The sequence below is a fragment of the Corapipo altera genome, unplaced genomic scaffold (assembly GCF_003945725.1).
Source record: "Corapipo altera isolate COAL_440 unplaced genomic scaffold, ASM394572v1 1, whole genome shotgun sequence".
In the NCBI taxonomy this organism is placed as follows: Eukaryota; Metazoa; Chordata; class Aves; order Passeriformes; family Pipridae; genus Corapipo; species Corapipo altera.
Genome location: NW_020884873.1, coordinates 9,214,700 through 9,358,878, shown reverse-complemented (window position 1 = coordinate 9,358,878; position 144,179 = coordinate 9,214,700). Strand labels below are relative to the sequence as shown.

General features: G+C 40.1%; 2 protein-coding genes across 6 annotated transcripts in view; both read left to right on the top strand.

Annotated features, from left to right (window-relative positions):
* The window catches only part of DGKI (diacylglycerol kinase iota), a 207,208-nt gene extending 169,195 nt beyond the window's left edge, over positions 1 to 38,013 (top strand). For 4 of the 5 annotated variants that reach the window (XM_027660011.1, XM_027660001.1, XM_027660005.1 and 1 more), the window contains 6 exons: positions 6,623 to 6,648; positions 22,266 to 22,303; positions 23,842 to 23,962; positions 31,452 to 31,488; positions 33,345 to 33,444; positions 34,353 to 38,013. In XM_027660011.1, the coding sequence (XP_027515812.1) occupies positions 6,623 to 6,648; positions 22,266 to 22,303; positions 23,842 to 23,962; positions 31,452 to 31,488; positions 33,345 to 33,444; positions 34,353 to 34,469 (439 nt within the window). In that variant the 3' untranslated portion in view covers positions 34,470 to 38,013. Of the gene's footprint in view, positions 1 to 6,622; positions 6,649 to 22,265; positions 22,304 to 23,841; positions 23,963 to 31,451; positions 31,489 to 33,162; positions 33,445 to 34,352 lie in introns of those variants that run through there. The other variant, XM_027660020.1, reaches the window with a different exon arrangement.
* A 23,522-nt stretch (positions 38,014 to 61,535) lies between these two features.
* On the top strand, positions 61,536 to 134,292 carry PTN (pleiotrophin). The gene is made up of 5 exons (XM_027662229.1): positions 61,536 to 61,818; positions 115,361 to 115,470; positions 116,905 to 117,078; positions 118,077 to 118,238; positions 132,937 to 134,292. Exons 2-5 carry the CDS (start codon positions 115,362 to 115,364, stop codon positions 132,987 to 132,989), a joined length of 498 nt encoding a protein of 165 aa, XP_027518030.1. The 5' UTR covers positions 61,536 to 61,818; position 115,361; the 3' UTR covers positions 132,990 to 134,292.
* The last annotated feature ends 9,887 nt before the right edge of the window (positions 134,293 to 144,179 follow it).

Genomic DNA, 144,179 nt, shown 5'->3' with positions numbered 1-144,179 from the left:
TGCTCCTCTGGAAATACCTTCTTTTTCAACTAATAACAAGCCAGCTTTCTCAATTATCTTATTCAAGATGAATGTGATAGAACATTTCTCTATCCCTCTTTTTTTTTCCTGTTTTTCTCCTTTTTTTTTTTTTAATTTTGAATTAACCTTAAGCATGTTTGGGTTTGTATCTGATTTTGCAACAAAACTTTTATTCCCTTGTTAAAAAGCAATTCCCAGACAACTCCTCTGGGTGTCAGTACAACTTCAGGTATAGCTGTATTGTGATGTTCCAAACCTTCATTAAATCATTCCACAGTGGATAGGGAAATGGTAAGAGATAAAAAGTTAGATAGTAATGAGAAAAGACGTGACAACAAAAGGGACACAGACGTGCCTTAGACCCAGCAAGGAATACATCTGAGCTGCCCTGGTTTCCTTAAGAAACACCGAGTTATATTCCATATGTTGGACTGTTTGTGAACAGCCTGAGTACAGGTAGACACTGAGACTGCCCAAGGAAGTCACAGAGAGGCTAGAAAGAATATGGATCTTTGCCTTTAGCAGAATTAGAAAAAAGTAGGCTCTCCAGAGTGTTGCTGTAGGTTACAGGATATGTCCAAACAGATTTCTGCAAAATAATAAATAACTTGAACAGAATTTCTTAGATTCAGGGAGCATAACTGGTCAGCATTTTCCCATGTGTGTGAGACAGTATGGCTATTGTCTATGAGAAATATTTGAGAAGAAAGAATGACAGGAAAAGTGGAATAGTAAAAATAGAAAGCTTTGCAGAGAGACTCGAAGAGCTGCAAAAAATTTGGGTTGGGAAGGACCCCTGAAGGTCATCTAGTATGAATCCTCATTCAAAACAGATTCAACTAGATGAATTTGTTCAGAACCTTGTCCAGATGAATTTTGAATATCTGCAAAACTGGAGATTCAATAATCTCTCTGCACAGCCTCTTCCTCCATTTGATCATCCACATGGTAAATTTTTTTCCCTAACATCCAATCTGAATTTCCTATATTGCTTCTCCTCTTCTTTCTTGTCTTCTTTATACCTTCCCATTAAGTAGTTGAGGGCAGCAGTTAGACTTTCCTTAAACTTTCTCTTCTTACTGAATGAACTCAGCTCCCTCAGCCTCTCCTCATATGTCTCTCCTCACATGCCCTCACCATCTCTGCAGCCCTTTTTGGAACTCAGTCCAGTTTGCCAATGTCTGTCTTGTTCTAAAGTCTCACAAGCACTGAGTAGAGGGTCAAAAATCACTTCCATCTGCCTTATGACTGTGCTTTTGCAATTCCAGCTCAGTGTGTCACTGGCCTTTGCTGACACAGGAAACTCTGCTATGTACGTTCAACTTGTACTCTGCTAACATCACACATCCTTTTCTGAAAAGCTGGTTTTCGCTGTTAGACCTCCCAGCCTGTCTTATTGCATGAGTTTATTCCTTCTGAGGTGCAGGGCTTTGCATTTGCATTTCATGAATTTGCTAGCTTTCTGTATTTCTCCAGCCTGTGATGGTCACTCTGAGCTGGGAACGTATAGGGTCAAAGTGTGAGGAAGGTCTCAGTAATTCTTAGGCTTTTCTTCTTCTTCAGGTGCCATGGCAGTAAATGGTCATGCCCAGACTGAGCATCATCTGGTCAGGGACTAGGAAAGCAAGTAGTTCTGCCTTTCTACCAGTAAAATATGATACACTGTCTGCAACTGGGTCTACAGGGGACTCATAATCGCAGAGGCATTGATACAGATAGCTGAATGAGAGGGTTTCCTCAACTTTATTTTAAAAATACTTAATGCGCTAAAAATTTTCTTCATTTGCAATCAGGGAATATGTGAACAAATCCCAAGAGGAATGCCACTTTTGATTCTGAGGAGATGTACATGTAAAATGAGAAGGAATGGGTTTAATCTGACAGGTCTTCCTCTCCCCTTATCATAGACAGCTGTTGTCAGACTGAATTAGAAAGTTTGCAGAAATACATTGCTTAAGCAGGAAAAAAGGGGAATGTTCATAAAACCCTGCAGAATCTGCACACAGATTGTTATTTGGCCCTTAAATATTAAATGACTGGTTTTAAATAGGCCTGGTGCAGATGGGTTTTGCCACAGGTTTATTGATTAAAATAGCTGCTTTACATCAGCTCTAAGTTTGTTTCTCCAGAGGCTTTTGTCTTCATAAATAATGTACCCATTTGCTGAAATTTTGTTAGAACTCATCTGCTGAAGACCGGCTGTATATCTCTAGGTTGCTAAGCCTCAGTTGACTAGGCTCAAAATTGTGACAGTCCCTGCACTTACCTTCTTAGAAATGAACATTTCCTCTCCTACCCATCTAGTGCTGATCAAATCTAGTGCTTGCACATTAAGAGAGTGCACTTGGAAAAAGCTCTGATTGTGTTTGGCTGTTTGGGAAAGGCTTGTATGATACAGAAGGCTGCCTTGGCTGTACTATCCAAATGCTGTAAGAATGAGTGGAAAAATGTCAGTGAGGGTTGGATTGGACCATTAATTTTGAAACCTGTTTTAGATGGGCATGTTTCATGCCTTCAGTGTTTTAAGACTTCCAGTTTGCTGGATATGTCTAGTGTGTGTATGATTAGGGTCTTTTTACACTATTATTATGGCTTTTTTATGCCTTTCTAAATAAGTGTACCTCGTTTTCTAGGAGATGCTTGTGCATTTTGTGTTATGTTCAAAGAGTGTTTCTTTGCTTGTATAGGGGATGGTGGAACAGACAATGCACAGCTTCCCCTTGCAGACTGAGGCTTGCAAGTTCTGTTATCCCTCTGACTAGAGTTTGCCACTCTGCAACAGGAGAACACTACTGCAGGACCCATAAGAAAGGAGGTCTATGACAGCACAGAAAGCAAACAGAGGTGTTAACATGCTTTTCTTCCTCCTCCCTTCTGCTCCCCTTCCCTATCATAGAAATATTTGTCTTTGCTTTAGCTATCCACTACTACAATAGCTGTTCATTAAACCAGAGCAGGAGGAAGGTCAGAGTAATGCCTTCGATGAAAATATGTGAAATTAGGCTTCCCTGTCTCATTTGCGCATGAGAAAATATCATTGTTGGTAGAAGAGCTAATTGAATTTCATGCATCTGGAAATGTAGCCAGTCGCAGACAATCTGGCCTGTCTTTACTCTTGGGGAGATGGTAAGCCTTTCTTTCTACAAGTTAATTTTACACCAAGACAAAACCAGAAAAAAGTAACAGTTGATACCAAGAACAGGATATTGCAGGGCCTGAACTTTTGCCTGAATATTTTTTCTGTTTTGTTTAACCAAATGAAAATCTCTTCAAGATGTCATTTGGCAAAGTGTTTTGACCCAGGTGAGATCCCAGATCTTGACAGTATATTAGTTTTTCCCAAAGTATCTCTGACTTGCCTCTTTTTTTTAAGGCATGGAAGTCGTGAGAATGATAACTTGCTTCTTTATGACAGTAAAACACGCAGCTAGAATCATACTAGGAGGGTAGCTGACAGGCACTAGATAGATGGTTACTCTGTGGATGTTAGCAGCTGAGAATCCTCCCTTCTTGGGACACCTGTCTGGTGACCAGTGCTGCCATAGTATATTTCTCACACTTCTAACAGACCTGAGAGAAAGATGTGTGACCGGAAATATGAGCATCCACTGGATTTTTTTTCCTGTCAGGAAAGCCCCCTGTGACTGTGGAGTGAGTGTATGTGGTTTAGAGCAGGTCATTACACTTTCTTTCTTTCCTCCCTTAGAGCCTGTCATGAGCATGGGGTAGACTAGTCAATGCATAAAATGCCCAACATGATTAGTATGAACTTTTCAGCAGTCTCACTTCCTTCCATTATGGCTATGAGCACGAGTCCCCATAGTGTAGTTAGGCCAATATTTGAGCAGTTAGGAAAGCCTCCCCCATGCTAAATTGTATGGCCTGGAACTGTAGGGGGATGTTGAAAGTCCTCCCCACTCTTTGCCAAAATACTTCATATGTGTAGTGAACAAAGAAAACCTAGTTTATTGGGGTTGAACTTCTGGTGTCTCCAGTGGTGGAAGCTCTTGCTGAGGCTTTTCCTGTGGTTGAGATATTCGAAACCTCTCTTTGTGGCTTTACTGCTACATCAGAAAGTTTGAGCTTATGCTGTTGTGTTTCCTTGTGAAAGCAGATATTGACTCTCTAGCCCCTCTGTTAACAATGGATAACATGAGCCAACAAGCTCAGAGTTTATTAGGGTAAGACAGGGAGGTGCGTATGTACATATCAAGAGGCTGTGGTTTTATAAACCTTATTTTCTCAGGATGCCAGGCTACATGGTTCCAAAATATGCTTGATGAATCCTTTCAACTGAAACCACTGATAGTAGCATCAGTAATTGTGTTAGATATCTTCCTGTTCAAACATTGTGTTCAAGGCATGCAACTAAACAACATTGCAGTAGTATTTTTAAAAATATATAATAATTTTAGGCACACTAAATATGGATAAATATGTTTTTCTTCCTTCCTTTCAATCAATATTTTAATTGAAAAGGCAGTGGTGTTTTAATACCGTCTTTCATGTTGTTGATGCTTTAAGGAACTAATGACACCTGTTTTACCAAGCATAAAGAGGAACCAAATTATAGGATAATGTGTATTGGTTATTTTATTGTTTCAAATAAAGATCTGAAAGGTGATGAAACTGTGCAATTAAGAAACAAAACAAAGGAATAAATTCTGCTGATGCTGTGGGATACTGCATTAGCAATGGGTGGAGAGTTAGGATACATTAGCTAAGGAACCTGGCATGACTCCCGCATGTAAAAATATTTTTAAGTGCCTAAAAATTTCCATCACTTGTTATGACCCATTCTGCACTGTTTAACCTTGTAGGAAACACTGTGTGTTGAGTTTTGATCTTCAGAAGGGCTACTGCTAGAGGTTGTGGACAAAGGTCTGTAACTAACTGGCCAAAGCACTCCTAGTTATGTGTGCTAAATCCTCCAGTTACCTGCATTTCTGCTGTACTTCCACAGACACGGCTGAAGTGCAAGGGCAGAACTGCCCTGGTTGGCAGCAGAGCAGGATGCATGCCTAGGATGTTCAGTAGCAATTGGAGACTTTAATGGCTGTAGAGGACTAATTAATTCTGATCCATACAGACACATTGGCTTCTTGTGCAGTCAGAATCTCAATTAGGCAATCAAATTTTTTCCTTTCACAGTGACCATTGCTCCAGCTGTGCTGTAACTCTTTCCTCTCTGTATCTGCCAATCTTTCTCTTTTTTAAAGCAAAGAAAATGGTATACTTTGTCAGGAAAGTTTCCTTCTTTTCTTTCCGTTTGTTCTGTTTGCATCTATCTAGATATTTGCGTATCTGGTTCTGATGTTCTATAATCCCTCAACCTTCATTTTCAGACCCTTGTTATGAAATGAGATCATGACTCCTTCCTCAGCTTCTTTATTCCTCCAACCCAGGGTTTCTAACCCTTCTTTTCCCCCCTCCAACCCTCAGCCCCTGCTGAGTCAGTTAAATATACATGTGCTCTTTTCCCCTTTGTTCCTTCTTTTCCCTTCACCCCTCTGCGGCTGCTTTTTTTATGTCAGCTTTGATCTGTTTGTTGGCAACACTAACATTTTTAAATCTTTTGTAATTTGTTATTTTTGTACATTGTTGTAAAATTAAATATCTTGGAAAGGAAACATGGGTTGCCCCATTCACTGCAGGAACAAACCCATTGTTACCTGGTTGGGAAGGCTATGTATGTAACTGAATCTGTGCTGGGGAAGTGCTGAGGCAATGGTCCAGTCCACTGCATGCTGTCAATCTGGTTTAAATAATGAAGGTATATCCCATAATCATCTATACAGTTAGGCCCAGTTTTGCTAAGCCAGGCTACTGCAGCAAAAGGGAAAATGAAGGGTCAGTACTTAAGCCTCTTTATGTTCCTTTGTTGTGCGTGGTGACCAAAACCATGAGAAACGTGATCCTTTGTGATAAGAACTGTGACACAAATCCCTGGAATTCAGTGAGGTTCTTCTGTTTATCAGCAGGGGCACTGAGAGGTCCCTCATGTTTTAAAACCCTTCACACTCTTGAAGTATTATCAGAGGTTTTATCCACAGGTTAGGGTATCCTATAACTTGTGTTGCTGCTGGTATGTTTCTGTACCTACATCTGTTCCAGACTTTTTTTATTTTTTTATCTCTTCTGTTGCTTTTGTGAAGATGATATGAACTGTTATTAATTATGACTAGTGTTTTATGCAAGCCACTACACTGACTTATGGTAAAAAAAAAAAAAAAGCCACTGTAATGACTGTGAGTTCCTGCTGAGATGTAATTTCCTTGACCACCGTCAGTTGAGAGGTTTTCTCCTGGCAGTGACAGTAGTAGATGAATTTTTTGCCAAGTATCTACAGACACTCTTGGCATCAGTCCTCAGGGACATGACTCCATATGGTCACTCTGGCCTGCAGAACCTGGTGCTAAATTAGATCTCTGTCCTTTTCAGCTCTATTTTTTTTTTGTCAGATGCCTTTCAATCCTCTCTTATAAGAAATAAAGAATAAAACCTTCAAATTAGTCCATATCCCATTCTCCACACTGAGAATGAACTTTATTTGTGGCCTTTTTTTACCAAAGATTGACTGGATTTTGTTGTTTTGTTCCAGGTCACCAGTTTCTTCAGAAGATCAAGGTAAGATCTGTTTTATTGATACTAATGGTGTATTAAAAATGAGACCAAAGAATAACTAGTAAGCTATATTTTAACACCCTCATGGTGGAGAAAAATGACTTTGTAAAAATGAAACTTTGATCTTGATCAAACTTTGCTCACCCCTAGACATTAAGTGCTTGATCATTTAGTTGATTTAGTTGGGACTGACAGAAGTTAAGCCAGTGTTATTTGTGAAATCAGTCTTACTTAATCAAATGGAACAATTGCAAGCATTTACAATTTATTCACCCAACTGTACAGGGCTTCACCTGTGGAAAATGACGTGTGGGCTTAAAGCAAAATATATGTTTCTTGTAAAGATAAGTGCCTCTCTTATAACTCTTACAGGACGGCATCTTTGTAGCTGAAAGGAGAGTCTATTGTGTTTTAAAGTCTTGAACATACATTATCTTGTGTTACCAGTAAAGTGAGTTTGGTAGGACAATATGGAATTTAGCACAGCTAGGAGCTTCTACATGTAAAAATCTTACAGTTTAAAGTAGCAAGTGTTGCAGGTTATGGTAATATGCTTGCACAGAAGGAGACTGAAGGATCTGATCTTTACCTATGGACTGAAGAGGGAGTTTGAGGTAATTAACTGGTTAATAACTTGACCAACTTAAGTTCTTAGAACTAGGTGCTATAAATATCCCTCTACAGTACATTAAAGTGTGGTTGCATTGGTACTGAAATGAAGACATACAGTAAGGGGGGGTGGTAATTGCATTGGCAGAGTTGCATAAGGAAGGGAGGAAAAAAAAAAGGAGACTGACTGCAAGGAGAAAGTTCATCATGTAAATCTGAACTGGGAATACTATTTTGGGCCTAAAAAGAAATAAATATCTATTTTCTTCTGGCATTCAATTTGTATGCAGTCATACAGTCCGCAAGTTTTCTGGCCAATGTAATAAGTATTATTCAAGAAAGGTCCAGATGGGAATAGTAAGGACTGTTGCAAATGGAGATGTAAGGAGGTCTGAGCGTGGAAGCATGTCACTGAACTATGTTAACTTGGAATGTGGAGTGACTAGTTAAGTATCAACCTAAATAAGCCTTGGCTCCAGCCAAGAGCTTTTTAGTCCAATACAGTTGCTGTCAAACATATTGTCATTAATAAATTCTCTTTCATCTCCTTGACAAGTTCTTTCTTAGTAAAGAGAGATATAAAGAAAGCCATAAAAATGGACAAACATGTAAACCCAAAGATACATATAGCCCATCTATTCCATTCCTAGTGTCTGATAGCAGTGGATCACCTGACAACTAAGAATATGAGACTGGCAGAAGTATACAGGTTTAATTTCCTGGTGTAGCCTATTAGCTTCCTATGATTTGCAGCTCATTGATTTTGTGAAGCAGATGGAATTTTCCTGTTTAATGGTTCATCTGCTTTTTACCATGACCATAGTATGGGAGACTTGTGAGAAGTTAACAACATACCTCATGTCTCCAACCCTCAGAGGAAAGTTGAAATCATTATAGTCTAATATACTATTTCAGGACCTGGATTCAAGCTGCGTTTCAGTGCATAAGCTTGTTAGTGATAGGCTGCTCTTGCTTTTTCATTTCCCTTGAATTTATACTATTGCTTCATTTTTATCTATTAATGGAGCAACAGACAGTGTATATATATCTCTTTGCGAATCTTTGAAGTTTAGTCTTTTCTGCTGTCATAATGCTTTCCTTCTTTCCACTATTTTTATGCTATTCTGTTTTTTTCACAAAACCTTCCTGTTTGCCATCTACCATCTGCTGCCAGGGTCTGGCTTTTCAGGTTTGATCAACATCTCTGAGTAGCCTCTTCCTTCCCTTTTTTCCTTTTCTCTCATAAGAAACCTCCTCTTAAATGTAGAGTGAAAGACTTATGTTCCCTTGACTGGTTAGTGATACTGCTAGTTATTAGATGTTTTGTGACCATGGAGTATCTAACTAGACTTGTCATCCATGTGTAGGAGCTTCTCTCAAACACAAAAGATTTCCCATGTCCCAGTGACTTTTCAGATAGAGAGGTCCAATGCTTGAACTTCCTTCACTGTGCCACATACAGACCATGTGTTAGTATCGAGCCCAGTATTAAAAGGAAAATGTGATAAAAGGACCGTAGCATAAGTTTTTTTAGAACCTAGATGCTTCTCAGTCCACTGAGACTGCATGTGTGGAACATCTCAAATTAGTCTTAAATTTCAAATCTCTTACCTAAACAAAAAAGAGAGGGTTCACAAGAGAGCTGAAAACTTATCTCTGAATTGCCTGTCTTTTATAGTGTTTATGCAGACATCTCCTGGTATATTGTTCTTGGAGTATGTATCTTGGAATCAATTTTGAGACTTCTGTTTTCATTAATAATCAGTGCTCAACTGTGTGCCTATTCAGTATGTTAAGCACTTATGTAGTTTTATAAGGCAGTAATGCTTTGGGGTACACAATGGTTCAAGATCCAACTGTAGAATAACGTACCTTCACTGGTATCACTCTGTGTCGTGTGTTACAGCTCCTCTTCCTACTATGGGACACCATTCTAATGCTGATTTTCTGAAGACGTGATATTGATCATTTCTGAGAAAAGGCACTTTCTCTTTTGTCTTGGATCTAGTTCTAACCTTCCACTTGGTTCCTGATCCTTGTTTTGTCTGCTTTATTATTCAGTCCTCTTTTTTTCTTCTACTATTTCTCAATGTTTTTTTCTTCTTTCCATCATCTTTGTCTTTCTTTTTTAAATATCTCTTTCCCATTGACCATGATGTTGCATTCTGCATAGAGTCTTGCATTGTGCTCCTCCATTTGGTTTCTGAATGTCCTGAATCACCTCCAGTGTGGACTGCCTGCTTCAAGTACTAGTTGCAAACAGTAGCTGCAGCATCTGTAGTGTACTAACAGACTTGCTACCAGAATTAGCATCTAATGTGAGTGGCACTTCCATTAATCCCTGATGGGACAATGCATTGTGCTGTCTTGAAAAGTGGGTGAGGATAAAGCACCATCTGTCTGAGACTGGGCATCTATTGAACAATTGTAACAGCACACAGTGCTCCTTGTTGTGGACACGTGTTAAAGGCACCCTTATCAGTTACAAAGCAGAGCCATTTTAATTGGCACAGAAAGGGAAACAGCACTACTAGAAAATGCCAAACTTCAAAAGAAAAAATGCCAAAAACTCTTAGAGATTTTAAAAGTTTTGTGTCTTTGTTCTTGGTACAGGTAGTTAGGAAATAGATAAGTAAAGAGTGAAATCTATAATCTTATTTCCTTTTTTTTTTTTAATTAAAAAAAAAACCAACCAACCAAATGAAACACAAAAGGAGCAGACAAAACCCCTAACCCTCAAATTCTCTAACTGATTGACAAAATTATACAAACCAAGTAAATACCAAAGCAGAGTGGTTTAGACAGGGGATTGGAGGGATGACTGAAGAATGACATGGAGGAGAAACCTGTTCAGTCACAGAGGCCCTGGTGCAGTTACATACCCTGCAGCCCTGGAAGACAATGGTCTTCTTTGGGTGTTGGGATTAGCTGAGACTCAACTATGGGCAAGTGTCAGGGCCACAGAAGACCTGGTGGATGCCATGAGGGAGGGCCATGCAAGTGATCTGTTAGTTAATGCTACCACCTGCTATATTTTCACTATGTAAAAATCCTGGCCATATGCTCAGGAGGTCTGAAACTGTTGGAGGTTACTCCATCCATTGTTTCTAGAGCAGGTATGGTACTGTGAGGGGAATGCAGACTTTTAATGCATTGCCTGGCTAGTCCACAGTCATTGTCTGATTATTGTTAGGTGAATTGTTGAGGGTTTAAAACCCCTTCCTTCATCCTGCACCTTTCAGTGCTGCACTGTACATTACATGTACACTAGACTGTGCCCTGCCTGCTCCTCTTCACAGCCACCCTGTAGAAATTTGCCTACAAATTTTCCACTGCTAATGTATTAAATAACAATATATTTTACATTATCTTTGGCCTAACTTTATCTGGCCAAATTTGCCTTATCCCTGCTAATCTGTGTGACTGAGTTGGCTCTTCTTCATCATGATGTAAGCAATTGAGGGAAACAGTCTTAAAAAGAGTACAGTGAGTTCCATTTCCATTTCAATTATTCTGAAAAAAATACCAGCAAGCTCTTGAGTGTTGCTATTAATGGTGTAGGGACATTGGCATGCTATTCATCTAATGGCAACTTGGAGCTGATACTGCTTTGTCTAACTTCAAACAGAAGAACCTTGCCTTTGATGGAATTACTCAGTTTTAAGTGGCTAAACTAATGCACCTCAAGTAGCAGTCAACCAGAGCTTAATCCTTATGCATCTGAGTTGCATTCTAATCTGGAGAATAGAGGTTTCAAATATTTATGTCACTGCTCTCTTTCTCATTTCTCTATGAACCCATGACACTGGGCTTTTTGCCTTGTTTGCTTTCAGCAGACATATATTTTTTTTTTTATATTTTTTTTTGCTGCATCAGCATATTTTCTGTGATTAAACTCAGGGTTTCTGTTTTTGTTTTGTTTTTCTGGTGCAGTAGATTCAAAATTCATGAGGATAGGATAGAAATGAGAAATTAAGACAAGAGGCGAATATATTCAATGGAGAAATTTTGGAGTTACTTATTACAAAATAATAATAATCAAGAGATTAAGGTAAGGGATGGGTTTTCTTCTTGAAAAGACAGATAGCAACGCTAAAAGGTCTTTCAGAGTCTGACAGGTGGTGGTTCCATGCTGATACTTAGTATCCAGCCTGGATATCCTACGCTTAGAAGGGATTTGTGTGGAGCCGGGAGTGCATTAGAAGTGAAGTGAGTTTGTAATGGTGACATCCAAATAAGCCTCTATTAGAAAAAAATTCCACAGCAGATGCTTGACCCAGGTTCAAACTGGAAGTTTGAGGTGAGAGGTTTAATTCTGTCTCTAGATGTCCCTCTGGACTGAGAGCTGCTATATGAATTAAGGAAGAGAGTGATCAAGTGCGTGAATGGAAGGCAGTGGCAGCTCCATCCCATACAGGAAAATGCTTTTCTGTGCAATGTCTGCTCCTGCCTTGAAGGCAGAATGTCCTGTGCACTATGGTATTTGCTCCAGTGCTGTCTGCTCCATTAAAGAGAGGAAGTCTGAATCCATGCAAGGAGGAAGATGGTTGTAGAAGCCCCAGAAAATAGCACAAGAATGGATAACACTCCTGTTGCTCCTAGTGGCCTGTGGGAACACAGGCTTCACTGTCTTAACTTCCTTTCTTCTTTATGGAGCCACTTTTCACTAGTCTTGCTAGTCATAGTCTGCAAAGGGATGTTCTCAAGAGTTTTGAGGCCTCCTGCCACACTGAATAAAAGGACAAGCAGGGTACTATGAATGAACCCAAACATCTCAGTGCTGGTAGAACTGAAAGAATAAAAATAATGAATTGCTATTTGGAGCACCAGATACCTTCAAAAGAGAGAGCTGAGAAGCTGTATGGGTGATGTTGCAGCCATTTACCTAGCAACAAATTGAGATGTCTTGGAATGCTTCCTCTGAACAATTCAAAGACAGTACAGTGGGGTGTACTGCACTGCAGGTATTCCTTTTGATTAATTAGCCACTTTGGGAAGAAAGCCCTCCTGGACAGTGTTTTGAAAGTGTCTCTGTGGCCAGCTGAGCCAACAATATACTCGGGGATCTGCTCTGGGTTTGTTCACTTGCTTCTCAGCAGAGGCTGGTATTGATGTAGACCTGAAGTACTCATAGCAAGAGGAAGCATTCTGTGAAAGCACATCTCTAGGGCTGAGGCAGATCCTCTCTGGACAAACCTTTAAAAGGTGCCTACACCCCACCTTTCATCATATCCAAGCAGCCTGAGGGGTCAGTAGGCAGCTGGGAGGGAGACATCTGGCTGATGTGGGCATCTGAATGAGTAATAGATGAAAACAGAGAAACATTTCTTTCCAGATGGCCACTGCCATTATTGTTTTCCCCTCTGGAGGAAGTAGGAGTAAGGAGTGTGTTGTCTGAATCAGAGCACCTGTTTTCAAGCAAAAGCTGTGGGTAACCTTGCAACCTACTTTGCTCCTGTTTTTTGTTTCTGATGGAGGTTGTTCATGGTCATATTAGAGTGGCAGTCACTTCACCCACTGAAGACTCTGGCTAGAAAAAATAATCTTGAACTGACTTTCAGATGATTTAGTCTTATTGTGAAGCCCTTGCTTTAGGAAGAATTAGTTGGATATGCCAGGCGAAGGAACTGCAGCCAGTATTGCAGTGACAAAAACTTCAAGGAGTGTGCTAAGAGTGCCTGTGATGGTAATGGTCCACTAAGTCAGGGAAGAGAGAGGAACAGTGTGACCCACAATGTTCTTTTTTTTTTTTTTTTGGCTGTCCTTTTTATTTTAAAATTAAAAATAAACCATTGCTTAATTATTTTACCTAGAATTCTCTTTCTGCCAAAGTTGTGCCACTCCACTGATAAACTGGCTGCATTAGTCAGCTAAAGTCTTCCCTGCCTTGTGTTCTCACTTCATCAGAGACATTTTCTTCTACGACATCACTCCTGAAAATGACATTAATTGTTCTTGTCTTGGCTTAAAAATAAAATGGGTGGAAGGGAAAAGGAAAGAAAAAAAGTGATGATGTGTGCCAGATGGTACTTAGTTTATCTACAACTGTTCTTTGGGGGTCTGAACTATTTACAAAGGAAGTACTTTTTCTTTTTCATCCTTTCCTTTTGTAAATCTGAGTTAAATGGTCTTGCAGAAAAAGTTCAACATTAGGGTCCGAATGCTTCCACTCCTAACTATCAACTGCATTCTCTGCTCTACACCAGTGCCACATAAACAATTCAGGTTGGACTCTAATTGGCATCAAAGTAGCTTTAAACTAGTCGGAGTGAAAATGGGGCTTTAAAGGCAGCTTGAGTGTAATTTACATCTGCTTTGAAAGCCTTTTTATCCTTCCACAGTTGTATGAAGGGACTTCTGTGTAAGTGAGAATTTAGCCTTTCTTTCCCTTCAGCAAGCATGTGTGACTATTCTTACTTCCCCCCCCTCCTCTCTAAACAGTGGCTTGGTGCTGTTGTTTGAATTTAAAATTCTTAAAAGGTAAAGGTTCATAATCTGTATCTCTAGCCATCTAAGTAATGGGTGATTTTTTTGTATGTTAAAATTTTTGCCTTATTCTCAAGTTAGGCAAACAGGTGCAATCAAAACTGTGTCAGTTCTGTTCTTTGAATCTGCACAGGATCCAAGTGCTTTTGTAAGTAAAGGACAACCCACAAATATTTAAAAGGGATCTCTACCACTTTGTGCAATCCTAGAAATAGTTGTTATTGGGGCATGACTTATTCGGAGGGCCAGTGGACTTCAAAAGTGTCTCTCAAACCACAGGAGAATGTGTGCTTATGCGCATGTTTTTGTGTACAGATGAATTAGTTCAAGATACTGTGTGACAGCCTTCATAATATTCCTCTTACTGAACGGTCATGAGACGTCTGTGTCCAGCTGCTGTTTGGCTGATGTGCTTTTGAGCTTTTAGTTGCAGCAGGTTGCTGCATTATCGGGTTTTTTTTGTCTCCCGGGTGAGCATTTTGATCTCTCAGGCTCTTTACTTGGTTGTCTTTCATGGAAATACAGCCTCACAGCAAAACTATTTTGAGTTACATAGACTGGTGCCATTGCCCTCAGATTCTGTAAGAAGGCCAAGCCTTTTGCAAATCTGAAAACCCATAGAGGAATCTTGTTTACCACTTGTTTCTTTAGGACAGTGGACAGTGGCAGCAAACAGACACATTTTGGAAAAAAAAAAATTAAAAATCAATGAGTCTTTGCTTTAGTCAGCACAAGAGATACTGTGTTGTAGGCAGGAAGCTTCTAAACTACATTTATTTTTTGTCGTCATACTTTCATCATGATTCCTATGCAGTCGTTGGGCTGAGGTAGAACTCCTCTAGCAGATCCAGGAACCTTTTCCCATTCCCATGCCAGACAGTTGCTTCAGATGTAGACCACCGGATTCTTTCTCATGGCTGATTTTATATTGGAAGGATATGATGTATCTTTCATATATATGACATATATGACCAGTGTTTCTAAAATGGCTAGCGAGAGACTTTTGTTTCTTTAGAAGTTATAATTACATTTATAAGTTGAGCCCTTTTCGGGCTTACAGGCAATCAAGTTCCTCATCAAAATGCCTCTCGTGTAGTTACAGCGCAGCCTCTTTCTTGAGCACCGAAACCTGAGACTGATTCTCCTGGTCTGTTTGCCATCTTTTTGCTGAAGATGTTTCGGTTTGATTGCTCAGTGCCAAAGATTAAGAACTGTGTGAAAATATTCTTCTGTCAGATTTCTCATTAGCACATGGGCTGTATTTGCAGGATATTCTCATGACAATGGACATTTTGTTCAACCTGAAGAAGAGAGAAGGCTCTGGGGAGACATCATTCCGACCTTACAATACTTAGAAGGGGCTTATAAAGAGATGGGGACAGACGTTTTAGCAGGGCCTGCTGTGGTAGGTCAAGGGCAAATAGCTTTAAACTAAAAGAGGGTCAGTATAAGGAATACATTTTTTACAGTGTGTGTGTGGTAAAACATTGACACATATTGCCCAGAGAGGTGGTAGAGGCCCCATCCCTGTTAACATTTAAAGTCAGGTTGGACAGGGCTCTAAACATCCTGATCCAGTTGATGATGTCCCTGCTCATTGCAAGGGGGTTGCACTATATGGCCTTTAAAGGTTCTTTCCAACTCAAACAGTTCTATGATTCTATGATTTTTTTTTTCCTGAACACAACTTTTCCTGTGCATAAGGAAAAATTCAGTCTTGATGGTTTATGATAGAAACAAATGTTTGTGCCTTTTTCTTGCCATAAAGTGTACACTTCTATAATAACAGGCTTCAGAAAGGGTGAGCGTCCCATATAGGGTCTTGGTGCATCTTTTTTGCCCCAAGCTGTTGGCTTGTATTCAGGGACCTTTGTCTCATTGTATCAGGAGGAAAATTTGATTTGAAGAGTTGGGTTTTTTTTTTTTTTTTTTTTTTTTTTTTTTCCGCAGCATTTAGGAGACCTTTCAACCTACAAGGCTTAACTTCTGTTTAATTTTTTTCATGGACTTCATTAGTTATTTCCACTACTTGCAGGTGCATAAAGTACATGAAGAAACATTTAATTGCTCCTTTCACTCAACTTATCTTCAAAGCAAAATATTTAAGCATCATCAGCTTTGGTGAGACTTGAGATTGTCTGTAGATCAAAGACCTGTGAGCTCAGTCATTCCAACAAAATGTTATTAATTTTGTAACTTAATTTCTCAGTTATGTAGACAGTTTGGTGCGCGTATTTTATAGGGTTTTTTCTTTTTGTAGCTTTAAAAGCAGATTAAGTGCTGAAAAGAGGTAAAGTATTTTTAAAACCTCAAATGCAGTGATTTGCAACTTTTCTTTATCATAGATCCTTAAAATTGTTCTGTGGGGCTGGGAGACCCTTCAGAAAAATCAAGTGAATGTGCTGCTCTGTATCTTAGGTACTTGTTCGTCATAGTCCTCTCAGAAGGGAAGTAGCCCACAAACCAATTTCCCATGATGCCCCCCCACTCCTTTTCAACTGCAAGCTGAGGTTGAAGATCATGGCTAGAGTAGAAAAGTCAGTTCTGTAAAATTCTGGGTAAGTTATGTTACTGTCAGTTTGTCATAAAGCTATTACAAGCAAGTTGTTTATAGAGAAAAGAATGTATTTTTGAATGATACTCTATATGGACTCCACTCATTTGAGAGCATTTTTGAGTGATGAAATAGAAGTTATTATTGATTTCTGTAAAACTAGTGAAAAATAAAAAACAAGGGCTTCTTTTCTTATAATTTCTGTAATGCTGATCTTTAACAGCTGAGAAGACTCCAGCTGTGTAAAAGCTCTCTTCTAGTTAGAGTCAGCTTTTAAATTCTCAATGTGTAAAACAGTAATTACTTTAAATTTGACTCCATGAATTTGACTCCATGACTCCATGAATTTCACAAGGTCTAAAACAGCAATAAAGAATTGGAGATGTTTTGGAAGCTAATGATAGGCCAAGTTAAGTTTAATATCTCTCAAAAAATCTGATGATGTCATTTCTTATAGTTTCTTCTTCTTTATCAGCTCAACAAGGTTTGAGCAAGGCAGTATTTCATGAGGTATTTCTTAAGAGTTCCCCTGAGCAATCTCGTGGGAGATGGTAGTGAACACTGAGACTCAAATTCTGAGGGCCTCACACTAAAGCTCCTGTATTTTTTATTAGCTGCCTCTAACCAGTAAGAAAGATCCAGCACTGAAATGCTGATGATGTATCAATTCCAAATGCTGAATCAGTGTTCAGCTGATGTTTCAGAATCAGTGTTAGCTGTGTTTCAGAACATGCTGGACAGTTGCAGGCACTGCCTGTTAAATGAGGTTTCTACATGATACTAATCACTTCAGATTATCGACTTTCTTATCTGTGCCTTTAGAAAGAGCTAAAGATTTTTATGAGCCCTAATTGTCTTTGAGATCAGAGAATCATGGAATGGTTTGGGTTGAAAGGGACCTTAAAGATCACCTAGTTCCAACTCCCCTGCTGTGGGCAGGGATGCCACCCCCTAGATCAGGTTGTCCAAGACCCCTCCAACCAGTGTTGAGTTATGGTAGTTGAATTCTGCCATAATTTCCCATGTGGTTAAACACTGTCATACTCTGATTAGATGCATTGTGAGCCTGATATTTTTTAACTCATGGTAAGATGTATTGTTACAAATAATACTTTGCTCCCAGACTGCATTTCATTCATAGATCCAAAATAGGCTGCATTTTAATCAGCCATGGATGTGACAACTCCTTTGTGTGGTACTTATACTTTATAACATAGTTTTATGTAATTCTGCTCCCTCCAGTCACAATTTTTAGACCTTCACTTTATTTTTATTCACTTTTTTATTAGCACTCTATGTGGCTTAGTTGGTACAGCAGTAGTGGGTTCAAATATGGCTCTGAAGGGGCCAGATAAGGTGTGCAATCTGACTAATAAAATCTGGAAGATATTTATGATTTATGAATAACTTTTACTCATCTAAAAAGGCACATTACTCCTGTACTGCTGATGATGTCAGACTAGAACTGTCCTGCTCTTTGAGATTCTTTCCAGTGCAGACCAACTCCTCTTACTGACTCACTAATGATTATAAAACTAACTTCGTAAATATCTTCCATGTCAACCTACTTTACACAAAGAACCTTGAGATTCTGAGATGTTACTTACGGGGGTTTATAATAGTTTTTTTCTTCATATTCTTTCTGAAAGTGTTTTAGCAGCAAAGTTCTAGTGTAATGGTAACCTGGCGATGAGCTCTGCTTCTTTCCTTGGTGTTGAGATGATCAGGAGCTTTGGGATTAGGAGAAAGTTTTTCTGCAGGGCAGATAGGAAGAGGTAGTTTGAGGTTTTCCTTACTTGTGATGCTTCTGAGAATTTTCATGGCTTTTGAAGTGAGTGAGGTGGAGTTGGTGACTTCTGCCCCCTCCTGCCGTATTGTTTTGATGTGTTGCAGTCATGGGTCTGTCTTTGTTAGCCCTTACATTTATGAGTCATTCTCATGCTGCACCTATATGGTATACAAAGAACTCACAACATTTCTGAGACCAAGAGCATTGCCTGGTGGCAGCAGTGTCATATCTTGAAAACCCTTAAAAGGGGGACTTGCTATTTTCCTCTTGTTCTGATATCCTTCTTGAAGGTGATCAGTCATGTCCCCTGGAATCATGCCATTCTGAAAGATCCCCTCTGTCTTAGTTTGACTCCTTATTTAGAAAAGTTGGAGGTCATTTTCTCTGGAGATTCTGTAGTCTGTGGAGGGAGATGCATAACATGAACTGTTGCAGCAGTCACCAGGTTACTTTCTATGGAGAGGTACTTTCTCTTCTGAGCATCCAAGGAGCCCTCTGAGACCTCTTAGACTTCTTGCAGCCTCTGGAGTTACTGGGTACAAATACCTCACTCCTTTGTTATCTGTGTGCCAGTGTTTTGTGACTGATTTTGCAGCACTGGTTTAGTGACGCTGGCTTCATAAGCAGAACCAGAGGGCAATGGATATTTCATAAGTTAATTTTATGTCTGGGAAACAAAAATGTTTGTTGTAACTCGGTGACATTAACTTATATTTTTAAAATATGAAATAAAAATAGCTGTTTCCAGTGGAAGTAATGGGCACTAACATAGAAATTAGATGAGTGGCACATGCCATAGGAGCAGTGTTGTTTTCAGCATGTGTGAGTGTACTAGGAGTTGTTTATCCCTTGACTCGAGCTGCACTAGCTTGCAGCATTACCAGAATTCAATTAGCAGCCTTTTTGGCAGGACTTTTTTTTCTGTTAGTGCATTATCCACTTGTGTCTGTTCAATATTTAATTTATAAGTCAAGTGTGTGTGTGAGAGAGTTGGTTTTGAGGTTGGTGTTTTTATGGTGTTTTGGTTTTTATTTATTTGTGTTCGGTGGGGGGATTTTTGGTGGGGTTTTTTTCCTTTTTGTTTGTTTAGGGGTTTTTTTTAGTTGGTTGGGTTTTTTTAATGAGGATTCTTTTGTAAGTTGGCCCACAGGGGTAGTTAGAATCTCATCTCAAAAGTCACCCAGTGGAAACCAGAAGCTGCTGTTACATAGATCACCTGCATTTCTGGCTGTCCATATCCTAGCAGGTAATTGTTTCTGTCAAGATCCATCAACCTGGGCAGTGATTGACACATTTGCTGGCAGTTTCAGCAGAAAGGTCAGTGATGGAGTAGGGGCTGTACCAGCAGAGAGGGTTGAGCTTTGCTGAGAAGGCAGCCTGGGGAGTGCAGCACCACTGCAGACTGAGCGTTTCCTCGTTACATGGACAGAGCACTTCAGTCACCTTTCATCAACAATAAATCTGCTTGCTAAATAAACATAAAAGGTAATAAAACGTTTTTATTAGTCATGACCAATGATTGTTTCAGGAGAAGCTGAGAAAATAATGACTTGATTAAAATATTTATTAAATCAGGCAATTTTTGAGATATCTTTAAGATCAGAAGGTATTTTACATGTGATAAAACAATGGCATAATTAATTTTATTTATTACACCAGTGGTGCAGTTTGCTTAGAAGAAATAAAACAATTCTCACTTTAATGTTTTTATTTTTAAGCTAGCTTGGCGTTGCATGTTAACAGCATTTTTCTCCAATTTCTCAGTCTGCTCTCTCTTGTCAATGCCATCTGCTTGCTTGCTTCACCACCTCTTTAACAACCAGGTGATTTTTGCCATCTTCACCCTCCTCCTCCATATGCCCAGCAATCCCATTTCAGTTTATAGGGTTAGTGTGCTAAGCAATAGTCATATGTTTATTTAAGCATGTTCCCTATTCTAAAGAACTTTTCTCCATTTCTAACTCAAAAACTTCTACGTCTTCCTGCATTTTGGCTTACAGCACTGAATTATTTTAGTGTGGTCTAATCTCTTGTTATACCAGCTGGTTTTGTTGATCTGTAATATATTCATTTATGCAATAGATTCTTCTCCAGCAAAGCACTTAATTTTAACAGTGCAGGTAGACTTGGTATGAAAAGAATGTAATTAGCTCAAAGCTAAGCACCTGCCTAAATGCTTTGCTGGATTTGAGGCTTAGGGAAGAGAGGAAAAGATTGGTCTAATTATGTTGAATGTGTTTTAGAGCTGCTTTATCCTAATAGCCTTATCACCAGACCAACTTCTGGTTATGGATATTCAACATAGAAGGTTTTTCACATCTCAACAGGCTTTTCTTTTTGAAGAATCATAGATTTCTCTCCTGGCTTTTTTGAGCTATAATCTTAAGCATGGCTTGCATAGGAAAATATATCCCTGCCTCTTAGGAAGTGACTTCAGGGAATACATGTCTTCAAAAATTGGATGTAGAAGGAAATAAATAACTGGTATCACCAGATCATTTGATTTTCACATGTGTGAGGAGAGCAAAATATTTATACAAGTCCAGACTGCGGTAGCCTGCAAAATAAAGGTGGCAGTAAGACCAGATTGATGGGAAAAAAACCCAAACAAATGACAAGGGTTAAATTCTGCTCTGCTATTAGTTTGGACTGAGCCAGTATTAGAACTATTGAGGAAAAAAGCAGGATGTAAACCACTGAAAATGCAAACTGAAGAAAAGATGTACGTGTATTTTCTAGCTCTTACTTGCTGGTGTTTCCTGTTTTTCATTCTTAAAATCTGTGTGTCCTCATTCCCACAGATGCCTGGGGATTTGTAGGACATATGATCACTGAAAAACTACCCTAAATCAAATGTTGCAAGAATTGCTGCTACTGCTTTCCTAAGTCACAACTTAGCTGGACTAGGTTTTTGCTTTTCCCACTGCTGCGTAGCCAGGGCATGAGGCATTACTGAGACCAGAAAACCATATAAGCTCACGTGTTTTCAAAGAAAAGCATTTCTGTTGAGTTGTCTTTGAACATCCTTCCTCTTCTGTAGTGTTTAGCTTGGATGTGTTGTAATTTCTGAAGGCGTAACAAGCTCCTCATGGAATTCACACTGTGCAGTTTCCTCTGTGTTATTTTTCAGAGGCAAAGCTATAGTACGGTTTTCTTTCCCTCTTGTTCCTCCCTACATGAACTTTTGGCATCTTTATCAAGGATGGCACTTGAACAAATGCTTAATTTGATTGCATTGCCTAGACTCAAAGATAGAAATGGGCTTAGACATACTTGAAAAAGCATGAACTGAGGCAGATGTTTAATGCTTTCTAAGATGCAAACCATGTAAGTGCTTTCTCAGAAAGAATATTCATAATTGTTTTTCTGCAATATATATCATGATAGAAGGAGGAAAAAAAGAAGGAGATAGCTACACAATGTTAGGCTTGTAACAGCCTCTCAGGGCAATACAGAGTCCCAGGCTTTTGCCTTCCTTCTTCTTTCTAGCTGGCTCAGGGCCAGACAGTAGTGGGTAGTAGGGTCTGTCCTACCTTGTTTTGAGCCTTTGTCCATTTTGTCTCTTTCTCCTTCTGTGTCTGTTTAAAATACAAGGCTGAAAAGGTGAAGACTGGCTCTTGCTCTGCGTTTGACCCTGTCTGCCAAACCCAGGGGACTTGCTCCCCGCTGGCATCTCAAAATGTTTTTGTAATACAAATAATTATTAAGAAATTTCTCTTAGTCATCTGCAACTTGGGATTCTCAGTGTATTGGAGACCGACTGACTATTCCACCACCAGTATGATAGAGTCTGACAGGTCTGAAGCTACTTTCGGGTTCTCTGTGTGGATATCATTGATATCTTCAGTGATGGCTCAAGTGCCAGAGACTTGGCCAGCCCTGTGGACACTGTTGAAAGGGGCAGAAGTGTCTCAAGGGAAAAGTTTAGATAGAAGCATGCAATTTCAGGACAGCATTGGAAATGCTGGCTTGATGTCCATACAACTTTCATGTCACATGGGCAGTCTTCTGTCTTTCCAATAAGTGTTAGTGGAGGTTTTACATTGGTTTGGTAGTACATGAGAATGCAAGTGGACTGAGGTATCACTCTTAACCTACACATACTGTGAGCTGTGTTCTCAGCTGGGAGCCTATATGCATAATGCATTCTGTCTGACATTAGTTTTCTATTTGTCTTTGCAGCACTTTTACAGGCAGTCATATCTGGTGATCTACTGAAGGTAAGTACAGAGCACTGAGTGTCCACTTATTCTCAGTTTTTGCTGGTCTGATATACTGTAAATTTTATCACACCTCTGCTCAAAATATAAATAGACTGCTATGGGGACTGCTGGCAAGTGCCATTTTACAACCTTTCCAGGAAACCCTGAATACTAGGGGAACACATCAGTCAGGTGAGGTGTGAAATTTGAGTGAATAGGATCTGGTGTTAGACAGCACCTTTCAGCTCAGGATTCATAGCCACTGCATGAAGCACTGTGCCAGTTACTAACAGGGAAATTACTATGTTGAACAGCAGGGTAGTTCTGACACAGCCTTACGTAGTAAGGGATATTTTACACCAGTGAGGTTGGTGGCCAAGCCCTCGAGTTGATAGATCATTTAATGTCTACCTAGGCAACCACCAGATCAGATAGAACAAACCTCATCTGGTTGTTTTGTCATCTGATGGATTTCTCAAAATACATAGTGTCTTGGTATAGTTGGTTTTGGGAGAAAAAGTACTCATGCAAAAATGTTTTTTTCCCTAAGACTGAGGTCCCATGTCAGACAGCTAATCAGGCTGCATGTTTCAGTAGCCAAGTCAGGATTTGAAAACATACCCTCGAATTTGGATGAGGACTGTGATTAATGATTGCAATTTTATCTATGAGAAGCCAGCTTGGAGCCATTTATAAAAATGACAGTGCCGTTAGGCCAACTTTTTGCCTGCATGTGCCCCTTCTACACCACTGCCCCAGACCTTATGGCTGCAGCATCTAGAGAGCAGTTCTTCAACCAGCAGTCATAAAAATATTGCCTCCTTCCCACTTCTTGAAAAGTTTTTGCTTGAGTTGGCTTTGACAGGGAAACTTCTTGCCTTTCGTCAGATGTCCTGCATCATAATTAATGCCTCACTGTTGCAGTTCTCTCCCTTTTCTGCAGTTATTTGCACTACAAATCCCACCCCCGCTCCTCCCCCAAAGTCTGCAGCACTTCTGAGACCTGGCTGATTGCTGTTTCGCTCTCATTCTTACCCCACATAGTGCTTCCCCCTCTGCCAACCCTGAACACTGGGCAGAGAGTGAGAATGGAGATCTGGGATGGTTACCTCACCTTCCTCTGGATTTTTGAGTTGGAGTTTTCTGATTTTGTCAGAAAATGTTCGGCTACTATGCTGAGGAAAAATTGGTATCTTCAGTAGAGAAGCCAGAATTTTCTATCAAGTACATACATTTTAAAATATCCCAACATTTTCACCGTATGATTGCAAGCACTGATAGCAAGCAATAATTCATCAACAATAGAGTAGCAATGTTTCAAATTTTAGGAAATACAGACTATTCTTCTTAACCCATATAATTGTCAATACTTCTAGTTTCAGTTGTTTTACACTGGAACCTAAAAACTGGCTTAAAACTAATATTTTATTTTATTCCATTTTTTGTACTGACCTCCTATGAAAACCAGTAAAGAAATTTACCTGCATATTTGTTTTGCTCCCAACTTATCCCTTTGTGTGGTTTCTCTCTCTCTCTCTTTTTTTCCTTCTTCCCAGTTCATAGAATGCTGTAAAAAAGGAGCCAATTTGTTAATCCAAGGACCTGATCGCTGCTCCTTGTTGCACCATGCTGCCAAGACTGGGAATGGCGAGATTGTGAAATACATCCTGGAACATGGTGAGTCACAGTAGTCAACTCCACAGAGAGCTTGTAATTCAGCCAAGTGTCAGTCAGGTAAAACCATACCATGCAACTGGAAGTGCCCTCACTCATCTGTAGCCTCCCTCAGCAAAATGTCCAGCGTGTATGAGCAGGAGGCTGGGAATGTGGCAGCAATGACAGTAATGGCTCCAGATAAAGTGTGAAAACAAAAATTAGAATGGCTTTTGAAGAGGATGTTGTTTTCACAGTTGCATCAGCTGGGGGACTGTGAAGAAGCAGTGTGATGCTCTAGTTAGAACCTCTGTCACAGCAATCCTCTGAGCTGTTTTTCAATTAAAGCATATGTTGTAGAAAGCATCTAATCTCTATCAAAACATTTACAGGGCTGGAGAGGCCATATAGCTATTGTTATTATTTCGGTATTTAGTAACACACTGATCAAGAATCTGTTTACTTATTTCTGAATTGAATTCACCTAGCTTTCATTACAACCTTACAATATTATGTCTCTGATTGATTCAAGATGAACCAATAGCAAAAATTTCTGGTCTCCATTTTATATTCATAGGCTGTGATCATGTCATTGCCCTTTTTCCGTTTCGGCTCTTCTTATCTTTGTCAGTATCAGGGATTGCAGGCATCCTTACACAGGCTATGCAGCAATTTGTTTGTGTCTGAGGCAGTCACGTTTAGGAGTTTCTGCCTGTTGAACTACAGTAATCTTGTTCCCCTTTTGCTGGAGAGTTCCACAGTAACACAGACATAGCTCTGCACATAAAGCTAAAGCCACAGTTATCAGCCTCCTGCACCGTAGGAAAAGTTTTCTAGTTCTTTAAACATTCTTGTAACTCGTCTCTGACTCCACTTCAATATATCACTGGCTATTTTGGCTTCCAAATGTCAAAATCAACTACATTGTTTCAGCAGCAGTGTTAGCACTGAACACAGAGACTGCCTCTGGCAGTTGGAATAAGTGTTAGCTAATGCTCGAAGGCCATTGCAGAAATTGTACAGAGAGACAAAAAAAGCACAATTCATAAGAAAGGAAAAAGTAACAATCCATCTGTTCCAGCTTGTCTCCTAGGTTAGGTGTTTACATAGAGGTGTCAGGTAGTCTATAGGTCCAAGTTCCTGTACTGCCAACAGGAATCTGTGACTCAGTTCATTTGCTCTTGTATGACAAAGGTACTAGAGGAAACTTGTCCTCCTTCAGTGGCAGATGGAAGTGAGGAGGAAATCCTTATTAGCAGACTTCTTGCATGACTAACTCAAGAGAGATCCCGGTCGAGGCAGTCATTGGAGTCCAGCAAGTGATTCAGGTGACAGTTACCTGTGCACCTTATTTATTTAGATAAACATAAATGTCTCATATCATTTGCCCTTGGATATCCAGGGCATTTGCATGAGTCTACAAGATGTCACATGAGGCCTAGAGGAGGACCAAGCTGGACTGGCAGCCGAAGCCCAAGCAGGCATCCCTGTCATTCCAAATGCATCACAAGGCTTGACCATAGGTATATCAAATTGCACAAAATATCTGTGTGTGAGCAACTGAATTGTGCCTCAAATATCTGACTGAGGGGGCTGAATTGCTCTTTTACTCTTTTATGTGCGGTTGGCCTTGTATCCAAACAATGGCTAATTTTCTCATCAGTTCTAACAAGCCTTACCAGTGCTAACTCTACCTCCTATTTAACTGCTCTGGATTATCTCATTAGTCACAGTGCATATATATGCCACTGAATTCTGTAGGCAAGCATAATTTTGCTTTATTTTCTTACTGGCCCTGGTCTCTTTTCACCCTGCACATGACCTATGCCAGTTCACTGTCATAGATACCCCTCCAGGATTTTTCTTAGACACATATACCTTAACTTAGTCAAAGTCTGACTCAGTTACTGTTCTTTTGGTGGAGGTTTAAAATGAGATCATTTAGCTGGTAAGGATGTAAGCAGGGAATCCTTGGGAATTTTTGAAGTAAATAGAGAAATGTGAGGGATTACGGACTGTTAGACAAAGACAAATCAGAAGGCTGAGCAAATGTCAACTCAGTTCTTCTCTCCCCCTTTTATCCCCAAGGATGGCAGGAAGCTTTTGCAGCTTTCCAGACATATGTCCTCTGGGCTTCTCCAAATGCATTGTTTGTTTAACATTCTCCAGGGATCAGAGGGTGCATGGGACAATGCCCTAATAGAGGCCTCCTCTCTTCTCCCACCAAGCAATTAATGAAATTCATTTCTACCCTGGGCACTTCCCAGTCACAAATGAGCACTCTTGCTGAATCATCATCATCATAATGTCCTTGTTTTCTTTGCATTCTCTGGCACCTGGCATCTTCTCAACATTAATTACTGTGCACGACCTGATCCAACACTACTCATATCTGAGGCTTTCCCTGTATCTAGCTTCTCATTTCTGCCGATATCCACCCTTCATAAAAATAAGCCTTACTCCTGTTCTGGCAATTGCCTCTGCCCAGCTGCACTTCCTCTGTAGTGTGTCTGCTTCCCATACCCGGCTGGAGATAGTTAATGTTAATAGGAGTTGCACTGTAAAATACCCTCAAGCACACAGCACAGAAAATATGTTATTAACCACACAGGGAAAAAAATCTTCTGAATATCTCTAAAAAAACAGCAGCAACAAAACAAGGCAAAAACCCCTGCATGAGGAATTTTAACTGCCTAGTTTGAAAATGGTGGGGTGAATCAAACGCGATACAGGAGTGGGACCCATAGAACTAGGATTATGGAGGAGGAAAATGGTATAATGATGCTGAGGCTGTCCTTTGTGGAGATGGCTTTCTGCTTTCTACAAACATGCAGGGTACATTAATATGAAAGGTTATTCTGTGATCACGATCAGAATGATTTCAGATGTTAAGGGAGGAAAATAGCCTATCTTAAATTAGAAATAGCAGAGATGAGTCACAGAAGGAGACTGCTGTGCAGTATTGCCAGATACTTAGCAGTGGACCAGCACAAGCCTGGAATAGCAGCTGAAGCACCAATGTAGTAGGTGTCAGGACGACAGCTGCTTATTGCTGCAGTAAGAGTTGTGTTGGCTGTTGCCCCAGCAAAACAATTTCTCTCTATTCCCTGTGCAGGAAGGGCAGATATGCAGACTATCAGTTGTTCAAGATTGACTTCCTGAATCAGGAGTCTTTTGCTTTTAGTAGGAGGGTCAGCCTTAAAGACTCGTCTGTAGCTGAGCTAAGAAATGCTTAGCTAGAAACAGAGGGCCAAACTTGGTAGGTATTAGAACCATAGCTGCTTATTGCTGCAGTCAGCAACTGCAGCACATCCTAGTGCATACACATTAGAGAAGAGCTAACTGCTTACTTGCTTAGCACAAACAGAATTGAGGAAGGCTTAAGACATTCCATTAGAGAAGGGGCCTCCTAAATCATCATCTGTATTTGTACTTGGCTTGCAGTCTTTATCTGACAGTTGTGAAAAATTTATAATTTCTAAACATTATATGAGTAATTCCATTTGCCTTGTCCTTGTCTTCTCCTCTTTTCTAGAAGTTCAAAAGACAAACAAGAATTCTATAATTCATCTGGGTTATTTTAATTTTAAACAGAAGAGAGGGCAGATGTTTACAGTTGCCTTAGGAGTTTGTGGTGGGAACTTCTGATGCAACAGTCAGTGTGTAGAGCATCTTGTCCTAAACATTTTTATGTGCTCAAACCTCAATGTCCTTGTTCCATTAGAAATCATCCTCTGGTAAAAAAAGATGATGATTTTGTTAATCTTAGCACTACAAAGTCCAGAGTTAAGAGTCATCAGTGAGTTCAGATTTGCATCCTGACCAGATTTAGGAGTTCCTAAGGTGGCTTTTGGAAAGCAGATTTTACCATGACAGAGATGTATGTTGGGGACAAAGCTTGAATAGTCATCAGAAAGCAACACTGAATGAGAGTGAGTTTGTATGACATTTGTTAGTATGTCTAGATTTGTAGAGTGTTTTAGGGTAGTTGTCATTTGTGAGGGGCCTAAGCAGAAAAAAGTTAGTCTTTCTAGAGGGCACAAGGTATAAAATAGTCTGATTTCATTTGCAAGTTTACCATATTTTAGGGCAACAAGGCAGAGAGAGAGTTAGGGTGGAAGGAATGCTCCCATAACCTGACTATCCTCTATGTTACAGTGGAAATTCTGAGCTAAGAGACACTGGCAGAAAAAAACAGACACCTAATTTTCACATCAGGTAAAAGAGAAGAATGTGGAGTTGGGGAAAGGCTTGAAGTAGTTCTGAATTTCCAGATTACTGTTATTTTAAAAATATTCCCACTTTGAGGGTAAGGAACCAAATCCAGTGTTTTCCCCCACATAACAGCCTCAGTCAAGTTATTAGATAAAGAGGGTTTTGACAGATAAACACACAGAAATGCTGATAACGTCTGGAATTACTACTTAAAGTAAATACCCTTCTTCCGCAGATCTGTGAAGGACTGACAGGACAAGGGACTGGTAAGGGTTAGTACCTGTGGGTTTCCTTTGGGAAGCTGTAACCACAACCATCAGAGAGGGGTATGCTGGGAGCCCAGAGGCCTTTCAGAATATGAGGTTCTGAATATTTCGGAAATGCCTCTAAAATATGGCCATTTAGACTCTCTTTTTTGTTGTTGTAGTGAGCTCAGTGAAAGGGCAGCTTCTTTTGAACGTTTCCTTCCCTTCCCTCCTCCCATCCCCAGCTCAGGATGCTTTGCCTCCTGAGAAACTGGTAAAGGGCTTTCGTGGAGTGAAAGAGGGCAAAAGGAGAGAAGGAAAAAGGTTAATAATTCTACACAGACCATCTAGGGGCAATGGTAAGGAAAGAGAATGATCTCAGCTGAGCTTCCCCTTGGTGTGTCATGCTTTTCAGCTCCTTTCATGTGAACTTCTCCCCCCCCAGCCCCCCGTCCCCATCCTGCCATTCTTCAGCCCCCCAGTCTCTCTTTCTCTCTCTCTTTTTTTCCTCCCTCCACCTCTCCACACATTTCTATCTTTTGTTTTTATTTCCCCCCCTGCTGTTTTCCTTGATAGAAATCTCACTCATGCATTTCCCTTCCGGATTTCTATTGGGTTATTTTGTCCTCTCTCTCTCTGAGCCTTGGTCCCCTTTTCTTTCTCTGCCTCTTGTCCCAGTAAAACAGCCGCCTCCCTGCTGGGTCAGGATGACAGTGCCTTAGCTTTCCCAGTGCCAGCCCTTCCCACATCTGTGCAGCTTTTGTCCCGGGGCAGAGGGGGATTTGGAATGGTCGGTTGGCAGCGCCAGGGAGACTGATATAAAAATGAGGTCCAAAAGAGAGGGGAAAGGGATTTAAGAGGAGGGCGTGAGATGGTTTAAGAGAAGCACAAGTGAAAATAAAATGAAGAAGTAAAGGCCACAGCCCAGGCTGTGTGTGAGTTGGGTCATTCCAGCTTCAGAGATAGGCCAGAGAGAATGAAATTAATGAATCCTGCTATCCTGTTGTGCAGCTAATTGATTAATCTCAGTATCTGGCCCTTATTGATTAATCTCAGTATCTGGCCCTTATGCATAACTCAGGTGGAGTCAGGGCTCTCCCATGAAATGCTTAATTTGAGACAGTATACAGGAGAACATCCTTTCCACTTAGGCAGAATGTACCTGTCATCTCCTCAGGTCTCTACTCACAGGCTGCCCTCTCAGTCCTCAGCACTCAGCATCTCTGTCTCAGCCCTGTTGCTTCTTCCTGCTCCAGACCAGTTTTCCTTTACCCTTGGCTTCCTATCTCTCCAGGCCCACTCTGCCCAAGCTTCTTCTCCCTCTCAAGTCATATTCTTCTAACTTCTCTCCATCCTTCCTCCTAACCTTGTAACACCTTTTTCCTCTTTTCTGAGCAGGTACCTCTATGGCCCATGCAGCCAGCCCAGTCACCCTGTTCCACCTTAGCAACACAACCTTCCTTGCTCCACCCATGAACAGAAATAATATTGACAGTGTGTCTTTTCTAACTCACTGCAATCCATTCCTGCTTACCTATCACTGGATGTGTCATTGCATAAAGCAAAGGGGAATTACCTCTATTTTTGAGAGAACATGATTTTTGCATGGGAAAGGAGTCCTTTTCTTCATATGTGCTTTTTAAATATTCTTTTTCGTTTCTCAGGCATTACCTTTCTTTCCTCTCCATGAGAGGCCCTGCTTAGCCCCTTCTACCCTTCTTCACGCTTATGGGAGCTTAGCGGTCGTGAGTGATTCTTCTTTTTGATAGGCAGGAGGGAACACATAACCACCAAGTGTGGAGATGAGCTGTGTGGTGGCACAGTAAGGGTGCTTTGCATTAAAAATCAACAGTGGCTAATGAGCTTGGAGAACTGTCAAGATGGATATGCAATGGTATACAATGCCCTCTGTACTGGGGACTAAACCACCACCCCTTTCCCATTATGACAGAAGTGAAGGAGTTACCTGCAGCTCCAGGAGGCCCCAGTGATACAGCATGTGAACATTGTAAAAGCAGTGAGGTGAAGACCGGCTGCACTGATACGTTTTGACACACACTCAGAGTGAAAGGAGTGTAGGGAGGTTGTGTGTAGGCCTTTGTAAGCAAGTAGTGTGAAATTCCTCAGTTTCAGGTGAGATTTGCTGTAAGCTCTTGAGGACTCTTGAATTTCAAAGTGTGCTGAAGGGAAATATTCGTGTATAGGAAGGAAAAATACTGTAAAGTTTCCCTATTTCCCTTGCTAACTGCCCCATAACCATCTGGCACTGTACTCCAGAACAGTGGAGAGAAGAATGATACAATAGACTGCAAAGGAAAAAGTTTTTCTTGTTTCAAATGCTATCCAGATCCTAGTCTTTCTGTATCACTGTAATTCAGTGATGGAATTTGCTGCTATAAATATCTGCCTATACTGAATATCAAGAACAAAAGAACATAAACATAAATGTGTTATTTTTTTTCCACTTAAAAAAAATTTTTTATGTTTTTCTTAATCTTACTTTCCCGATCATTGCTAACCAGTTGAGTACAGGATTTACATATCAATATAAAGACTGCTGGGAATATTCCACCCTGATCTACATTTTGTATAACGCTATTAAACGGAGTAGCACAAGGATGTCATTCAGGATGGAATTTGGCTAATTTCAACTTCCTAATGACATTTTCCCTCTAGTAGTAACAATAGATTTTAACTTGCAATATATCAGGGTTTCCAATATGTCAGCATTTTCAATGCACTGTGCTTATGTGAACCACTTAATTGAGCAAGGTGAAGAGTGAGAAAATAAACCCCATGAATATTCATTCTCAGTATAATTTAGAGGCTAATACTCCCTGGTGCTGACACTCCAGCAGTGACTGTGCATTCAGAATTTTGCTAGTGCAACAGCTCTCACAAGCAAATAGTACATTGAAATGTGAAATACTTGTGCAAGTTGAGCTTTCAGTTGGCTGCTTTTACGTATTTGTACTGGGAATCTTCTCCTGGTAGACATAGTCTTCTAGTCATGCAGACAAATGCTATATGACATACCCGACTGTCTTTTGCAGGTCCATCTGAATTACTGGACATGACAGACAGTGAAACGTAAGTACAACCTACTCACATTATGTGTGTTAGAATAGCAGACTTCCCTTGGTTTTCAAGTGCAAATTTTTAAACCAAAAAAGCTTGTAAAATGGCACAGCTCTTCAAAAACAAACAAGCAGACAGAAGTCCCCCTAAACACAAACATCAACCAGATCATATGTGGCTTCCTGGTCTAGAATAAATGTTTCTTGGACTTCATAAAGTACTTCCTCTCTATTGCTTCCCATGCTTCCTTAATCTTTCTAGAGGAATTGAAGTCCAACATTGTGTTTTGATGTTTCTGGCATCCAGCTACTAAGGGAACAACCTTAAGAGTAAATTCTAGAACTCAGGAAATTACTTTTCTTGTTCTACACCTCTTCTTCAGTCCCTTCTTGATTCATCCAGGGTGCTCTGCCTTGGTTCTCCCAGGTGGCCACAACCTGTGCAATTGAAGGTTTCCATCAGGTAGTTAAATCATCAGTCACCTCTGTTCTTATATAAAACAACTCCCCGAATCCAAAACTAAACAAAAAAATTACTTTCCTTTCCAGTTCCCAGCTGCTGTAAATCTTGTTGTATAATTGAAGTTTGCAAGGGAATCAGGAATAATCCTGGAAAGTGTATGGAATATATGGGAAGCAAAAGCCATCTTTCTCATAGGTATTAAGCCTATCATTCCTCATCCCACACTACCCTCCTCTGCTAACAGAGAACACCTTGTGCACAAGGTGCATGTGTGAAGTCCAGAGGTGATGGTGTCTGGATGTTTCTTTTCACCCAGTAGCGTAGCACAACCACTGAAACAAAGTGATAGTGAACATGGCTACAAGGTCTTCCCTTTATAAAGGTCCCTCTGCTGCTAACTCTTGAAAAGGGAAGGTTCAAGCTGTAACTGGCAGTATGAATTTGTCTTTTGATCCTCAGGGGGAAATCAGGTAGTATCCCATTCTGATTCCAGTTCTCCTGCAGCAGGGGCAGATTTCTTGCAGGGCTGCCTATTAATATTTCAGCTTCCCCTGTCATGGACCGGGGCTTAAATTCCTTTGTGCATTCTCTGAGTAGGTAGGTGAAAGATTTGTCCTACTACATGCATTTTTTGTCATTTTGTAATGGCCCTACATGTTGGATATTAGTATTAAGGACACCTTTTCAATGCACTCAAAGCATATTTTCCTCCTCTTCCTAGGCAAATCTAGATAGATTTCTTTACTCTCAGCACTATAGTCAATCTCAGAATCCTCTTACATGTAGCTCTAGTCTGAGTGAGGGGCTCAGCAATAAATGTGCTCCCACTACGCAGTGTTCTCTTTTGAAAAGCCTGTGTTCAGGCTTTCCTAGTAGCTCACCAGTCCAGCAGTAGAAAACAAAAACACAGCTCTTGCTCTCATACACCCAAGAGAGCAGGGTATCAGAACCAGGGCAGCAAGTGCACCAGTCTTAGCTTTGATGGGCAAGATTTTTCTAGGATGAGTCAGAGAATGAGGTTGAGGAAACAAATTGCAGGAAGAAACAAACACTGTTGCTATTTTGCCTGCTGTGAAGTAAGAAGGGAGCTAGTTTACCTCTGCAGCAGTTAGCAGAACTGGCATTTGGATGGGAATGTGACGTTCCGTCCTTTGAATACTTAAAATCTGTGCATGTTTCTTTCCCACCCCTCAGAGTTCTTCGTCTGCTATTTGTGCATTGCAGGGTTTCCTACTGAGTCAAAGGATGTAGATGCTAAGGGAGAGAGTGCCCAAGCCTACCTCTGCCAGCAAGAGGGAACCTCGCAGAAATGCAGCATCCTTCTGTGTCTATCCTCTGCACCTCATACTTCGTAAATGTACATTGGTGTGATGTGTCTCACTGCTGGTTTCTGTACTTTGGTCTAGGGGTGAGACAGCATTACATAAGGCAGCCTGCCAGCGCCACCGCGCCGTCTGCCAGCTCCTGGTGGATGCGGGAGCCTCTCTGAGAAAGACAGACTCCAAGGTAACCCAGCTCCGTCAACCACTTATAAAATACTGCAGCCAAGCGAGACCAATCAGCATCCATCCCTGCTGTTTGCATGATTGAGGCTTCCTTGTGTGGACCAAGAGCAGCTCTTTTTAAACAAGCCATTTTTATATAGAAAACTGTATTGATTTAAACAAGTACGAGAGACTTCAGTTCAGTCCCCAACACGGGTCATCATCACCATAGTGAGAGCCTGGCCTCAAACTATTCGGTGCATTGGGTATGAATGAGACATCTCCATGGCACAGCAGTATCCTCCTCCTGTGTGGTCAAAAGAGAGGCCTGTGGGCAAGGACCACCTGCAGGAGCCTTGATTTCAGATTGCATAGCTTCTGTGAGGCTTGATTATTGTGGCTGACTTGCTTTGTGAGGATGGCTATCTGTTTGCTTTTGCCCTGGCTTGCCCCTGTGCTCACTGATGGGACACTAACCACAACCCTCTCTTGGTGTAAGCTTGATTGAGAAAGAAGTCTGGGCAAAATTAAAGCCGAGGAATATTCTGTCATTGAAACAATTTGATTGCTTAGGAACATGGTCCAGAAGCTGCCTCTGGAATTTCTGAGCATAAACATCCTGTGGTCAGCAGTTGAGAGTGGGTTGGTTCTCTGGGTTCTAGAATCAGAAGCATCTGTGCTGTAGCAAGACATTCAAAAACAATTCCCACCATGCTATGCTGTATAGGGTAGCCCATAAGTGGAAGAGATATCCTCTATGATTCTGTGATCTCTTTTTCAGATGACAGTACTGTACATTGGAAAAAGCTTTCTGAAACAGCTGAAATCCAGACAAGTGGCTTCTGACTTGTTAATCTTCTTCTGCCCAGGAATCATCTGTTCTTCTAAATACATTAGCACAAGATTTTCTCTTCCTGTTTCTTATTCTAGGGTAAGACCCCTCGTGACAGGGCTCAGCAAGCTGGTGATCCGGATCTGGCTTCCTACCTGGAGAGTCGACAAAACTACCAAATGGTTACCCACGAAGATCTAGAGACAGCAGTCTGATGTCTGAAAATGTCGAAGAGGATCCTTGGAAGTCTCGAGGCTTCACCTGAGGCACTCAGGCGTCTTGTGAGAAAGAAGCTGATGGAATCAACGTGTCTCTCACTCTAGCGGAAAATACCTGAGGACATGCCACCAGTTTCTAAGGGCTACTGAGTCTTGCCACGGAATGGTTAGGTTCCCTAAGTTAGCCCATGATAGATGAGGTGGGACACTTTAAGGTCTGTGGAATCCATGGGCCGTGGAAATTTACCATTATTGCTTCCAGCAAGTAGCATGAACTTCTCCCATGTTCATCTATACAATTTATTTTAAAAAAATAAGGAAGGAAAAAAAAAAGGAAAGACTTAAGAGGGTGTGGGGGAACAAAACTCCAAACTAACTGGGACATTAAAGCACCCAGTGAGGCCCTCCTCCATCTTTACAATTTCCTGCGTTCCTTTTATTCTCCTGTTCCCCCCACTTCTCATAAATTAAATAGTACCTGTTATCTCTGTGTTTTCTTCACAAATGGTCAGGCAGTAGCAAAATATTTGAGGAGCTCTGGATGCCCTTAGGAAAAGTCCAGTGTTTTTACCAGCTACACTCCCTCCCTTGCCATCCTCTCAAAAACTGCATCCTCAGTACCCTGTCACCATGGAGTTTCCTTGCTTTAGGAGAGGATGCTGTCTGTTACCTTGTTTCCTAGGGTGTGGGGCACAATTAGATTTACAACAGTGACAAAACCTAACCTTATTGTTGCTGGGTATGTGGTTATGGTAGCCTCACGATACAGTAATTTGTATGGGAAGGAGTTATATGGGATATACCGTGTCGAATGGCAGAGCAGAAAGTTACCAGTAAGGTTTCTCATATTACTTTTGTGTGTGTGTAGTGACTGATCCAGTTCTGCTCAGGTTTCAGGCCTTCCTAAAAGCTGATAGTGGTTCTTTACTCTTGAAAACATGGGTTTTACACTGGAGATAGATTTGTGCAATACTGAGGGAGTTCTGATGGACAGATATATGGACCTAGTGCCCTTTGCATTACAGCCAGAGATAGGAAGGAGGCCTAGAACATCAGCAATCAGCCTTACTGCTGCCAGCAAACAAATGGGCACTGGCCCAGTCGCATCTGGAATAGAAAAACCTTCTTTGACTGAACCTGTAAACTATCTGATTCTTCAAGGGAACAAAGTTTCAGGGAGTCTGTCCCACTGGAGAAGGACAAGCAGCAGCTCCTTGCCTCATTACCCACTATAGGCTCGAAAATGTAAAGCTTAGCCACTGTAAAGGCCTGCTGTGTCTTCACTACTTGTCTGTTCTCTGTCTTGTAACCATAAAGGAAGAGAAAGCAAACACACATACATACAAGCATAAACAAAATGTTCCACCTTTGGGTTTCCAATTGCTGCAGATATCTCAGCTGCCAGAAATAACAGAGCTTCCATTTCTACTTTGTCTGACCAGTTCCCATGAAGACATTAATGACTGAGTTTTGGCATAATTCTTATAATACATTTTTGAGTTTTGCTTTGTTGTTTGTTTTGAAGGATCCACCAGTGTTTGCTTTTATATGCCTTGCTAGGTGTAGCTCTCTGGTAGATGATGATCATCAGGATTACATACATTTGGAAACCATGAAAATAACTCAGGTCATTATCCAGATAAGTTTTTCTTCCTTACTAGAGGTGGAGGAAATTAATTGTATTTATGTTCTTTTTCTTTTTCTTTTCTTTTTTTTTTTTTTTTCAAACAAGTGATTGTTATGGTAGAGAGGGAGGAGCTGAAAAATATACTTTTAATTTTTTTTCTGTTTTCAAAGGTTCATTTGATATGAGCAAAATATTTCCGTAGTATTTCTTCCTCTGGAAGGAAACTATATATATATTTGTAATCTATAGGTCAATGGTGACATGAAATGTATTTTGTCTTATTTTCTGTCTTTCTCGTTTAAAAAATAAAATATGAAAGCCAAATTCCTTCTCTTGGTAGTCATCCAGGGGCTTGTGGAGAAGGTCAGTATGTGTATATATTAGAACAGAATTTGGCATCTGTTAAAATAAAAAATCAGAATATAATTTTGGTGTGGTATGTGAAATTTCCACAAGGAACATTCTCACGCTGTGGTTTCATGGTAAGCCTTGCATCATTTCCCAGCAGTGAGAAAAGACATTACTGTAATATTTCTATATATTGGATGATAATAAGAATTATGTTTCTATCAATTTTTTGCTTTGTTTTACTGATGTGAGAAACGGATTAAGCTTCAATGACACCAGGAGCTTAACTCTGTCCTGTGCTGGGGCCAGTCTGGTGCCTGAGCAGAGTGTGGTCACTGACCCTGTGACAGCTCCCTGGTCCCTTAGTCCCATGAAACAGGTGGAGCAGTAAAGGCTTGCTTTAATCACAGGTAGCTTCCAGAGGCCACATGTGAATTATGATAAGGGAGCTGGGTCTGGTCCCTCTCTGTCCCCAGTGGTCCTCCCCTTGTCAGGCTGTCCCTAGTGCCTGGGAGGTGGTTGCGGCTGTGGCTGGCTCTGGAGCAGCTTGTCAGGATGTGCAGGTTTCTTGAGCAATTTTGTGCCATTTGGGCTGCTCGGAGGAACTCAGAGCACATGAGAGACTGTGGCTTGTCTTTTTCCCTGGAAGCTGGAGTATGATGATGTGATCAGAGTGAGCCCATTGTGCCTCTGGAAAGCTGCCCATGCCGTGTGCTCAGCTGAAGACAGTTACCTATATGATAAAAGCACTGGATAATGATAAAAGCACTGGATAACGATAAAAGCACTCCCAGCACTGGAGTTAGGACAGGAACTGGCTGTATGTAGTGCCTTTAGTATTCAAGCTGTCCCAAAGTGCTGCACACATAATGCACGAGATACTTGTGATGTGTTGTATTTGTAGGTAACAGAACATGTATATTGCTTTCTACAATGGCAAGGAATATCAGAAGTTGGTTCACTGAGGGCAGTTTGGGACCAGGATGCTACAGGATTATTCCTTACCATTTTTGAAGTGTGATGGGATTCTCAATTTTGGACAGCCACCAGAAGAAGGCAGACTCTGTAGCAGTCAATGGTGACCTATGTATCGAATCTCTGGAGCACTTGGGCTCTAGATTTATCCAGTGTAGTTGTGCCTGCACTGTGCAGGGCCCAAATTTCAGTGTGCAGCTGGGAATCCACTTAAATTATATGTAAAGCATTTTGATTACTAAAAGTGTCTGTTCAGTTGCCGTGTCTATAAGTGTGTGTGTATTACTATATATATGTAGATTTATAAACATCAGTATACATATATATAGAAGCACACACACATATACACACACACTTAAAATTGTGCCATTTGAATGACAAAGTACCTAGGGATGCTCAGCTACTGACATTGCTGGACTGACAAAATGTGATTTTCCATTTTAATTTGTTATTAAGGGGAACTTTTTTAGTAGAGCTGAGGAGCTCCTGAATTGTTCCATTGTACTGGTTTTACTATCTCATTTTGGAGTTGAACGGAGGGAAAGAAAATATTTATAATGTTGATAAAATAAACTTACTTTTGTAATTTAATAGCATCAGTTACTCTTATTATTTCATGTTTTAATGGTAGAGGTATCTTCTATGTGTTATCCAAGGCATGATGATGTCATACATTTTTCACTAATGTGAAACAGAATCATCGACTTGGATTGGAAGGAAAGATCATCCAGTTCTACCCTCCTGACATGGGCAGAGGCACCTTCCACTAAAACAGGTTGCCCAGAGCTCCATCCAACCTGGCCTTGGACACTTCCAGGGGTGGAGCATCCACAACTTTTCTGGGCATCTCTCAATACTGTGAGGTGTGAGGTTGAGTTTTACTCATGTAAAACAGGGGTTCAAGACAAATTTTATCTGTTACAAAACAGGCCTCAGACTCCAGTGACTCTTTCACCGTTTCACATGATGGCTTGCTTGTCTGTGTTTTAGCACTTCAAGATGTCTGTAGGTGTTTTTACTGACACCTGTCACTCTTGCTTTTCCCCAGCAGCAGTAGAATTTCTCAGTCTCAACTCATGGTGCTATAGCCTGGATTCAGACTACATGAGATATCCCCTGCTACAAGAGGACTGTCGTGCAGAAGAGTCATAGACAAAGAAAATAGTACAAAATTGATGGGTCTTTTTGCCATTGATCTTCCCAGCTGTATTTGCCAAGCTAGTGCTGCTGTGTAAGAATAGATGGGGCCCATGATTTTTCTGGTGATGTGGCTGTGGGAGGTTTGTTTCAGTAGTATTTGATGACCTCCTTGGCTCATTTTTTAATTTGTCTTTTCTGTGACAGTGATGTGCATGGTAATGAAAGTTTCTAACACAAAACTTTATCTAGAAGTGGCTATTTTCCTTTCAGTCATCCCAGATACCTCCTGTGGGGTATGCTCATGTGTTGACCCTTCCAGGACGACAAAAGCATGTTGAGATGATCTGACTCTGGACTATAAATTGGGCAACATACATTGGTAGTCTTAAGATTTCCAGGAGGTTACTGGTACTCAAGAAATGTATGGACATGCTGGATATTCGGGTGCTTTGAAAGTACTCCAAGGAAATTCTGTTCTTGCACTTCATGCACTCCAAGAAAGAAGCAGTTTCTTTTGCTGATCCATTTGAGGTCTGTCATTTTCCTTCCCCCACTTTTTGCTTCTTGTGCACCAAACTGACTTCCATGGAGAAGTGTTTCATAATACTTGTTTTTAAGCTTGCTAAAGTAACATTTTGATCTCCATTTTGTCTATTCTTTTCCATTCATCAGACATTGTTTCCTCTATTTTCCTCACTGAATCTGAGCTAAAGTGACATTAGATTATTAGCTTCCTAATTAATCTAAAGCATGAAATGTGAATATCTTCAGTCATTTCAGCAGTCCTAGAAACAGCTTATATTCCTATGTCTTTCTGTATGTATGTGAAGCTATAGGACACAGTATTACAGTGTTTACTGTGGTACTCCTCATTTTGCTTTCTTAACAACTATTTTACTTAGTAGTGGATTGCTACAGCATTAAATTCCATGATCTGCCTGCCAAAATCTGTTGATTGCAATGGCAACTCAGTAATGTGCTAAAGTTTACTTGCTAGCATATTGATGAAGACCGGAATTTTATGTGGAGGATGTGTCTTGAGCTTCAATGTGTTAACTTTTTTTGTAAGGGCAGAAAGCAGCTCATGACTGCACTGTGGAAATGCCTCAAGGGGAGCTGTAACGCAACCCTGCACCCAGCTGTTGAGGTGAACAGAATATATAGAGGAGTTGGGATGTCTCAGCATTTGCTAAGGAGTTACCATTAGAGACAGACTGCAGCACCTCAGCACTTGGCTTGGACTGCCCAAAACCAAGTACTTGGGCAGTTTCTCACTTCTGTGTAAAAGCAGGCTTGAGAGAATTACCCAGTGTTCAAAGCTAACCAGTCAAAGCGACCATGTCTACTTGCACCCCAAGTTATGCCATGGCACCACCCTTCTCTGGACTGCCTACCCTAGATCCTCTGCAGGTGCCAGAGCTCAGGGGCTTTCCCTCCCCAGTGTGTTTCCAGTTCCACTGCCCACGATGGTGCCCACAGAAAGTGGTATTTTCTCATCCCCTGTTCATGTCCTCTGGAGAAACACCCCCTACCTCAGCCAAGGAATTTCCTGGCCCACGTATGGTGCCATTTGTGCAAAAGGGGAAAATTCCCTCCCTCGGGCCTTGATCACACCAGTAAATCCATTACATTTGACTTCAGTGATTAGGCAGGCTTAGAGCTGAATAACCTTACTGTATTCAGCCATCAGAGTGCATCTTGTCCCCTGCCTTATTTATAAGGTGCCACATTCCAGTCTCAGCTGCAGTTTCTTGTTTCTCAGACTTTTTTTTTTCTTTAAAAACCCCAAGACAATCTATCCTATGCAGTACACATGTATCTAGTTACCCAGAGAGTGGGGAAGACAGGCAGCTCATTTTAAAACCCTCTCATTCTGATGTAGCACATGATGACTTCTAAAGTCTAAGGAGGGGGATGACTTGAAAAAAAAATCATGTGTTTCAACATTCACACATCTATATTTCAGGAAATAATTTGATGCTAAGCCCTTTAAAAACAGTCAGCTTATGTTCTTAGATCCCCTACATGTCAGAGATTTGGGGAATCTTAAGAAGGCAGTGTTTCTCTTGACAGGCACATACAATTAGTTGAACACCCGAGGAAGCAAAAGTCTTGCTTTGTTCAAAAATTTGTTTCTGTTTTGTGACCTTCATCCACTAGAATCAGAACTCTGACTTAGGAACCGTATTTTAGAGTTTACCAATATGTTAACAGCTCCAGCACTCATATACAAAGTATGTAGAAGGTGTAGCCTTTTGACATGCAAGAAATAAAGCACTACTTCTTTCAGCAATGTAATACTACATATGTAATTGCTTCATCTCGAGCCAGCCTCCTTTTGCTGGTGAAGTGTAACACCTGGCTCTTCAATTAGTCCCTGTCTGGGAGGCTGCTTGATGTGTAACCTACCACTCAGCACTGTGGCAATCCAATGCTCTGTTACGACAAGTGGTGCAGCAATTAGCTAACTACTAATGCATGAACCACAGTAGCAATTCATTTCTTAGTATTACACTTTATTTTAATGAGAAAATGGCCTTTTGATTCCAACTACCTTAATGACCTTCAGTTGCCACTTTTTCCTCAGCCTGTGGTCAAGCAGAGGGAGAAAGTAATCTCTGTTCCTACACAGGAATCCAAATCTTGTCTAGGAACAGTACAAACCGGTCAGGTTTGTAGGTATGGAGAAGAAACTCAAGAAGCTCTTGAGCCTGATGCAGCAGACGTGAGTGATTTCTTTTTGGCTAATTAGGCTTTAATAAGTAGTCCCAGTTTTCTAGGGCTGTTTTTGCTGTGTGACATTCACATAAAAAATGAAAGATTGCAAAATTAGAAAAGCAAAAGCAAAGTGAAGGTGGTCCCTGGGAATGGGAACCCTACAGAATGGTTTCCACATTCGTTGCCATTTTCCAGATAGGGAATTGCAATGCTGTCTATTGAATATCACTGTAATGAGTAATTATGTCCCATAGTTAGATGTATCTACTTGTAAAAATGAGGTGGGTGCATTTCTTCTCTGAGCTCATTGCATCCAATATTTATGTCACCCAGGTATGGAGGTGTCCCTTTTCTGCCCCCATAGAGATCACCACACTGTCTGGTGGGGAACACCCTTGTATTTGCAAATCTTGAGGCCACATGAAGTGAGACATGAGTCCTAAGGTGTACAATGACACCTCTCCCTGCTCCTTAGCCATGCTGGAGGTTTTCCTTCCAAATGAGTGGAAGAAACACCACATCAAAATAAAATGATTGCTGTAGGCTACAAAGTGAATAGCTGTCTTTCCTCTCTTGTCCCCCACTTCAGCACTTTTCCAGGACCAGGTTTTTTTTATTTCATCAGAAAGGGAAAACTGTTGATGTGCCTGTTTTAATAGGAGATGGGTGCAGTTGCAGTTGTTTTGTCCTGTGGTATTGCTTCTATTGTAATACTGTCCTTATCCCCATGGCATATGGGAGGAGTACAGTCGTATCAAAGCTAAGAAAACAAGTGATCTTGCTGGCAGCTTATGGCAGGAAGGAAATGGAACATAATATTATTTAAATTTGATTTTAGATAATCTTCAATGCTCTTTGCTTTTCCTTCCCCCTTTTTTTTTTTTCTTCTCTCTCTCTGTTCTTCATAGAGTTTCTATATCAAAGTCTTTAATCTTTCATCACCTCTTCTTTCCTTAGCTCATGCTACCTTCATTTTTTGACTGGAAAGGTCAAAATCTTACTCTTGTGCTTACCCTTGGGACACTTCTGCTTGACCAGTCACAGATGGTTGAATCTCCTCTGACCATGTCCAGACATGGGTAGGGAATGTTGAAATTCTCTGTACTAGGAATGAGTTCGATGTGCAGTACTAAAGGCTCCTCTGAGGGCAGTTGCAATGCCTGAGTTGTAATCTCAGGATTAAGCAGATGGGAAGCATGATGGACTTGGGTTTTTCATACCTGAGGGGTTGATTTCAACATTTCCAGACTTATCAATAGAAAAATTCTATTGTATTTTTTTTTTTGGCTACTCTCATGGTTCTTCCTTTTGTGATTTTCCTGTCAAGAAATCTTTTCCCAGGCAGATTTTATTGCGTTGCTCCGTGATGTACTCACAAGAAGTGTCAGCTGTTTCTAAGTGGTAAGTGAGTGTGCTGGTCTCTCATGCAAAATGGCTGGCCCTGCTACTGTACAGTTTTCTGCTCAGCACATATCTCAGAAAAATCACAGGGAGGTGGCAGAGGCTTATCAGGATTTTGTTCCATTTACATGTCACTGCAGAGTGATTCTCCTCCATCTGCTTCCTTTGATCGCTCAACAGCTTTGGGAGAAAAGTGGCTGAGCCTTCAAAGCACTAAGCAGCTCTTGGGAGCTTTGGTTCTCCCTAGCTTGCTGCTGCACCTCGCAGAGCTGGGAAAGGGAAAGCGGGGGATGCCTTATGTGCAGAAAGATCACCTTACTGGCAAAAGTAACAACTCTCAGAAGGCTACCTATTCAAGACACCCCACCATGTGCCAGCCAGAGTGTAAAATACCTATGGACATCAGTAAGCTTGTAGGAGCTGACTTCCTTTCTTAAGAGCTCTTCCAAGCTCTTTTTGATTCTCTTTCTCGTACACTAGGACAGGGATTCCTGCCTGTTTCCTCCCAGAGCAGCTGTCCTGAGGCTGTCCTTTGTAATGGCTGCCATCTAGCTGCCCTCACACCATGCATTATGTGTGCCCTATCTCCTGTAACTCTATTGGAAAACAAAACAACCAAGAGTTAAAATCCCTTTCCAAATGGACCTGAGAGTTGCCAGCCTTGGCCACTGACCCATCAGGGTGCTGTGCACTGGGGAGGGGAACATGGAATACGACTGCCAACATTTCTCTGTAGAAATTTCCTCAAGGTGAAATGTGCTTTCACACTGGGAAATGAAGGTTATTTTTCTTCTGCCCATATTGTTTTGTGTTGTAAACCCTGTGCCAGTCATTTCGGATGCAGCCAGCTTTTTGGAAGCAGGAGGATTTTGAAAGATTTTTGAAAGTCTGGCCAGTGCTGTAGCTGGGGACTCGTGTTCTGCAGCTCCCACACAAACCTTCTGGTGGTCCGTGGAGGTTTCACTGTCCTCTCTGACTCAGTGAGCAGAATATTTCACTACAAACTACAGGCCTGCCTTTGTGCCACTGCTGTTGCTACTTTGCTTCTGCACAGCTTTTAGAACAGCTATGGCTTTGCAGCCTTGCACTAGGAAAAAACAAGATGTCTTGTGGGAAAACATGATTCTCCTGTGGACACAAACACTCATCAAGTTGCAGGTGTGTGCTAATAAAAATTCAATGTACATAAATACTGAGCTTAGTTTATGAGACTGTCACAGCTAGCTCAGTGGAGATTTATATCAAGCAAGAACTGACCTGTTGTTTTACTGCAAAACATAAAGGTTATGCAAAAAAAGTCACTCGATTTAATGATATATTTCTGTCTTATCATAGTTTACAAGTCTAACTGTGTGCCACATGGTTGCGTCATGGAATAGGGAAAGTACTTGCTGTGTGTTATAATTTATCAGCATGTTTCTCTGGATGTATTGTGGTCAAAGAGATAGACCAGGAGGTAGTAAATCAAGGGTTTGAGATTTTATTCCTGCCAGTTTCATTGAGTCATTTGGGGTAAGTCATTTAACCCTATGGTGCCTTGATTTTCTTATCCGTAAAATGGGGATAAGATCACCTCCCAATACACATACAGGTAATGTGTTTCATGTTATGAGCCAAAATCTGCTGTATATTAACTATTTTTGAGTTTGTTTTTTTGTTGTTGTTGTTATGCCTTGTAATGTTGCTCACACATAGTATTCTGCTTCTTTTGGAGCCATTTTTTGAGAGACAGTGAGAGTAGCCCTGTCCCATGCTTTTTAGTTTAGCTGGCTTAAATTGAGATAGTAAAGAATGCTGGAGGATCACCATTTTCTAATGAACTAGTTTGCACTTCTCATGCTTGATTTCCATGTTTGAGCTTTCTTGTATTAAAAGTTTTAACTCAGGTGATATTTCAAGTCAATGAAAGCATTCTGGTGGTTGCTTTGGCTTCAGGGGAGCATGTTGCTGAATTTTAGAGCAATTTTATTCCATCGTACTGAGTTCATTGAGCACAGAATGTTTCATTTGGAAGTGTCCATCTCAGAAATGCCACCTCCCTCCTATCATGTTGGTATTACAGAATATTGTCTAAAAGTCCAGAAATCACCACTTCAGTCTGTTGGTGCAAAAGGTTTCTGGAGAATGAAGAGATTCTCTGGCCTTCACACTTCTAGTCACTGGGCAAATGGGAGATTAAAAGTGATAAAGAACAAGGCCAACAGTTAGGAAGGAGTTAGGGAATTGGAGGTGTCTTCTGGAAAAAAAAAAAGACGACTAAGAAGGAGTCATCATTATGTGGGATGGTGATGAACAGACTTGTGATGGAAAGGCTGAGTTTCCATTGAGCTACATAGTGCTGCTTCCTGGAGATGACAGGGAAAGGACAACGGACAGATTCTGATCTCCTCTGCACTGAATTCACTCCAGGTGACCCAAGATGTGACAGAGGTCAGAATCTGGACCACTCCATAATGTGTTTGGCCCTCTAAATAGAGCAGTAAAGTCAAATAACAAATGTGCATTTTTAACGAACATTTCGTGGGCATCCAGAGTTCTAGTATTTGTATATATCCTATTATCCGATTCCACATCTGTTCCAGGGGTTGTAATAACATCTCAAAGGGCTCTTTTATGCTGCCTGACCCCATGCATAATGCTCTGGAGCTGTGCACCTTGAGGCTGCCAGCTGGCAAAAAGAATCAGAGGCATGCAGCAGTAACCCATGAACTGAGGATATATGTTTAACAGAGAATCAGAGTACAGATAATAATTAGTGAGTATGGGATGGAGGAGGGGGTTTTTTTGTAACAAAGTAAGAAAGTATTTTTTTCCATGATTTTCTTGCATTTCCTATTTATACAAAGTATCTTGATCACTGTGTTGCTAAGTAAGGAGATTTTAAACTGGGGGAAGGAAGAAATACGTATACAGTGAAAGAGCTGGTTACTGTTCCTTTTGGACGCTTTTTCTGTATTGTGACTTGTGTGGAAATGTACAGAATAAAAGTGAAGAAGCGCATGCCTTGGCTGGGCTGAGTTTCTTTGTGTTATTTGCCAGCAGAGCTGGGTTGCTGTTTCTGGCAGAGTGAAAAGACCAGTGTGACTTGAAAGCTGTGAAGAGCTAGGGGGAGTGGAGGAAAGGGGTGCAAGAGTCCAAATTTTGCATATATGTGTGTGTGACTGTGCAGGGAAAGGATGGGAAGGGTGTGTTAAGCCTCAAGCTCATGGTAAAGAAGAAGGTTAATGATACATTTAACACTTCCAGGGGAATCTTCTCGGTCCCTTAGTCAACTCAGATTGTCAGCTCAGCATTCAGTGAGTGCAGGAGAGATCCAGCAGAGATTAGCAGGACTGTAATGTAGGTGTATAGGTCACCTCATGATCTTAGTTATGCATCTCAGGAGTGTTTCTTCGGTGCATTCTCTGATTCACCTCTGTATTATCTTAGCACTAACCCATGAACATATAATGACTCTGTTTGTTTCTACCCAGCTGTGTCTGACTGAAGAATTTTGTCATGGCCATTCCTTGCCTTCTTGTCTCCAGCAGCTGCCCTTCCTGCCCCATTAAAAAGTTTCTGTGCCGTTTCTGACACCAGGGATTTGTGACCTCTCTTCCATGCAAGTCAATGTTTCCTAACTGTTCCCTTGCCTCCACTCTCCCACCCTGAAATTGTATTTCTGAATAATTTTGTGATGTTTCCTTTGTCCTGTCTCTCTGGGACAGCCCCTGCCCTAAAAACACCTCCCTTGCACATGGTTCTGGCTCCCTCCTACGCTCCAAGCCCTTTGATGCTCAGTGCTGTTGCCAGCAGCCAGCTGTGTGCTTGTCTCTTTTAAAGGATATCTTAAGCCCTCTTTTCCTGCTGTCTCAGAGAGCCTAAGAATATTATTATTAATAAGAATAGTGCTAAAAAGACTAACTGTTCTGCCTGTGCAGGACTGGCTGGAACTGGATGAGGATGTGACCTCGTAGTGGGTTACACTGCGCGGTGAGGAGGCGCTACCAAGCACAGCTTTGACGTCCATAAGCACTGTGGTACAAAGCACTAACCCCTCTGGGGTCCTTCATAGTCACCAGCTGCACCAAATGGCTGCCAGCTGCTCTCTGGAAATGTCTGCGGAGAGGAGCTTTTTGATGTGCTCAGAGCTACCCTCACAGCAACATCTGGAGGTGTTCCACCACCTGCAGGCAGAGCTGCTCAGTGGTGCGTTTAAAAAAATGGGAGTGCAGCTTTACATCCTACTAGTTTTGCACCCCAAATTCTTAAATGTGTGTGGCCTTGCATGTGTGTGTAGTTCTGAAGAGAGTCCAACTGCTCATTTCTCATCCATTGTAATTTCCCCTTGTTAACTCAGCATCTCATCTATGTTAGCTGTTTCTAACGCAGAGCTGGTTTCTAGCCAACTTAACCCTACCAATATATTTAATAAAGCTGGTGAAATTCATAACTATATATATACATACTATATACACACATATATAAATACCTATCTCACATGCTAATGTACTTTCTTAAGTGGGGAATTCCCTTTTCTGTGGAACTTCTCTTTACATATGAAATGTAATAATTTTTCTTTAAAAAGCTAAAGCTTTCATAGCAGGAATGTAACTACAACAAAAAAATAAAAATCCATTCTTGGGAGGAAAAAAACCAATCCTGACAGGAATCATTTGCTTTGAAAAAAAAAAACCCCAAACCCCTGCAGTTTCACTGCAGCCAAGTGACTTCAGTATTTCCCTGCAGTTAAAATGTGGTTCTCTCTAACAAGGGACCTTTTAAACTAGGTAGTGATGCTTGTAAGAGATGTTGCCAAGGTTGTTAAGTGTAAAAATAGGTAAATATTGGAAGCAGTCCCATAATTTCAAGGTGTTGGATCTCATATTTTCACATTCCAGGCTTGATATTGATACATAAGTGTTATATTTGCAGCTGTATTAGTTCACAGCAGGCAGACCATGGCACAAGAAAACCTTCAGGGATGCATCTTCTCTTCTTCTGTCCCGTCTATCCACAATCTTAACCAGCACTAGGGTGTGTGTGTTTGCCAGGAACTGTTTTTATGTGAATGTGGAGTTTAAGTACCAGTGTGTCAAGTCCATGGATTCTGCTGCTCTCATTCAGTAAGGCAAACAGTTCTGCAGGTATTAAAAGTGAGCTGTGAAGCCCAAGACCCAGAAAAATAAAGGGTTTGTTTTCTGCAGATAAGACGCAGGAGTTACCTGCTGGGTGTTAAATTCAGGTGGACAATCTGTAGATGATAGGAAGTCAGGTAAAGCATTGCCTGGTTAATATCTATAAGCAATTTGCTATCTAATCAGGAAGCTGACAGAAATTAGTAGGATGACTGTCAGAACTTTTGACTACAGCCTCTTTCGTCCTACATTTGCCACCAAGAGTGAAGAAGAGATTTAAAAATGAAAGAATAAGATTAAAAAGGTAGTTTTGAATGATATTTTGGATCCTGGAGCCCCATCCAACCTGAACAACCTTGAGTCAAAAATGGTGATATATGACTCAGACTAGTGTTTGGTCTCTAGATTTTGGGGGTTTGTTCCTGATGTAATCAGCCAGCAGGCTGAGGATTATGTTTCTAAGAAATAGGGTGTGATTACCTGTCTGCTTCTGCTAATGCCTGTATGTACCACATAAATTTCTTTGCTGACAGAACTGATGATATTCTAACAGGCTCCGGTCTTTCTTACTCCATTTATGAATATACACTTAGCTCCAGGAGTATCTGTGTTTTGCTAATGGGTCTTACTCTGATCCCTGAAGTACATAATAATGGGATGCAAGGCTCCATATAAATAGAAGGGGTTATTATTCTACCTGTTCACTCTTTTTCCTTGTTTCTCCCTTCTGTCTTTTGTGAGTTGTATAATAGAAGGGCAGATATGAACAGTCATGTCCAGTTGAATGAGATGATCGTAGAATAAGGGGTCGCTGGATAACTAGCAGTTTCTCTATTAAAATTTCTCTGTAGTCTTTACAGTCATTTAAAGTTTTCCATTTTAATTTTCAAGTATGTGCCACCTAATATTGCTGTGAGGGCCTGAAATTTTGTATATATTCACAGTCCTGACCAGAATTAAAGTTATGGCAAACCAATGGAACAGCTTACAAATTGAAGCTTGTGATATGAAGTTTCCCCTAATACAGAACCGAGTGAGCAGTGTGTCTGTAGCTGCATGACTCTACAAGTCACCCTGAAATTCTTACACTGGATTTGCAGTGAAGCTGATTTTTACTTGCACTGCCCATCTCTGAAAGTGCCCATCTCCTAATGGGAGAGCTAGTTTGGTATTGCAGTGCTCTACAGATAATTTGAGACTTTTTTCACACTTTAATAATGAAGGTCAGATTTGTATCCAGAAGTCAAGCACCTTTGTGCATATGTGGGGGAAAGAGAATAAGGGTTCATTAGGATTATGAGGCACTGTTTGATTTAGAATATTAATACTTTCCAACCTTCTCATATTTCAGATTTCTTTTTTTTAAGTTTCTGTAATTTTCTGTAGTCTAATTTTGAAAAAATAACAATACAGGATCTGGATTATCTTTTTGTTTGGTTGTTTTTTTGTTATTAACAAACACTGACATTAATCTTTCCAGAATGTTGATTCACAGATCCTTCAAAATGACAGCCTTTTTCAATGTCTCAACTCAGTCGTCCAATAAAAAAGACTTCTGTAAAAATGACTATGTGTATGTGTAAGGTGAAGGGTCTGGAGCATGAGTCATGAGAAGCAGCTGTGGGAGGTGAGTTTGTTCAGCCTGGAGAAAAGGAAACTCATGGGAGACATAGCTCTCTACAACTACTGAAAGGAAGTGGTAGCAAGGTGGGAATTGGTCTTTTCTCCCAAGAAGAGTGATAGGACAGGAGGAAATGGCCTCAAGGGGAGGTTTAGCTTGGATATTAGGAAAAATTTCTTCCCTGAAAGGGCTGTCAAGGACTGAAACAGGCTGTCCAGTGAAGTGGTTGAGTTGCCACCCGTGGGGGTATTTAAAAGATGTGTAGATGTGGCATTTAGTGATGTGGTTTGGTGGTGGAGCTGGCAGGGCTCACTTAATGGTTGCACTCAAAGGTCTTTTCCAACCTAAATGATTCTGTGATTCTATGAAGGTCTTGGATCCAAGGACTTGGGAATCGTGAATTATTCAGAAACATCATTTTGATTGGCCAAAGTTAGTTTCTCTGCTTCAGATTCGTTCTTACTACTTCTGCCTTGGGGAGATGAAGCTTTCTGGTGTGAGACATTAATTTCTGCTTCCAGACTGTTATGCATAGTTGTCTCAGATTTGCACCTTGGTCCTACTCAGACATATTGAACCTTCCTGTTGCTACTTCTCTTCTTTCCTAACCAATATGGGTTTCTTTTGCAACTCTTTGCTGCATATCCTCACTAGATTACAGAAACAATTTAAGCACACAAAAGCAAGTGACTATGGACTTCCTCCAGACACACAGCAAGAGATGTCTTTTTTACTCACGTGGAAGGAAATTTCACTTAGGCTCCATAGCCTTAGTCAGCATCTAATCAACACCTGAAGCTTGTTTCATGAAAGGGGAGGTGGATGCTACAAATTCAGTATTTTTTTATGTGGCTGTTTGCTTACAGGCAATGCATGCCTGCTAAACACAGCAGAGCTTCTTAATTACAGGGGGTAAGTTTTTTGTTCAAGGTTTCCAGGTCTGCCAGCACTGTGAGACTTGTTCAAAGCCTTTCCAGATCAGAGAAGCTGTAGTTACTGTCCCTGAAATTATATGGGAAGGGAAGGAAGGGGCTATCTCTCACTGCATGACTGACTGCCTTTACAAATTGTCTTTGCTGTTCCTAGATGTCTCACATCAGAAATAGGCTTAGCTGCACCTCCTGTTTAATGTGAGAGATGGGTTATGGCTCACCAGCTGTACACAGATCTATGTGTCTGCTGCACCCAAGATGGATGTGGGAGTCATCATGAGTAACATCCCACAAGAAGGCTTTAGGAACTGAAGAAAGCTGTCTGGATCCCAAAATTTCAGTTTGTCAATGTGCAGACTTTCATGAGAAACCTATCTGCCTATTAAAACACACACTGAATTTCTACTATATACTATATAATTTTTACATACATATATATTTATATATACACAATTTTTATAGTACAATCATAGGCTAATATAGGTTGGTAGTGAAGTCTGGTCCAGTCCTGTTCTCAAACCAGGGTCAGCTTTGAGGTTAGGACAGGGTGCTCAGGGTTGGATCATTGTGTATAGTACCATTATTTAGGGTCTTATCAAGGCTTTCCTTAGGTTTTTATAAAAACTGAAAGAAAAAAGTACTTGCTGTAAGGACCTGGGATCATGAGTAGATAAATGGGCTGCTATTGTCCCCACTTCAGTAACTTGAAGCAACACAAAATGTATGTGATTTGCAGAATCAGGAGCTGAACATACCACAGACAGCTAGAGAGGCTTACTCAAAGGCACCCAGGAAATCAGTGCTAGAAATAAAGCACAGACCTGCAAGTAAGTCCTCTGGCTCTCACTATGTTAAATTCATATCTGGCAAATTCTATTGTACTGTGTGTCTCCTATTAAATTTTCTAGTTTCTACAGTCTCTTCTGCTGATGGTTGTTTCATGAACTTGTGCACTTTGCTTTGAGTTGCTAGGGTTGTTTATTTTTTCGTTCCCTGAAGCTAAAAGTTGCATCCCTATTGTGTAGAAAATAGGAAACAGATTTGTTCTTCTCAAGTGTGTTGGGCCTTTAAATGGAAACTGGGAGGAGAATGAGGGGACAGCCTGCAGCCCTGTCACATTCTTTCCATTGATACACATGGACACCAGGCAAAAGTCTGATTCTGAACCCCCAAAAACAATAGATATGGAAATGTTTTTCTCTTTTATTTAGTTTTTCTTCTGTCCCTCTTAAAGTGAGCATGGTGGTGAAAAACACTACAGGTCCTGGTCTAGGACTTGTACTCTCTGTTACTGCATAGAAAAAGAGAGTTACTTACCCCACAAGTTCGAATACCAGCATACTGGCCAACAACAACAACAACAAAATGGTTTTATCTCAGTGTGAACTAAAGATAACATCATTAAAAAATTATCTGCTGCAGGATACAGCTGTGTTCATGCTTACCTAAATATGGCCAAGCAGTGTGTTTGACTGGAAGAAGCAAATGGATCTTCCAGACCAGCAGGTAAGTAATTCCTCATCTTCCTGCCACAAGGGTAGGGGGTGTAGGTTCCCATGAAGGTGTCATGATGCAGATACTGCTCAGCAGTCTGACTCAGGCCTCAGTCACCACTGTCTTTCAGTCCTTTTCTTGTCACCATTTTCTTCAAGAGTCTAATGAGATCTGGTGCAGCTGTAAGACAAAAGAGCAAGCAGCGCTGGTGTTGTTTGTCATGGGATGGGAGAGGGATAATGCATAGGCTGTTGCTCTGAAATATTAATTAACAAGAAAAAAACAACACAAAAAACTAATCTACACCAACACAAAGAAACAAACCTTCAGCAAAAGTTACTAATTTAGTCTTCTTCGTATATCAATTACACAAATGTGTTTCAGAGATCATAATGCAAAATTTGGCACCAGAATGATGGTAAAAACCAGCAGCTCAGTCTTGTCCCATGTCTCAGGTATTGATGAGATGTATGAAACAAGACTTCTTCAAGCTGGAGGACATTTGGTTAATGACTTTTACAGTTGTGAAAGCTAGAGTTTTCACAATGTTGGTCTAGTAATTCTGCACAAGGGAAACAGGAAATCACTTTCCATTTTCTTTAATTTGTCTTCATTTTTTTAGACAGTCTGAGCTTAAAAGTGGTCTGTATTCTGAAGAGGTTCCAATTGCAATGCTCATCCTCTTCTCAAGTGTCCCATATAACAAAGCCCCTGAATGTTAAAACAATTTTGTTGGTCTTTCTCAAATTCTTTTCAATAATCTTAGTGGGTGAGATTTGAATTTTGAAAAGCTGTAATCAAAGGAAAGTTTGAACTAGTAATGTTTTTTTGACATCTTCAGCGACAGCTTGATGCTCAGTGAATTAGAGTATCTGCCATCCTGAAATTTTATGATCATGTTATCACGGCCTAAGAAGGTGTAAATTCCAATGGATTTACCTGTTCTGTTTGTTTGATTGCTTTCTTTAATAACAGTAAACCCAGAAAAATTTGCCTTAAATCCCCCTCCTAGAACAATTCTTGTAGTAAAGTACTAGGTAATTTTTCAGACTCAGTCACACAGCTGGCTTATTATGTTACTGGGGAAAATCATAGGTGAAAATAGGCTCCACAGTGAGGAGAGCTTGAATGAGTGTCTGCCTACAGTTTGATCTGGGCATTCCTTACAGGATGAATCTGAGTTCTAGACAGGCTGGGGGGAAAAAAATCCAGCTGTGAGGGTTCACCTAGAATTGAATAAAAAAGTTATCCCTGTTATTAAACCAGGATTCCGTGGAGGATGACTTTTTCCTGTCCAGATCAGGTAGTGTATCCATTTGCAGAGACTTCACCCATCTTCATTTTTCAATTTCATGAATGAACAAACCCCAAACCCCCACACTTGCTAAACAAGTTTATAAATTCCCAGCACTTCTTTCATCATCAGAACAACCAGGGGAAAAACACTACATAAAGAGCATTGAATTACATTTGTGACCTGGTCCTATGACTATGCTTCAAAATTAGGTGTTTTTCATTTTTTTGTCCCACACTGTAGAAATAATTTAAGACATAAAGGGAGTATCATTTTACAACATTCCAAAACAATAATTCATCTGGAAAATTAATGGTACCTGTAGATGCTAGAGTAAAGACAGGCAATGCAGCTATGAAAGTGCTCCTCATTTCCTATCCCAGACAGCTGAAACAAAACAGATGTCACACAGACTGAAAAAAAAAAAGGGGGGGGGGGAAAGTTAATCAAAATCTAAAACATCACTAAAGAAAGAGTTAAGAGAAGTGATGCAGCTTCATAGACTCATACAAACTGCTTGTAAAACTCCCATGTTTTCTACCTCCTGAAAATATATGATGAAGGAAACATAAATAGGCAAATTATACCAGAAGAATGAGCATTTTGTTAAATATTGTGAATATTAAATATCATACTGCCTTCGGGCAGTTAACAGTGGTTCCTAACACAAATCTGGTGGTGTTTCTGCTTTCAGCTCCTTGACAATGGTGCAATTTCTAGATATATATTATTTATGCCATCCAAATCAGATCTTATATTAGCATCATTTAGACAAAGAGAAGGATGTAGGTTATTTAAAGTGAGAGGGACAAATGCTGAAGAGGGAGACAGAACTTAATCTAACTGTTTGGAAAGGTCTACTTTACAATATCTTAGTGTTTTGGTGGAATAATTGGAAAAAGAATAGCCTGGGGAGGCAAAAACAATTCTGAAGGATCTCTTGTAGTGTTGAAAAGCAAATTGAAAGAGCAAGAATATTGCTAATATGTACAAGTTGATATATCCTGTTAGGTTCTGCAAGCTCATTAAAATAATTTCATCAATAATGGCATATATTAATTAGCATTAATACTAAAAGTAGAACAAAAGGGACCTTAGCTAAGATTGTGTTCCTTTTTTTTAAGCATTACATTTATAATACTAAAAGATCACGGGATCTTCAAAAGACATAAGGTTCCTGATGGATTTCAGAAGACAGAGGATGAGATGTTCCTATCCCTTTCTTGGTAGAAATAATAAGCCAATAATGACCAAAAGAGCTGTGTATTCTACAGAGTTACCCTGATTGTTCCTGCTCCTCAAAGTAGAACTAAGTGTCTTTGCTCAGATCCAACTCCTTTTAGAATCTCCGTAATTTCACTTTAAAAATGAATGGTGAAGGCAAAATCATTACCAGCAATAGCTGTGGTGGTTTTGTCAAAATGAGCCTAAAATAAGGATTGTTTAAGTGAAGTCAGAATTGATTCTGCCTGGGACGATATCTTCCCATGTTGTACCCCCTTCAAATTCCTGATGTGCAGAGGAACCACTAAAGTGAAGAATATACTGGAGGAAAAAACCCAAAAGAACGTGTAATGTAAGTGTGGTTATTTTCTTGAGTCTTTCTCACTATGTTGACAGTTCCAAGAATTAAAAATGTGAAGAAAAAAAAAAAGAAATCCCTCAAGAGAGAGGCTCCAAGCATTAAACATTTATATTTATTATATATTATAACATAAAAAAATTGTGATACACAGTTTAAAACATATTCTGAACGTTTTTATTTACTCTGGATTTTTTTAAACAACTTTTTAGCATTTATATTTTTAACTTTTTCTGTAAAGGATGACTGGAAGAATCGGGACTTTCTCCCCATTGTTTGCATGTCCACTTTTTACTATTGAAAACTGCATGTCTAATGCAATCACATAATGCTGGGAACTAGGTCTTTGGGGAAAAACTCACATCATTTAGCAAGAAGTGTTAGCATTGTCCATAGTAATCCCCATAATTCGATATCAGCATGAAATTTTTAATGTGGATGTTAAAGGGTTTTAATGTGCTCATTTTTTTTAATAACAGCCAGTCCAGGTCTAGGTCTGTGAATGATGATGCCATGTTTTGTTAAACTCCTGAGCATGAAAACCTAGATCAAGCTGACATTGAAGCCAACAGCATCCCACAGGAGTTTCCATCAAAGATGCATTGTGCTTTATGAGGGCCATGCAACTGGCTCAAATCTCAAGCAAGCAATTGCCAGTAAGTTAAGAACAGATGTACCTAATTTTGTTCTTATGGGGGAAAAAAATTATGGCCATTACATTAACTAATGAGGTATTGCACATGCACAGGTTATAACTGTTCGTCTTCCAGTTCCTATGTTTCAAACAACAGACCTTTTATGTTGTTTTCTCATTATGTATGTGTCTGTATATGCATTATATATATACTAAATTTCCCCTTTGCCACAGTTGTTTCTAAAGAATGGTAGCAGGGAAAGGGTACTACATAACCTTAATACAATTTCACTTCTTATTTTGTTTTCTTGAGAAAATATCTAGCTAGCTAGCTATCCTCTAAAGTGGTTTGCAACCCTATCACCATCAGAAGCAACTATTTTAGGGCCCAAATTTTATTATGTCCTACTTTACGGACAACTGTCAGTCTCAGTGCATGTTTGCCTTTACCACAGTGACTACCACTAGCTAAAGTGAAGCAAAAAAGTCTGTTAGTATACGCAAGCTTCACTGTAACCACTGAAAGCTGGTGAGCTCAGCTGTGAACTGAGGCTAAGCCACCAAAGTCTTGGAAAGAACAGCTACAAAGAACTCTCAGTAATGTTATTTCTGAGCTTGTTTGATAATTACTTGTTAATATTATATTCTCAGTGTTCCTTCTATTGCTGTGATTTCACTAAAACTCATAATCAAGGATTTAGCTGTCTGTTCTGCAGTTGCTCTGAAAGAGAACATCTCATCATTTGATTGCACATAAGGAAAAATTGTCAAAACCACTTATATTTGTCTTTAAATGTGTAGTTTAGCATCATTATAATTACACAGGTGAACTCTTTACGAATTGACAAACAAATAAGTTTAGAAGGTGGGAGACCATTTTGATAAGTGGAATTTCTTCTTTGTTCATACATCCAGCTCAAAAGTTGTGCTGGTTGCATCATACTGTGGATGCAGAGGGTGTTGTAATTGTTGCTCTCCACAATGTTACCGATTCAGGGGTATATATTAAGAAATATTTCTTTAATTATATAAGCGTCATTGGATTGAAAGGTAGTGATTATGTATTTCAAAATGTGGTTACCATAGTTTTACTTTAACTGGAAAATGGTTGTGTGCCATGATTCAGCTTATAGGCAAAGGATCAGAATGCTTTTCATTTTCTAATCACTTGCCCACTATATAGTTAGTGCCTCTAATTTGTTATCGCTGGCTTGCCACTGAGAGTAAAATTGACCATTTCAGTTCAGTGCCTAGGGGAAAGGTATTTAGTGCTATATCTGATACTAGCTGATTGTTTTAATGAAGTATCAAGGACTGATTTGGTGGGATTATAAGTACTATCTTCTCTACTTCTAAAGCCAGTCCTTTTATAGAGTAGTTAGGCATGCAGGTATAGTGCCTTTCAAAAAATAGGTATTAGCAAATCATGTTCTTCCTGAGAAAAATTGAAAAGGAAATTTACATTCTATTTTTTCAGTAATTTTCTGCCATAAGTTTGAAACAACAACAACAAAAAAGTCAATTTTATTGATTCTTTTTCAGTGGAAGAACATTTTGTCTCTGCATTTTGCTTTGATTTTCCCACAGAAATGCATAGTGACAAACCCCCAGAAAACAGAACAGAAATGATAGCTATTGCTCAGCCCTTCATAATAAAATACCATTTTGTTTTTATTTATACCTCTCCCTAAACTGCAAAACTAGAGTGACATGAATGTGTTTATATAGGAAAAAAAGTGATAATGTACTCAAAGTAGCAAATTTTTTATCATAGCTCTTTTATTTTAATGTAATAGACTTTGAATCCTGGATATGTAGGACTTCCATTCTAAGAATTGCCAGCACAAAAGAAGAAAATAGTGAGAGAAGCCAACATATGACAAACTGTCTTTTAAATGCTGGGATCTGGAAAAGTCTGCTGTGTCACATTATATTTGTGCATTTCCAACTGCAACATGCAGATGTATGCACATGAATAATTTTCGTCAGAAGAGCTCTAATCCCCTTGTAGAAAATAGAGTCAGTCAAATGTGTGAAGTTACAATATGTATTCATGGTTTGGTGATTGAAGCTTAAGATCAAGTTCTGGGACACTGACTTTGTTTTCAAATATCTTAAGTTTTTAGCATACGTGCTTGATTGAATAACTGTTCTGGGTTCATGCTCTCTGTTTGCTGTCTTCCACATGCATCTAGAAAATGTGGTTTGTTTGTTTTTTTAATATGCTGGATTGCTTTGATACTAAAGAGTGAGGTATAAATTATTGGTTTTGAACTCCATGGATTTTTCTTCTCTAATTATAAGATTGATAGTCTCTGTGACAGTATTGTGCAGGCTTGAAATGAAAGACAGAGTGAGAAGGTACACAGCTCAGAAGCAGTTGATTTCAATCTTCAATGCATTCACTAAATAATTCAGTATCACTAATGGAAATCTGATCTTAGCGCGGGAGTGGGATGCAGGGCACTCGGTTGCCAGGGTTTGGCAGCTTAATATCTTGGGAACAACAATGGAGTAAAAGGTGAAAACACCTTTAAACTATTGTAGAGTTCTCTTCTTTGCTTTCCTGGAGTCATGTTACGTTTTCCTGGAGCTGTTGTTGCTGATGGTGAGGAAAAGCAGTGAAAGAAATTGATATTTACAGTGTAACAAACAAACAAGGTAAGCTCAGCTTCAGTTGATCTAACTGCTGTGCAAGGGGTGGTGTTTACTTTTTGAAAAGAACAGCCTCATTCTACTCAGCAGTGGGACCGAAACCAGTGTAGATCTTCTTGCAAGAAAGTTTCATAAAGCCTTGTCCTCCGACTTTCTGAGCTTTAGAGTCAGAATTTTTTGAGGGCATCTTTGGAAATACTCCTTTTAGAAGCTCCAAGTAATCTCCTTCAGGTGGCTTGTGAAGTGATTACCTAACAGTAACAAAGAGCCTGGCTTTAAAGAGAGAATTTGGTGTTTACATTTTTTCAAAGGAAAAAAAAACCACCTAATTGAAAGGGAATTTATTATGGGCGTTTTCTGCATTTTGGCAAAAACTGTTTCTAAAGGTGAGAGCTCCTTTCCCCAAAATGGTCTTAAACTTTTACTGTTGGAATGGGGATTCTAATTAGGATCTAATACTTTTGGATTGTTTGTGAGAGCATTTACATGTGGCACCAATCAAAAATCCTTTTATAGCTTCTTATGGCCCTAACCTTCACTTTTCCTTTTTAAGAGATAGCTCAGCCTTGTCTTTCTCATTTAGGTTTCCAATTTTTACTTTGGGTAGCAAAGAAGGTACGTGAAGATAGAAACTGGACTTCTACAGCTTCCAGTCCATTACTCACCTCTGTTTTTTTGATCAGGGTGGAACCAGCAGCTACAAACAAATGCTGAGGGTTTTAAAGGTAAATATCCCTGACAATCTGCAGCAAATTCTCCTTTCTAGGTTACCTTTGTGTTCAGAGCAGAAAAGTAGTAGTCAAAAAGTATTTTTTCAGTAGGGGTTTCTCTACATGTCACTGTATATGTTGACTAGTCTGTAGTTCCAGAGATCATGTAGCAAATATATAATTGTCTGGGGGGAAAAAAAAAAGTCCAGAGAGACAAAACAGCAGAGAAGATCTGGAGATAAGATTCTCCAGCTTTACCATTCTTTTAATAATGAAAATATCCCTGTGGAAGTAAATGGTCATACTTATCTTTCATCCATCCCTTTTCTCCACTGTCCTGCTCTTTCCCACCAGGAACCAGCACCGTAGACACCTTTAAGGCTGTGGCTAACATATAGTTGATGACTTTTTATTGGCAAAAGAAGTTACATTGGTCCTTTCAAGACTGGTGTATTCACCAACTGTCTCAACTTCTGTGCCTTTATGAGTATCTCAACAGCAAAACTTCAGTCAGGAAATTGAAGTGTTATACTCCATTAATATCAAAGGTATCTAACACAGTGGGCAATTTGAGGCAAAGAATATTTTCCTGTGTTTTACACTGCTTGTTGCAAAGGAAACCTCAGTTAAGCCTCAAGGTGCCATTGAGACAAATAATATGAACATTAAAACGCATTTACTTTTTGTCAATCAAAAAGCTAAGTACTCTCTTTTTCAGTCATAGTCCGGACCATAACATGTCCTTCAAGAAGCTCTGCTAACCATGTCTGCAGTTTTATTTTGGAGATTCTGAGTCAAAACCCAAACCATATCACTCAAAACTAGTTCCTGTGCATGTCAACTCAGTTTCAAGAGAATAATTTCTGAGCTATGAAAAATTGTAGAAAATCTGTGACCAAATTTGGTCAAAGATTATCTGTTGGCATTGCTTCTAAAATTAAGCGGCCAAAATGAGGATTTTAACATCACGCGCATCTTTGTGAAAAGCAGTTGCTTTCTGCAGAAAGCTTCCACTGTTTTATGAAAATGTTAATTTTTCAGTGTTTTGGCTAAGACTCAGATTTCTGTAAGGAAAGTAAGAAATCCCTTGACCCACTTCGATTAAATCTTTTTTGGTTTCAATCAAGGTGAACTTACAGCCATTGTCCTCTTTCCTATTTTGTTACGCAGACAGGATTGATCACCTGAAATGTGCTATTGTGGTTGTATGGAGAATTTCTGGGGTCTGAAATGTGTCAACCACTACCAGGTGTTTTTTGATGGAAAGTTTCTTTCTCTAAATGTTTGTCGTGCTTAGCACCATGATGTCAGGATTTCACTGAGAAGCCCTCGGAAAGGTGCAAACTGGTATTTATTCAGCCTTGCATGCTCTGAAATATGAATGCTATTGAGTACTCATTTCCACTCATCCAGCTGCTGGAAAGTATATTCTCTCCATCTCAAGACATCACTTTACACTGCAAATCAAAATTGTTTTTTTAAATTACATCACTGTCATTAAAACTGCTGGTGGTGCAAATCCTGAACAGTCGCCATGCCAGGACTGAACACATAACTCTGTGATGAAAAGAAGATGCCAAGGTGTGGATGGAAGGGGGTAGTTTACTTTACTAAGAAGGACTCCAGGTGAGTGCAATTGCCTGCTCTGGGACTAGCTGTACAGTGCTTTTCATTGTCACAGATGGTAGGTGTTAGATGATGCAATGTGTATGGTGCCAGACAAATTACTTTTTTAGCTCATTCCTCTGGAAACAGGAGAAGAATCTGAACTGGATTTCTGTGCAAACCTGGAGCAGGAGCTGCAAGCTGCAAACCCAGCTGAGACCTAAGCAGTGAATGGACCCAGTCTTTCAAGTGAAGGCAGGGACTTGCTCTGGGGAAAGGGAATTACACAGAAATTGCCTGGAGTTTGGAACAAGTCCACTTAGTTTTAAATTAAGCTGTGGATTGGGGAACACTGTTATTCAATGGATATAATGAACCTAAAAGTTGGAAAAGTCTGCTCCTAAATGAAAGCCTTGATGCAACTCCAGCAACCGCTACAACCAGAAGTGTTGAAACGCCATGACAAAAGTTGTTCTCATGCTGCTCTCAGGCCACGTTGAAATTAAAGTCTAGGGGAGGGGGCTCAGTTTGGTGAATTTTTTGTTTGTTTGTTTGTTTTGTTGGGTTTTTTTGTTTAGTTTGATTTTGTTTGGGTTTTTGTTTGTGGTTTTTTTTGTTTGTTTGTTTTGTTTTATTTTGTTTGTTTTGTTTCGTTTGGTTGCTTTTTTCTTGCTTGTTTCTCACTCCTCAACAGTATTTCCAATCCAACACGGCCCCGGTCAAAATGGCAAGCTCGAAGTCAGCGAGGCTAAAGTTAAAGCTCCCCAAACTCTGACAGTCAAAGACGATCCGGGCAAAAGCTGCTGTGGATGTTTGTACCTGCAAAGGCAGCTGAAGCCCCGACGAGCCCCCCGCACAGGCCGGGGGGTGGGTACCATGAGGTGAACCCCCCGACCCTCGGCTCCCCCTCTCGCTGGGTATGGTGAGGAAGAGGAGGGGAAGCTGCCTGGGCTAACAAACCCAGTAGGGGCACCCGGGCCAGCCCCGATGCCGCGGGGTCCGCGCCGCCCCGCCGGGCTGTCCCCCGGTGCGCTCCCCTGGCGGGGGGAGCAGGGGGAGCTGCCGCCGAGCCCCGGCGGAGCGGAGCGGCCCCGTCCCGCCCCCTGCCCACCCCCGCACCCGCCCAGCCCCGGCGGCGGGGGCGAGGCTGCCCCGCGGGTGACCCGCCCGGCGGGCGCGCCCCCTCCGCATCACACGAGGGGGCAGCGCGGCTGCTCGCTCTGCCCCGGCGCCCGCCTGCCTCCCTCCTCTCGCCGCCTCGCCGCAGCCCGGGCTCCGCCGAGTCAAAGCGCGGATCAGGTTCCCTGCCTCCAGTATAAAAATCTCGGCGAGAAACCTCCGGCGGGAGAGAGAGACGGGGCGCGGGCGGAGCGGGGCGAGCCCGTCCGTGGGGAAGCGAAGGGACGCGCGGCGGCCGCACCAGCCGCTGCTCACCGGGGACGGTCGCTGCTCGCCCCTTTCAGCTGCGCGAGAAGAGCTTTTGGACGCCCGAAGTAAGTCCGAGGCGGCGGCGGGGGCTCCCAGGGGGAGTGTGCCCGAGGGATGGTACCCCCCTAGCACATCTCCTCGGGTCTGACAGCGCTCGCTCCCCCAGGGGCAGGGTGGGAAGCACTTCGCCCTTCCCTGTCTTGGCTCCGGGACACTTGCCCCAGCAGGGCTCCGCAGAGGGTGGCCGGACAGAGGGGCCGTGGGGCTGGGTGGGCGCTCGATCCCAGCGGGCTGGTGGCGAGTACCTGATAGCACGGAGACATCTGCCCGAGGGGCAGACGGGGGACGAGGTCTGGGGGTGTCCGGGAGCACCCCGGGCACGGGACCGCGCAGTGCCGTGGTGGGGCGTCGGCGGCGGGTCGGTACGTGGGAGCGCTTAAATGCCCAGGCGGGTGAGAGGGAGAGAGGTGCCGGTGGGTGACGTGACCCAGAGGGAAAGGGAGGCAGGAGTCCTCGGGCGGGTCCATTTAGAGAGGATAAAAGGGCAGCGGAGTGACCCCGGAGCGGCAAACCCCCTGCGGGTCCCAGTTACCGTGTGCCAGCAATGTCCCTGCTGAGACTCGGGATAACGAGTTTAAGTTGTACTTTCAGACCGAACACTGCAACTGATATTTTTTCCTGGGACTTTGCTTTCTTATCCCTAGTTTACTTCTGGTGGAACAACTGAATCTAGCAAGTGCTGATAGATCTATTTAAAACTGCCATTGTTAGTTTGTGTCTTCTGCCTCCTCCAGAGGGATGGGTTGGGAGAAAGTCTGAGTTAACAATGGTGAAAACACAGTTTCCTCTTTGTTGAGCATATATGTTATTCTGCAAATCTGTTGTGGTCTCCAGTATTGGTGCTTCTAGCTCCTTACCCTCCTTTCCCCCCTCCTTTTTAAAAGTAGAACTTTTCAGGGGGGAAATGTAGTCTTCATTCTTTGAGAGCTTATCTGCTCCTTTTGCATCTTCCAGTTGGCTGTCGCACATCTTTCTCTTCCACACTGCAAGTGGCTTTTGGTGAATGTCTACTGTGCTTTAGCTTAGAGATACACTTGGAATTTGGCTTCTAGGATGTAAACCTTAGAGACTAGTTGGTTCTTGGGAACATGGTGGCATGTTAAATCTTTCTCTGTGAGATAACCCTGCATCTATGGATAGTGTTTTAATTAGATCCTGTTTGCTTTAAATTACTTGTATTACTGTAGAGGAAGGCTTTACCTGTGGCCATCAAGTCTTGAATTCTCTGCCCTTTCCTTGTTTTGCCTTCAGGCATTGATTTTTTTTTTTTTAGCTTTTAGCAAAGCCCAACTTTTTTTAGCAAGAAATAGTAGACTGAGTGTGTAACTAACGGTATTAGGAAGAAGGAGGGAAGGGCTGGGGAGAGAAAGAGAGTAGGAAAGGAAAGTTGTTACAAAGAAATAATTTTACTTGGTCTGAACAGTGGTCTTGAGCTGATTACAAAACAAATTTAATGTTTCTGTGTGTTTGTTTTGTTTATTTCAGTTTCCTTCTTGCAAAGGAATAAAAATAAAATAAAAAGTCTGAACTTTTAATCATGAGAAATGGTTTGAAGACAAAAAGGAACCAAGTATTTGTGACAGAATTTATTAATTTGCTGGAGAAATTAAAATTTGGAAGTGCACGGACGGGGTACTTCATTGGACTAAAAAAAACCCCCAAACCCCTAAACCAACCCAAAAAAGCAGCAGCAAAAAAACTTGCTGCATAATTTAGCGACTTTTCCTAAAGAGGAGGAAAGCAGATGTTTAATATACTCCTGTCTTCAGGCTAAGCTAAACTCTTTGGTGACTTATTACACACGAAGCTTTGTGTGAAATTGAAGGAGCAAAATTTACTGACTTTAGCACACTCCCGAGCCAGCTCTTGGGTGAGAAAAAGAGAAACCAGCAACAAATCTTTTTTTTTTTTTTTTTTTTTTTACAATTGATAAACCTTTTTTTATAGTGTAGAAAAGGCCTAAGAAAAACAGACTTTTTGCAGTTATCCAGATGTCTATCCCCAGATATTTGAGATGCAGTTTGTGGCTGATACACCCTTACCAGCAGAAGATTTGTCTTGCTATAGTATTACGAAACATAGCCCTACTATCCCAGTACCATATGCCTGCCTGTGTTCTACACCCATAATGACACTGGGGACACTTTGGAGGCTTATCTTATTCCTGACACAGCTGTACTGATGGATGTTTTGTGTAGATTAATTTTTCTGCCACAAATGTGAATATTATTACTTAGTGGACTTCTAGCAGTCATGGATCCAGCGAGGTCCTTCCCTGACACATCCTCTATTTCTTCTTGATTGTTCTGGGAATAGTTGTTACTGAGTGCTCAGGTAATAGTTTAAAATAATACTTTACAGAAGCTCTGAAAATGCACTCTTTCTGTTTTGTTTTTGTTTGTTTGTATTTTTTTTTGGGGGGGGGGGGCGTTGTTCGGATTTTTTATTTTGTTGTTGTTGATTTCCTTTTTTTTTTTTTTGCCAGGAAAGATACAATTTGTCTAGTGTTATAGTGTAACAAGTGTTTTAGTGTAACACTAGGGTATTAGGGATGGAGTTGGCATGGCTCATTGCTCCTGCTCTGTTCAGGCCCCCTCATTACCTACATTCCCAACCGTGGCGTTTTCTGTGGGAATTGGTCTTTAACAATGTCTGCTTTGCTTCGATATTTATAACCTCTTGCTGATCAGTGTATCAAAAGCATTTTCATTTAGAGGATGCATTTCAGGACTTTAATTGAGGAAATCTCTTTGTTTCAAGCCTCTATAATAAACCATTCAAATCGCTGTCTTTGAACGAACTAGGTCACTGTAACGCGTGCACACATAGAGTGATTCTCATCTGCTTAGGGTAGCTGAAACTCAGTTGAGCCATATCCCTGGTGAGCTTGTCCCTGATTTATCCTTCTTGGACTGGCTTGTTCACAGGGAGCTTATGCTGAAAATTCACTGCTGGAGGTCATTCTCCATTCTTGGCATCTCTGGCAGCCTTAAGCTTAAATTGCAGTCTCGTTTTCTGTCCAATCAATACCACTCTTATGTCGCTGAGTTTCCATGGTGCCCCCAATCTTCTGTCTACATATTGATGTCTGACAGCAGGAATAGCATTCTGTGTCACTATATATACTTACTAAACCTGTCAAAACTATTTAGGGTCTGTCGCACTAATTTATATCCATATCCTGATATTATTTGTATCTGTTGAGCTTTGACTGATGGAACTCGCTGCACTAAGGAATCAGCCCCAACAATGCACTCCAGGGATGGCTCAAGGAATGGATGTTTTGAGAAAGGGGAAAAAGACTCTCTTCTAGAGTAGCTGGGGTAGTCTAGAATCCTTTGAGCACAAAAGAGTCATTTTGAAAACATCCAAGTCTCAATGGCTCCAAGTTAATGCTTTGGAAATCATTCTTCATTGTGCTGCTCTGAATGCACAGAGGGTCCTCTCTGATGGAGCCATGCAGAGGAAAATAAAAAAGTGGGCATTGTCAAGTGTTCAATGTGCATTTAATGAGAGGTGGGGAAAATTTGAGTCAGTTGTCTTACATCAGTTTCTTCAGCAGAAACACTGTGGAAAAATTAAATTAAAGGAGCCAACAATGTCTTCTGTAATGTGGATGTTCTTGTTTTACTGCAATAACTCACAGAGTGCAGTAGTTATGTAAGAAATGATATGGTGGTGTTTCTGTGGACTGACATAGCAGCAGCTAAACTAGGTGAGAAAAGGCATATCTTTTGTGTATCACTAAATTTCAAGGTACTGATTCTTGTTATTCATGCCAACAGTAATAGACTCTAAAAAAAACAATGGATTTTTTTTTTATTTAAATATGCTTTGCAAACTGTTGTATTTGAATTGAATGGAAGTGGTCATCAGCTGAAGAAACTCTTTAATCTCACTACCTTTAACATGAGATTGATCCAACTCTTGAAATAAAAACTGGCAGTCGGTATGGGATTTGTTGGTTAAAATTTTTCTTGTTCTGAGTTGCCGGAAGAACTGATTTTATGATGTCAAGTTCATCAATACTTTTCAGACACTCTTCAGGCTCCTACAGTCTTCTCACTAACGAATACTTTCACTCGAAGACTTAAAAAGCCCCATTGCAGGTGGTAGTATTAAAGTAGTTCAGTTTATGTTTTCAGCTATGGTTTACTCTACCATCATGGAAAGTGTCAGTAGGACTTTACCAAACTAGATGATCTCTTGGCCAATACGTCTTACCTTCTTTTATTCCAAGGAGTAGAATCACAGAGCCATTATAATATCTGGCTCTGCCTTCTGCAGTGGCACCATGATGGTTCTGTTGTTTTTTAATTTTTTTTTAATTTCCTTCCTTGCTTATATGTGGGAGTGGCTTTGTAAAAGCTGTAGTCATCTTGCAGACTACTTTTTAATCTTTTTCAGACTGAAGATTGAGAGGACACAGCTGTAGGCAGTTTCATGGGAGATGAGAAGGGAGAATGTGAATGTAATGAAGAGCTAACTATATTACTGATACAGCCAGGGGATTTTTCACCCTCACCATCCCTCTACTCCAAAAGGCCACTACCCTTCCTTGCACATTCTGGTTTCAATGTGGATAACCTCTGGAGGTGAGGAATGGAGCTAACTGTGTCTGAGGCAAAATACAGTTCCATGAAGTTAAGCAAAATATATTAATGTGTTATTTTGGGCCCTAGGAGGACACTGCTCAGTCAGTGCCACTGATTGCATGGCAGCTGCAAGAGAGGGGTAAAGACTTAGAGTAGAAGAGCATTACAGGAGTTGGGGACTTTCTGATAAAAATAGTCTCTGAAAATAAATAGTGCTTGGGGCTCCAGTACACTGCCATTTAGCAAACTGTAAAGTTCAATTTTAAACTGGGCCTTCCTCCTTTGAGGCCTGCCAGCACTATTTCAGAGCTCATTAAAGATTTCACAAGAGTATTATAAAAATCTTCTCATTAGTTTCTACAGTTTCAGTGTAGCTTGGACCTTGTAAACATCCCCTATTTTGTTGTAGATTATATCATTGTCAAGTGCCTGTGAGAAGGGAAGAGAGAGAGGAGAAATTCTGTAACACCTCAGTGTAAATGCATGTTTTGGAATTGGTCAAACAGCTAGCTACCAACTTATATGAAACAGAATTTTTGCTATCTTCCAAAAAAATTTTTGGAGCTACTCCCTACCTGTACAAAAGCTCTCCTCTTAGAATAAAACCAGATGGAACAATTGGGAGGAAAGAGGAGGCTGGATAGACTCTGCTTTTCTTCTGCAAGCATCCTTCTACACACCTGGGCTGATGCTCAGTTGTCTAAGGGAGGCTGGTCCAGCTGACAATGGAGACAGGCACAGGACTGCTGAGGCTGGTAACGAAGTGGAGGTAGCCTATTTCGTAGACTTGAGTGCAAAGTTGGTCTTGACCTCCTGAGCTTGTTAAGGCAGATAGACCACTCTGCTGTTGTCTTTACCATCTGACTTTGCTAACTGCATCATCTGTTGCCTTATGCTGCCCCAAAAGATCAGAAAGTCAAAAATCAGAGAATTTCACTTTATGGGTGTATGGGAAAGGAGGAATTCCTTGTGTATTGACACAAACAGTAAATACATAGATATCTGTGGAAGCAGAGTATCCCTGCCCGATTGAAGGCAACAGAAAAAACTGAAATAACTTCTCAGATTCAGTTCCAGTGAATATCAGGTACAAAAGCTGTTTTGTTCTTTTTTCTTTTTCTTTTTTTCCCCTCGGTGCCATGTGAACAGTGGCATTGGTTTAACAAACAACTAAAAATGATATAACTATTACATTTAAGGCTTCCTTGTTTTGACTGGCTCATTAATACAATAGATTCATTTATGTATGTGTTTATTTTTTTAACTCTACTTCTCATGCATCGTGGATCTCAAAGCGCAAAAGAGTCTTAGTAGTGCAATGCAAATGTATGTACCCATCTGTAGCCAACAACAGAAGGCTCACAGTCTGTAGCATCTTTGCCTCTGTGATAGGAGTATCTCAAATGTGCTTAATACTGAGTGTAAGCATTTGTCATATCAAAATCTTTGTATTTAAAGATATTTTACAGGTGGTTTTGCCTTTGTCTTTTTTTTTTTTTTTTTTTAACAGGTTTACAGCATGTGAGCAACAGTGGAAAGACGGACTTTGTCTCAAAAATATCCATTTTAACACTACCGTGATGCACTTTTAGGCACTTTGTTAGATGGTAAAGGATGAATCTCTTAAGAAAGGTCTATTGACTTTGAAAGTGAGATGGGAAGGGAGTTGGAAATAGCCTTGGTAGAAAGATGGCATCTCTAACATGATGATGTCTCTGTAGTGGCACTACAAAGTCACAGCTTACTTTCAGACGACCAAACTTCTTCCGTTTCAATATTGAGACCTTTCTCAGCTCACTAGAAAGCATATTCTTCCTGTTGAGCAGAGATTAATATTAAACCAGACACACATCCTCCAGCAATTATTTAGAAAAAGCCGATGTTTCAGCAATAGCCTCATCAGAATAAGGATTATAGAATTGAGACTAAGATTTAGAAAGAGTAGGCAATCCTTTGTTTTGGTAGCAAATTCTTCAAAATAAGGTGAGCTATAGTGCTGCTAAATGGTTGTGAGTCTTCTTGTACTTCTTGCAGTAAAATATCATTGCTTTTATTGAAAGTGCCTTTGGAGTGAAGCATCTTTTAGTAAATTAAAGATAAATCAAGAGATTGTTCTGATATTCTTCCTTAATTCCAGCAGGAAAACATGTTCTTCCTTTAGTTTGAATAATAAAATTTACAAGTTAGAAGTAGCCTCCCCACCTCTATCACATTAAACACAAATAATTTGAACTTGTTCTGCCTAGGATGGTTTCACCTGGAAACCCAGTCTTCTATGGTTCTGGCTTAGCTTTCCTCCTGGTGCTGACAAAAAACCCCTGAGATGCTCTGGTTGCTTCCCAGTAGCTTGTGCCACCTGACTGTCTGGTTGTTTGCTTGGATTACTGCCTTCCCAGAGGTCAGAAAGATGTTTTGCTTCGTGCGAGAGTCACTTGCTTTTATTAGAAGCCTGTCTGGTTGCAGCTGATATGCAGTAGGGACGGATGGATGGAAAAAAATCTACCAGCTTTCCCTTTAAGGTCAACAGATAGGATTTTCAGCAGTCTTCCAAAAATGCTGCAAGCTTTGATTCAGGAACTTCATGTCATTTCACTTATTAAATCCTCACTTTTCTAAGCTGTCCCTTCAGCCCGTGTTTCTTGTCCGATTTGCGCATTGTCAGACGCTTTTGCTAATCTCTGTAGTTGATGTTTGCTTAAGTGATTATTTGGCAGAAGCGTATGAGCGGGCGTGTGTGTGTGATTGCTGTTGGCATGGCAGTTGGTATGATATGGCATTAGCATACTTGTTCCATGCTGTGGGCCTCCTCCTCTTCTAGGCTTATTTATGCAGCAGAAGGACAAAAAACCCCCCCAAACCAAACCAGAAACTCACGGGGGAGCCGCTTACAGTGATCCTCTAGCAGGTTTGACGAAAGATCTACAGATTTCAGAGGAACCTAAAGGTTGCTTTCACTTTCTTTCTGTTACTAATCCTAAATAGACCATCCACCAGCAGAGGATTTTCAAAGAGCTGCAGGAATTATGGGCTACCTAAATAGGGGCATCTACATTGAATCTAGTCTTCCCTACGCTTGCAAAATAGCATGGGAACTGCATTTATGGGATGATGAGGAAAAGGCAAACTCCTCTCCCTTCATGTTTATTTGCTCAAGACCATGTCTTTGAATGGGACATGGGTTTTAGTTTGTGTTTTGGACTCATTAACACTGAGTGGCTATTGGGATTATTTGTATATATGTTTTAGGAGGTGCCATTCTCTTCCTTCCATAGCTAATAATTTGAGATATAGTCTTTGCACCTCTTGTGCAATGTTAGAACATCTTTATGGGGTCCGAGTTACCTCACTGAGAACAGTGAGATTTACTCAGACAATGTAAATGTAAATGTGCCTGTGAAATCTTTGCTTGATCAGTACCTTCATTTATAAGTTTAACACAATTAGTGGAAACAAAAATCTCTGATGACACAGTAGGTGTTCAGGTCCATACCCTTTGTGAGTGCATGGGGAGGAAATCTCTTGTGATAAGTTTTATAGCAAGACATTTATCATGGGGCCTTTGACAGCTTCACTTGATATTTTTCTGGGCATCTGTTTGAGCATGAGTTGCTCTTGTACTATTTTTTTTTTTTTTTTTTTTTTTTTTGTAAAAGTCAAACTAATGGTGAACTGGGTTTCTCTTCCACTTTCTGATGTAAACTGCTTCTGTTGGTCCGTGTTAATAACTGTATCCTTTCAAGGTAGGATCTGGGCTGTGCATAACCCTTTGCTGTAAACGTGTCCCTGAATGATCGCTTGGTGTTGTAAACATTCTGAGTTTATTCTGATGAGAAGTAGAGGCTACAATCTTCCCGCTGGGATCAGCCCTTGGTTTTATCTCTGAAGGGAGAAATCTTCCGGGCTTAACATCTGAAATGTTTTGTAAAGTTGGCTGAAATGAGAAATGTAGGAGAGAGGGGAACATTTTCTCTCTCTGTCTATAACTACGTGCAAAATCGGTCATGTTTTCATGATGGAAAAAATCTGAAGTTCAAAAAGGGATGAGAATGTGAGGAAAAGTATGTGAACTTCCTGCTGTTACTCATAATTTTGATCTATAAAAGTTATTTTGAAGCTGCTTTCAAAAATATTTATAGATGCTTCTATTACTTTGCAACTGAGTTAACAAACATCTCTCTTACATCTATTTACAAACATCTCTTCTTACTTGGTAGTATAATGTGCTACATGATCCTGGCCTTTCTTTGGCTGCTTCTCTGTGCACAAATACAGCATCTCTGTGCTAATTTTCCCAAAGGGTTAGAGCATTTGAGAACAGCTGGAGATTGAATACTGACGCACAAGAAAAGGACTAAAAAATGAAGGTGGTGTGTTACAGCATCTACTGTGTTCATTTAATTGCTGTGTACTATATTTTAGTTTGAATTATTTATTACTATATCTGAAAGTCCTTTAAATAAGAACCCCTCTTTCTTGTGCTAACCACAACTGTAGGTTGAGTGGATATGGCGAGTGTGTGTTTGTATAGAGGGAAAAAAAGAGACGTGTAGAAACCTTGCCCTGACATCATGCTTTACACACATACAACAAAAGCAAGTGTCTGCTTGGAGAAACTTTTCAAAACTGTAGGGATGTGTAGCAAAAATACGTCAGATAACTTTAGACTTTCCAATTGTGCAACATGTACTATAAATGACAAGTTCACATCTTTGTGCATTGACACTTTCAGCACGTGCAACAAGGCTCCAATTCTGGTTGGGATTTTACCAACTGAGATTTCTCAAGTAATTGTGAGTGGGAATTTCTTGTCTTATTTAAGCTGCAACAAACAAAAAACCCAAAGCAAGAAAAGTCTGTGAAGTGTAAATTATCTGTCTTAAGTCAAGAAAAACTGAGGTTGAAATATTTCACTTAAGGCTTATTGAAATGGAAATTTTGAGTTACTGAATCCATGATTTCTGTTTCAGGTCAGGGAAATTCTAGTGTGCGTCTAAACACTTGCAGCACTTAATGGGCATTGAGAGAATAGAAACAAGAACTTGAGCCTACAAATGAGGTAGACACACTGGCTACAGTAGGGTCTTCATGATGCTCTGTGGTGTCCAGCTGGTGCTGTTCATTATTGCATTTTTAATATCACGGTGTCTCACAAAAAGAGTGGTATAGTGTGAAGCAGTGGGGAATGAGAAGCATTTTCTCAAATTTATCCTTTCCTGATCAGTTTAAAATTTTCTTCAAAGCATCCCTTTGAAAGTTGAAATGTGTCATATTTGGAAACATTTTAAACAATTGTAATAATTATAAGTTGTTATAAAATTATTTCTTTATGATATATTTGTAAACAGTTTTAATAATTTGTCATTTTTATTTAAAATTATTATTACTATGACTATAGAATTGAATAAAACCAGAAGTGTGATTTGATTTTTTTTTTTTCCCAAAGGCTTGTGCTTGTCCTTTTCAGTTGCTTCATAGAACATAGTGTTTTGGATTTTTTTCTTCTTTCTTTCTTTTTTTCTCCCCATATGATCATAACTTCTGTTGGGAAAGACTTCTTAGCCTTTGTTCTGTGCCCTTAGCATAGAATAAATGTACTTTTCACTGCCTGATGCAAAGTGTGGTTTGTATAAAATGAAAGGGATTTTTTTTTAATCTCATTAATATCTATCTTCTATTCCTCCAGGTTAAAAAAATATTCTAGGCCTAAATACTTTTTGGAGTAGCAGAACTTCCAAGCTGCAGCTGCTAATCCCAGACAGACTCTGATTTCCTTGCTCAGATTCCTGCATGGTCCCAGTTTTGCTGCCTTGCAAAGCTAAACCATCAAAGGCTGCTAATGCTTCTGTGATAGAAGCTGTATCAGTCTGTGAATTCAGCGTAGGTTTTTCCAAGACATACACCACGCCTTGTGAGTAGCAGTTCACTTGTACAAAATGTGAAAGTGCATGGCAGAGCATGGGTCAGGTTCTGTAAAACCAGGCTTATGGGGACTCCTTAAAACTTTTTGCAAATAGTGTTCATCTTCCTTAGCTTTAAATGTGCGTAGACCTTAAAGGGGTTTTCCCCTAAACAGATAAGCCACACCTAAGCTGTTTTGATTTTGAAGATGTATTTTCATTACTCTGAATAGCTGAGGTTTCCTTAATCTTAATTTTGGATTCATATGTCTATAATGTCCTTATTTTCATAACCTCAACTTCTCTTTGCTTTAATCTCTTTTCTATTTAAGCAGTGCAGTAGGTCACCTTTCATAAATATTACAGATTCTCTCATGTTTCTCATTTTCAGTGGCCTTTTACAGCCCCACGTCTTGTTCTAAATCAACAGAATGTTTCAATTCTTTATTTCTAAATGTGTTCACAATTCACGTCCTTATTTCAGTGAGCACACCTAGTTGAAATTTAACCCAGCGTTCTACAATTATGTTATCATTTCCATAATCAAACAATTTTTCATATTACATTTTAAAATGTTAGAAGTGCTGTTCTAAAGTTTTGTCTACTCTGAAATTACTCTTTTCATTAAGCACAGGGATGTGACTATTTCTGTCTCCAGAACTTTTTTGATGTCTAGAAGTTCATTCAGTGGTAATTGAATTATACTGAATATATATATCTATATATCTATAAGAAGATAAATATATTTTTGTTCCATTAGACTTCGATATGGTGAATTTTATTTGATATTTGTGTTGTCCAGTTGCCTGGGTATTTGTGAGGACAAGGACCTCCATACTGTTGACTCATACCATATTATATGGGCAGCATGTATTATTGCCTTCCTTTTAATTCTTTCTTTCAGATACTTCATAAATGTATTCCACAACATCAATCCTAGGCTCTACTTTGGGTACTAAGACATCCTCCTTTTGTACAAAGAACTGATTATTGTTCTTATCCTGGGATTCTCTGTTTCTTGGCTAATACTGAAAGAGAGACAGGATCTTGCCTCTTATCCTGAGAAGACAGAGCTCTCCTAACTATTTCAGTCTTTGAAAATCTGAACAATTTACATCTAGTGAAAAATAACCAGCGTATGTTTTTTAAGTCCTTTTGTAGATTAGTGAAGCATGATTTATCATTTTGAAAAATCTGCTTTTTTTAGACTCCAGTTTGTGGGGCTCCTGTTTCAGCCTAGCTGGTTTACCCTTGCCTTTAACTGACTTTTCTCAGCTCTGGAAATGTAGTTTAGTGCAATCGAATTTCTTGCATAGTTTCTTTTTTTTATTTGCTTCATTTTATTTTCCCTAACTCTGTCTGGCAGTTCTGCCTCAAGTTCTTTGCTGGTATAACCTTGGAGCATGCATCTCTCATCTCTGTTTCAAAGCAAAGACTGAAGCAGAGGAGTCACTTAACTTCTGTGCAGTCTCTTTTTCTACCCTCATTGGCTTTGTATCAGGGTAATCTGCAGGACCCACTGGCTCTTCTGGAGTTCCAGTTTCCCATGTGCTTAAGGAATGCCTTTGTACTTGTCACTACGTATTTACTTCCTTGTTCTTCAGCCTTGCTCTTGGACTTCTTAATTTCCATTTTACATCTCACCTGCCAAAGTTGTTCTCTCCTATTAGTTTCACTCGGGCTGTATTTGCATTTTCTTTCTCTTAAAGATAATCTGTGAGTGAATAAATTCTTAAACTACATTTGAGAAGTTGTTTGGTTTTTTTTTCTGAGTGACCAGGAGTACCATCAGTGATTGCACTTTGGCACCCTGTCAGAATACCTGTGCTCGTTCCTGGCATGCTTTCTGAAAGGAAAGTAATCTTCAAGCTAACTGCCACCATGTGAATTGGTTACACTGGCAAGAAATTGTTTATAAAAATTATCACATTTACACCTTTTTAGAAAATGGTAATGTTGCCATCATTTGATCACCAAGTGTTTCACTTCGATCTGCTCTGGTCTGAATTGGAGGCTTGCATACTATCGTTCTCAAGACTAGAGTTCAGAATTTCTAGTTGGAAACTCTCCCCTATTGTACCTCCCTGCGAGGAAAGCTTGAAAAGTCAGATTTGTACTTTTGACTTCTTTCTCTTCCTTAGTTGCTGTGTGTGCAAGCACAACTCGACACTGTATGTTTTCGCCTTTCAGAAGAATCCCCTCTAAGCATTTTAGCTAAAGACCTGATCTGAAGTATCTGAAGTCTACCAAAGTAACTAAATATATATGTGAAATAAATGTATATAGTCTCATTATGATTTAGATTGGCTGTATAATTTAACAATTTTTGTGCCGTTGTTGTTGGGGGAGGGAATTTGTTGGGGGTTTTTTTGTTCGTTTTGTTTGTTTGTTCGTTTTGCTTTGTTTGTTTAAGATGTGAGTGAACTGTGCTCCAAGAAGTTGTTTGTGATATTAGAAATGTGTGCTGATTGCACCCATATACATCTAATTTATTGGCCTGATTCTTTTCAGCTGTGGTAAATGGACTGCTATTTGAAAACAAATGTATTGTCAGAGTTGGAATATCCTGTTCAAGTTACCCGTTTTCCCTTAAGTCTGACTGTGTTCAATTTTTCTAACTTTGTATTAACTTAGTCTCCATGCATCTCACAGAGAATGATTTTAAAATTAACTTCTCACAGCAACACTTATACTTCTAAAATATCTTTTATTTAACTACTAGAATTATTTATATTATTTGCAAAATTGATGTTTATTCTCCTCTTCCTCTTCATGATTCCTATTATGGAAAATCAAGAGTTAGTAAGTTGAGGTTACAGGTGCTTTAAGGTGATTACCTTTTAAGTAATGAATCCCAAAGCAACTCTTTGTTTTTTGAATGGGAGGAATCTTTTGTTTCATCCTTCACTTTTGGACGGATCTTGCACACTCAGTGGCGTGGGGAGGTCTGAGTCTTGACATGTACTGTTGTGCTTGCTCCTCAGTAGAAGGTCAGGAGCAATCCCTTCCCCAGGTTGCACCTCTGTGAGCAGATGGAGAGAGGGAGACAGGGGTCAGTAGTGTGGTATCACTAACTGATGTCACAAGCAGTCTCAAAGCATCTCTGCGCATTTTTATTTTTTTTCTGTTTTGATGCATGCCAGCATCTTTTTAGCAGAAGCAAATCAACTTATGCAAACATATGCCAAGAGCAGGAAAGGAAGGCTATTTGATCAGGAAGAATAAAACAGGCTTGTCTTTAACAGTTGTTTTTTTACTTTGTGCTAGTGGAACAAGATTTATAGTAGTGATTAGTAATCACAAAGGTCTCTCAAGCCATTTTAAATTCATATCTTTAGAAAAAAGCATCTGTAAAGGAGTACATGAAGAGGAAAGAGTCAATTATGAACTGGAGCTAGGCAGAGCTGACATTCTTCCTTTTTAGCAACCTAGTGTTTGCAAGTTAGATGCATTGTCACCTGTCAACCCTGTCTCTCAATATTTCGATATAAGCCTGTTAACTGGATTGGGCTGGATTTAAGAAAGAGCTCATTCCTAATCTTGATGAGCTCAAGTGGCTTTTATGTAGGGTGCTGTGCATGGGCACAAGGACTCAGTGTTCCTTGTCATCATGTGAGTCAATAAGTGTGTTACAGGTTTTGCTATGACACATGTGGCACCAGGAGGAACAGAAGCCAACTGGGGTTGCAGATGACCTCCTGCTTCTGATGATGGTGCTTTTAGAACACTTGTCTAACATGCCTCTGAGTGTGGCAAATGAAGGGGTGATAACAAGCAGCTTTTATTCAAAGTCAGCCATTGTTTAGGTGGAACTTGGAGAAAAATATGCCTGGTTTGAGTGACACTCCACTTTGCATAGGCTTTGGAAATGAAATAACTTGACCTTTCTTAATAGCACACCTGTGTTTCACATCCAGCTGCTATTGCCACTGGACTGAACTGCACAGGGAGAGGATTTGGTGGGGGAGGGAAGAGATTAACTTATTGTGCTGATCAGAGCTCAGTGGATATGTTTTTGTCATATGACAGGTAGAAACAAAGACTGCCAGCCCCCTGGGTCTGGAGTGAGCCTTCACCTTGGTGCGGTGGGTCTATGGGATTTGACAGCTCTGTCAACACAGCAATGTCATATTAGCATGCCAATAGTGCAGGTGTGCTCTGCTGCTGTGGTGTTCCCCCGGCTCACTCGGGGTTCTTGATGTTGTCTCATGGTGTGCTTTCCCATATGGGTGGTTTGCAGGCTGCCAGCAGCTTTGGGAGATCCCAGTGTAATCTGCCATTGATTCCATTCTCCTTCCTTCCTGTTTATGTGGTGGAGCAGAAAGCATGTGTGTACACCTTGCAAATCACAGCAACAGAGGTCGCAAGGTAGTAAAACTCAAAATGATCCAGACAAATTGAACAGTTTCTCTGTGACTGAGAGCTTTTCACAGAGAAATGAAACACACTGTCCTTTGGGGTTAATAAGATGTACATACATAAAATTTGGAAATATTGTACGATAGCAAGAGATGATCTGACAGCAGTTTCTATATGCTGCTGAGAATGTCTGAATGTTCATCTGTTAACCCAGTCACACCAGGACAGCTCAGCTCTTCTTGTGGTCTGTATGGGTTGCTAACAACTTCGATGTACAGGGACTAACCTAGTTACTGTGTGCTTTCAGTTATGACACGTTTTGGCCCAAGAATTTCCAGGTGAGAATTGAGTGTAGTGGCTGAAATTTGCTTGACCCCATTTGGTGCTACTTCAGCATCTGCCTCTTTGGAGGCAGGGTTGGTTTGGAGGTAGGAAGGCTACTAAAGAGGGAGAGACCTCTTGTAGCATTTGACTTTGTGATTCCTGCAACATCTGCCATAACTATCAAGGCAGATGAAGATGGTGTCCAAGAAAGGACCAAAGAGGATTGATTGCAAGGTGCTCTAAACCTGGAGACAGAGAACTTCTTTGATGTGCCATGACAAACCTAGGCAGGACATGCCAAGAAGCTCCCTGGTCTAACATTCATTGGGAAATCAGCTGCACTGTCGTGCTCTTAGACCCTTTTCCAAGGCCAGGCTTGGAATGGCTGGTGGGGCTGGGATAAAGGGCTCCCCCACTGTGGGGTCCAGTAGATGCTGTAGGTAGCAATTTAGAAATGCTGGGAGTATGGTGGTGTAAGTACAGTGACACCAATGACTGCGGTGGCAATGCATCATTTTTCTCCTCCTTTTGGTTAGAACAGGACTGTTAATACAGAGGAGGTGCTGTAGATTAAGATACATGTTTTTATGGAAGATCAGGGCAACAGAAATGAAATGATGCAGTGTGAAATGCTTTTGCAGAGTCGTGTGTGGGAAGGTTACATTTCACTTGCCTGCAGCCAGCTTGGTGTAGCTAATAGTATTTAATGCTCTGTTATTTGTTTGTTTGGGGTTTCTTTCCTCCCTTTTAAGCAATGTATATACTGCATAAAGGAAAACAAAATCTTATTCATGTATGTAGTACATTCCTGGGAACTGAGAGGAGCACAGAGCAGTTTGCAACTGACAGAGATTTATTCCTGGCTGAAAAAGTGGTTCCTGAGATGCTGTGGGCCCATTCCTAAGCAGTTGTGTCATTGGGCTTCCATGGAATTCTGGCTTTTTGTGTCACAGTGTCAGTTCAAAAGATTTGAGGATATTTTAAAAAGCTAGTCATGATCTGAGCCCATTTCTAATTTTTCTCTCCCATTCTCTTTGCTATTCTAACTACTTTTAATTTACAGCACCGGAGCCTTGAGGAGAAATCCCCTCACAAATTATGTGGAGCCTCTGGACCTTTTACTGGCTACAGAGTCTAGGCTTTCTCTTGCTCTTCTTTGGCAAAAAGCAAAAAAAAAAATCTGTTGCTGACATCATATTGGGTTAAAAAGGCAAGAGACAAAATAAATATACATTATGGTCCCTTGGATGTAAGGATAAGTGGGTGTAGAATCAGATTGCAAGGGAGATCAGAGGCAGAGCTCCTTCAAAGACTCTTCCCCAGGCAGGAGCTGGCTGGTCTGATGGCAGAAAGTTTGCAGACTCTTTGAGGAGGTCAATGTTATGGTGATCCTCAGTAGCCTGGGTGTTAAATAGCATCTCTTTCCCCTTTTCCCAGTCACACGGCTGCATAAGATAAAAGCTTCATCAGACTCCTAGACCTTGGATCAGCCTTGCAAAATCCAGTCAGCCATTGTGAGTGGGGTTAATTCACACCATCACCACAGAAGACAAAATGGATCTTTGAAACAAATGTGGTGGTGGGGGTAAACCCATCAATCATGTGAATGCTGCTTTACAGTAATTCACAACTGCAGCTTTTCTCTTAAGCAAGGGCTGGCTGAGTCCGATCAATCCCTTGGCTCTCAAATAGGTCTCAGCAGGCAGTAGCTTGCTCCTTGTGGGTTTGTATGTACATGAAAGCCCACTTTATATTAACTCTGTGGAATAGTATTTTTTCCTCTCTCTAAACCCCTTAGCACTAATTCAGTGTAATTATACTCATTGAATACGGTACTGACAGCCCCACTCCTCCCCCTATCCTGTCAGGATATTGGCCTAAAAATCACTAGATGAAGAAAATCCAAAACAAAGATGGGATTCTTTGTTCTGGCCTTCAACGTAGGTTTTTATTATTTTAATGGAGCCCGATGATTGTACTTTCAAGTATTTTCTTTAAAGTTGAAGACCGAAAACACATTTCTTTTTTTTCTTTTAAAAATTTATGAAGAATTGGACTTCAGCCTTTAAGGAAAATGTTAAATATTGCAAAATTCATTACTAACTGAGCATTGGCATAATTATTAACAGCCTGAGGCTGCTGAGGACCTCTTTTCTACCTTTCTGGAAACAGGGAAAGATGTCAGGAAAAGGCAGGGAGCCTCTTTCCACCTGTTCCTTCCTGTGTCTATGTCTGTGTCTTAGGGTTGGGTGACATTTTCCCTGTCGTGTTTCAGTGCTAAAAATAATGATTCAGGTGGCTTAGCACAGCATGTCTTAGTCCTTTCTATCTCAATATATATGAATGAAATATGTAGTGGGAAATAGCTGGAAAGCAGTGATTAAAAATGATTTTAGGGGGTCACAGGAGGTAGGCATTGGCAGATGAACTCTGAATGTAGTGCCGTGGAGAAATGTCTAAAACCATAGGCATATGCATGAGAGGGCTAGACTAGGGTGATGGTGATGACAAAGACACCAGGATAAGGCATCCTCTGTTCATGCCAACATTTCCAAAATGTGAAATAATTAAAGGAACAGAAAAACTCTCCAACAAACTAATGTCTGGAGAAAGTTTGCTCTATGACTTAAAGAGCTTAGTCTGCCTGGTAAACTCAAGAAGAACAGATAACCACATTATAAATATCTTCTAGGGAAGAAAAATAGCAAGTACTGAAGGCCTCTATAACTTACTGGGAAAAGCCATGATAAGAGAAATTCAATTACGAGCTAATTTACTGTTTTACAGTGTTGATGGTGGGAGGCAGGATGATAATTTCACAAAAGCTTTCATAGTAGGCAGTGGATAACTCATCTTACAAAGTGTAAATGGCAAATGTGGAGTTGTGGATACCAGAAGATTGGTACAAGGAACTAGCTTGGGGCTCTTGCATAAGGACATCCATTTTGTCTTGACAGAAGAGTTTTTCTCAGTTTCTCAGAGGTGAAATATAGGCAGGTCAGTGAAGCAGAAGCCTGTGTTTTAAGAGATAGCAAATGTGTCCTGCTTTAAGAAGTTATTAAGTTCCCTTTTTAACTGTAATCTGCATATATTGTAGTTTAGGTGCCAATTTGCTTCCTGCAAAGGCTGTAACATGTTGCAAGTCACACCTCTTGTGTTGCCCTTTATCATACGAAATTTTAACTCAGCTCCTTTAAACCTACTAGAATAGAGTCAAACATCATGTGAAAAACAGACCGAACAAAGAAACACACATTATAGAAATTAAAAGGGACCTGCTGGGAGGTCATTTTACTGTCAAAGTATAGAGACGCTTAACCTTTTCTTTCTAAGCATATGGAGTTTTTCTGCTGATGTTCATTCGTCTGTTTTCTTTCTCTATCTACTTTTCCCCCTGCTTACTTTGCCTTTGTGGAATGCTAGCTAAGTGTATGCTTTCCTTTCCAATCAAGAAATATTTTCTTGACAGCAGACAGGCAGGACAGAGCCCTTATTCCAGAAACCCAGGTCCTCTAGCACAGAAGGTCTCCATCTAAGCATTATCTCACTGTCTTCATGTCTCACCTGTATAAAACCTCTTAGAAAAGTGACTCTGAATGAAGAAAAATATGCATTTTTGAGATCGGTAAACTGTGTTTACATGAAGTGGAGGAGGGTGTCAGCTTTGTAGGCTTCCTTTGCTCAGGGGAGCAGCTTTATTTATGCTTTTCTAGTTGTGTGGATAAGCCAGTTCTGTTTCCAGAATTAAGAGAAATACTGATTTTCCTCTCATTGAGAAGAATGAAGAAGCTTAACAGTTTTGAACTCTAGCTCAATTTGAGCACTGGCTATGGTTATAATAAATTGCTGGCTTTATTTAAGAAGATTCTGAAACATCAAATACCAAACAGGATTTTCCCAAACGGGAAAAACTTGTTTGCTTTTCTCTCTGAGAATATGGAACTGTGCCAAAAAATACATTTCCTTAAATTGAGTTTTCATGTATGATATAACTTGGATGGGGAGGACAGGGGGCAAAAAGCAGAAGTTGTAAGCCTATGATGTGGAAACTGGTTATAGACTATATCAGTTCTCCAGACTTATAGCAGCCTCTGTTCTCTCTTTCCCTGCTTTGTTTTACACAAAGATCATTCTTCCCTGGTGACTATTAGGACCCATTACCTTTTGTTTTGTCTCTGTGATTAATGTTGCTTATTTTGAAGATTGTGTTGATGTTGTGGAACCATCTGGTGATTCAACTTCAAAAGGCTGAAGCTCCAGGCTGAAACCTTTTTATAGAAGTGCCAGGATTGGGCCAACCTAGCTTCTTTGGAGCACAGGAAAAGTAATTCCAGATTTCTAGAGCTGATGAGATATTTATTCTCTAGCTTTGTGCAGGTAGCTCCTCCTATTTCTACAAAAAGTGTTTTCAACCAGTTCTGTTGTTCAGGTGAGGGCATCTTACTTTTGAACTTTTTTCTGTGAGTAGTTGCCTAGATAGCAAACTTTCTAGCACAAGAGAGAACTTAGTTTAAACAACAAAGACAACAAGTATTACCACAGCCAGATAGCTACAAATAAGCAGGCAGCTTGATGAGATTAGAAGGGTAGCAGTATATACCACAAACAGAGGCATATCCATTCTGAGCTATTCTGATTAGCTCCTAATCCTTAAACAGACTTTACTAAACTCTGCCTGGTTGAATTGTTCTCTCTTGGGACACTGTTTTCTGATTTGTGTTGCTGACACAGAAGATCCATCCATCCATGCTATCTTTTGGGTGACTGTGAGCTGCCAAGGCTGAGAGTTCAAATCCTGGAGCACACTGAATTGGGGAATGGCAGCCAGGAGCTGGTGCTCTTGCTGAACAGATGGTGACCCAGAAAGCTGTCTGCTCAACATTAAGTACTTAATGACATGCAGGTGTCCTTCATGTTTGGAGCACTGAAGTTTTTAAATTTACTGTAGAAAGCTTCTTTGAAGACTAAATGCATCTTCCCACCTCTGTGGAGCCATTTGTGGCACAATTTACTGCTACCAAAATCTGTCTGTTTTACATAAACAGATGTACAGCACAGAGCTGACCTGAACTGCTCTACAGTGGGAGTTAAGCATGGATCAATCAGATACCTCTTCATTCAAGACAATCCAAGGCCTTAGCCTGAGGCCACCAGAGAGAATAACCATTTAGAGGGTAACTCCTCACTAAAATACTGCTCTTACCTGTTCTTAATCGTAACACAAGTTTTATTATACCAGAGCTGTGTAGTTGCTCTGCCTGTGTGGAATAGCATCATCCTATTAACTTCTGTCATTCCCTGGATAAACAACGATTTTTCTGTAACTAGCAAAACCTTTCCTATGTGATCTCTTTCCATTTGCAAGCCAGCATTGAAGAGGTAGAGCTCTGGGTCCATGGAGGTGGGAGAGAAGAAGAGGTCTGCAGGTTAGAGGCATGGGGAGGATGAGACAAGGTGTTGAGGATATGAGGAGCATCGCTGTAAGGTTTCTTAGTCCCTTTCCTCTCTCTCTCTGCTGTGTTGCAGTGCTCACCCTTCTGTCCTCAGTCTAAGAGCCTGTAGTATTACTTCTGACTTTTCCACATTAGCAGAGCTGCTTCTCATGAAGGACAAGACATAGAGAGGTAGCAGTGATTCTGCATCGTGCTTTTGGTGCTGGTATCCTTCTGTAGTGAAATATGCTTCACTAGTTTTAGTAGGCGATATCTGTGGTCTTAGCAAGCCTTTGGGTGTTTGGAGGGATTGATTCCCCAATAACAGGGAAGGAGCATCAAGGTAAAACCCTCATTTCAGTAGTAGGCATTCTACAGGTGAAAAGGAGTGGTATCTGTGCCTACTTCCATTTTTTGAAGAGAGATTTGGGAGGAATGGAGAATGTCAGCTTTAGTTTCAGTTGATTTGTATACAAGTTGCCAATTCCATTTTCCTTTTTTTTCAAAAGGCTTTGTGAATATACTGGGTCCCTCTTACTGTGACTAACAGGCTGTATATAGTGCTTATACTGAAGTGAGTGTTTCTGCTTGTTGCCTGAACTTCCCTCCCAGAGGAATCCTTGGGGTAGCTCAGGCTAGAGCTAGTGTTTGAGCCACCAATACAGATTAACAAAAGATGAAGCTTAAGTGTGAGCTCTGAGTCTGAGCTCACTGGTCAGCAGAGGTGCTAATGCCACTCCCAGGAAGCTTGGTTTGGCATCTAGTTCACTGAATTAACAAAGAATAATGATTCCTGCCTCTCGGGTGATACCTTTTCACTAGAATACTAGAAAGAGGAATTAAATTGTGGCAAGGGGATTGGAGGAATGAAAGAGAATCATGCCTGATTAGCTTTTGGAAGGAGGAAAAAGAATCTCACGGTTCAGAATGGTAATCACTCTGCAAGGGGCAACTATCTCCTGGAGTTATCACTTAATCTCTAGGTAGGCTCTCTTCTGAGTCGTACTTAATGGGTAAGCTTTGGACTGGTCTTCAGTGAAAAGGAGAACTGCATTATCATTTCTCTGTCAGGATAAGGTTAGAACGAAGTCTTAGGTAAGAATTTGCCTCTTACTGAGATCTGCCCTTTACAGCTTTTCTCCTGTACCAACCCCCAAGGGCCCTGCCGGCATCTGCCTGATTTTTGGCATGCTTGAGATGAATTTTGACTGGTTATTCTGGAAAGTCATCAATTATATAAATATCCTAGTATAATCTATGACACTCTCAAGTAATACCTTTGCAAAATATTCTGGGTTTAGGGGATCACTTGTCACTGCTGCTTGCCTCCTTCTGTCCTGCTTATCTCTTTTGCAAGTGGTGAAGGTGAATAAGCTGTTTGAAGCTGCTGCATTTCAGACTTCCTTTTCTGTCCTTCTCCTTTTTTTCTGTCACTGGCATCAGCAGGCTTCCTCATCTCTGTGGGACAGTGTGCAGTAGCACATTTTCCTTTGTCTGACATTGGGATACATGATGTCATTTAACTATATTTTTTAATTATTATTGTTTTACGTACATCTGTTTCAGATTATCTGAAAAGAAGGAGCTCTTTGCAGTTGTAGTTGTGTTGCAAGAAATGGGGAAATTAAAGGAACACACCAGAAAGCTGGTGTTGTGTTTGAGTGAATAAGTTATTGCTTTAATCCCTAGTGCTAAAAATTACCTTTGTATTTGATTGATATCACATATCAAGACAAATCAAGCTATGTGATGCAGAGCTGATTGGGGAGGAAAGGCAGGTGTATGCATTAATAGAAAAATGCCTCTCTAAAGTAGGAGATTTGCTGAAGGGAATTTCAACACTACAAACAGAGCTTTGTTTCTAATTATATTTTTTTTCTTGCAATAAGTTATCCATCCTTCAGACTTTCACTGAAATTTCTTTTCAGGCATTTTTTCCTTCTCTCCTCAAATTTCTATCCTTTCCTGGTAATCTGACAAGAAATTTTATCTCAGGAAGTGGCTGAGGAAACCACCCCTACTCCCCAAGTAAGCATCCTTCCTAGTGGAATCTGTAGTTTTTGCAAGTGAACTATGTTCCCTCACACCTCCTGTGCTTTTCTTTTTCAAATCACATAACTTCCTGCATGAGGTAACCTTTTCTATCTCAGCCTGTCTCTCTCCCTTGCTTGCTCTGCCTCTGGCTTGCTCTCTGGGTCTCTTGCTCAGTGATGAATGAGTTTCATTCATCTTTCTTTTGGGGGCTCTGTGAAAAGCTTTAGACTTTGCCTGCTCCCATTTTTTCGCTCAGCTATTCATTTCCATGGCAATGGAGAAAGGAGGGGGATGGCAGAGTGGGTGGCAGTGGGGCCAGAGGTCAAGAGTGGCCACTTTCTGAATTAAAGCTTTGAATTCCATTAAAGGTGACACGTTGTAACCTGGAGTAACTCTCCAAGAACTTGGCTGTCAAAGTCATCAAAGCAAAGGGAGAGGGAGGCAGGAGAAAGAGAGAGATCAGAGGAGGAGGAGGAACTCAAGAGCTTGGAGCTGCTGTCAGGATTACATCTGGTGACTTAATATAGGGGTAGTTCATTTGTGTTGCCATACACTGTGCTTCAGTGAGGCCATGCTCTGAAATCTGCATGTGGATGGGGCGTGTGAGGTAGAGAGGATTCCCTTTATCCTTTGATCAACAAATGTAATCTTCCGGTTAAGTAAACAACCCTTCTCCTCTGAGAAATGGGAGGGGGAAATTGAGTATAGATAAGTATCCCAGCTACACTGGCATTTCATTAGGTTATTTTTCAATTTCTTTCACAGAGGTGCCAGTAGGACTCAGCCAGCAAAGATGAGGCATGTTCCTTGGCATCGTACAAATTATCACTGAGTAAAATCTGTGTCCCAGAAGACAGTGTGTGAAGTAGAGCAAAGTGTATCAAGGTGTTTCCAAACATCCAAAATATAGGTGTTTTAAAAACATTAATTTGGAAACATGCCAATTCCTATATTAAAAAAAAAAAAAAGCACACAAGGAAACAACGAAAAACCAAACCCAAAATAAAACCACCTGAATTTTGACATTTGGAGAGATTTTTTCTCTGAAGGTTAATTACAAGGGGGAGGAATTGGAAGGAGACATCAGGACCTCATGCCCTACATGTTATATTCTGGATTCACATTCCCTCTTTGAATGGTCTGATCATAGTGGTAATTGGGATCTGTGTTAAGACTCACCCTTTTCACTTGCTTGACCTGATGAGCAAGTGGTTTTCTGTTAGTTTCTAAGTGTGAGATCTTGCTTCTGGTACTATTGAGTTTCAGAACTTGTTATCCCTCCATCTCCAAAGTTATCCAGTTCTTCTTTTACAATGACCTGAGCCTAATGTGAATTAGCAGGAAAGCCTGCTAATTTTATAGTGTATAAAATTTATCATCCTTGATCTCATATGTTTTCTGTATTAAAGGAAAATGGAAAAGTTTGGTGCTAAACTCCCTGTGGAGCTTGCTTTGAAACCTTGCCACAACATCGTGTTTCTAAGCTTGCTAAATCTGCCTAGATCCCAGACTGAAAAATACTGTTCTTGCCAGTCCCAAGTATGCCACTATCAAAAACTGTGCTGTGTGCCCAGCAACCAAGATTTATAAAAGTCTCTCTGTACTCTGAATCATACATGATATGAAGCCTTCAGCATCCAGATCAGGTTGGGACGTTTGGAAAAACTCCATTCCTTCTCACTCAGGGTACTTGGCATTTCTTAGCAAGGTTTTTCTTATAGTTATGGTTCCTCTGCCGTTTTGCCATTCACTAGCATCCCTGAGCTTCCCTGTGGCCCTGTAACAAATAGCTTAACCTGTTCAAGGTGGAGGAGGATTCTGGGGCTTTATTTGGCTAGAAATGTGTGGTTTTTATTGCTGGAGGCTGTTAGGGTTCTTCGCCAAAAGTAAACTGTGACAGACTCTTGTCTGTGTTTTGCTGTTGTATTTTTTTATTATTATACATTCCTTCATATTAAAAAAAAAGAAATCCAGAATCTTTTAAAATAATTAATCTCACAGATTATTTTTTTATTGTCTAATTGTGTGTTTTCACAGTGGTTTTTTCACTGATGTGCGGTATATGAAACAGTAGTAGACTGTAATTGTCTAGTAACATAATTTATTGGGTTTTATTCTTTGGCATTTCTTCACTTGTTTAAAAAGCAATAAGAGGGACTCAAAGTAAAAGGAACACTGAATTTTTCAGACCAATTGGCACAAATCCTGTATCTTTGCGATGGAGTAAAAGTAGGAATTGAGTCTGTATATGGCGACTACAGGAGTCAAAAATGAGGAACTAGGAAAGTTATTAGCCAAGTTTGACATTCATGTGCATTTTTTTGTTTGTTTGTTTGTTTGTTTGTTTTGAGTTTTGCAGCTAGGAAAGATGGGGAAGGAATAGTTTGAGTTGCCAGAAATACCCTAAACTGACAAGCAAAGAAGGAACGCAGGCTCATATTACTGAATGAAAAAGACTTCTCTAGTCAAATGTAACTCTAGAGATGTTAAAAGTCCTCTAATTAGGCAGAGAATCAGCTGTAATATGTATTATTCCATGCTAAGGGAGAGACCACTGAGAGAAAGAGCTTTAGCTTCGGAGACATGCTGCAGTGAATAAAGGCAACTAAACCAGCCAGGGAAAGGATGAAAACTGTATCAGAACTGCTGGTTCAGAGATATGCAAACTCGGGCCGAAGGGACCTCAGAAATAGGGCAGAGACAAAGTGAATGGAGAATAAAGGCATCGTGGGTCTTTTTACATGAGAGGTAGAAGGAAGCAGTGCAGGGACTGAGAGTGGAGAGTTTCTTTGTTAATAAGGAAGATACTGGCCTACTTTAGCACACTCAGACTCTGGTAGCACACAAATAGGAGGGGAGAGGCACTGACATGTTTGTAATTATGGCATTTGATGGGACATCTCCCTGTATTTGCAGGATGCTGAGTTTGATGCAGCATTATCTCAAATAATTCCCATTATTATCTGGGAACTGGCCCTAGAGCAGCACTTGTATCTAGTGTAATGGCCAGTGAACCAGGACCATTCTCTTTTTCCTCTTGAGAGATTTGTTTCCTTTTCTAATCTGCTTCTGTTGGTGAGATGCTTGTTTGAAACAAATCCGCTCCAGCAGGACTTTCAGTTCTGTTATACCTTTCTTCCACTCACCCGAAACAAAATAAACAAGAAGTTACACGATAGAGAGGAAGCATAGAGATTTCATTTGATGCAGAGACTTGATTTATCTGTTCCTCTATTCTTGATCCTATTTTTCCACATACACTTCCCTTCATGTGACAGTCTCATAGTTTCACCCTCAAGGCTTTTGCTTCACTTACTCTTATTACATTTCTTTGCATTTTCATATTTACTCATAATACATTCTTCCCCTCTCTGTAGCAAACCCACTTGCCTTAAAATGCTAGTACTAAGAGTAATCAGGAAGCTGACCTCATTAATCTGTGTGTTACCTGAGGAGTGAGAGTACACTGTCTTGCAGAGGAGGCTGTAATAGGACTGATTGGGTAAAGCACAAGCAGTTTCCTTTTCTCTGTCAAGCCATTTTGTGAATTAAAATGCAGAAATACAGCATTTTGTAAGCTGTAATAATGATACCTTCCATATAGAGATCTACCTTGTTGAAGAGCAGCCATGACAAACCATTAAATCACAGGAGTTTTGCCTCCCTAGCTGGTTGGGTGTTGACTGTAAAACTTGCACACAGTAGCATGGAGGCTACACAGTGTTGTGGGTGATCCAGGACTGGGAGAAGCAAAGCCCCACACCACAATAAGGGAATTTGACCAGATTTGTAAGTGTCTAGCCTTGCAAAAACACAGCCTTGCTTGTAGTGTCAGGTCTAAATAAGGCCTGTAGGGTTCTTCCTGATTGAGCACTGGCACAGGTTGCCCAGGGAGGTGTTGAAGTCTACATGCTTGGAGATATCAAAAGCCATTTGGACATGGTCCTGGGCAACTGGCTCGAGGTGGTCCTGCATGAGCAGGGGGATTGGACAAGGTGAACCCCAGAGGTCCCTTTCAACAGCAGCCATTCTGTGATTCCTGTACAGACTAGTGCTGTGATTATTGGGCAATTGTCTTGTTCAGGCCGGTGCTTCATTCCTGTCCTTCTGCTGGTCAATTTGTATGTTACAGAATAGCTGTGTATGTTAATAGAGGTGAGGAGAAGGGCATGCACTATGTGTTCTGTTAAAAGAGAAGAGGACAAGTAGTACTAAACTAGCTCGTTACTTATAGGAACTAAAGAGTAGAATCGTTGCCATTTCAGCCGCTGTCTCAGTCATGTGCAGAGACCAACATCCTGATAAAGTTTTGTGCTTGAAGGAACAATGTTCTTATTCCTTCAAAGAGACTTAGTTGCTGTATAAGACAGCCTGGAGCTGAGGGGAAATTCGTCCTATGTTGTGGTTTATACTGAAGTAGCACTTAAGACTCCAATGCTTTCTAGGTATCCTATGTATCTTTGGTCATGTGGCAGGGAAGTCAAAGTAGCCAGGGGCTAACTTTGTTGGGAAGCCATCTAAATCAGATTGTCTTTGCTTCAGAGGAAAGCCTAAACCTCCATATATGCAGAAGAATAATTGGATGTTTTGTGCAGTCTAGCTGGTGTGAAGAGGTCCTGATCACATTGAGTGTTTAAATACAGCTTTCCTGAAACCCATGAGGATGAACTGCTGCTAGGAAAACTTGTAGAAGTGTCCTGGGAATGGTCTGGTGTTACCTGGGCACTGGAATGGCTAGAACTCCTGGGATAGTTGGGCTGGAACTCCTGGGATAGTTTTGCTCCTTCCTGCCCCCAGTCTCCAGGCTTTTCCACTGAGGGCTGTGCTTTTTTTTTTTTTTTAAGGTTATTTCTGAGTCAGTAAAGAGGAAGATGTAATCCTTGAGCCTTGTGAGGTAGTTACCTTCATCATCCAAACTTCTTCTGGCGGAAAGCTGCTTACAACAAGCCTATCCTGTGGCAGGAGTGAGAGGAAATACGGTGGCCTAGATCATAAATCTAGAAATAGGTGCTGGAAATCCCACTCTTGTGACGCAGAACTTGCATTGTTAAATCCCTGACAGCCTTTGGCTTATGCAAACGTTTATGTGAGGGGGCATTAAATTACTGTGATCTCCTAGTGGTTGAAATCTGACATCTACCTGTAACTGTTTTCAGTTAAATTCAGTAGAGTTTAGTAGTAATAGTTATTAAGTTTTATGTTTCCATCCTTTGAAATCTTACATGATAATTTTTTTAAAGTCTAGACCTTAGAAAATACAAGTATAATTAGGCTGTCATCATCTTGGCTTGAGAAAGGAATCTTCCAAAGGATTTCTTTTTCTCCATTTTCTTCCCTGACTTTCTAAAAATGTCAGCATACAAACCAGTTGCCTGCTCTCCAGTGCTCTCAGGGGAGCTACTGCCTCAGTTCCTGTGTCCTCAGCCCAGTTGGCTGGGCTGAGTTTCATATTCAGATACTTTCTGTATCAACCTTCCTCCTCAATTCACAGCCTGCTTGTCCCTATGTCTCCTGGCCCATTCCATTCCTGATTGTCATCTTCTTCCAAGTCCTTTCTTGTACCATCTGTTTTAGGCCTTTGCCATCTGTGACACAGTCCTCTACCCTGAAAGGTTTCAGAGTCTTTTCCTTGAGTGACAGAGTTGAGACTGATTGTTTCTCTGTTCAGTGTATCTAACACAGTTTTTGTGCCATCTCTGTCAGCTTTTGGAAACTTTTTCTCATAACACATATATGCAATATCTGTAAAAGTAGAGCCTTACTTTTTAGTGTGCGTGTCCCCCCCCTTAGGAACCTCTTAGTAGTAGAGAGTCACAGTTCTGTCTTCTGTGTGCTGTTTGGATGGGGGTGGCTGTAGCATAGACCCTGCATGTGGGTGAAGCAAGGGCCCCATGGCTCTTTCTCTGCTGCAAATATCTGCAGTAATGAAAATGTGGGCAATGAGATGAAGAAAGGGACATGGAACTAGGCTGCATTTTGGGACTGTACCCTTGAGAGAGAAGAGTCCAATGCCCAGCTGAACTGAGCCTTTCTTTGTACCCAGGTGCAGTCAGTCAGCAAAGCAGCATTCACTGGGAAATGGGTCCAGGACTGGGTCTCAATGAGTGGGCCTAAGTTTACAAAGCATCACAGTCCACCTGTGTGAGATCCAGCCCTGGGTCTGGAAGTGCTTTTGGAGGGAATCAACTCTTGAGTCTCATGCTACATGTATGACACTGTGGAGAGGTCCATAAAAGACAGGCTGCTGGGGCTGCTTACATGTTCACTTCTCTGAGGTCCCAGGTACACATGGCATAGGTGTAAGCTGTGCCATGCAGGCTACATGCTTGCTTTTTTTCTTGTTTATAACTTCTGAATAGAAGTGCCTTTTTTTGCAGATGAGGTATGTGCACTAGGACCTTACCTTGTATCTTCAGGAATGAATAACATCTTGAGTGACAGGTCACGTGAAAATGCAGTGATGTAGTATGTTTGCTTTTTAAAATATATATAAGAACTAGTAGACAAGTGATATAGACAAATGTAAAGCCAAGTTCCTGTTCACTTCTCACTGCATTTGTTGTGATTGAATCATGACTTTTTTTCCGGAAAACTGCAAACTGGGCAAATGTTGACTCTGAAAATATCAAGCAAATAATTTCTGCTCTTATTTGGCTTGTACTGTTGCAGTATGAGGGGAGATCAATGGAGTGGATCAGAAGCTGAATATCTGCCCTGATCCATAAGGAAACATGGTCCTTTGGGTGGAGTGAGGTACTGACAGAAGACATGCTGCCTTTATTCCCACCCATTCCAAGAGCAGACTGCTGTTAAGACCAGTCCTGGTTGGTATGGTACTGAGGATGTATCGCAGGTTTCTGTGCATCAGAGCATCTCAGTAACCAGCAATGCTGCTCTGGGAATCTAGGAAGAGCATCAGACTTGCTCTAATTTGCTCATCACTTTTGGTTGATGTAATTAGCAGTCAAGGCTAATTACCTGCAGGAATGCTCCCTCTTGCCTCCCTGAATCCACACATGAGAAAGCTGGTGTTATGATCCTTGGCAGTATAAGCTGTTCTTCCTTCTTTCTGTCATAGATGAAGATATAAATATTAATGAATTGGTGACAAGGTAACGCTTCAGGATCAAACATCCTCTTTCCTTAACTACTCTTCTTTCTGTGTCCTGTTTTGTGTGGTTTTGTTTCTCCTATTGCTAGAACAAAGAATGGCAGGAATGTTCTCAGAAGTAATCTTGTGTGCATACATCCATTATGCAAACAGACTGCAGCTACGCTCTGTGCCCGTACTTTTTAGTGCTGGTGAAGAAAGAGTAAAAGTAACTGGAAAACGGATATACAGGATCTATACAATGGGATGCAGTGATCTAAGGAGGGAGTGGTAGAGAAGAAAATTAAATGAAATGGTCTGGAACTTCAAGAAATTCTGAATATAACTCTGTCTTCCTTCATGTATGTGTGCCAGCTTCTCTTTATTGGAGAGGGAGGCAATCTCACCCAAAAGCTGAACTTAGCAAAAAGTAAAAATAGAAAAGAGCTTACTGGCAACAGCATAGCTATATTAACTATCCAGAAGGAAAAAAGCCTAACAGTTGAGGCTGGATTTTGGTGTTTGAACCCATGATTCCTGTGCCAGCACACATCACCAAAGGTGCCTTCAGCCTTGTTGAGCTAACTGTACAGGAGTGGAATCAAGAATTGTTAAGACTGATGTACAGGGAGAATTCAGAGTGCATGACTGAGATCCATGAAGGCCTGCTGACTGAGTGGTAGCTTGAGTGCTAAAAGTTATGTGGCTAGAGTACTGCAAAAAGGTAATGAGGTAAGTTAGCTGATAATGAGCCCTATGAATTCAGTGATTTTCAATATTCTGGCTATTTGAGAGAGAGCTGAGATACATTTGTATTTACCTGTATTTAAACCTCACTGCCATGTAAGAAATTATCACTACTAGCTGGGCACTGAGCAGGGGTGCAAAAGATACACATTTTGTGAATCTATGTGTCTCACGTGCCAGTGAGGTCCCAAATCCCTTAGAGCTGTATACACAAGCACTTGCCTGGTTGACCATATCAGGGCAGCAAGTTGCCAGAAAAAATCATGGATTTTGTGGCATCCACACTTTCATTCATTAAAGACAGCAAGTTCACATAAAGTGGCTTCTTACTTTCTAAAGCATGCAGCTTTACAGACATGAACATGTGATCCTGTAGTTGTATATGTGAGAGAAGATCTAATGCTGGGTCCATTGAATGTTTTGGGGTTTGTTTTGTTTTGACTTGATTATTTTAAAATATTATTATTTTTATTTTTGCAGAAATGGAGGTGGGAACAGGTTATAAATGCATGAAATTGTCTAGTACTTTAGGCTTTGTTTGTAAATGAAACAGTTTTTGGCTCTGCTTTCTCTTGGCATGTAATGAACAATAACAAATAGCATAACTTTCAGAAAGTTTTGACAGTGGAAGGTTGTTCCTTGCCCTTCTGTCAGCATTACTCTTTCATTTTCCAAATTTCCTTAGGAGTCATGCTGCCAAGAGATCTGAGCTGAATGTAAATCTTTCTGTTTGAGCTTGGACTGTGCTACCTTATTGCAGTTGTAATTTGAACTCAATCTTCATAGGTATTTTCTCTGATAGGGACTAAAAGTCAGTCTCAGGGAATCTTGAATACAACTGTTTCTTTCCAGCAAGATATTTTAAAAACCACAGTAGACTTTTTCTACCTACTTGTTGTCAATAATTTCCAAATACAATTGTATGGTATAACTATAAAGAGAACAAACTGTTTCTTTCCCCTTTCCCTTTTGGCAACATTTAACTCAAAAGGGGACTGCATGTTGTCAGTCCTCCCACTCCAGTGGACTCTGCAAATCACTTTGGAATGTGCCAAGACCTTTGGGACACCCCCACCCCGGGAGAGAAAAGACGGATCAGCAGTTTGAAAGTGTTCTTCCATTGGTTTTCTGACATTGCTATTAAAAACTATCAGGGATATATTGTCACTATTGTATTTGTGGCCATCTAAAGCCTTGCAAAGAATTTTTTTTTCCTTTTGTTCACTGTGGTTGTTTATATGCAGATAGATTCAAGACAGAACTGTGGTCACATGGCGATTTTTCACATTCTGATATATCATCATCAGCAAGCATTTTCCAGTTTAAAACATGAATAACTAATGTTGTAGAAAATATGTGCTGTAATATATAATCAGCCAGAAACAGTGTGTCCAAAGATCAAGAACAGTCTGAAGAAAAGTTTGTAACTTATATTTTAAATGGGAGTTTGGTTTTTGTTTTTTGTTTCTTTGTTTGTTTGGTTTGTTTGTGTGTTTTTTTTTATTTGAATGGTTGTGCTTGGAAATATAAAGTAAGGAATGAATCTGAGTGTGACACATCGAGAATTTTATATATTGCCTTGCACTTGATTGCCTTATGATTTATTCTCTCAGTCTCTTAAATTGAAGAGGTCATCTGCATCATTGGCCATAGTGACTACTGATAATTCAAAAAAAATTGATAACTGCTACTGTTTCGGAATTGCCACATATTTAGGTTTTTCCCATCATTACAAGAATTTTATGCCTTTGCATGTTGTCCAGTCATTGGTTCAAGGTGAGTATAAAATATTAATGGATCATTTTGCCTACTCATTTGCACAAGTATAGATAATTTAGAAAAACATGAAGCAGGTAAACATCGGGGTGATGCTGTAGATCATATTTAGTGGTTTGTCTCATCCATAAAAGTCTTTTTTGGCATCTGGGTAAACTTTGTATTTAAGAGTTGACTTCTAGATAATGTGAACCTTTCCACCTTTCTTATTTTACTATGTATATAATTCTTATCTTGCATTTGTCACCCCTTTAGTACACTCCTCACAATTTCTTCTCCGAATGCTTTCACATATAATGGTGCAGACCTTGTACTACTATTAAGTTTCCTACTTTGCACAGTTTGTAAGCTGAACTTGCTAGAATATCAAATCTGAACTTGTGATGCTAACTTCTTTCTAGAGGTCAAACAATGTGAGGTGTGTTTTTTGTTTTTGTTGTATGTGGCTGGGGTTGAAAATTTTAAGTCAAACCCCAGCCTCTGCTCTTGGCTTGACAGTACAAGGAGAAAAAAAGGAGCAGGAAAAGGGCAAAGTGCAGTCTGATGCTTTGGAAATGCAGCATAATGAAAAGGTGAAATGTTATGGTGGCAAAATTTAATTAGCTGTAACATAACAGAAAGCAAATCATGACATTTATTTTTAGGAAGAGGCCTCCCACAGAGAACTGTGATACCTTGCAAGGAGAAGCAGACAAGAGGGAGCTTTTTTAGAGTACAGATACTCTCATTAAGAACAAAGCAGGAAAGTATCATTAGAAACTGAGTTGTTTATTATTGTTGTTGTTACTATAGAACCCACGAAGAATAGCTAGTTTCTCCCACAGCCACTGGTACAGAACAGATACATAACAGAGTTGGAATTGTAAGAAAACTAGGGATATAAGCAGCTGCTTTTGCAAACTAGATGTTTTGAAGAGAATATACTGCATGTATTTTTGGTGGAAGAGGGAAAATCTAAGGTAGAGAGTGAAAAAGAGAAAGAATAGTGTGAAAAGCAAAGTTAGAAGAAATCTGATAAAGGACTACTTAAGAAGCACAGGGGTAAGCTATGGGTTGGAAATTAGTATAAATGGAAAAGAGCTTTCTTTTTGCACTCTTTTTTTAATCTGAAAGAGTATTTTGCTAACACCCAGTTTCCCATATATTAGTCTGAATTAGCAGATGTCCTGATTCTCTCGATGTGGCCCCATTTTGCACAGCATCAAGCTACAGGATGCAAAATGCCCTGCTGTGTCTTTTACATGATCAGCAAGAATAATAGCTGAAGACATATAGAAATGGGATTTGCTGTCTTTTTCTAGATCATGTGGGTATAATTAACCAGCCACGGGCAGCTTTGTTCAAATAAGTGTTCACACATACAGGTATACCTATATACCTGCACATGCATATGCATGTGCATTTGGATGGTTCACCAAATGTCAATAAGCCAGGGAACAGTCAGCAAATGATAGATGGTTAAAAGCAAGGATGGACAAAATGATTTGCTTTATATTGTAGTTCTGCATCCAGTTTGGCCTTTGTCATGGTTTAACCCTAGCTGGTAATTAAGTACCAAGCAGCCACTAGCTCACCTTTTTCTCCAATGGGAAGAGGATTAGCATTGAAAAGAAGGTAAAACCTATGGGTTGAGGTAAGAACAGTTTAATTAATGAAATAAAATAGCATATAATAATAATTGTAATGAAAAAAGAGACAGAAAAAAGAGAGAAATAAAACACATTAAAGAAAAAAATCCAGAAGTGATGCACAATACAATTGCTCACCACCCCCTGAACAACTCCCAGTCCATCCCTGAGCAGCAATAGACATCTCCTGGCCAAGTTTCCTAAGTTTATATACTGAGCCTGATGTTCTATGGTATGGAATAGCTCTTCAGCCAGTTGGGATCAGCTGTCCTGTTTGTGTCCCCTCACAACTTCTTGTGCACCTCCAGCCTGCTTGTTGGCAGGGAATGAGAAGCTGAAAAGTCCTTGACTTAGTATAAACAAAACACTACTTAGCAACAACTAAAACATCAGTGTGTTATCAACATTATTTGCATACTAAATCCAAAACACAGGGCTGTACCAGCTCCTAGGAACAAAATTAACTCTATCTGAGTCAAAAGCAGGAGATCCTTTCTCATTTTTGTCATACTCATCCTATATCAATCCACAATCACTGTATTCATACCTATGAAGAAATTGAAAATAACGCTTGAATTTTCGTCAGGAGATGCCCAGAAAGAAGTTGGCATCAACAGGGTTTTATATAGCAGGAAAGCTGTGTGTTGGGTAACACCCAGTTAGATGTGACAGTGATGTAGGATGGACCATTCATGTAGGTACCAGAACTGTGGCATGGATTTAGCCAGAGTTCACCTACAATTCGACTTTGGCCTGTTTAGGTGTTGTGTATCTGATTGTGCACTGACTCCATTCAGTATTTGGACTCTGGGGGATGTATTATACTCTGTGACTGTTGCTGGACTGGGTAAGGGCTGAATGAGTCAATACTGGTCCTGCGTGAAGCAGAGCTAGTCCCGTGGAAGAAACAAAAAGGTTGAGGAATAAGCATTCATTCACTGTTTCGTTCCTTATTTGGTGGTAAGATATTCCCTTATGGTAATTAGTACAGTGCTTGTTTAAAAATCATCCACTCTAGCTCAGCCAGAGGTAACTTTTTCATGAGCAGAGAGCTTAAAATCCAGCAGAGGGCAATGCTGTATTGCACCTATACACATACTGCAAACGAATCTACCTTGAGGACCTTTGAGTTATCATCCTTAATGAGAAATCATGCATTTAATTCACGGTAGGTTATACTAGCCTTGTGGTTGGGGTTTTGCAATAAAGTCCTGAGGCATTTCTGGAAAAAATCACTCCCATTGGTGGTAGGCATGTTGCCAGTATGTGAATGGACTGATTGCATTGCGTGTTTGAGCTGTGCAGAAACAAAATAATAAGGACTTATTGTAGTTTTGGTGGAAAGTTTTCAAGAGTTAACATCCTCTACCTTTTCTTCTTTCCTTCCCCCACCGCTTCCCTGTACCTGCCTGTTAACTTTGCCAGCTATTGCACTTCTATTACGGCTTTTTCCTCCCATTATTGTTTCTTGCAGATTCACAAAAATGAGAAATGACAAAACTCAGTAGTTAAAATAGGCTGTGTTCTTGGGAGACTCATTGGAACTGAATTTCTCTTTTACAGAAATTATAACAACCATGCATAACACAACAGTTTTCTGTCTATTGAACCTCTGGGAAGAAATTATAAACAAAGGATCAGTGGAAAGTACCATTTAGAGTTACAAAAATATTTAGCTTTCTAGTCCTTCATGAAGAGTGTAAAAAGCAATGGAGACCTTACAGGGTCTGGTGCTCTAGTTTGGTTTCTAGGCAGCTGCAATTTCACAGGTTTATATGACACTGATTTCATTTGAGGTCGATTGCAATCTTGTTGTTTTAGGATTCTTCTGTGTGTAATTCTACTGTAAGTGAAGAATCCAGAGCCTTCAGGAGCTCTGTGCTCTGACAAGGGTCCCGGGGCCCAGAGAGGAACCCATGAAATTGATCTTTCAGCCACACACTAACTTGCCTTTATTACCACTGTGGCAGCTCACAGTACTAGTACAGTCCCTGGAAAGCTGCTTTTACTGTGCTGGTCTCAAAATTCCTCTGTCAGCAATAGTGGCAAAGAGTTTCAGTTGATTTTATGAGAACAGAAACAAAAAGTGATCACAAGGGATTCTGTCTGGAGTAAAGGACCTCTTTGAGAAACCTCTTGTAACTTTCCTGTCCTCCCATGTTGGACTCCTCTCTGGAGTAATCTGCAGAGTGGCTAGAAGCAGCAAATGGAGAAGGACTTCACTTTAGAAGTCCAAAATATGTATGTGTTTTTATCCGACTTTGTTGGTTTTCTCCTGTTCCTACTTCAAAAACAAGTCATGTAATTCCACATCTTGCAAGCCATTTTGTTCTAGGGGACCAGCCACCCTTATTAGGATGCAGGGCAGAGAACCCATTTTCTCTGGTTTGCATATTTGATTATAATTGCAGAGAGCAAAGGAGAGGAGAGGGTGGAGGGGATGAGAATGTGTTTCACTGGTGCTTATCTCTAGGACAGTAAGGATGGTATGATATTGAGGGATGATATATTGGAAGGGAAGGAGCACAGTGTAAATCCTTACAAATCTGAACCGTGGGTGATATACCTTTTTGCATCTAAATGTTGGTTTCTGGTAGAATCCATCTTGTACAAAGAGAACTTGCTGGAGAATAGCAAACAGATGCCATCCTTGCTTTGTCTGAGGTATACATGTTGCTGCTCCTGTGCTGGACAGGCACTGCATAGAGACATCCAGCCTGGGACAGATAAATTGCAATAATTAGTGGTTTTTTACACCATTGTTGTAAAGAATAGAAAATCAAACGCAAGTTAAATATTAAAGGGTTTATGACAGTGGAGTGCATGAAGGAGCTAGTTGTGAGTTTTTCAGTGACAAACCCTAAGGTCAAAGATTTATGACTAATCTCTGGCAAACTGGTTTTCCCAGTTGATCTGTGCAGCATTGTAGTTAACTTTGGTTGCTTAAAACTCAAAATCTGGAGCCAGTCACTTTGCTGATTCAATGTGTCTGTGTGATGCCCCTAGTGATACAGACTGGTTGCTGTTTTCTAGAACCGAGGTTCCTGGATCAAAGTTGTAAAGCCCAGGAGCTATCTCCTCAGTAGGCACTGAGCTAGTGGAGCTGTCAAGAGTTGTGCTGTGGGAGGGACAGCTGTCTCAGGTGCTGTCCCTGCTCTGAACCTACCCCAGTGGGAACTTCAAGGTGCTTTTGGGTTTTGGGTCTCCTCCGTCCCCAACAAATGTAGCCCCAAGAGTAGGTGATTAAAAATGGATGAGAAAATGAAATTCATTTGTGTTGTAAACAACAAGCGTATATGTGCAGAGAAGGATGAAGGCAAACAGACTGACATCACATTTCTCTTCCAGTGAGAACTAAAGCCTTCGTGTTGTTTATAAAACAAGCCTCAATATCCAGCTTTTCTTAAGTCTTTAGGAGTGCAAATATAACTTGCAGCCAATGAAATGTCATTGTCTCTGCTCTGTGGCGAAGTAAGTGTTTTGATGATATATTTTTTTAAGGACATTCGGACTGGATCCCTGAATACCAAGTCCCAGCTAAGCATGAATTCAAATGACTGAGGCCTAAGCCCCTGACAATAAGGGTTTATTGAAGAAGCACTAACAGAGCTGAACTGGAGTGGACTGAATGGTCAAATGGAAATAATGGGATGCTTGTGGCAACCAGAAAATGATTATTTATTGGCATAATCCCAGGATAAACTTCTGCCAAGAGCACACGGTCTTTCCTTGCCAAGTTCTTCATATGGGGAAATACAGTACTGAACTTCTGCACGTAATAGCAGTACAGAAGACTGGGAGGAGGAGAAGTGGCAGCCTGCATGAGGAGGGAAAAAAATGTCTATCCCGAATGGTGTAAACAATGTGATCAATGGAGCTCCACTCACCAGCAGGCTCTAAAGAGACCACCTGGGTTTCAACTTTAGGAATATGGTCTGAAAAACATGGTTTTGACTATGAAGTTCTATCACTTGAATCTCTAAGTACTGCTACATGCATCATGCAGAGAACAGAAAAATTTGGAACTTTTTTCTAAAAAACCTACCTCTATGATTGTTGAAGTACTTACAAGCAGTTTCTTTCATGCATACAAAAAAGGACTGTCTTGCAACTCTGCTGAGAGACAGATTCTCAAGAAAATTCTGTTGAATCACACTTAGCAAATATTTTATTCACTGAGAAATGCAGTTACAAGATGTAGCTACACATAACTGCAGGTTGAGTTTAAAAGTTTATGGAATAACTGCTGCTCATTCAAGGAAGAAGAGAGCAGAGAGGCTACTCTATATCGTAGTGTCTTGCCCTTATCTAGTAGTATTTTGGATAGGATATTTAGTGAGTTAATCCTGATTCACATCACCTCTCTGTGTTGGAAAAGGTTTTTCTTTTCAGCCCAAAACTCACACATTTGAATGCTGTAAGTATTGTCCTAGAAGGCACTTCATAGTGGTCATTTCTCCCTATCTCCTGTGGAAGCTAAACCTGTGGTATAAAATACTTCAATATTCACTAGGGCATAATAATCTCGCCTTCCAGGAAAATGTCTTAGAGGCCATTAGAAATATCTGTACTATGAAACAAGTTCTCTTTATGGGTGATTGAGATGCCTACCTGAGAAATCTTTGACCTATAGCTAGGGCTATATTGAGGAACAGGAAACAGTAATCATAACCTCAGCTATCAATCACAGACAGAATCTGAAGACAGATCTTGCAAGCTTTAAATTTTTATTTTGTAATCAAGCAAAATTATATATGATTTTTCTCTTACTCTTACTTATTCCAGTAAAGTAGGGGGCTGGACAGGGGCAACTCTGTCTTCCTGGCCATATTTAAAAGTGGAATTTTCTATCTAGGATGTTTTTCTGTTTATGGTGAAAGACTATTTTCTCTGAAAAAAGTTCTCTCTGTCACACAATTATTTTTTTTTGATAATTACAAGAAAGTTTATTCATATCTCTAAACCTCAGTTTCTGTTCTGCCAAGGGAAGGTGATTTTACTTTCTTCTCTTACACTGACTTGCTTGTTTCTGAGAGAATCTCCTGTGGGTGGAGGCACTACCTTGGGGTGCTGACAGAGAATACAGCTGTTCACTGTCAGTGCCTAAAGGTGCTTCACTGCAGCTGTTGAAAGGAGTTGCTCCTTACTGGCACTAGTATGGTTATGGTGAACATTGGCCAGTCTCTAGTACCTGAAAAGGAAGTGGCAGTGCATCCCAACTCATTTTTTGTTACTATTAAATGCCATGGTGAACGTTCTTTTGTGAATTTAAGGCAGGGTCCATCCTAAGTGCTTGTTAAGTTGCACTGGAATAAAAGAGGCAGTTCTTAAAGTTCTAGCTAAGTGGGAAGGGCTGTGGAGTATCTGAAAGGAGATTGTAGTGAGGTGGGGGTTGGTTTCTTTTCCCAAGTAACAGGTGATAGGATAAGTGGAAATGGCCTCGAGTTGTACCAGGGAAGGTTTAGGTTGGATATCAGGAAAAATTTCTTCACTGAAAGGGCTGTCAAACACTGGAACAGGCTGGCCAGGGAAGAGGTTGAATCCCCATCCCTGGAGGTATTTAAAGGATGTGTAGATGTGACACTTGAGAGACATGGATTAGTGGTGGTTTTGGCAGCCTAAGTGAATGGTTGAACATGATGATTTTAAAGGTGTTTTCCAAATTAAATCATTCTATTTTTCTATGAATTTCAGTTTCAGAATATGAGGTCTGGGCTTTTGTCTTTATTTGCTGACTGGTGTCGCACTGGAGGACTTATGTACCTTGGGGATGCCATTTGCATCCTGACTGGCAAAGATGAGATAACATGCTACACAACTGCTGCCCTCTGCTCGCTAACTGTTTTTGAAGGAGAATGATTTAAAAACACATTCTAGCCCTGTGTTACAACAAGGCCAAAAGACAGATTTAATTCTACTCAGCCTTTGTTTCAGTTTAATTAATTTTTTCCTCATTCATTTTTACATAGTTGTCCCAATGCCCTGGCATTTGTCACTTGAAGCAAAGCAACAATTTCTCTGGGGAAAAAAAAATGCAGTCCCTTGAAAAGATGAGTAGAGGGTATAGGTGAGAGGCTATGTGCTTTCAACTTAGATAGGTTTCTGACCGTGTCATCTGAAGGGACAGACAGCAAAACGAACAGAGTCATAATAAGTAAAAAAATAAAATGGGTTTTTTATTTTATGAGTATGGAGTATTTCCCAGAGTGTGACTGGAGGTAAAAAAAATAAAAAAAGAATTCTCCAACCTCACAGTCAGCTCAGGCAAATCAAAACTCAAATATTTGACAAACTTTGTTTACTTTCAATGAAAGGTATTTATCAAAGATAAGGGAGTTCTGCTGAGTCTTGCAGCTTTCCCTCAACAACACACTGAGCCACTGGGAGCTGCCCAGTGTTGCTGCTCTCCTCTGCTGGGGAGAGTCTGGCTACCCTGCTCAAAACCTGGAACCATGGAGATTCAGGAATACAGAGCAAGCTGCAGCTGATGCTGGATAATAAAATTATCCCCTCTTCACATAATCACTTTTATTATGGGTTTCTCAGTGTTCTTTTGAAAAAGGCAAGTGCTATTATCCCTATTTCATAGATGGAGAAGTGGGGATATTGACACATGCTGTGATTTGCCTACTGCCATTGAGCTGAAAACGTCTTCGTTGGGGCAGAGGGAGAAAATGAAAATACAGTGGAGGCATCTGTTTGGCTTGTACAGTACAGCTGTTCACAATGAAAATCATGTCACAGCTTAAACCACTCTCAAACCAGGATTAATTCACGATAATGGTGTGACCACTGGGCCTGTGGTGACATCAGTGTATATCTGCAGTTTTTGTCCTCATAGTAGTAGTAATAATCTTCAACCCTGGACCTAGTTACAAAAACAGTTGTATTCCTTGGTCACTCCTTTTTTTTTCCCCTGACTGTGACACCCATAGGACATTGTTACAATTGCAATGGTCAAGAAAATGTCGTTTGTTCTGTTTCAATAAATGCATTTATAATAGTGAAGAAAACTCTTTCTTAGAGAGACAGGGACAATGAGAGATTCTTTTCTGCCCTCTGTTTCACAAGTGGATGGGAATGTGTCACACCCTGCTCTAACATTTTTCAGAAGGTACTCAGATTAATCTCTGGTAGATGAAAACACATTAGCTACCCAAGTAAGTGTCAGCAACTTTCCTTATACCAGAAAGCTCTCTGTGACAGTATTTATTTGCCCTTTCCTGGTCCTGTAGTGTCACAGTAGCCATGTAGTGGGGATCTGGTCACTTGTCAGAAACTTTGAAAAACCATGAAAAAAATTCATTGTTTTAACAGTCTGAGGCAACCAGATGATCACTAGGCAAAGATACTAGCTAGTTTGGGGTAGGAAAGGAGGCAGAAACAATAAGTAATAAGAGCCGTTTACCCCCTAGATAAGCATGCTTTGTCCCTCTGCCATTGTCAAGTAATTACATCTTTCAGCACATTGGAGTAGCAGCGTTGAAAGATTTACCAGTGGCTGGAGAAATTGTGACCCCAACACAAGGTTTCTCCAAGAGCGAAATAATGATGTAGATGATGCACGGAAGAGTTTAGTCAGAAGTTTGGCCTTGCTGTCACTGAAACGAAAACACTTGGAGAAAAGAGAGGTAAGTCTCCTGTGGTCTTCCTGGTGATAAGATCCAAGAGTGTTTAATCTCACCTTTAGTCCTGGAAAAATGAGAGTCTAAGAAAACCACTGTGACTTCGTTGATAGTGAGGCAGCAGCTGTGATTGTTGTGGGAAGAGCAGGAGGGAAAAAAATTGCAGCAACAAGTTGCTTAAAATGTCTTTTTCAGTTAGGATCTTGAAATACAACAGAATGGACTGAAATATGTGTTGGTTTGGTTAGGTTTTTTGCTTTGTTTTCTTCAGCCTCTCAGCTGGAGCAGTGGGAGGGGAAGGTTAATAGAAGAGGCAGTTGCAGAAGTCAGCATTAGTTATTACTCAGGAACCCAGACTTGCTCAGACCCAGCATGAGCAAAAGAGAGGAAGAAAATGTGTGCATTGTGGATGAGAACAAAATAAGAGCTTGGGGAAGGAAGAAAACTCATTTCAACAGTGTTGTTCTTTTCAATGATCTTGTTTCTAAGAGAAATTTTGAAGGCCGAGGTTAAGAAAGTAATCTCTGTACCCTGACTGGGGACCAGTAGAGAAAATAGCAACCATCCCTTTTACATTAAATAAATGTAATGCTTTTATTGAAAGAACAACATGTTTTTTTCATGCCTTTATTGACATGGCTAATTTCTTAACATCAGTTTATTACACTGAATCAGTTTTTTTTGTTGCTGTTTTGTTTTGTTTGGGTGTTTTGTTTTTGTTTTTTTCCCCCAATTGTGATGGTTTAGAAATATTAGCTGTGTTCTCTAGCCTTTCTGAAAATAAAATAACTTTTTAAAAATCTCATGTTGGAAGTCTGGAAAGAGAGAAGCATAACATTTTTAATCCCCTTGGAAGGTTCTGGCCATCTCCATTAGATTTTTAATTCTTGGCCTTTTAACCATCCATATCACCTGTTGTGTTTGTTTGGCACTATGTTTCCACTTACTACACTTTTCTTATGAGGAAGAAATTATCTGTTACCATTTTATATTCTTGTTTACAACTCTACTGCGTGAATGCTAAAGTTTGACCCAAAATTGACACCTCTTATGACTTGTTCATTCTTCTATGATCAGAAAAGGGCTTGTAGTGCCCTGGTTTGACAAAATTTTGCTTAAAATTTGCAATGAAGGAATTACACAGTTCTTGGTGCTCTCTCAGAGATAGAGCTGGCTAATGAGAAGTTCAAACAGAAGTTCAGATTCCTAGTTCTGATGTTATGTTGCAGATGTATCTGTAGAGTCTGCCTATGAGAAGCATTAAGATCCTTTGTATAGCTCATGTAAAATTATATTTTCAACGGGAAAGAATGCAGTTGTGTAGTTGTGAGCTTATAAAAACCACAAATAAAATCATTTTAATTCATAAAATTCTTTCAAAAACTTGCCATCCTGTTGAAATTCATGTTCTCCTATGAAATATTTTTATTTTGTTAAAAAAGTTTGGAAAAATGAGAGAAATATTCCATCTGTATTTGTTTGTACTGTCCATTTTCTTGAGTCTTGAGTCAGTCTAAATTATGCTCAGAATTTAAAGGCAAAATTTATATACCTTGTGGTATCTGTTATCAACTTGAACTACTAATTTACGCCTGGGAAGCTAGAAATATAAAATATCCACAGTATGGGTGTTTGCCTTAGCCTGATGTGAGAGACAAATATGCAATCAACTAAGCAAATATCAAAGGCTAGGGGAACTGTTATCCACAACTTAACTAATTACTTTAGCTTATTTACTTAAACAAAGCTAGATGGGACATGTGAATAGGTTATTAGTTTTGAGTTTGTGTTTTTTGTTTGTTTGTTTTGCTGTTGATGTTGTTTGTTTGGGATTTTTTTGGTTTTATTTTTTGTTTGCATGCAACTCTTGGTTACCTGCTTATTTTTATGGCACTGGCATAGCTCACTGGCCTCAATGCTCATTTTTCTGGTCCTTAATAATGTCCATATTGAAAAGAGAATATGGAGTTGATTACATATTTAAAAATATCATCCCCAAGCTGCACACTGCAATTTTTGAGTGAAGTGTTTGACTTGGGCTTATCAAAAGGGTCATGCTGTAATTTTTTCCCCTTTAAGCTAACTGTTTAATTCTGGCTTTTTATTATGGGTACTCCATGCTGTAGCTGAGTATAAATGCTAGTTTAAAGGATAAAGAAAATTTGTCAAATATAATTTCAGCTTTCTAGAGTTTTCACACTTCCCCCTGGCTGATTCCTAGCAACAAACAGATAGTTATACTCAATTTTATGTTTTTTAAATTTGCACTGTACTAGTGAATAAATTGCTGTTTACCCAACTCCTTCCAGCACTGGCTCACCTGGAAGCAATTGTCTCTTCCCTACCAGCTGCTGCTTGCCAGCTTCTTCTCTCCTGCATGGAGGGAGAGCATTGCTGGAGCTGCTTCCATGTGGGGCGACCCCTCTCTCTACCCTCAAATGAAAGCAAAGTAGAGGAAGGAAAAAAGAAAAGAGGAGAAGTGCCTGCTGGTTGAAACTCTCTGATTCTTCATCGTTTTGCCAGACAACCTGCCAGCTGCACTGGGTTGTGGATTTTGAAATGGGGACCTGAAGATTGATGCTGGGATGCTGGGTCCACTACCAAAATGTGCTCCTGGGCTGAAATGCTGGGAGCTTATTTTCAGTAGGGTTTAGGGGTCCCTGCGTGGCTTTGAACTGTCTTGTTAGCTCACAGGCTCAGACTACTGACATCTGCTCTTTGGTGTTACTGATGGAGCTCCTGAAATTTCATTGCTATGTGACAAGAGGATATCAAGCTCTCGTAGGAAAGTCGAAGGAGTGTGGGAAATGAGCACACAGGTTTTGCTTTGGGCAGGATTGCAGTAGCTGTAGGTCTCTGTATTAATATGTATGAGCATTTTGATATGCTGAACAACCCACTCACCCTTTCCTACCCCCACCCTCCCTCCCAAGTGTAAGATATAATTTCACTACTTAATTTGTCCAAAGATGAAAACTTAGTGTTTCATTATTATTCTAGTAGGTTTTCTTTAACAAAAACATTCTGAAAGATCATCATTGTTAGAAATGAAATTAAGACATAGGTTTTGAGCCAGAGAGAGTACCGTTGGTTGAACAGTCAGTTATTATGATTAAAGGTTCTTTCTTTCCTTAAATCTTGGCTCACTCTTAGGCTTTGACCACTAAGGCCATAGTAATGGTTTGAAATGAACTCAACATTTCTTTGGTCCATGAAGGTGCAACAAAACGAGGAAGACCAGCAACTTGGCTCAAGGTTTTGTGCTCTGAGGAAAGTTTGGGGATCTTTATCCGTAAGGAAGCATACAGAGAAATGTATGTGATGTCTATGTCTACTTTTAGTACTCAGAAAGGAAAAGTAAGGTGAATAAAGATTTTGCATCAGATATAGAAACAACATTATGATGGCAGATTAGTCAAGAGAAAGAATAAAATTAGATTGAAAACCACAGTACTCAGAATGAACTGTATTTAGTGAAAAACTGGAACTTGGAAGACATTTGGGTGAGAACAGAGAGAAATATTGAGTACAAATGGCCCAGAAAATTTACTGAAGAAGCAGGAAAGAGGTGTAGTACTTGCAAATGGATATTATTAGGTTAGCCCCCATACACTCTATAATGTTAATTGTGACTGGCTGACAGAACTTGAAGGTCCAGAAAAGGTTCAGAAAAGATAGAAACTACAGTAGAAGAAATAAAACTGTAATGGAAATGAATGATGCACACTAAATAAATAAATAAATAAATAGATAGATAAGAGCTATTGATATACTTAGTTTATTCAGCCTGGAGAAAAGGAGAGTGAGGAGAGACCTCATTGCAGTCTTCAACATCCTCATGAGGGAAAGTGGAGGGGAAGGCACTGAGCTCTTCACTCTCTTGACCAGTGACAGGACTCGAGGAAACAGCATGAAGCTGAGTCAGGGGAGGTTCAGGGTTGATATCAGGACAAAGTTTTTCACTCAAAGGGAGGTTGGGCACTTGAACCCAGAGAAAGGGTCACAGCACCAAGCCTGTCTAAATTTGAGAAGCCTGAGGACCATGCTCTCCGGCACATGGTGTGATTCTTGGGGTGTCCTGTGCAGGGCCAGGAGTTGGACTTGATGATCTTGATGAGTATGTTGATCTTCCCAACTCAACATACTCTATGATTTTATGATACATAAGATAGGATTCATATGACTCAAAACTATCTTGAAAAAGTATGGAAAAACACCTACTAGTTTTGTGTCATCCCAAAGTTGGATGTGATTTTAGTTGGAAGTCCTTGTGTTATTGTGCATGGGGAAAATAGAGGGAGATCTTTCATTACAGAAGGGTTTATCTTTCAAAACTTAAATTAGAAGGTAAATGGTGCTAATGGTAATAGCAGCTAATTATTTGCGGATGTGATTTCTTCACTACCCACCACAGGACTATAAAAATTTGAGCTATTTTAGAATTTAATTAACTATGGCTTTACAACTCATTCTTAAAGCTCATGCTTAAAAATAACCACTCGTATCAAGTTTTATCAAGCTGATTTGCTTTATGCTGTATAGGAACATGAACGTAACTCTAATTAAGATTTTAAATTTTAAAAGTTGATTTTTGTAAAATTAGGTGAACTGGTGATGTATGTTGGACCAATGTGGGATTTTGAATAAAGGACTGACTCAAATTTATTTCTATCAAAATAGGAGAAAAAAATCAAAATTTGTTTTCTAAAAAAAAAAAAAAGAAAGAGTGGGAAAAAGACTGTAGAGAAGAATTCCAAATCTAACTGGGAATCAACCCACTAAAGTGCTATCAGGAGTTTGTAAAAATTTAAAAAAATGGTACTGATCACCCAGTAAAGAAGTGTCTTGGAAGTTCAGAAGTGGAAGATTTCTGAGACTCACTAAAAAGTAAGCTGACTTAAATCTTACAAAGGAAATGAAAACCAAGTATAGATTTTTAATTTTATTTTCCTAGTAGTGTAAATAAAGACAACAAAGGAAATGTGCACGTGTGCAAGGAAGGGAGGAACACATTACAGTTGGAAGATTATGGTTCATAAAGGTCTGGGTCCAGAAGTGTGTGAGCTTTTGCCTCAGTTTCCTACATAGGAGGACATAGGGTCAGGATGTAGGGGCATGCACCAGGTGGTGAATGAGAAAGAGACCTGGAGAAGCAGAAGTTTCTGCAGCTGTTACTGAATTGAAACTCTTAAAAGCCAAATGCTCTTAATTTCTATTTAATAGAGAAAACTGTGGGTTTCCACCTCGTAGTAATGTAAAAAATGTAATTTGACATTTCAGATTCATTAGGACTGTTAAAGCATGCAACAAATTTTATTTCCTGCTGCTGTACAAATGGAGCATAGCAAATATAATATTTATATTTAAGAAGGGGGGAAAGAAACAGATCCAGGTAACAGCAGACATGTTCATCTGCCCTCGATGGACTGCAAAGTAGAACGTATTTTGAATAAGAGAATAATTTAAGAAGTGGAGTTAAATATTAAGTTTCATTAAACACAGCATGTGTTTACTGGAATGAGACTGATGTCCCAACCTAGCTCATTTAAAAACTGATTTTGTAGATGTGACTAATCTGGGACTAATCAAACTGTGATTTATTTGTTGTGGGACTTGATGAGAAATTATTCATTCAAGCAGGAAAAAAGAAGGATTAATGCAAAAGTTAGTTCTAACGTGGACAAGGTGTTTAAAGAGGACTTAAAATGAGCAGTGTTGTGAACAGAAATAATGAGTTGTAGGAACTTCTTAAGTCTGTGTTTGGGAGGCATTGTTATTATGGGCATGAGATGAAAATAATAGTGTGCTAAAAGATGAAGCTGGGAGTCACAGTTATGCTCAAAATATTGTTTACTGGAAGAGAGAAACCACACCTTTTATATATATTCATATTAAGTCAAAGATTTACTGTTAGTGTAATTGAAATCTTAATGGTCTAATCCAAGAATCATTATTAGTGCAGATGTAATTATTACAGAAAAAGATCTGCCTATGCAGATGTTATAATAAGGTTAACAACAGTGCTACTACCACCAAAGTTACAGTTGTTATGCATACACTTAAATTCAACTACTTTTCCTGATGTTAAGCTGACCCTTCCCCAGCTCTTGCTGGCCCTAAGGTTGGTGGCTTCATTATGGTGTTGGTGATGGGGGTTGTTATGGTGATCTCTCATCATCTGGTGTCCTTGACCAGGAGCATGTTCCTGTTGTTTGTTTCTTTTTCCTCACTTTAAGATCAAATTGGGGTTGTTTTTTTTTTTAATGTATGCTAACATGCTTTGATGCCTTTCTCTTTCTTCACTGGTCTGCAGTTCATGTTATACCCAAACGTACTAGATATGGCACCTTTTATGTATTTCTGTGTTCTTTTTCTTACTTCAGGTCTGTATTTCTTTATCTGACCTTGGGCCAGTTGTTTATAGTGGGTGTGTTCTCCATTGTCAAGCCAGTGCCCCATCTCCTATCTTGCATATCTGTACTCCTCTACATTGCATTCTGTTCTCCACTTCTAAAGACCTTTGCTAAGATACAGCCCTGTGTTTTTTATAGTATATTATTATAAGAGTCATAAAACCTGTGTGGCTCCACACAATGACAAAGAAAACTAAATCAGGTTAGCCATAGCTAGTTGGTCAACTAGGAAAAAAAAAAAGCTATTGCAGCTGAAGCAAATGTGACAAAGCTGTGGACAGGCCAAGGAACACTCAGACAGGGCAAACCTCTACAAGCCTCAGTCTAGAGCCCTTGCAAACTCACTACAAAGCTACAGTATTGCACTACGTGTAGCATAACAGCATTATCAACACAACTGGCATTTGGCATTTTATGCTGGAAGAGCTGGAGGATATGAATAGGTTAAGCTACATGAGAAAACCTGATTGTTCAGAGGGGTAGATTACTCTCATATGGACTAATAATAAAATGCTCTCTTCTACAATCTGGAACCTTGCCAGGTGCTTTGGAAAGAACAAACGAAGGGAAGTGCATGTAAGTTATTAGCAGCAAAAAAGCCACCTGTAAAAGGCATATGTGATCCTGGGATGTGCTGCGTACACTAGCTTCAGTCAGGCTAGGAAAAGTAACGCTGACAGAGCTTCATCTGAAAATGTCTGTTTTGTTCTGAAATGTTCAGGAAAGACTTGTTCAGATGTGAGAAATGGAGTACCTTGGGTTGGAGTACCATGAGTTAGTTGCATGAGTGCAGATAGAGTCACTCTGGCAAGCTTGACTTGCACTAAAGGACATCCAGAGGTCTAAGGAGCACAGCATGAAAACACCTGGGATACCTTGGGCTGCCAACTTCAGTCTGCATTTTCAGGGCCTGGGGTTGGATGGACTAAACTTTCTCTTGGGCTGATAGACAAAGCTGACACTGCATGAAGGTGTCAGTAGCATTTCTGGACCCACATGGAAGTGATTGCTTGCCACATTGCTTGCCAGTGCTACACTATGCAGATACTGGTTTGGGTCTCTGGTAGAGCCAGGATTTGTGTGCTGCAGTCCATAAGAAAGGTATTTCACAGATTTCACAGAATATTCTGAGTTGGAAATGACCCACAAGGAGGATTCAGTCCAACTCTTAAATGAATTGAACACACAATACAACCTTAGCACCACGCTTTAACCAACGGAGCTAATCTCAGATGTTCCTAAAGGTGTTCCACTTAGTCATGTGGATGGTGCTCATCACAGCAAATGAATGATTTAATGAATCCGGTTCAGGAGAGATGAGTGTGATTATAAAATAAGGTTGGAGGCTTTGAAGTGGGAGGCTCAAGCTCTGCTCAGATCACTTAAACTGCAGCCATAGGGTGACTTCTGCCTGACTCTCTGGTGCTCAACATGCAGTTGAACCCATGGGTGGGTGGTTGATGAACTCATTAATTCTCTGATTGCCTGACATTTTTTAATTTTCCTTTCACCTCTTACCCCCAAGCAGAGATTGACTCTGAAATCAACTGTAAGACTGAAGTGATTCCTGTGCCTTATTTTTGCTGCAAGAAGTCACTTCGTGCATCTCAGCTGGGCTTTACTTCTGACTTTGTTACACTCTTCATGTTTTCTTAACACTCTCTGTTTTAATGTTTCCCTATCATTAACTACTTGTCTCCTCTCTCTTTCCTATTTCAGTTCTCTCTATGTGATTACTCACTGCGTTTTTCTGATCTTGTTCCAGCTTCCAATTTAAACTGTTCTAAACTGTCTTCTCTCTCTCTACCTTTTCTCTCTTCTGAAGTTTCCTGGAGCTTTCCGTACCCTAAATGTCTTTCCTTTCTCTCACTTTTGTCATTGTCTTTCTGTGGTTGTAAATACCACTACCATTTGTTTAAGTGCTGTTGTCTTACTCTCTTTAGGGGGTTGTCATAAAGGATTTTAGACATGCTTTCCCTTCATGACAAGATTTACTTGTTACCATTGGTGTAGCTAGAAGGCTTATTACAAAAATGAAAATATCGAGGAAGAGTCCATTTTGCATAACGTGAAACACTTATTATTTTGTTACTAATAGCAGTTTTGGCAGCTCTTTAAATCAAAGTTTGAACTGGAAATATTGTCAAAGGATCTAATAAAAAGGAAACACTGTCACCTTTGAATTTTGAAAAAGTAAACCAAAAAAGGCAAAGTTATTTTCAGTAGAATATATTGTTTGCAGAAACAAGACCAATCCAACAATTTTTTGTCTTCATCCATCTTTTTAACTGCCAAATGAAATATTTGAAAGGAAAACTGAAGATTGAACTCAAATAATTTCTGATAAGAGGAATTTTCTGGACTTCTGAAAAAATATCTACTATTTCATGGGTACTACATATTGGTTGTTTCTGATTTTGTGAGAGCACCAGCCCTTGTTATCTATCATGTGCAAAGCAGTTAAATGTTCTTCTGTAGTCATACTGGTTACATCATATTTGAGGTGTTGATGTGGTGTGAGGCAAAGTCTCCGTTTGTACAACATGGCTTTTCATTTGTTGGTAGTTAGTAGCAAAGGCACTTCAGGAACCAGTCTGTGTCTCTCTGCAGAGAGACAAAATATCTATAGCTGTACCTACAAGTTTAGCATTTGCTTTAGACAACTTGGCAAGTATTTTGACTATAGGAAAGCTTGAATCTTAGGAAACATACTATATTAAGGCTCTGTTGAGTTTTGTTTATAGGGCTTCTGGAATGTTTCAGACTCCCAAACCCAACTGTTTTCCCTGCCTGTTTTGCTGAAAATAGCGTCAGTCAGGTTTGAATTTGAGTTCCCTATCAACTTAATATAAGGTAACTTCCCTAGTAACAGTTATCCATGATTCCTGATGTGACCACATCCTAGGTCCCTGGGGTGGGCAGAAGGGATGTAGGGGGGAGCCCCAAACCCAATGTTACCATCTCTTACAGGGACTGAGTGGGGAGTTTGATGTTTTAATAGTGTGGAAAGTCTGTTTGAATCACAGAATTCTTTGGGTTGGAAGGGACCTTAGAGATCATCTAGTTCCAAACCCCTGCTGTGGGCAGGAACACCTTTTCCTAGATCAGGTTGCTCAGAGCTCCATCCAGCCTGGCCTTGAAGTATGGGTCCTCCCTTCCAAGGATGCGGCTTCCATAACTTCTCTGGGCAACCTGTTCCAGTGCCTCGCCAACCTCACAGTAAAGAAATTTTTCCTAATATCTGCAGAACCACAGAATATGCTGAGTTGGAAGGGACCCACAAAGATCACTGACTCTAACCCTTAGCCCTGCACAGGATCATCCCCAAGAATCACACCATGTGCCTGAGGGTATTGTCCAAACACTTCTTGAACTCTGTCAGGGTTGGTGCTGTGACCCCTTCCCTGAGGAGCCTGTTCCAGTGTGCAGCCACCCTCTGGGGGAAGAACCTTTTTCTAATAACCAACCTAAACCTCCCCTGATACAACTTTGGGCCATTCCCTTGAGTCCTGTCACTGGTCACCACAGAGAAGAGATCAGTGCCCACCCCTCCTCTTCCCCTCATGAGGAAGCTGTAACTGCAATGAGGTCTCCCTTTAGTTTCCTCTTCTCCAGCTGAACAGACCAAGTGACCTCAGCCCCTCCTCATACAGCTTAAGGCCCTTCCCCATCTTTGTTGCCCTCCTTTGGATGGTCTCTAATAGCTTAATATCTTTCTTACATTATGGTGACTAAAGCTAATCTAAACCTGCTCTCAGCTTGAATCCATTCTTTGTCGTCCTTTCACTACATGCTCTTGTAGAAAGTCTCTCCATCTTTCTCGTGGACTCCCTTCAGGTACTGGAAGGCTTCAATTAGGCCACCTCAAAGCCTTCTCTTTTCCAGGCTGAACAAAACCAATCGTCTTAGCCTTTCTTCATAGGAAGTGGTGATTGTTTGATTATGGAAAACCAGTTTGAAGTTAGCCGAACTATAAGGCAAGGTTGCATATTTATTTTTTAATTGGTTATTTCTTTTTATTTACTTCTTTATTTAATAATTAATTTTCTGTGAAATATGAGAGGCTCTGAGTAGTAACATGTAGCAGAATAAAGGGAAAAACAAGCCCAAGCTCACACACGACTTGTGCTCTAACTCCAGGCTCTGTCTGAGTTCACTGGAAACACTGCGGGTCCTATCTTCCTGATGGGAAATGGTACTTTCTTTTGAAGAAAACCAAACTGATGCTAATGACAGCTCTTTCAGACATTTGAATGCCAGGTGTCTTGCAGTCTTCACAGGAACTTTATTTCAACAAAACTCAGGTTGTTTCATCTGACTTCTAGCATGATATAAAAGCTAGATACTTAAAAGTCTATCTTTGGGATTCCTCTGCTGGTTTCCACGTCAATTACAATTATGTTGCATTTGAGCTAGAGGTTGCCAGCAGAGAATACTGAGGAGTGCCAAATTAAATTTCAGATACATTTTGTTCTTTGTTCATGTCGAGAAGTATTTCTCCCCTGAGGTTGCTGTGCTCAGCAAATGAGATCAGGTTGCCATTAAACTTTCTGTAAATATCAGTCTAGTTGAGTTTTTAAGGCCATCTTAGTGGCTAGTACTATTGACACTTCCTCGAGGGACTGGTGTAACATGAATGTTATATGAATGTTATAGGTACTGGTTTGAAAAAAAAAAAAAAAAAAGAAAAGCTGGAAAAACCTTCCTTTCATCTGAACAATCTCCAGTCAACCATCTTGGTATCTGGCTGCTTGATAGAAATGTGTCTCTAGGAAATGGGGAGGTTGCTTATTTTTAACATATGTATTTGCTAAGGCCCTGCTTTCCTATAAACATTGCCAAAATGAGACAATGCAAGTTATAGCAAAGTGAAAGGGAAAGCTCTGAATTGCTTCTGGTGACTGGCTAGTACTGATGCTTCACCACCAAGCAAATGTTTTAATTCCTTTTTATATTTGAATGTTTGCTTCCCAAATCCAGATTTTGGGTTCATTAGCATGCTATGGATAGCCTCTAGCAGTGTATGCAAGTCCTATCTCTGTGCGTATTTTGCTTTTCAAGCAATTAGCTTAATTTATATTAGGAAGAGACACCAATTGCAGGGGAAGGAAGAAGTAGGTAGCAACACACCAATGACAATTAAGATAAAGCATCACATATTACCTCTATAGGTTTTCTTGAAAGAAGCTCTTTTCTGATGTCAATTAAGCCTAATAAGAACTTGAACCCTTGTAAGATGGACAGTATAGAATTGTCTGTCCATCTTTATATGAATTGGTAAGCTGAAACATGAAGTCTGTATTTTGCTTAGGTTTACACAGCCAGAGGTCAGAAAAGAAGAGGGAAGTTCTAGACCTGTCAGGATCCTTGATTCTCTGACAGGTTTCTAGAAGATGAGCAATAGTTACAGAACTTCCTTGGCAAAATTCATCCAATGAGATCAGTGATGTATATTGGGGATTTGGTATACAGGCTGGAAAATAGTTAAAAATCTCGATATTCTCTCTGGAATGAAGATAATTGCCCATTCTGCCAGTAGCTAATTATGTTTGACCTGCTTTAGATGGAGTCCCACTTTTTTACAGTCTAACCAACCTTTTTGTTTCCTCTCTGTCGTTGATCTCCAGAATGCAACAGCAACAACACCAACGTCGGATGTTCACAGCTGCCCTCCTGGCACTTGTTTTCATTCTGGCAGCTGTGAGTACCACTGAGGCCGGCAAAAAAGAGAAACCAGGTAAGGTCCAGTGTAATTCAGAGTTAATCCCCAAGATAGATTGCATGTGTGGGAGAATGTCAAATGCTTCTGGTTTTGTTATGAGATTCAGGTAACTCGTTAACGTTTTGACATCCAGGGTAGGGATTTGTGTCTGTGACATGTTGTTCTGTGTTAAACAGGAAACAAGAAAGTGGTTTCCACGCAAACTGGCAGCTTGACAACCCCAGAGACTGGAGTCCTTGGTTTATCACACAGTGGGTATTGCAAGGCAGCTTAAAATTTACTCCGGGAATAGTTTCATGCTTGACTTAGGGAGAGCCAAACAGGAGTGATGAAAGAGCAGTTATGTTGCTTGTTCAGTGTTGTATATGACAATACTATACCAATGCTGTGTGATGTGGAAATCCTCTGACAAAGATTTGAACTAACTTGCTGGCACAGCCAGCCAGATATCCAGTGGTAATTGCTTTCTGTCAGTGATGAATTCAGGCCTCATTATAGGAGAGACAGGCCTAGGGTGGAAAATTCATATTTGTCAAAACCAGTTTTGACATTTTTTAAAGAATATATTTTTTGGTGCTTTTCTTAAGCTCTTATTATTTACAGGCTACTGACACTCAAGACAATATGAACTGTGAGTCTATCAGAATTAGTGTTCCAGCTAAAAAAAAAATGGGCTTTCTAACCATTGTGGCTGTATGGAAATATGAGAAAATGTGAATGTAAACATACAAAACTTAGAAGAAAATTAATTTTATATGAGGTTATTTAAAGTTATTTGTGATGTTTGGGGGACCTAAGTAGTGACAATGCTGTCTTTTCTCATAAGGCTTGGGTTTAAAGGATTGCAATGAAATCACGATGCTTACTTTTGTCCCTGAGCAATAAACCCACCTGTACTAACAGCACTTCAAATATGCTTCTCCATATAGTTTTTTTTTTACCTTTGGAGTTTTGGTCATATTCTGACATAAAATGTGACATGGTATACCAAGTTAAAAGATTGAATCTCACAGCTGTTTCCCAGAGGTGCTCAGATCCTCTGATACACAATATCAACACATTTCTAGTTGTTTAGTGTATAGTGTTTCAATTGGAACTGAGAATATTTGCCTACCATCGGCTACTGGAGACAGAGGAGTGTCCTTTCTGAGCAAGCTTCTGTCCTTCTACCTGTTTAGTCAGTGATCCTTGAGGGTTTTTAGATGATTCCCTATTCTGACGTGGTAGTGGGAGTGAATGATCACCCTGCTTTGGACTCAAAGAGGCTGACCTGTCTCTGCAGAACTGGGAAGAGGATGTCAGACCTTTTGCTTTTAAAGCAATCGTGTTACAAATGTCTTCCTTATTTACCCTTTCAGGTGCTGTGACTCTTTGGTTAAGTTTAGGGAACATCTCTGTAGGCTCTGGGTACTGACCACTTCTCTTGCTTGGTTCTTTGTCTTCATCCAGAGAAAAAGGCGAAGAAGTCTGACTGTGGGGAATGGCAGTGGAGTGTCTGTGTCCCCACCAATGGTGACTGTGGTCTGGGGACACGTGAGGGCACTCGCACTGGAGCTGAGTGCAAACAAACCACCAAGACTCAGAAGTGTAAGATTCCCTGCAACTGGAAGAAGCAATTTGGAGGTAAGCATCAGTCTCTTAAAGGATTTGCTTTGTTTTTTATTTTAACAATGGAGCGGGAAGCCTGTATTTTCTACTTAGTTCTGCAAATGTCTTGGTGAAGAGGTTAGTCCTGTATTTGAAGTTCATCAGAGCTAGAACATCAGAAGGCAACCTCTTCAGAGCTTCTCTGCATAGAGTCCATATAACCTACTAATTACAGACTCAGTCTTCCAGCATGCTGAAATCTGCTCTCCTGTGGTGTCCAACCCTATTTAAGGTAGTAGTGTAAGTTCACAGCTGTGAATCTCTGTGATGGTTATCACAGGTGTTATGTGACCTTGTGATCTGTGATACGAGCCTTGCTGCCAGTGTGTGCAGTGGAGGGAGTGAATGAAGATCAGTGTATATCATCTTTATCATTCAGTTTAGAAGGTTCATGTGCAACAGTTTAGAAAGACGTGTCAGATCTGTTGTGGATAAAATGTCTGTCCAAGACTCAAGTTTGATGACGCTTGCAGTCTTGGCTTTTTTTCTAGTAAGCAGCTTGCATGGTTTTGACATTATTGTGACCTTACCATCACAATCAGTGTTGCAGTTTCAGACCTGAGAAGTTTGTAGTTGCATATACATTTCTGAAACTGTTCAAGCCTTATTTGGTAATCTTTGGCATCATACAAATATTGGAATATAGAATGTAGATGATATTCCCATTGTTTTTGTATCTCTTTTTGTTGTTGTTGTTTATTGTTCATATTCACAGCTCAATGTATTTTCTTTTATATGAAAAAAATGCAGTATCCATGCAAAAGCCAGAGGATTAAACTTTAGAACATTGGGGAGAAGGAAAACTGCAATTACCACTGCAAATAATCTTTAGATTTTTCTTGGGATTCTTTTCCTTAGCTGCACATCCTTTTGTCTGTATGTACTGACTGTGATATCCTATTAGACTCATAATATTTTTGTTTTCCCACTCAGTCACTGTGTTTTAAAACTTGCCTTTTATTTACTTATTGCAGCGGAGTGCAAATACCAGTTCCAGGCCTGGGGAGAATGTGACTTGAATACCGCCCTGAAGACTCGAACTGGAAACCTAAAGAGAGCCCTTCACAATGCTGACTGCCAGAAGACTGTCACAATCTCAAAGCCCTGTGGGAAGCTTACCAAACCCAAACCTCAAGGTAAATTCCATTTTCTGAAAGCTGCACGCTAGTTCATTTAAATCACTGGATTTGTGATGTCCCGCGTGCTTCAGTGGGAGCTCAGTTGTACAAGAGATTGCACTTTCATGGTCCTTCCTCAGTTTTGCACTGCTCCTGTCTCTCAGTGGTCAGATAGACAATATTCCTGAGCTGTATAGTCAAGGCTGTCTGACACGCACGAGGTAAACTGAAGATTAGAGCTCCAATTTTAATTTTAGACCACCTGTATCACTACCAGTTTGCTTATGTGACAAGACTGCCAGACTGCAGATTCTTTTCATAACTCACCTGTTGATGGGAACAGACCAATAATAGCATGATAACGACATCTTTTACATAGGTTTTGTTTGGTATCAATTAATGACTAGTTGAAAAAAAGAACTGCTTTCCTTCTGGACAGGACTCATTGAAAGGATATTCTGCTCTGTGCACACTGAAATATGTAAATGTTGTGTACCCTTGGGCTTGTTTATTTTTTATTCAAATATAGCAGGAAGGAGAGTACAGAAAGTATATTTCTTATTTAAATGTGATTGACAGTGTAATTTCTAGTGCACATAAAGACATATGCCCTGCGTTTGTGTTTCCAGGTGTCCCTTAGAAAAACTTATATTCTTTCTAACCATTAAAGCCTTTTAATGTACTCTTTTGTTGGAGTAACAGGTGTTACGTGTGTGGGATGATTTATAGTGGGAGCTAAAATTGTGAGATCTTGTTTGAGATGCAGAAGTAATGTGTTTTAAGTGGATTATACAAGCTATGCTACCCTGACATTTGTTTGCTTAAAACCAGCAAGGTTTAACACGCTCCAGGCTCTGAATACTTGGATAATAACACAAATAAATGTGATTAGGTGTGACAGGTGCACCTGGGACAAGCAACTTTCAAATTGTGGATGGTGGTGCACCATTGATCTGAGGAGTACCTGCAGGTGGCCTGCTCTGCTTGTGCAACCAGGGAGATGCTTGCCAAGGTTGCAGGTGCTTTCTGTGTGTGTTTTTCCATCTGCTTTGCAGTCAGTGCAGCTGTAACTGCTTTTCCTTGCACACCATCCATGGAGTTATTAGATGAGTCTGAAACTTGCCTAGATAGTGACAGGCTGTGAAACAGAAGGGATACAACTAGCTTTTTAGAGACCAGCTGACTAGGTTGAGATGGCAGCAATAAACATCATTTGAGGGTAGAAATGATTGGGTAGGGATGCAGGGAGGGCTTTGAGATGTGTGATTTTTATTGTGTAACAGTTTAGGGGGCAAGGATTTTTCCTGGTTTTTTGTGGTTTGGATTGGTTTTTTTGTTTGTTTGTTTGCTTATTTTTGTTTGGTTTTTTATTGGTTGTTTGTGGTTTTTCGTTTCTTTGGGGTTTTTTTGTTTGGTTTTGGCTTTTTTTTTTTTTTTTTTGAGTAAGTTTGTACGCCTGTGTAGCATTTGGGAGTTTATTGAATGAAGCTTCCCATCGTGCTGTCAGAAGGCCTCTGCCACTCGAGCCACCAGTAGCTCTCTGCCTTGTCTTGCTCCCATGGAGTCAGTATGTTCTGTGAATGGCTGCCAGAAGAGGGGAGAGGGAGACAAAGCAGGGTGTTGATGCAGCACTGTTTTGTGAAAGCAGGGCTGTTGGACAGTACAGACTTGTTTTCAAGTTATAGTTTTGAAGGCAGAGCTTCAGAAATTGCTGGGTTGGAGTTAACCTTAACTGATTCTAGGTATCACTGAGCTATAGCTGAAACTGAAGCTCCCGTTGGGACAGCTGCAGCAAACAGATATGGGGTTTTACTTAACTAGGAAACCTGACTTCATTTGATTCGAAGGAATGCAAAAGGAGATATAGGTACAAATGTGGGGGTTTGGTCATAATAACTGTGAGCAGAAGTTGTGCTCTCCTGATTTACTTTAGAAATCTTCCTGCATGCCGCCTGCTTGTTCATCTGCTGCTGGCATTAGTAGGAGCGGCAGACATGGAAGTCACACACACACAGCCTGCCTGGGCTCTGGGATAAGTGCATATTGCAGATATGTGGGTATGACTACATAGGAGCTACAATGGACAGCGTGTTGGTACCAGTAGGAGGAACTAGAATAAGAAATTAGGTCAAGCATACTAGTACTGTGTGAAACGTTTTGCCCTACTAGACTTTATTTCTGAGTTAAAAGTCATAGTGCTGACATGTTGGCTGGGATGAGAGTATTTGTTTTCTTCCTGAGGTGAAGGAAATTACGAGTTGGAGGTAAGTCCTCACCCACAACTAGATAAAAGAAAAAAAAATCAAACTGCATTCAATCTATAGCTAGAATTTTAATGAATTCCCTTATTTGGAGATGAGAAATAAGAACTGGATTATTACCTGAGAGCTTAGAATGGACTGTAGGTATATATAGGCTCCCTTTTCACACATAGCTTTGCTTCAGTGTGTTAAGACTACAAGAGGAAAAGCCTATGATATATTGTTTGGAAGCAGTGGCATTTTTTTCTGAGGCACAATGTTGCAAAAGATCTGTGTTGATATGCAGCTACATCTGTAAACACTGGTCAAAGGCCACCAATTCCTACTGTGATTGCCTGGGGTAGCAGGACAGTGGCTTCCTGGCGTTTGAGAGCTCTGGCAACAGAGCACTAAGTTGGGTTTATCAGTTCCAGGAATCTGTTTTACCGCTGGATGGTTACCTTTCTGTCTGGTGTATGCTTCAAGAGCTACACCAATGAATACATCTCTGACAGCAACAAGTTGGGAGTACCAAAAGCAGATGTGAACTGACTGAGGCTATTGCACTGAAAAATACTGACATATTCAGAAAAAGTGTTGTTTTCATGATTTTCCTGACTAGGCTTCTTTCCTGTGCACTGAAATTTTTCTTTTATTAGCTTGTGTTTGTAACCTCTCCAATATATCACTTTTCCTTTTGATTTCATACTGAAAATGAGTTGAGAAAAACCCCACATTTAGCTTCTCCAATCAATAGTAGTTATATGTATCTTCTGTCATGTTTTGTCATTTACCATCTTTTAAAGCTGAAACCTCTGACTTAGATATTTCTTTGTATTACAATTTATCCACAATAAGAATACTCACTACTGGACTTACCTAAATTCTTTCTATTATTGCAAAATAATTTTTGTGATGAAGAGACTGGACTGTATACACTATTTCAAGCACATCCTCTACAGATCTGTGTTGAAAAAGAAAATATTGTTGCAATGCTACCTTTATTGTTCATTATACCCACCAAATATTTTAACTATGATTTAAATTTTGATCACTGCTTGTATGTGAAGTAAACATCTTTATCTAAGACCTTCACAATTCTCCCTAACTCTTACATTTTTTAAAAATTAGTTAATGTGATTAGTTAAGAACCCCAGAAGGTGTGTGGGTAAGACAGCTTATTTTGTTTAGGCCCCACCAATGAAGTGTTGCGCATCAAATTTCACCTGACACACTTCCTTGATGTGACTTGGTGCCTGAAACTCCTCCTCACATTTTCTGCTCTTTGAGAAAACTGCAAATAAATTGATCTTAACTATAGATGCTGCCCTACTGTCGATTATCCATCTTTCCAGCTCGTGAACATATGGCAACTTTGCTGGTAGCACGAATCATATGTCTCTCTCCTCTCACTTAACAATTTCAAAAATGACTGCTGTTCATAGGCTCTTGTTCTATTCTTAACACAAAGGGAAATTATACATGTAGAAAAATCTCAAGGGTTACAATTTTGCAGATTTTTTGATAAAAGTATAGTTTGTGCTAAATTAAACTAGGAGATACTCATGAACTTTGGGTATCAATGCCTTCTTCATAGACTGGTGACCTAAGTGTTTTTATGGATTTGTTTTATTGTTAGTCAGCTTTCATAGAAAAGTGTTAAAGTCTTTTTGAAGCACTCCTCATTATTTTGGAAAATAAATAGAAAAATATATATATTTTTTCTTATTATTTACAATTGCTCCGTGACAGTACTTTTTTTTTCTGAGCATCTGACTTCTATAGATTATTGTCTATGACACTCGGACATTTTGGAGTCCGGTGCTGTATATTGAATTTTAGGGTGAGAGCAGATGATGAACCAAGAATTTGAATTTTACCTGGTTTTCTGACGAGCTCTTTTTCCCTAGCTTTGCTCAGGCTGGAAGACAGTAACTTGATCCTGGGCTGCTGTGCTAAAGTGTAGCTAACACAGAATGAAAAACATCTTTTGCTCTTGAATATTGTGCCTTTGGACAGAGAGACTGTCAGCAAAGTGACAGTGATATCCCAGACACCATGGTTTGTGTATTTAGTACACAAATGAGTTCATGAGAAAGCCCGTCACAAAGTCTGGGTGGGCTGAAAGGATAATTTTTATCACAAAAATCCCAGTGGAGGCAATCACCTCTCCTCTAGCACATACAATTGCATATTCTAATCAGCGTCTGCAAGGCCAGCGATGTTCAAGGTCTCCCTAAACTGTGTTGACAGATGTGAAAGTCTTGGGCACTTCTATCAAGTGGCTGCTCTAATGGCCAACTTGCACTGAAGAGCACAAAGCACTTCCGACATACTCCATCTGTCCTGCTTCACAGCCACCCAAACTTGATTGATGGTTGTTCGTGTTCCAGCCATCTAGAAAGCAGAAGAATGGAGTATTGTCAGGATTCAGGAAACATTTTACTTTAGCTTCTAAGAGAGGAGGAATTTGTTTTCACTGAACTGTATTGCCTGATAGGCTTTATTTCTTTTTACGCTCATTCTATGTCTCTCGTTCTTTCTCTCTCTCCCCATAAGTCTTGTACTTTCAGGTATTTATTCTTCAGTTTAAGATAAAATTAAAAAGAATAAACAGTCTGCCCTTTCTGCAATGTACCCTTCATTTTTTGAATTATGCTCCTTTCTGGTAAATTTTTCACCTTCCTGTATTTAGTTCGTTTTAATAAATCTCCTTTTAAAACTTTTTATCAATTCACAGTATATCTGATCCAGGAATTACTTTATCCTGCCTCAGCTCAGTCCTTCAACATAGGAGAACAATTCCAGCTAAGGCTGGCAAACATTAACACTGTTTACAGCACTGCTGTCTTTTAATAATCGGGGTTCTGACCAAACATCACATCCTCCCACGTGCAGTGTTTGGAAGGATTTCCCACATGAAGGCAAGACTTACCTGAGCTGTTAATAGCTGTAATCTCTTTTGTGTAATTCACATCAGGTGTAGCATTTTAGAGCCTACAAGGTGTCAATACAGTTCCCTGTGTGCGTGTATGCGTGCTACTACAGTGGAGGAAAGACTGCACTCTGTGTGTTTTTAATAATTTTATATAATTTGAAAAGTTTTACTTAAGAGTTTAGTGGAATATAAATAATATGCCCTGCCTTGTTTCTTTTATCTATCTTTACAGGCAGCAATTAGCTCATCCTGCTATCACTCCTTGGAGCTCAGGAAGTTCAATTTAAAGAAAAGTAGTAATTGAAAGTCAGAAAGGCTAAATGGTTTTCCAAATTGACACAAGTATCAGTGGCAGGTCCAGGCACACATCTAGTAGCTGCTGCTCCCTTTTATCCTGATCTGCAATTAAAATTATCAAAATGTGACAATTGACTTCAAGGTGAGTGTCTAAACTGCAGTCTTTAATTAGGGTCTTAGGTTTTGATGGTGGTAACATCAGATGACTTAACTCAGTGTCAAACACTGTCTTACCTTGGGTCTTCTTAGAGAGCTTGGTGTCAAATTTAGAGATGTGCTTGTGGTAATGAACAGGTATATCTCTGTCTTTACTTACTGGTGACAGAAGCAGAAAAATGTGTATTTTGAGAGCTCCAGTGGCAGATTTCGACCTGCAGAGAGAACATCTTACTTGCAGTGCTCTGCCAGAACAACTGACTGTGCTTTGGCAGGATGACTTGACTGCTGGTTGTTGCAAGGAGCTGAAAGGGGTGCTGTATGAGTGAATTGTTCTCCTGAGCTGTTTGTTGCTCAGATTAACTGGGTGTTGCTCTGACAAAATCGAACCACTCCATGTTGCGTGTTGGACAAGCTGTTTTTTCTGGAGTGCCCTCCCTCAGCCTTACCTTTGTGCAGTAACAAAATGTCTGCTTCTAAAGAGCAACTGGAGGGGACACAGAGTGAGAAGCAATGACTTGTTAGGACTTCAATTTCCTTTTGTTGGGTGCTAGTGTCTCCTGTTTTGGCTTCACAGTCATGTTGTATCTCCCTCTGTAGGTTTTAGAATTCCCCATCTTTAATGTAACTCATTAGTCGTGCAGGCATGCAGCTAGTGTAATAATTAGTATTACAGGAGGCAGAATAATAGGATCTGCTCAAACTAATTAGTTATAAAAATGAGGGATTTTCTCATATTAGGAAACAGCTGTGATAGCTAAAGAAAAATCTGAAAGGTAAAAATGGGAGGTTTTTCTCCTGTTTTGAGGGGTGAGACAGGTTTATTGAAGAATGGCCTCTGGCACTGACCACTAGCCTGTAGTGAAATACAGTGATCTGAGCTCTGTGGGGCAGGACAGTGGCAGTGGATGCCCAGTGGGAACAGCATAGCTGACTGTTATTATTGTTGCTATCACCATGATTATTTGTATTGCATGAGTGCCCAGAGGCCCCAGCTGAAAAAGGGTGCCATTGTACTAAGCACTGCATAAACATTGTGAGAAGCAGTTTTGCCATGAATAATTTATGCCCTATGGCGCTGGGAAATGTGAAAACCAAGAGAAGTAGCAGTGGTCCAGAGCGGTGAGACTGGGTACTAAATGCTTGGTTGTGTTTCCCTGTGCCCCTTGCTAGCCTGAGGACAAGGCTTGTATTTCAAGATGAAGTAAAACTCATTGGAAACTTTAGTCTCTGCGACATATCTCTGTGTTTTGGCTCCTTGCTACCATAACATATGGAAATATGATTTTTCTCAATTTAAGTGGGAATGAGAGCAAGCCATATAAGAAAAATAAAACACAATGGTGCTTACAGTGTGGACCTGCCTCAAGCTGCTTGTAAGCTGCCAGTGCAGCCCATAATTAATAAAGTTTGGATGCCTTTTAATGGTGTTTTTTCTGCTTCCATTTCCTTATGTTTCTTGGAGGCTTTGCACTGTAGTCTCCCTTGAGACTGTTTTTGTACCCTTGAAAAATTACACTGTTTGGATAAATAATTTGAACGCCTTGCCAGATCACAGCATAATATCAATCTGATTGACACAACACTAATTCCAGGGAACAGAAAATGCATGTAGGAGAGGGAGAAAATGAATATTTTTTTTAACTAAGTATTTTTCAATTTTTAGTTGGTCTGCAGCTTCTACGAGTGTTTTTGAAAAGAGAAACATTGTGATGTTTCATGGGAAACCTAAACTCCCATGTTTTCTGACCCCCTGCTTTGTTTTTCAGATTATGTTTTTTGCTATGCTGTCCCAAAAGATGAAAAACTGAGTTTGACAAATTCTCATTTAGCTGTCTAGTACCTGCAGGAGTTTCCTTTAGGGTTCAATGCAGACCTTTGTGGGTGAAAGTTTAAATACCCTTGTGTGTGCCAATTCTGTTACATGCTCATTGTCTCACTTTCCTGGCTTGCAAGAGCAGCTCAGCCTCCTTGGCATTAGTTAGTGCCCTTGAGCCATGAAAATGCCTTAAGCTGTGGGATTTACTGTGATAAAAGATATGCCATCAGCAAATGTTTACACTCATTACTGTTCCCAGCAGTGAAACAGAGAGAAAGCCCTGTCCCTTCCTTTCTGTCCTTTCTTTTCCTTTTCTACTTCTTCACTTCCTTTCCTTTCAAGCTTTCTTTCTTCCCCCCCCTTCTTTATCCCTCCATCTCATTTTCCACATTACCATCTCTCTATCTTTTCTTCTATTTCTGCTTACTGAAAAACTTTTGCTGGCGACTCTTCAGAGTGTGCAGTGATCAAAGCCAAACCTGTGTCCTGTGCCCTGAGGGTAGATCTCATCTGGGGCAGATGCAGAAAGCACAACTGAGAAATGCATGTGCCTGGTTTTCAGGAACTAACAGAATAAAATAGGTTCTCTATTCACAGTATACCACATGTAACTTTCTACTATATAACAATCTATATATACTATATATATTTATATACGTACATATTATACAGATCTCAGGTTTACATACATAATATGTATGCCTTAAGATGTGATCTTTTTGCTGTATAGGTCTGTGTTAAAGTCCAAAGGTTTTATTAATGCTTTCTGTTTTCAGCAGTCTCCTGCAGACGTGAATGCAGAGAGTAAACCCTGAATATCAGTCTGTGCCTGCACCAGTCTTGCTGGCATTAAGAGGGGTCTTGTGTACAGCATAGACACAGAGAGGGCTGAAGAGCCAGCTGGGACTGTGTCCCTCTTGTGCTGAACACAGAACATGACTAAGAACAGTAAGAAGTCCATATCCTACAGAAGCAGCAGTATAAATACACCCGAGGTAGATGAGAAGAAGACAACAACAGAAAAGCAAAGTGAGCTGCTTCTGGAAATAATTTTCTTGTTGGTCAGACCCATTCAGCAGTCTCCAGTTGCAAAACAGACTTGGTTTGAAAACTTTATCCATTGCAGTCTTCTGCATACTTACTCTTAGGATTCTAACATCTTAGATACCTGTGACCTAGATGTAAAGAAAATTAGATGAAATTTTCATGTTCTTTTCCTTTGGGCAATTAGGCCACCCAGCAAAATCAGAGAATGTGTGTGTCTTTGTGATCTTTTGTATCCCTAGGCTATTTTGAACCTTTTCTCCCAAATACGTGAATGAAGAAAATCACTGAAATTAAACCTTTCTGTTGAAAATCCTTGTTCCAGCAAATTATCTCTTAAATAAAAGCTCCCTGTAATTCCTGACTAGTTTAAGTAAGGATGATAATGGGAAGGTTTTAAACATCTTACATCTCTATGTCAGGTTCAAGAAAAGTTTTCTGACTGTCTAAGATTGTTTCAGAGTTTTGTGGCTCATTTTAGAATAAACTGGATTAATTTTTCCCCACAGTTATTCCAAGGAGAAAGAAAATGATTGAAACATTTTCCATGGGTGGTTCCTTGGTTCCATTTCTTTGTCAGATGTGTCACTGTTTGTTACAGGCATAAATGTAGCTGTTCCCCATCCATAACATGCATTGCAGCATGAATTCCTGGCTTATACGGTGCAGCAGCACACTTTAGGTTTGAATCGAGTCCATCTTGTGTTCAACAGGGAACAGATCAAAGTCTATCCAAAATGGAACTTCAGCAAAGTGAGAAGCAGAACAAAACCTTATGGAGAAGAGTGAAGAAACTGAGGATCACAGATAACTAGAGAAAGTCATTAAACAACACAGAGCTAAAATATAGGGGATATAATAAACTGTAATATATTGATGAAGTATAAGTCACATTAAGGTCATTGAATCCTTGGAGACTTGCTTTCTACTGCTGCTTAGCTAGTGGAGTATTGCTTTTTTTCCCATCCAGTAGAACTGAGTTGCTCCAAGAGGCTTTTCAGAAGAATTCATTATGGAACACAGTTGCTATCATAATATAGTTTTTCCTTCTTAAATAATTTGGAATACATAAATGCTGTATATAGAACAGGGAAATGGGAAGAACAGGAATTAAATGGCCATGAAATATTCTCTTTCTCTACAAGAAAAAGAAATACAATTTTTAAGGGGTATTTCATAAACCCAGGGATTTGTTACTACAGTCGTAGAAAACACAAGATTGTACCATTTCTGTTCCTAGAGAGCAGAATGAACCCCTTTAGGGTAAGATTTTCTTCTCTAAAGGATAAAATCCTTGATTTCACCAAAGTCCATTCCATGTGCATTGGCCTTTCATCCCCAAAATTCAGAAGCTCTCTGCACCAGCATAGTAACCTGGAGCTTTGGAAAATTTGCTCCAATGAGAGGTAGAGAGGCCTTTCAAAAACATACCTTGCTCTGTGTTCAGTAGGATTGAATGCTAGTTCTTGGCAAAACTGTGTCCTGAACATCTGATGTGAAATTTTTTTACTCTAACCTTTCCTCAGCACAACTTTTGCTATTTTGAATGATTTATATTACCTTAGGGGCACTGCTTGACTTTTACATACAGGAGTTCAGTGGTGCCATGAGTGAATTGTTACCTTCTTTTCAACAAATGAAAATAAATGCCTGCAAATCTTGGCTTACAAAGCTTGACTTCCATTAAAACGTAATTACCTCTCTTTTGTGCCTTATACATTAAGACTAGTTTCAAATGGTATGTGGCTCCTGTTCAGCTAAATTGCTTTCATTTGCTGCTTGCATAGTAAGAATGAGGTTCTGGAATAAAGATGACTATTTAAAGAGGACTGCTGCCATTCCAAACTGCATAGAGAAAGTTATGCTTATAAAATTCATTTACTTACTTGGTAAGATCCTGATTGGAATATTTGTTACTGGTCATCATGGGCCCACAGAAATGGGTCTAGTGCTAATCCATGACTACACAATTTTTAATCCTGGGACTAATTCTAAGGCATAAAACAATTTGTAGGGTTATTCAGGTGATGAGTGATCAGATAATCCAGTGTCAGTGCATTGACACAGTTTTTTCCTGCAGTGCTGTTTGTTTTTTATCTTACAGGAAGTGTGTTGGTTTCAGAAGGGAGTAGAATGGCTGAGCAGTGCTTAGGTGTTGGACACTGCAAGGACTGCCAGGCCTTTGGAATTTGCTCTTTTCATGTGCCCTGGTCCAGGATCCCAGCCTTCGTATGAGCAAGAGCATGGCTAGGCAGCCCCTCGCTGTGGGATAAGAGGGAAGAAGTGTATGCAGTAAAACACACACAAAAACTGAGGACTGTTTTGTCATCCCTGTTAATATTTGGAAGCATACGTAGCTCATTCTTCCAGTACAGGTTTCGCTTCAAGGAGGCACAAGGAGGGGAAACATAAGTATTTCCTTGATGTGAGGGAAGCCAGTGAGAAGACATAACTTCTACTTTTCTTAGTGTGGCTTTGTACTGAGCCATGCCAGAGGTGGAAGGACGATTTGTCTGGGGCTCTTGGTGCTCTGGGAACAGCAGGCAAACAGCTACCCTTGTCTATTCCCTCCTCTGCAAAGCCTGCTCACCTCAAGTGTTGACAGACACATAAGTGCTGGTCCTGGTATTGGTATCTGTAGGAGAAATACCTTTGATAAGGCATTTAATGTATTTAAATTAATGTAAGTATAAGTATCAAACATGTTTGCATACTTTTCATAAGGTTTTATACTGAGATGTTCTAGTTTGTGGACCATGAACCAGAAATGTTCATGGCTTGTAGGATGTTTCTTTCACAGTTAGGCACTTAGCCTGGCTGAGCAGGTCCCTGAACTGACCAAAGTCTGCTCTTCTGAAATACAGGATTATCATCCTGATTTTAACTTTGCTCCTTCCTCTCTGGATCCTGAACTCTACTACAGATAGCTCATAAAGGTACTTCCAACTGCTGTCAGGCTCGGCTGGGCCACCTAACTTAAAAACAAATAGGGCAGCGAGTAGGTTCAGATTAAAATTCTGTGTGAGCTGGCGTGAACCTGAATTTCATCTGGTCATGTGGTTCTGCCATAGTAGCTCTCAACATAATTGGTAGCACTTGTCTTCAGCAAACACCTTCCCTGGTGCACAGATCCATGGTCTGTCTTTGGAAATATAACACTTAATGGGGCAGGCGAGGTGAAAAAGGCTGGTGTTGGCCCAAAGTGCCTCCTAATGACAGTGTTTTGCTCAAGGTAGTCCCTGTCACTGTGCAGCTTTTCCTACTTCCTTCTGGCTCAGTGGTGAATGTTGCTGTGGTCAAGCTGCTTTGCAGGGCCAGTGAGATGTGGAGATCAGCTTAGTGGCTTCCTCATCATAAAGGCTGGCTCGATGGGCACTGCTTGATGGGTTACTACAATTTCTGATGGCAGGCTGGGACCACATTAAGGTGCCAGGTAGGAAAAGGCTGAACCAAAGGTATCACCTCTGATCTGTGCTAACCTGAATTGAACTTCTGTAATTTTCATGTATGGAATATGAAACTGCATGGGATTGTTGGACACAGTGTATCAAGGGGATCTTCCCCTCACTTAACTGCCAGCTGTTGCTGGACTATGGGACTGTTGAGCTTTCAGATAACTGGCATAGTACTCTCAGCTGGTCAGCCTTTGGAGCACAGTGTCAGAGCTAGCACATGGTAACCCTTCCAGTCATGCCTGATTACTCCAGGAAGGATAACACTGGCAAGTTGATCAGGGTGATGTGGTTCCCAGTGTGCCTGTGTGAGCTGACCTGATAGTATGTCATAAAAGTTGAAATAGTAGCAATGTGGTAAAGAGAGATGAGGACAATAAAAGCCCAAATGGCCCAAATGCAAAGAGTAGGCTAAACAATGAAGAAACATGAACAAAGTGCATCTTAATGCAACTTTATACTTTGTTTGCCATGGACCATTGTCTGTAGTGTGATCATATATAAAAACGGGTAGTGTAGCTGTGAGCAGACTTGTGCATAAGCATATGAACATCAACATTTTCATAGGTCACTACATGGGTATTGGTGTCTGCATTATGATTTTTAAAAGAGCCTGAGGACTGGGAATTATTTGAGCAGATTTCTTTCTTTTTTTTTTTTTATGTTGTTGCAATTCTGTGTGTGCATGTCATTTCATATAGCAAATATGTTTTTCAGCAATCCAGTTTACCTGCCTGAAAGACAACTCTGTGGTGGTGTCTGTACCTTTAATGATGGAGGGATTACATCTGACACATGACAGTTTTACCCTGCTGAGGCACAAAGCACAGTCACTTGTCTTTGTAGGTAGATGAGTTTGGTAGTTTGGATGATGTGCAAATTATCACAAGGATAATTTGGAAGAAATTATGAGTATGGGGACCTGATGTGATCACATGACTCCAGATCAAAGCCTTCTCCTAGTGGTCGCTTCATCCTTTCCATGAACTCCACATACTCTTCAGTAGGGTCCTGTCTGCATTTACACCTCTCATTTTAGTAAATTTGTTTGAAGTCTGCATAGTACTCTTCCATTTGTGCTGGGTCTAAATAGATTTTACAGATTCGAGTGCTGAGAAAGTGATGATGTGGGGGGGTAGAGAGCATGAAAGAGATCACAATCATTACAGAATACAGAAGGGTCAGTCATACAGAGGCAAAATTAGAGGAAGTAGAGGATGTAGGTAAAAGAGGCTCAGGGGGATACAGGAAATTTGCAGGGGAAAAAAAGCTTTAGCTGAAAGCAAATTAGATATTAACTTAATGAAAAATGGCTTTTTCAAGTGACAGGTTTTAAAATAGCATCAGATTCTGTGAATGACTCCAGACTGCAGACGTTCATACGCACATGCAAGCACACACACAGACACATACAAAGGCAGGAGGGGAAAAATTGTTCATTTTCAAATGAAAAGAAATTACTTCTTTTAAATTATTATCCCTTTCAATGTTAAGCAAAGTTTTTAAGGGAAAGAGATTTTAGAGAGATTATACGACTAAACACTAAAAAAGTGTTTTATATTGCTTTGACTAAAGGATTATTGGAAAAAATTTTTGTCCTGTTGAAAAAGGTGAAGAAAAATTGTTGGTTTGAAACACTGGCAAACAGGAAAAATAACCATCAGAGAAATGTGACAACCTAAATTTGCCTTCTGTTGAAGGTACCTGGCCCTATCTGTAGCTGGAAGATGTTGGTGTAGTTCCCTTGGCTTTAATAACAATAAGTTGGTTTTACTAGAACTGGTGTTTACTAGACTATCTGTGTTATGCAAATGGTTCAGAGAGAAAAGAATCACATTCACAAAGAACAATACCACCTTAAGCTCACTTGCCATCTCTCCGTGGCACCTGCTATGTTGGTTTTTGTGCTGGATTCCACAAGGATTTATTCATGCTCCCAATGAGAACTGTTATTTTCCCATTACAAGGTGACATGTGACACAAGAGCACCCAATCCTCTTAATTCATATTAATTTTTTAGATGCCTTTGTGAATTTGCTTTACCTGTAGAATACCACACTACCCTAGATTGCAGAAATAAATTTTCACTAGTACATTCATATTGTTCTCTTATTGCTCCCAAATTAATCAGAGAGGCAGGTGATCCTTAGTCCCTTCCTCATCCTATCAGTACCAGCTGTGTGGACAGACCATGCTCTAATGACTCCAGGCCAAGCTTTGTTTGCCTCTTGAGAGTATGTAGATGTTTGTCCCACACAAAGGGGGAAGGGTTGGCAATGGAGGAGCTGAAGAAACAAGTGAGCTTTCTCAGCATGCTCTGGAGTTGCTCTCATATTCAGAGACAGCCAAAGACTAACAATGAGACAGAGAGGAAGCAAGGGAAGGGTATGTGTGTGGGTAGTGTGTGCAAAGCTTTCTTCCAGCTCTCCACTGAGCCATGACCTGGTTTCTCCAGGAGATGCCTGCTGTTTTCTTATTTTCGAAGCAAGTTTCTGAGACAATGCTTTGCATGCCAAGCAGGGTCAGCCACTCAGATAGGAAGGGTTCTGAACAGGACACAGAATCCCCTTTCCACCTTCTCTAGTACCTTCTCTAGTGCTTTCCTCTTTTTTTCTTCTTTTCCTTCTCTTTTCCCTTTCTTTGTTCAAAATGAGGAAACAATTTTTATGTGCATGAAATAAAAAAAAGGGAACTTTCAGAAGTATTAAATAAAACTTATTGCTGTGCCTGCTAGACACTAATTTTTGTATTGTTATTGTTATCTTGACAGAATCCAAGAAGAAGAAAAAGGAAGGCAAGAAACAAGAGAAGATGCTGGATTAATGGAGTCAACTTGGGCAATTTGAGAAAGGGACATCAGCAAACATGATCAGTTAACAGTTTCATTTATACCTAGGCATTTTATCCTAAAACTATTTATAGCTTAATGGTACCATAGAAGGAAACAAGCAAACACAGAAAAAAAAATCTTTTTTTTATTACTTTAGTATTTTTAATGTATAATCCTAACAACAACTTTTAGAGGCCTGTAATAAAGACTCCAAACTCATTTAGAAAATTATTTCTATTGTATATTGAACAATGTAGACCTTTTCAAAATATTTTTTTTCTCAAGTCTTGCCATAGGTCTCAATCTGGTAACTAGTCCATGCAAGCAGAACCTGAGCCCGTGTGGAGCTCTGCTGAAGCCAGTATGAATGTAGGACTCTGGCTGGATGCATCTATATTTAAGATTGGGACCTTATATCTAAAAAAACCTGAGGCTTGTTTCTTAATTTCTGATTACATCTGGATAACTCCGTGAAATTGTTTGTTTAAGGGAAGGATGGGGGCATTTTGTTTAGTATTTACAAATACAAAATTTTCTTGGATTTGTGGTGAATGTTCATTCCAAGATGTCACCATTTGCTGATAAAACCCAGTAACACTCCTTTTCTTGGCCATATTTTGGATGTTGGCAGTAAATCTGAAATCTTTCAATGGCTGGACATAGAAGAGTCCTAATTTTTCATGATTTTCTAGCAATGATTTTTCCAAGTGGAATAATAGCAAAACTTTCAATTTTTTAACATATCAGTGTTGAGGTAGTGTCCTCTGTTTTACCTATAAAAGCTGAAAAATGCTTTATTTTATGTGTTTATTTTGCCAGAAGGGAGAATAACCTTTTCATAAAAGATCTAGTTGAAATTGTTGTGATTCTACCTGACCCAGCTCCCTTTTTTATCAGTGGCAATCTTCCTGTTTATTTTAATTATAGCTGGTTGAAAAATAGTATGTCTGGTGGGAAATAACAGAAGAAATCTGTTTAGAAACTGCCAGGGGTAGTTCATACTTTTGATCAAAAAGGGACAATTTGTGGGACTTGAAACAAATAGGAATGGAATGAATTTTTGTTTCTCTGTTAGTAAAACAGAAAGGAAATACAAAAGCAATATCTTTTGCTTTCTTTCATTTTTACATAAGCAAAAAGACCTTGGAAAAATTCAGTCAACATAACAATAGTTGGGATTTTTTATTAAATAGTCTTCCGGGGGGGGGGGGGGGGGGGAGAAAAATTATAACCAGCTGGTTTTCAGTTTGCTCAATTTTACTTAATCTAAATGATTTTGAGTCCTGAGAAAAGTCATAAAGTAGAAAAAACCTGAAAAAGCACTGGTCTGTCCTAAGCTAAAGGGTTGTTTAACAAGCTAACAACCAGCAGACCAAAATTTTTAGATGAAACCTAAGGGATTTCAGTACCCAAACTAAGTTCAAAATCATTGCTTCTAAATTCTAAATCTTTAAATTCAACAGCAAGAAATAAGCTTTGCTATTTGTGTAGGCTGCAGGTTTGCCTGCTGCTCAAGAGGAATAGTCTCCCTTGTACTCCTGCATGGTACCCACTGACTTCAGCAAAGCTGCAGCAGGGTGTGTTCGTCTGAGTAAATCACAGGGCTCTCTTGGAATTAGCTTGTAGACAAGCAGAGAGTCTTTGTCCAGACTAACATCACTACCATTTTCTATGCAAGAACTTTATAAAAACTGCAGAGCTTGCCCACTTTTTTCTCACGTGGAGGGTACGGCTGATCCGGACTCATGGTGAGGCAAGTCCTTCTGTAGACGTTCCCAAACACTTCTGAAGCCAGCTAGCCAAGGCTGCACATAGCTTAAGGTAGACTAGCCTCACAATTATTTCCCAGACTCCTTGGGTGTGTCTTGCAGTCTGTGTTGATGTCCTTGTTAATTTGACTATGCTGTTAGACATACCTGAGCCCCGGGTGCAGGTAAAAAATGTCCCCCACACGTGGTGGATGTGCAATGACCAAATCTAAAATCGCAAAGGCTCATATTTAGGTGGTTCTGGGTGCTATTTGGTTTGTTCACGGTCTAATCAGGTCTACCTGTGCTTGTGCCTCAGATTTAAACTAATGGGATGGTAGGTCTGATTGAAAGCAAAGGGAGAAAGAAACTTTTTCACTCACCAAAGGTTTGTCTGTCTAAATGCTGCATCAGTTCACTTAAAGTGGTTCAGCTTTGAGTGCAAACACTGTTGCACCATTGTCTTACACTGGTTAATCTAGTCCATGTTTCATAGGGAGCCGGGAGGAATTTGGAATGATGCTGAGATCAACACTGACTATCCTTTAGTCAAAATCTTAGATGTGACTTCTGATTTCCAACTTTGTGAGTAAGAAGAAAAGTTCCCCTGTGTTCCCTCTGATGCCTTATGGCCCTTTTGTTTAACTGCCCATCTGGCTTGTTAAAGGAACATTCCTAGTAGTTTTTGAAGGAGGCCAGTCAAGTTCCTGTGGTGATATAGGGCCTTCATGGAGAGAGTTTACAGAAAACAAAGAAACAAAACAAAAAATGCCATGTTAGGACCAGAAGAAAATGCAGCAGTCCTGGTAGCAAAGGGTGTGAAACAGGAGAACATTTCCTATGTACTACTCATCCACATATGTTCGGATCTCTATTGGCATCTTATTGTTGACAGCACTTGGAGTTAAAGTTTATAAATTTAAAATTAAGAAAATTCCAATAAACCAGCACAAGACATTCAGTGGAAACTCTAGCTATGTAGGAGATGGTAAAAGTAATTTGTGGCAGAACACAGAGGAAGACTGAACAGGTCAGTCAGGTCAGCTCTGAAAGTAGGTACTTGGTACCTACATGGGGCCATTGTTTCACTAGTGACCTTATCAACAAAGCAAAAGGCAAATATCTGGACAAAACCTCTTCCCACCCATATTGCTCAGTTTCTACTTCAGTCATGCTGAAATTTCTCCTTATTTGCTTTCTAATCTTCTATCCTCCATCCTTTGGGAGGGCAAGCTTCTCTGATAGTGCTGTGGGAGCGGCTACTTCAGATGAAATATGTGTTTACCCTCGCGGTGCTATCCTGTTACAATGGCAAATGACTTAGCATAGACGTATTGCTTACTAGTTTAACTGACAGAAGCTTGTTTCATGGATGTCCCTCTCAAGGAGTGGTTTACATCTTCATGTGTTACAGCTATAATATAGTATGGGGAGGTAATAGAAACCCCCCAGATGACAACCTTTTTCTGAGCACTCAAATCTCTTGGAAAAGAGAGGGTTGAATTGCTGAACATCTGAAAAGGATGAATCTGCATCCAGACTCTGGATTCTAGCAAGTTTAAACTTAGGGTATATTTGGATATATTTCCTTTCTCTTTCTCTACATAGGCTGAGGCAATGCTTGTATGCAGTTAGGCCTGCCTATATCTTGACTCAAAACTGTATTCGAGCATTGGGACATTTTCTGACTTTGACATGTCTTCTGGCAGAAGTTCCCATAGTGAAAGAGAATCATTGCTTGTCAGCCTGGCTTATTTAATAGTCTATTAAGTGCAGCAGAAGTGCAGGGCAAGGCTCCAGGAAGGGAAAACGTTTGTACATGTGGGTAGATACTAAATTGTAATTTACTGATTCTCATCTTCTAATTCCATAATGACATTCTGGGCTGAATTGTTTTTCAAAGGAGAAAAAATTAGAAGAAATGAAAGAATAATAATTATAAAATGTATCAACAGACAATGTTGGAGACTGTCGAAGAGAGAGATATAAAGTCAGGAGCATTTTATACAAACTTCTTTTGCATGTTCCTTAAGTACAGAAAGCAGAATTACTGGTTGGCACATTTGTTTTTATGCTTTCCTTGATTTGTGCCTTAATGAAAACTAATCAAATGTATAGTGTTACAGAGACACGAAGTCCCACTCCAACCTCAAAGAAAGAGTTCATCTGGAGGCAAAGTCAAAGGAGACAATAGTATGTCTATCTTTTCCATTTAGGAGTGCAAGGTATGATGACATTGATAGGAGAAAACATAATGTACTTCTTTAGCTCTGGTGTATATTCTTCACCACTTGGCACATGGCAGTGGATGATTCAAGTAAAACAATGGAGCATTAGGATGAACTAAGGGGAAGTGAATTCTGACGAAGACTGTTTATGAAAACAGGCCTATAAACCCCCTGAATCTAATAATGCTGCTAGCAGGGAGCATCTGAAGACAAACATTGTGTAGCTTTCCCGCTTGTTTAATTAAATTCCTCAACATATGATGAAAACTTCTGAGCTTTCTGAGGCTAATGTCAATGCTGAGGGTGGGACAAAAACCAGCCTGATTTTCTCTCATTCTAGGAGCTGCAACAACATTAACAATGTAAATTCACCACTTTTCTAAAACAAAATATTGATGAGGTACACCATTTCGGTATGACACAGATAGTCTTTCACATCTCCCAAATTCTTATAAGGAGGGGAAGCGTGCATAGGAAGTATCTTGTATTCAATCTATTTCAGTTCTCCAGGACAGCATTCCTGTGGACTTGTGATTGAGTTCTCTCCTTTGCAGAGACAGATTTTACCTGTTTCCAGCCTTCCCCCACTCATCTGTAATTTTGATAGCATTTATAGGTTTTCTGTCAATTCTGCTAAGGCATTCTACCTCTCAGTTAAGCTTCTGTGGATGTTGCTGATCTTTCCTCATCCCCGAGGCTGTTTTCTCCATTTCTTCCTGATTGTTGCACAACAGCCCCAGGAAGCCCATACCATCAGGTACCTCCAAACATGTCCTAAGATTAAAAGACACAGTGGCAATTTGTTAATCAGATGATGACAGTAAACAAGGAAGTATGAGAATGAGCCAAGAGATTCCCTGGATTCACTGGGAGGGTGGATTGCTGGTAAAACCTTTGTCATAGTCCAACGTGGGCAAGGTTTCCTAGGGGACAGAAATGATCAAATTATCATCTCAAAAATTAGAGACACTGACTCAGGAGTGTCTGCCCTCAAAAAGAAAAGTATCTTAGCTAGATAAATAGTGGCAAGAAGCTGCTTCCTTTACCTCTGTGAGGCATGGTGCATAGAGTTTCAGGGGTAGTGAAAGACTTGCCTGAGCAAAGTAGATCAAGGAGAGAGCTTCATCCACCCAAGGGTGTTTGCATTTGGAGAAGGTGAAGTAGCAGCATAAAACTTTGGTTTTGGACCAAAACTAAACAAAGCTGAAATCTAATAATTTTTCTAATGGTCTCTTTCTGCTACTCTTCAAAAATGTCCATCTGTCTTGTGGCCTCACCACTCTGACCTGAGCAGAAGTGAGATCTTTCAAAGAAAACATGAGAATTCAGCTGCATTCAACTATTGTTATCTCATTGGTGGGGCTCTACCACCCTTTAGCCCTTCCTACCATTTGCCATTTAAATATGGAGTGTCTTGGAATCCCAGATGTCTAGAAAACTCAGTAGGTATCTCCTAGCCTTTAAATAACTCTGCTTTGAGTGAGTTGTGTATGAAAAATCTGTTCCTGCAGATTTTATTCCTTTCTTAGCAAAAACACAGTAACAACCAAAACCTTCAACAAAACTGAATGCATGTGTTCAATGGATGGATTTACTGATGAGATAAAGCAGAGGCTCACAAGTATTCCCATTGCAGAAGGTCATTGAAAGTTAAAGACTGTACAAAACATTTAACCCTCAATTCAGTGATGAAAAGCTAGGAAAATGGATAGTCTCTGCAGGGCTGTCTTACCCACAGCCAATTTTAGTCAATTAATTCTACTGTTTGAATTCCCTCACCCTAAACTACCTGGCAACAAGACATTATTTAACTTTTCTCATTAGGTCATCCATTGCACTTCCCATATTATAATTATGTAGTTCATCCAGACTTTTACAGCTGAAGGAAATGGCTGTGAAAATCCATAACGTGTTGTGGTTGCTGAGGAGACCTGAAGCAGAGGTAGGCTAGTACTGCTGCAGCTTGGAGCTAGAAGCCACCTAATGAAGATGTCAGCACCAGACACAGTAGCTCTCTAAATGCACATGTATACATACTGCATATATTATATATATCCATATATGGGAAAGTAAAACTGTAGAAAAGTGCATGCATAACTCCAAATGTGAATCACAACTAGTGCTGCCACATTTTCATGCTATGGTTGAAAGGAAAGAGCCTTTTGTCCTGTGTCATTATTAAAATGAGGATACAAAAGTATGATGAAGAGCTAGATTTCTTCCCGCTTGCCAGCACATCAGTTTAAGGATAGCTGTGTCCAAGGAAAATGCAAAACACATGCCAATGAAATGACCCAAAGGACTTATTATCACAGTGATGTTCTCTTCTGTCACACCAAGTGCATGGAAGAGTTTTGTTCAAAACTTCAAAGTGGATGAACTGCTTCAGTTAGGTGTGATAGAAACCCAGGCAGAAAAAGCCTTTTTCTCTACCAATAAAAACTGAGGAAAGTGGGTAAAAAAAGATGGAAAAATCAAAGTAAGACAGAAACTATCTTAATACTTGTAGTTTGAGTGTTAAACTGAAAGAAGGAACGAAAGTCAAAAATAACAAATTAAAGGCTGAACATCATGTTCAATGGATTTCTAATTCTGTATATATCTATTAAACCAGTGCTATATGATATCTTCTCATGGGTTACTTTCTTTTTCCTGTTCCTTTTCCTTTTTTTTTTTCCAGTTTGTATATTGAATTTGTAAGCTAGCAGTGTGTTACCTTTTCAATTTTTTAAAACTTGTATGAAAGCCATATATCCATATTGTAGAATGAAAGCATTAATCCTGTAACATCCCTTAATGTTTCCTTTAGCTCTGTGGGATTGTGGGGGGCTCTAGTGAATGTATATGTTTACCAATTGTATCAACATAATTTACTGGCTCTTAGTGATGATAAAGAATTAAATAAACTAATACACAGACACATGGTGTTCTCATTTGTTTGTGAAAACTGTTTCTGGAATTTCTTGAGTTAATTCCAAGTTCTTAATATTTCTTTATTTTACTAATTTTCATCAGCTGTAGGTGTTGTTTGTCACAGAAACAACCTTGTGAATTCAGAAAAAGTTTTAGTCTGTAGAAAGAAATCTTCCAGAAAATGATTCCAGCAGAAAATATCTCTTTGGTTTATGCATATTAAATTCTGTCTGTCTCAACTTCCTGACACTTTTCAGTTCTGTTTCAGTATACAGTTATTTCAGCCTGTGTAATACTGACACAATGATGGGTTGCAGAGAAAAAGTTTGATTTTTTTAAATAATTATCAGCTAAGCATTGGGAAAACCTTATTCCCAGCCCTGTCATGCTCAGCTGTTTTACTTTAACAGTGACTTTAATGAGTGTGTATGTGTTTGCTGAGAGATGATTAAGACTCAAGAGTAGAACAAAGAAGTTTCATTATGTTAATGAACTAAATAGAATTATGTAGAAATTCAGGTAGTGGTCATTGTAATGTTAATTTTTTCTCCTTTCTTTTTGTTCCTTCATTGCCCCTTTTTCCTAAATGTACTTTCTTTTCCAGATGCTTTTCCAGATTCTGTCTCTGTGTCCAAGTATTAGTTTAAATGTTAGAATAATTAATTACTCCATACAAAACATTCTATCACTCACTGCCGAAAGAGGAAGATGCTTCGTATGGTTTACAAGACTAAGAGATTTATACAGGCTTCTGAAATTGTTTGGAAGAAAATGGAGTATTAAAAGGTATGAAAACTGACAGTACATTCTTCAAAGCACTAATGGACTCAGCAACCTGAATCCTATCCTTGAAAAGGAGATCAAGCACTCATATTGTTTAATTACAGAAGAAAAACTTTAATTCCTTTTTAATACGCTACTTGGCAGTTAGTTACATTTTTTAGGCTACTGAGTAATGAGGGAGTTTTAAGATGCTCTTGTATTTCCATGTGAGATACCTGATCTCATCAGCAAGCCTGAGCTGCTTGAGGATTGTCTCAAGTCATGCTTAGCTTCCCTGAACTCCATCATGCAGGGAACAGAGTTCTCTGATTTCTCTTGTCCTTCTCACCTCTGTCCCCAAACGCTGACTGAGCTATAAACAGGGCTGGAAAAGAGCTTTTATGTCAGCTCTTCTCTGGTGGGTTGCTTTCATGGAATACAGTCTTGGAAGGCCATCTCTGTCTTTACATGGCTTCTTTTTTTGTTATGTATGGAGTATGTGAATGGAGAGAACTTCAAGTTCTGCTATCGCTTTGTGCTCCAAACTTTTGGGAATGGTGGTTAATCAAGTGTGTCTAAGGATGCAAGGAGGACCTCCAGAGGTGAGTGGGGAGAGATGTCCACATGAAAGTAACCACTAGCAGCGCAAAGCCCCTTTGAGAACTTTAAGGCCCCAGAGCTCATATGGGGTACTGCAGAACTGCAGCTGAAGTTAAAAGCCTGTTTGTACTTCATTATCCTTCTGGCCTTGCACAGAGTAGACTTGTAGTTAGTACTTAAATGCATGATAGTCACATTTGCACAGACGCAGAGACACACTCACTTCATCCCTTGCTTTGCAGATGATGGAGCAACACCTGATTGGCATTGAGAACAGAGAATTTGCTAAATGAACTCTTCATGTTCAAGATGAAGCATTCTCACAAAGTAGTAATCCAGTTTTTTGTCCATTATCATCTTTTACAGTGATATGGGAAGTCACCTACATGAGATTATCTCTTGGTTTTTCTTAGCCTGTGCTTATTGTCTCTAGTGAAACACAAATGGAAGAAAAAATCTGTGATCCTGTAGTAAAATAGAAGTCTGTTATAAAACCTTTACTGGGGGCATTTTTGAAGAAAAATCATTACATTTGCAGTTAAATTAGATTTGACATTAAATATAAACATACATACAAACACGTTCAGAGTATCTTTCACAGAAAAATATCCCCATCCTTTCTGGGTACACTGAGTTACAGAAGGCTTTATTGCTAAACAGTCAACAGTGAAATTGTTGCCTCCATTGTCAAAGAATATTTTTTATTTATACTTATTCAGTCTCTGTTTTCTCAGTTACACTTTTTATTTGCTTCTTTGCACCATTTCTACTACAGGACCAAAGATGAAAGCTTCGATCTGAAAAGGTCAGTGACTGTCTTTTTTCCTGCTCAGTAGATAAAGCCTTGCAATACCAAAACTACAAGAAAGAATCCTTATTTAAAAAAAATAAAATAAGTATTTCAATTAATTGACAGAAATTTAGCAGTTCCCCAGTGTTTGTTACTGGAAGTCCTAGAGGCAGAGTAAAAGAAAAGTGTTGTATGTTGGGGGTGGACTAAAGGCACAGATCTTTCCATAATCATAATTAACTTGCACACTACTGTATTTTGAAAGAGGAACTGTTATTTTGTTTTGATTTTTTTTCCCCTCATGTACAACTTAAACATTCACTGTTCACAATAAAAGCATTCTGCACCCATCTAATTACATGGGGATTTTTCTACTTGAAAAGCCTTAGCTTTTTTATTAAATTAATTTTTATATTTTGTAAAGATGCTCGTGGAACCTAGATACTCAACCTCAGTCAAGTGCAGTTTGTGTTGCTCCAGGGTGTACAGCGGGACTCAGACAAAAGGGCTGCCTGGGGATGTGCTTGATGCAAAAGGAATCTCCAGCTGCAAGAATGGACAAACTCCCACTTTTTCCTCAAAGAATTTATGGTGGAGGTAGTGGTCAAAGGGCAATATTGTCCCTATTGACCTTTCCCCCTTCCTTTCTTTTCCTTTCTTCCTTTCTTGCTTTCTTTCTTCCTTTCTTTTACTCTCTGCTTGGGCTTAGGCCTCACACTGCTGAGTTAGAGTAACCTGGGAAGACACATGCAATTGCATGGAGTTGCTGTTGTAAATAGTCTTTAAACTCCTGTGAGGCTAGAAGATTTTGGAAGAAATGTTGGGGAGAGGTGATTTTGAAAGGTTGGAGTAGAATCCTTCATATAAAGATTAACACAACAAAACCCTAGGTACATATATCAGAAAAAGACACAAGAAAGAACCCAAACTGGGGTGCTGAAGTATCCTGTCCCAAAGGCTGGATTACCTGGGCAGTTGCTGGCAGTTGAAGATTTATGTTGAATTCAGGATGTGATTTTAGTTATATTTTGAGTGTAAAGTGGCCCATTTTCAGCCTGGAAAAATGTCTTGAGACTCATGATATAATGTGCAAAGATCCTAAACTATTTAATATCTCACCTGTAACAATTTACATGAGTGCTGTGCTTTATGTGTTGCATGCAGTCCTACTGACCCAACAGGACACTTTCCAATGCAAAAAGGGGTGGCAAGACCAGGTCTCCATTTATCCTTAGCTGGGAGGGAAGTACCACATTTGTTCTCTTTGCTGTTGTCCTCCTTTGATGACAGGGGTCCATCATGCTGCCTGCGTAACTGAGTGTCTCAGAGAGAAAACATACACCCCTCAGATAAAGAACATTTTGTAAGTAGTTGAATTTGAACTGGGCCTGTCTTATCGCAAATGCTACTGGCTGTCTTATCAGGAAAGCTCCCTAAATAAGCTACTGCCCCCAAAAGAGTAAGTACTCTGCAACCTTAACGTAAGGGTCACAATAAAGTGGTACAGTAAAGGCAGAACAGAAAGTTCTTAGAGCAAGAAGGAGGCAGTGGAAAAGGTAGCCACCTTCCTACTTTGTAGCATTAATGCTACAGGACCCTAGAGTAGTAGATGGACTTCATCAAGGGAGATACAAAACACTCTAATCTTAAATCCTGAAATAGACTTTATTTACTGTTGTTATTAGTAGCAATGACAACAATGCAATAGTCATTATTGTGATTTATGCTGTAGTTTAGTAATATACTCTCGGTTAACACCTTTGATTCAGAAGCTTTTATGCAGTTTGTCAGTACTAAGTACCCACCACCCCTGTGTGTGGGGTTGAAGGTTAATCTCAGAGGCTGTCCTTAGGCTTCTTCTGTAGTCAATGCAGCATGACAAGTCCATTCAGAAGGTGATTCAGACTAGAGGGCTAATTTAGCAAATCTGAAAGATGTCATGAAGGGCCTCTTTCCTTACTACCTGCTGAGGGAGCTTAGGGAAATGAAGTGTGTGACGCTGACCTAAGTTTCGCCTGGTAGTTTGCTCTTCCAATAAGGTAGCAAGCTGCAACACTGAAGGTCAGCACCTCAAAAGTGTTTAGGAATTTAGAAAACAAAGTATCTTAACAGCTTGGAAGATAGGGACCACAATAGGTAAAA

Bases quoted from the DNA above. Each gene is read 5' to 3' on its own strand.
- PTN (XM_027662229.1), top strand. From the start codon at position 115,362: ATGCAACAGCAACAACACCAACGTCGGATGTTCACAGCTGCCCTCCTG. The intron at 115,471-116,904 runs GTAAGGTCCAGT...GTCTTCATCCAG, and splicing joins CGGCAAAAAAGAGAAACCAG to AGAAAAAGGCGAAGAAGTCT. The intron at 118,239-132,936 runs GTAAATTCCATT...TTATCTTGACAG, and splicing joins TACCAAACCCAAACCTCAAG to AATCCAAGAAGAAGAAAAAG.